Genomic DNA, 144,179 nt, shown 5'->3' with positions numbered 1-144,179 from the left:
CAGTATATTCCTGAATCATCTTTTCTACCGTACAAATTTTAGACTGATGGTGATTATACTAATCATCTTCAACCTCATCATAATCTCCACTTGAGTGCATACCATTTGCAAGTAGGTACTATGCCTACATCAAAATGATATTCCATTTCAACCAAAGAATCTATCCTATCAGGGACCTAACACTGTTAGATGCAATAGGGAATGCAAAGCAAGTTGAAGACATTGGACACTGCCCTAGCCCTAAAGAAACTGGCAATGTATCTAAGGCGATGAAATTAACACACATGAAATCATAGAGGGGGAGTAAATAATGATTGATATGATAGTGCTCATATAACTACATTATGAATTTAGAGAAAGCTAACAGAGTGGCTAAAGCAGGCAAAGAAGCCTTCATATGGTAGAAGTAGGAATCATGCTGAGTCTTTTTTTAAAAAGATCTTATTTATTTGAGAGGGAGAGATGGCAAGAGAGAGTATGAGTTGGGGGTGGGGGAGAAGGAGAAGCAGGCTCCCCGCTGAGCAGGGAGCCCAAAGCTGGGCTTGATCCCAGGATCTGAGCAAGAGGCAGACGCTTAACTGACTGAGCCACCCAGGTGCCCCAGAATCATTCTGAGTCTTTTTTTTTTTAAGATTTTATTTACTTATTCATGAGAGACACAGAAAGAGAGAGAGGCAGAGACACAGGCAGAAGGAGAAGCAGGCTACATGCAGGGAGCCTGGCGTGGGACTTGACTCCGGGTCCCCAGGATTGCCCCGGACTGAAGGCAGCACTAAACCGCTGAACCACCTGGGCTGCGCCATTCTGAGTCTTAAAGTGTGGACTTTTGGGATCCCTGGGTGGCGCAGCGGTTTAGTGTCTGCCTTTGGCCCAGGGCGCGATCCTGGAGACCCGGGATCGAATCCCATGTCGGGCTCCCGGTGCATGGAGCCTGCTTCTCCCTCTGCCTGTGTCTCTGCCTCTCGCTCTGTCTGTGTGTGACTATCATAAATAAATAAAAATTTAAAAAAATATTTAAAGTGTGGACATTTACTCTGGCAGAAAGGGTAAAAGGTGAAGACTCAACCTCTAACACTTTCTAGTTTCTACAAATCTTTTCCACGTATAGACTCATTTTGTCCTTGTGGCAAGCCCCTAGGGTAGACAGAGAAGGCATTCATATTCCAGCACATAGGTATATCCTGATGCACAGTGGTATGTAACTTGCCCAAGGTCTAGAGCCAGTAAGTGGAACACACTTAACTACTTGCTACTCCAGCTCCAGCAGAGCCTCTGCCTGCAAGGAGCTTATACCTGTTAATCGTGACTCTCCTATAGATATAAAATGAATATGTGTAAAGATTTTATTTAACTCAGGGCACCTGGGTGGCTCAGTGGTTGAGTGTCTGCCTTTGGCTCAGGTCATGATCCTGGGGTCGGTCCTGGGATCGAGTCCCACACCAGGCTCCCTGCGGGGAGCCTGCTTCTCCCTCTGCCTATATCTCTGGCTCTCTCTCCTTGTTTCTCATGAATTATTTTATTTAACTCATTATCAACAAAAGAACTGGTCAATGCTAACAACCAGTCCAAAGGAGGAGTAAAAAATGCACACATTTATATGGATTAAGGAAATGTTGCATTTAAAAATAGATGACAAGCTGGCTTTTTTTTTCCATGGAGGGAGGAAAAAGGAAGTCAATTGAACTGCCACTGGACAGAATTTATTTGCACGTCTATGAACAAGAACTATTTTTCATTGCTACCAGTTATCTACAGCTTGCAGAGTTTTTAAATAGCTCAAAGAAAATGAAAGATTGAACGCAAATAACTCAAAGAATCTGCTCCAAACAATGGCTAGTTTCCACTGGAGGCACCCAGGAGTCTCTTTTGCTTATTACAAGTTTCTCTATGTTCTATGAGTTATAGACATAAACAGAATACAAAGGAAGTAATAGCTAATGTTACAAGGCCACATCCATCCAGGGCTGGAGATGTGGGTTGGGGACACCTGACCCCATATCTTGAGGTGCCAAGCTGGTCTTAGGACCAGGAACCTAATTAAGGATGAAGGAAGCCATGTTGTGTTGAGGAGTCATTTAGAGAAGTCTGCTCTAAAACCAATCAGCTTCGAGTTCAACAGATGCTTGAAGGTGGGCTTTCCAAGTTGTTTAAGTGGTAGATGGTGGTGATTATGGTCCAGCCTGGTCAATTTTATAGCACCCAGATTCAGAGATTCAGTTAATCATTTAATTAAGTTTATATCCACCTTATTTTTTTTTAAAGAAAGTAGTAATTAATTTTATGAGATCAAATAGATACACTTTCCTTACTGCCAGAAACTAGAGGTACCAGGAGAGCAAGATGTTTTATTGATGTCCCAATGAAGGGTTTGCACAAACATGTACTTATGTTTGCATAATATTCATATATGCAAGTATATAGCTCATCTCTTAAAATGTAATATGTACTTATATTAATATATAGACCAGGCCATACATGTAGGCAGCCATCTACACGCTGTGATCAGAAGGATAATTAAAAGCCTCTCTGCTTCCCAGATGTACCCCTAGTGGTCTGCCTTCATTTACATTTCCACCGTTAATGTTATTTCTTTGGAAAAAGAGTTCCAAAGGCACATGACCTGGTAAAGAGGACTAACAAAAAAGTGGGATGGAAAGGCCAAGAATGTAGGCAGAGAGGGCAGGCCTGAGAAGGATGTCAGGAGGGCAGCTCTGGAAAGTGCCCCAGGATGTGCTCTAGGCACCTAGAGGGAGGATCAGTGACAAGGATAGCAGGAAAGGAAGACAAAACTGACTACATCAGAATTGTGATGGCCACCTGTAGGAGTATCCCAGGATAGAAATGCATTAAGAATCACTCTGTAAAAAAAAAAAATACAACACAAAACTGCTCCATAGAAGAATGTAATTTCAAAAAGTCAAGTCACATATTATATGAGAGGGATCTAATTTCCCTAATGTGAACATGTTATTGAAGAGTATTTGGACTGGATGACGGGCACTGAGGGGGGCACTTGACAGGATGAGCACTGGGTGTTATGCTATATGTTGGCAAATCGAACTCCAATAAAAAATATATAAAAAATAAATTTAAAGAGAGAGAGAGAGAGAGAGAGATAGAGAGAGAGAGAGAGAGAGAGAAGCATAGTATTTGACTGAGAACCCATATTCTGGGAGAGAAGTTTCAGATCAGGTATGACCAGAAAACCAGAGTAAAAGTGGGGAAACTGGTTTCTCATCCAAGATCAAGGACTTAAATGCAAACAGCCCAGAGAGACATCTTTACCACCGTCTGCATCCTCACCAACCTGAAGATCAAAGCTGTCATTAAATGCCTATTGTTCCACTGAGCTGTAGCAAGTGAGTAAATGCACATACATGATCCCCTGCCCTTGAAGGCTGTATAAAGATGTGCACCATTCCATGGTAAGATTACAGTCAACAACATCAGAACTTGAAAAAATTGATGACTTACAATAATTTATTTTTTTTAAAAGATTTCATTCATGAGAGACACACAGAGAAAGACAGAGACATATGCAGAGGGAGAAGCAGGCTCCCTGCAGGGACCCTGATGCCGGACTTGATCACAGGACCCCTGGATCACGACCTGAGCCAAAGGCAGATACTCAACCACTGAACCACCCAAGTGTCCCTAATTTACAATAATTTAATCAATTACACATTTTTCACCAAGGGCAAATAAGAAGGGAATGTCACTTACCAGGGATCTGAGCAAGGAAGCCTGCATGAGGAATTACTACCTCTCTCTCCAGATTTGTCTGGTGGAGATAGACTTTTGAGAGCTGATTCAGTGATGGGGAACAAGGAAGCTCATAGAATGGGATCTGGTATGTTTTAGTAGGATATTCATAGGTGGGAATGAAATGAATGGAGTAATCACATGCGTTAGGGGAACCTCCCTTCCCTTAATCTCACGTTTCCTTGAGGGAGCTGTACACTGTACAACATACTTGTAGGGACACCCATGATCTCTCTCCTTGACCCTCCCTTGGGCCCTACCAAGCGAAGAGAAACTTAATGTGAGTCATGAGTTTTTGAGAAGAAACTGAGAATGCTCTGCTCTGCCATTTCAATGGCTTCTTTATTGCGATCTACTAAGGACAGATGTGGGAGAAGGCCTGGGCTTGCCCTCTCAGCCAGTGGTAGGTGGGTGAGGCTCCCTAATTCCAGAGTAGGAGAGGGCTTAGAAAGACAGTTGAGGGTCTCACATCTCAGCTACATCCCCCAGTCAAGTTTTGCAATCGATGCTTTGATCTTCTCTCTGACTCTGGTGCTCAGGGCTCAGTTGTTTTCAAATGAGGAAGAGGAAAAGTGGTGTTATACATTGTTCTCCTAAAACCCAGCAGACCAATGGGTAAATTTATCAGGGAGAAGTGGGGAGAGCTGATAAGAAAGAGAGAAAAAACTCCCACAAACCTCATGAAGTTCAGATTTCACTATCTTCCAATTTCTTTTCTGCAGTGGTCATTATGAACATTATGCTATTTAGTCCAGTGAAAGACTAGTTTTTATTTCTGTTTTTTAGATGCCAAACCATCATGGGTTGATGGTTTTGTTTTTAAATGTATTATTATTATTATTATTATTATTATTGTTGTTATTTTAAATAGGGAGAGAGGTGGGGGCAGATGGAGAGAGAGAGAGAGAGAGAGAGAGAGAGAATGTTAAGCAGTTTCCATGCTAAGCATGGAACTGGACTTCAGCCTTGATCTCACAACCCTGAGATCATGACCTGAACTGAAATCAAAAGTCAGATGCTTAACTGATTGAGCCACTCAGGCGACCCCAGGCTGATGCTTTTTAAAAATATTATAATAAAAACAACTTACTATAAAATGATATTAAGTAAAAACCAGTGACACACAAAAAACAATTTTTAAATAATTAGGTGAGACAGACATAAAAGCATACTCTGCTACATTGCTATAAATGTTTTTTCTTTAAAGCTAAGCTCTGGCTGGCGTTTTACATCCACTTTCCTCCCTCTCGCGTTGCTTGTCAGACCCCAGCCGCCAAAATGGTGAAGTAGATCAAGAGCAAGTATGCTTTTCAGGAAGCCTTGAACAGTGCTGGGGATAAACTTGTAGTAGTTGACTTCTCAGCCACGTGGTGTGGACCTTGCAAAATGATCAAGCCTTTCTTTCATTCTCTCTCTGAGAAGTATTCCAATGTGGTGTTCCTTGAAGTAGACGTGGATGACTGTCAGGATGTTGCTTCAGAGTGTGAAGTCAAATGCATGCCAACCTTCCAGTTTTTTAAGAAGGGACAAAAGGTGGGTGAATTTTCCGGAGCTAATAAGGAAAAACTTGAAGCCACCATAAATGAATTAATTTAATTACATTTTCTGAAAACATAACCAGCCCATGGCTGTTGAAACCTTGCAATTTTTTTATCTACAAAAAGGAAAGATCAAGTATGAAGACTATATACTCAACCACCATCTGATTATAAGTGACAATAAAATATTAATTCTACCCTTTAAAAAAAAATAAAGCCAACTCTGAATTTCCAGCTTCTATCATTGCAGACCAGTAATAAACAGTTCGCAGGCTAACACTGGTCTGCAGCCCACGCTCTTAAGTAGTGTTGATCTATCTGGTCTACTTGGGATCACAGAATCCTCATCATCTCCTATAAAAATGGGACACAAAATAGTACAGTGGTGAAGACTGCAGGGTCTGGTAACAGGGCTCCAATTCCCAATGAATGAGTGGTAGAATCAACATGAACACCTCCTTCCTATGGTTGTTATGAGGATTAGATGGGAATAGGCTTAAAGCACTTGACTGTGCCAAGCCCTTACAAGTGTCCAATAAATGTTATTATTATTCTGGACCAATGTCCATTTTGGGTGGTAGTGTCTGCTTAATGTTTTGGAAGATGCCTCAATGGGTATAAATAAATATGCCCCACAACTCATTCTTCGAAGGAATGAGTCAGATTCTATTATCTTGTAATAATTGGGGTAGCTGGGTCTTCATGTTTTCTTTTGCCCAGAGGCTGACAGAATCCATGCCAGTGAGTCAAGGGGCATGAAGACTGGCTCTCAAGGCTGCATTGGTTCACTCTTGAGATATAAATGTGACTCTCATGGCTAAGTTCTAGATAAAGGGTCTAGTCAACATCATAAACAGCCATAAATAAGTCAGTCAAAGGTCTAGCCTCAGCTGGATCACTGCGTCAGTCTCTAGGGATATTCGCAATGCTTGTTACTGTTGCCTGATAGTGTATCCTAAAATACTGGTTCATTTCCTATAAGAAAAGCAGACCTGGAAGGCATTCAAAGAACTGGAACCATCTGGAGTTGGGAGGGGCGAGTTGGGGGTGCCCTGGAGCCTCTAATGTACCTAACTGAGCTGGGTCAGCAAAGTGTGCCAAATGGCCTTGTAACAGGGTCACACCGAGATCTCTCCTTGTGAGAGAAGCAACCGACTGTTCCACAGGCCCCTTCCCCTTGGCATTTCCTACACTGTAGTTTGCCAGTACTGGCCCAAGTCCACTCCATTATGAAAAAATGCAACAACAGAGTTACACCTGAATGGCATAAAACATGAACTGATTGTCTCCCACATATCGGGCAAACAAACATCCTTCTCAGCAAGACAGAGCTAATGGAGGGAAGTCTGATTTGCTCTCACCGGGCCGGTCCATGCAGTCAGTAGGGCCACAGCTGGGGTGGTTCAGATCATGGGGCCTGTTTGCAGCACACCTCCTGGCTCGACCCGGCCACAGAGCTTCCTGTCCTGTGGTGAACGGAATCACCTTTATTTTTTCCACTTTGGTCTGATAAAGCTACAAGTATCATGTGACACCTTTCCTTCAAGGTACTGCATAGTGGATTCCTATGTGGTTTTAAGGGGCATACTATCTACCAAGACAGGCGAACCAAAATGCTCAAAGACTAAATTTGTTTTAACAGAGGAAAAAGGTCCATGGCATGGTGGGATGGGCCGGTGGTGGTGGTGGTGGTGGTATAAATTCAGGCCTTGATAGGTTGTATTATGTTCATCTCTGAATTTATTTTATTTTTATTTTTATTATTTATTTATTCATGAGAGACAGAGAGGCAGAGACACAGGCAGAGGGAGAAGCAGGATTCCAGCAGTCCAAAATGGGACTCCATCCCAGGACTCTGGGATCACCACATGAACCAAAGGCAGATGCTTAACCACTGAGCCACTCAGGTGCCCCTCATCTCTGAATTTAACCAATTATGAGGCCCCATAATTTGTCACTGATAACAGGGACGAGGGCCTAAGGACTACCAGAACGGAAGGAGATTTGTTAGTGTTATATTAAAAAGAAAGCTCAGTGATGAGTAAGACATTCTCCGCTCAGAAAAAAAAAGGTCATCTGGCAGGTCCTTGGCAGAATCATAAATGAAAGAATGTTCATTATCAAATCCTTGTTCAAAATTAAAAGCCATTCTTGCTCTTCATCTAGTGAGTAAAAATGGTGCATTTTTACCTGGAATAGAAACTGCAAACACCTGTCTTACTGTCCTTGGTTTTTTTGTTTGTTTGTTTGTTTGTTTGTTTTGTTTTGTTTTAAGATGAATGGGGAGAATTGCTATTTTAAAAATTGAAATAAAATCACTCTCCTGTTGCTCTCACCCTATTGCTGGGTGGTTTGTAATGCTTAGCATTGTCTCTTTAACTGAATTTCAATACGTGGCTACAGTACAGTATTCAAATTCAATTAAAGAGACAATAAGAAATTCTAGAAGAGTCATTTAAGGGGAAGTCAGTCTTTTAATAAGACAGAAGGAAAGACTGTTCCCTAGGAGGCCTCACGATTCTGTTCCTCTGCCATTTTTCTAAAAAGGCACAGTATAGAGCAGCCACTAGTGAATGAGAACACCTTGGTTCTGATCCAATGTAATCCTTGGATACCTTGGGCCACAGTGAGACAATACATGGCTAGAATATCCTTGTAACCTAAAAATACCAAGCATGCTGTCAAAGCTGTGAATGTTCCCATGGCATTTAGCCCCCACCTTATACCCCAAATTCCATATGCCACAGATGATTCACCTGACTGTGTTCTTCCCACCATTCGAGCCTTTTTTTTTTGGGGGGGGGGTTCATTCATTTTTTTGCTTCATATTAAGTGGCATTTAGTTGTGTGGTAGTCCTCTCTGGTTATCATGTGACAATCCTCTGAAGACTTTCTAGTCTTTATTTTTGGCTGAGTGAAACTTCTCAGCAAGGAAGAGTCAATAGTTTTACTTTTTAAAAGATTTTTATTTATTTATTTACGAGAGATGCAGAGAGAGGGGCAGAGACATAGGCAGAGGGAGAAGCAAGCTCCCCACGGGGGCCTGATGCGGGACTCGATCCCAGGACCCTGATATCACGACCTGAGCCAAAGGCAGACACACAACCACTGAGCCATCCAGGTGTCCCAAGAGTCAATGGTTTTAATATTTCTCTCTCCTATGCCTCTTTTTGGTCTGGACCTACTGAAGTGCTCTGAAAGCTGATCCATACTTCTGTTAGGGAGGAAGAATTTAGTCCACTCTTCAAAGACTTTCTAGTTGGACTAAGAATCAAATTGATGTGAGACAGATTAACAGGTGGAAATCAAATTTAATAGCTTATGTACTGGGGATCCACCCAGACACGGACATTTCAAAGACTGAGGCAACACGATGCTTATGTGAGCTAAGGAGAGGGGTAGAGGTCTGAGGATACAAGAAGGAGAAAGATGTTTAGTGGGAGGGTGAATGGAGATGTGTGGGAAGCAAACCTTGCCCTAATATGTACATACATTTCTTAGGTAAAGAGGAATGTCTGTGAATAGCCCTCTTCCTGGTACAAGCAGGCAGATGAGAGGGAGGTAAAGGGCTTCTTCTGAATCTGCTGGGTTTGCATTGCTTTCATTTATTTTATTTTTTTCTCCAATATTTAACTTTGTATTTTCTCCAAGTTTTTATTTAAATTCCAGCTAGTTAACATACAGTGCAGGACTAGTTTCGGGGGTCGAATTTAGTGATTTATCACTTACATACAATACCCAGTGCTCATCATAAGTGTCCTCCTTAAATACCCACACCTGCTTAACCCATTACCCTCCACCTCCCTTCCAGGAACCCTTAGTTTGTTCTGTGTAGTTCAGAATCTGTTTCGTGGTTTGCCTCTCTTTTTATTCTCTGCTATGTTCATTTGTTTTGTTTCTTAAATTCCACATGAGTGAAAGCATATGGTATTTATCTTTTTCTGACTGGCTTATTTCCCTTAGCATTATTCTTTCCAGCTCCTTCCACATCATTGCAAATGGAAGGATTTCACTTTTTATGGCTAAGTAATATTCTGTTATATATAAAAATCCATTCATCAGTCATTGTACACTAGGAATATTTCCATAATTTGGCTATATAGATAATGCTGCTATAAACATCAGGGTGCATGTATCCCTTTGAATCAGTGTTTTTGTATCATTTTCTTTTCTTTTTTTTTGTATTTTTTTTATTGGAGCTCGATTTGCCAACATATAGTATAACACGCAGTGCTCATTCCGTCAAGTGTCCCATTCAGTGCCCGTCACCCAGTCACCCCAAACCCCTGCCCACCTCCCCTTCCACTACCCCTTGTTTGTTTCCCAGAGTTAAGAGTCTCTCATGTTCTGTCACCCTCTCTGATATTTCTGTATCTTTTGGGTAAATATCTAGTAGTGCAATTTCTGGATGGTAAGGTAGTTCTATTTTTAACATTTTAAAAAGGATTTTATTCATTTATTTGGGAGAAAGAGTGAGAATGAATGGGGTAAGGGGAGTGGCAGAGGCAGAGGGAGAAGCAGACTCGCTGCTAAGCAGGGAGCCTCACTCAGGGCTCAATCCGAGGACCCTGGGATCATGACCTGAGCCAAAGGCAGACATTTAACCGACTGAGCCACCCAGGCACCCCTATTTTTAACTTTTTGGGGAACTTCCATACTGCTTCCCAGAGTGGCTGTACCAGTTTGCATTCCCACGAACAGTGTAAAAGGGTTCTCCTTTCTCTGCATCCTCCCCAACACCTGTTGTTTCCTGTGTTGTTCATTTTAGCCATTCTGACATGTGTGAGGTGATATCTCATTGTAGCTTTGATCTGTATTTCCCTGACAATGAGTGACATTGAGCATCTTTTCATGCGTCTGTTGGTCGTCTGTATGTCTTCTTTGGAAAAAACATCTGTTCATGTCTCCTGCCCATTTCCTAACTGGATTATTTGTTTTTTTGGGTGTTGAGTTTTATAAGATTTTATACATTTTGGATACTAACAGTTTATCAGATACGTCATTTGCAAATATCTTCTTCCATTCTGTAGGTTGCCTTTTAGTTTCATTGATGGTCTCCTACACTATGCAGAAGCTTTTTTTTAAAGATTTAATTTATTTATTCATGAGAGACACACACACACAGCGAGAAAGGCACAGACATAGACAGAGGGAGAAGCAGGCTCCATTCCATGCAGGGAGTCTGATGTGGGACTCGATCCTGGGTCTCCAGGACCACACCCTGGGCTGAAGACAACGCTAGACCACTGAGCCACCCAGACTGCCCTGTGCAGAAGCTTTTTATTTTGATTGCTTTTAATTCAAAACCATGTTCATTCCTAAGTAGCCCATTGTGGAGCTGCCCTTGACCCCTACCCCTCCAACCAGATCCTTGAACAGTCACTGCTTTCCTGGTGTCATGATTCTTGAAGTGGCTGAAGTGCAGGGTAAACCCTCTTGGTAGAGTAACTTCCAGAGGAAATTCAAAGCCCTCACAAGCCATTCTTAGATGCAAGGACTTGATATGAGTATACTTAGTGGTCTAAAAATAGTCTGGGGGCAGCAAGACTAGTCACCTTGCTACTGAGGTGTAGAGAGAAAATATTTATTATACTGAACACTTGTATGATGCTTTTTTCAATGCGTTCTAAATACCTCATTAAATTCTTCAGTCTGGGAAGTGAAGGAATAGATATTCCCACAAGGACACTAAAGTCTGAAGGCTAGGTAACTTCCTCAAATGCACTATTCCAAATTCTTTCAACTAGAAGAGTTGCTTTAGCACAAAACGGGACTTATTTTTTCACATAACCTTGAAGATGAAGGGAGAAAAAGCTGCCAGGAACCAGGGTCTCAGAGTTTGCGGAAATGACACAACATTGACAGAATTTTATCTCGACTCATCTTTTTTTCGTTTCATCTCTGATTGGATTTGCTCTGTAGACAAACTCTTTTTATACGGTGGGAAACATGGTGGGCAGAAGCCTAGATCATATACCCTTACAATTCATGATCAAAGGGACGATTATGGAGCACCTGGCTGATTCAGTCAGTTAAGCATCTGATTTTGGCTCAGGTTATGATTTCAGCGTCCTGGGATTGAGTCCCACATTGGGCACCCTGCTCAGCAGAGAGTCTACTTGTCCCTCCGCCGCGCCCTTTGCTCATCTCTCCTTCTTTCCCACTCTCAAATAAATAAATAAAATCTTAAAAAAAACAAAGTGAGGATTACCTTCTTACTTCAGACCATTTTGGGTAAGGCTTCCAATTCACTTAAGTCATGTGCCCTCTCCCTCAGACCAATGACTATTTGCCCACTCTTGTAGTCTCCACTTTTGGGGTGATGGTGGAGCATTGTGATTGACAGCTTCATCAGGAAGACAAGGAAAGGGAGATAGTGCTCTAACGGGAAGGGGATGATGTTTATAGGCCAAGAAGAACAGGAAAGTTTGAGCAGGTAAACTAAAACCACAACTGCTGCTGCCCAGTACACCAAAATTCTGGAGAATTCAGGTCACATTCTCAAAAACACCACATTGGAAGAGAGTGAGAAGAAACTGCTTGAACATACAGGAGACTGTTTAAGGAATTCTAGAAGGTTATTTTACAGCCCTTAGTCATTATTTTTGAGAAATCATGAAGAAGAGATAGATCTGAAGATATCAAAAGTCTGTGTATGACCTATAATTAAAAAGAAGAAACTTGTCTTGATAAGAGTGATGTTTGGAAAGTTAAGGGAGCAGTAAGTTCTCAACTATTTTGGTCTAAAGACCCCTTACACTCTTAAAAATCATCAAGGGCCCCAAATATCTTTTGTTGATGTGAGGTACAACTACCTATATTTATTATATTAGCTATTAAAACCAAGGAATTTAAAATAATGTATTAGCTTAATTTATTTTTTATTAGTTCATTGAAAAAATTATGATACATTGCATGTTAACAAAAATAATATTTTAATGAAAAACAATTAGATCTTCTGCCTTATCAAGGACATTCTTAAGCAAATGGCATTTCTTTATTTGTCCATGCACAGGAGTAAAGAATCCAATGATGAGTAGTAGAGTTTCACACCTGTGCCCTGATCCATGCTAAGGCATCAGCAGTTTTACCCACCACTGCTTTTTGACAATTAGCACAAATGCCAACATCCTGGCCAAAGCAAATACTTTAGTATTATTATGAAAGTAGGGACGCCTGGGTGGCTCAGTGGTTGAGCATCTGCCTTCGGCTCAGGGTGTGATCCTGGGGTCCTGGGATGGAGTCCCGCATCTGGCTCCCTGCAAGGAGCCTGCTTCTCTCTTTGTCTATGTCTCTGCCGCCTCTCTCTGTGTCTCTCATGAATAAATAAATAAATAAATAAATAAATAAATAAATAAATAAATAAAATAAAAGTAATATTGACATCTCTGATACCCCCAAAAGGGTCATGGGAACCCTAAGCATCTGTGGTCTATGTACTTTGAGAACCAGTTTTTTTTTTTCTGCCCATCTGGACTACCACCAAGTCCTGGATAACAATCAGCCCAGCTTTATATAAAGCAAGTCATTGTGACATTTTAATTTATTTCTTTGATAGAAAACTAGGCCAAGGAGTTAAGAGAGAAACAGTATCATTGTCATGAAATCCCTTTGAAACTGTTTAAAAATCTTGTTAGGTTTTCATAGTCATCAACATTAAAAAACATTTGTTAAGCTTGTAGTTCCCTAGAACAGATCCCTGTTTCTTCCAAGGGTTTCAAAATATAGGTTAGATTACATTAACAGAGTAGACCATGGGAATAAATATGTAAGAGAAGCAGGCAACAAATTAAAAAAAAAGCTCAGATGGAAACAATTGAATTCATATGTCAAATACTCATATAGAATCTTTGTCACAGGCAGCCCGGGTCGCTCAGCGGTTTAGTGCTGCCTTCAGTCCAGGGTGTGATCCTGGAGACCCGGGATTGAGTCCCATGTCAGGCTCCCTACATGGAGGCTGCTTCTCCCTCTGCCTGTGTCTATGCCTCTCTCTCTCTCCTTTCTGTGTATTCTCATGAATAAATAAAAAAAATCTTAAAAAAAAAGAATCTTTGTCACAAGGACGCCTGGGTGGCTCAATGGTTGAGCGTCTGCCTTCAACTCAGGTCATGATCCTGGGGTCCTGGGATTGGGTCCTGCATCAGGCTCCCCATGGGAACCTGCCTCTGCCTATGTCTCTTCCTCTCTCTCCATCTTTCATGAAAAAATATCTAAATAAAATCTTTTTAAAAAATCTATTTTCACAGTCCTGCTCATGATACCATCCTCAATGGCAAGTCATAAAGACTTGTCCATATGAATATCACAAGGGGCACATCTGTCTGGAAGTTCACTACCCAGAAAAAGAGGTCATTAGTGGTTCCTTATTAACCTGAAAGTCCTGTGAAGCATGGTGTTTCACTGGCTGAACCTTCGGGGATGATATATCAAACTCCTCTACGATTCCAAAAAGAAATAGGTAGAGTAGTATATTTGCATGTAACTCTAAGCAGGGCACTTCGTTAAATTGGGACTGTATCCTGGGAACAGGCCAGGTAGTTTTTAAAAATATATCAGGCCACTAAACAGGATTTCAGAGCCTAGAGCTTCCAGAGGCAGAACTTCGTAATTAGAAATTTATCTGCATATTTATTTAACCTCTGCCTTTCTTATTTACCACAGTATCTACGGAGTCTGACAAAAAGTAGTATTAAGTAAATATTTGCTGAATAAATGAATAACTGATTGCTACGCATGATCCTGCATAGTCTGACCTCAACTTGCCTCTCAGCCCCATGTGTCCTACCATGGTTCATCTGGCTCTCTGGACTCAAATCATGGTGACCTTATTTTCATCCCTTGAATGCACCATACTTTCTACCATCATAGAGCCTCTGTTAGTCTCTTTGCTTGGAATGGTCTTCCACCCCATTCCCTGATGACTACTCATTTGTCAGATATCAGCCTGAGTTTTAGGTTTAGGTTCCTCAGGAAACCCTACCTTGAGCTCCACAACTAGAGCAACCCTTCTCTTCTAAGCTTTGTCATGATCTAGCCAAGATGTGGGTTTCCATTTTTGTGTGTGTTTATTTGATGTTGCTCCCTATTCTTACCTGACTAGATTTTAAGCTATATGAAAGCAGGGATCAGATGTCTTTTCATTCAGCATTATATATCACAACATAGTGCAGGGGGGGGCACGATAAGTGCTTCACCATTATGTGTTAAATGAAGGAAATAATAAATGGAGCATGCTGTTGTTTCCTGATCATGTAAGGTGTCTAATATCATTTAGGATGTGGAGGGACTTTTGAGAAGACATTGATCATCCTTCCATTTCTTCAATTCTTCTCACTCCTACCTCCAGTTTATGTGGTTACTCAGCTGAAGTGGCCATTAGAATCCTGATAAGCTAGGATAATTTTTTAGAGCAGGGGTGGGCAATCTATGATGCATGAGCCAAATCTGGCCCACAGGTTGTTTTTTTATTTATTTTATTTTTAATTAATTTTTTAAAAGATTTTTTAAATTTATTCAAGACCCACACACACAGAGAGAGAGGCAGAGACATAGGCAGAGGGAGAAGCAGGCTCCATGCAGGGAGCCAGATGTGGGACTCGATCCCAGGATTCGATCCCAGGACTCCAGGATCACACCCTGAGCCCAAGGCAGGCACTAAACCACTGAGCCACCCAGAGATTCCCCAGGTTGGTTTTTTTTTTTTAAAGATCTATTTATTTATTTTAGAGAGAGAGAGAGAAAAAGAGTACAGGGGGCGAGGCAGGGGGAGAGGCAGAAGAAGAGACGGAGAGAGTCCCAAGTACACTGCACTAAACTGGTGGGTGGGGAGGAGCAGAAGGAGAGAGAGAATATTAAGCAGGTTCCACATCCAGCACAGAACCCAATGTGGGATTTGATCCCCTGACCATAATATCACAACCTGAGCCAAAACCAGGAGTCAGATGACCAACCAACTCTTGGGCCACCTTGACACACCTCACAGGTTGTTTTTGTAAATAAATTTTTATTGGAACACAGCTATGCCCATTTATTTACATATTGCCTGAAATATATAAATGTCTCACAGCAGCAGAGTTGAATAGTTGCAACAAAAACTGTCTGTCCTGTGAAGCCTCAAATACCTTCCATCTGCCCCTTTATAGAGAAATTTTTGCCAACCCCCTTTTTTACAGCAATGCATGGGCTTTTTTTAAAGTTCAGTACTGAGTTTAACTTAACTTATTGCTGGATTTCCTACTTATACATTTTTTTAAAGATTTTGTCTGTCTATTCATGAGAGACACAGAGATAATGAACTTAAAATAACCAGTGTGTTGTCGGTGTTCAATTAGTTCTTTTCTCCTTTCCAAATGTACAAGCAATCTCATTTACAAATTCACTTTTTTAAAGATTTATTTATCCATGAGAGACACACACTCCCCTGCAGGGAGCCTGATGTGGAAGGAACTCGATCCTAAGACCCCAGGATCATGCCCCAAGACAAAGGCAAATGCTCAACCACTGAGCTACCCAGGTGCCCCCTAATTACACATTTATAATGACCACTGTGTATGAGGCTTGACACATGGATTTCAGGCAACTGATAGTTTTACTAATCTTCACAAAAGAAGATACTCATTGATTTGTAGCCAGAGTTGCCCCTTCTAGACTCTCTACATTTTGAGATTTTTGCATAATAACAGTTAACATTTATTGAGTGCTTTCAATGAACCAGACTCAGTTCTAAGCACCTTACACGGGGTTATCTCATTTATTCCTCTCAACAACTCTATTATGGACAGATTATTATTGTTCCTGCTTTACAGATGAGGACAGTAAAGCCCAGGGAATTCATACAACATGCCTACGTCACACAGCTTATGGAAGTATCTGAGCAAGATTTGGATTTGGAGGACTCTGACTCCAGACAGGACCTGTGCTTTTAACTACTCTGCCATCCTGCCTGTCTGGATCTTTCACTCCAAAGAGCCATAGTTTCTGATTTCTAAATATGAAGACAGTTTATGTGCTTTTGTTTCCACTTATAATTTTGAGGTTGGAAGGCAAGACATGGAAAGGCTTTTAAAATTCCAGTGCTTGCTTGGCGGGATGAGCACTGGGTCTTATGCTATATGTTGGCAAATTGAACTCCAATTTAAAAAAAACTTAAAAATAAAATTGAAAAAAAAATTCCAGTGCTTGGCAGAGTACTAGACACATAAAATTCAATCAATAAATGTCTCTATTTTTGTTGAGCATGAGACGATGTTGAAGAGGAAAAGGATGAAGACAAAGAATTTTCTACTAGGAGTTTCACTCCATCCTAGGTCATGGTCAGTGGGTGAAGATATAGTTTTAGGTACTGGAGTCACTGCTTAGGGATCTGGCTACCTCAGAGCATGTAAGAGGAAGTAGAAATATTAGCTTTTTATTGTCGACAAAATGGAAAACAGAAGCAAACAGTAATCATAGTACTGAGTCATTAAGTCATACTCTATAAAATTTAAAAATAAAGAGAACATAGATACAGAGAACAGATTGGTGGTTCCCAGAGGAACTGGGGAGGTAGAAGAAATGGGTGAAGGCATCAAAAGTTACATACTTTCAGTTATAAATAAGTCATGAGGGTATAATATATAGCATGATGACTATAGCAAATAATACTGTATTGCATATTTGAAAGTTGCTGAGAGTGAACCTTACAAGTTCTCATCAGAAGGAAAAGATTTTGTAGCTGTGTATGGTAACAGATATTAACTAAACATTATGGTGCTCATTTTGCAATATATACAAACATCGAATCATTCTGTTATAGATCTGAAACTAATACAATGTTATATGTTAATTACACCTCAATTAAAAAGAAAGAACACACTTGACTAAATTAAATGTGACAGCAAATTCTCACCGATTTTGTCCAGTTTTCTTTTTTAAAAGATTTTATTTATTTATTCATGAGAGACACAGAGAGAGAGGCAGAGACATAGGCAGAGGGAGAAGCAGGCTCCACACAGGGAGCCCAGTGCGGGACTCGATCTCAGGACCCTGGGATCACGACCTGAGCTGAAGGCAGCTGCTCAACCACTGAGTCACCCAGGTGCCCCTCATTCAGTTTTCTGACATGATTTAACAGACTTTCTCAAAATAGTTCTGTCATGACCACCTCCGCAATGCATAGCTCTAATTTTTTTCTTTCTAAATCTTGTTCATTGTTCTGATGATTGCTGGTTAGTTCTGTGATATACTCTGGCAAACTATCCCCTCCTCTTGTAAAGTGCTCATATGATCCCAGACATGGGATCATTTAAAGAACAGATGCCCAAGTTCCAACAAAATTGAGATTCATTCCATCAACTGATAGACCATCTCGTGCTTCAGTTCACGCACAATGTTTGCCTCTGCCTTCTGTGATAAATGCACAATTTGGAGTGAGCATTGGCAGCAGTACATATCTTCTCTGGTTTGTGTTAACGATGAACTAAGACTGTTTCAATGCCAGTAGTCTGATTGTATTCCAGGACTTGGTTATTGGTGGTTCTATCCTGACCATTAATGCTAATTATAGTTCATAGCTGACCCCAACACACTTCATTTGATAAGGTAACAAATTGAGGGGACAATTCTGTGGGCCCCCACACTGTTTCAGTGATGGGGAACTTCTGAACCCACAGGAATTTTCAAGGTAACCGGGTTATTCAAAAGCTGCCATTAGCTCAGTACTTTTGATGCCATCACGGGCTTCTGTTAGGTCCAAATAATATAACATGGGAGATATTGATGTTTCTTTCTATATTTTTCACAATCAGCCAAATGGTCATGCACACAGAAGTATCCTGCTGCTTCACATCCCATTCTAATTCCTTGAGTCCATGGTGGTGAGGTACTACATTACAAAGGATTTTGCCAGCCAGAGGAGCAGTAGATACATGGTTTTTTCATTCCTTCAATTCAACAGCTCTCTATCGTGTGCCTTCTATGTGTCAGGCTATGTTCCAAGCACTAAGGATACAGCAGTGGATCAAACCAGACAAGAATTCCCTACTCTCATGGAGCTTACATTTTTGTTGGGAGGAAAACAGAAAAGCAAATATAGGATGTCAGGTCATTGTAAGTGATGTGAAGCATAATAAAGCAAGTTGAGAAGAAGGAGAAAGAGAGACGTGGGTGATATGTGATAGGGCTATGTGCTACTTTAGGTAGCGTGCTTTAGCCAGTTAAATAGGGTTGTGGGGAAGGCCTCCCCATCCACTGAGACCTGAATGAAATGAGGGATGTCACAGGGAATTGCTTTCTGAGTCACAGCACTGCAAAGTCCTTGGGGCAAGATAGTGCTCGGATTATTCAAGGAATGGCAAGGAGGCCTTTGCTAAAGGGCTAAACCAGAGTGAGGGAAGGTGGAAGTGGTATAAGATGAAGTCACAGAGATAGGTAGGAGCTAGATAATGTAAGGTCTGGTAGGCTAAGTCAAGGACTTTCAACTCGTATTATGATAAAAAACTAACCTTCCTTTTGCATTTTTTTTTGTTTTAGAGTTTTAATTTGTAAACTAGAATTTTGATGAACACAACCATGTTTCATTTAGGTTATTTTGATATTTTGTTGTGGCAGTAGAAGCAGCTAGCATATATCTCAATAGCTCAGAAGCCCTTCTTTTCAAAGGAAACATGATTTGGACATAAGACAGTTAGAACAGAAATTGATATATGGATGGTGTAACAAAGTTGTATCTTACGCAAGGACTAGCTTTTGGGGTTGATGGCTTACTTTTTGGCATGATAATGTCTGACATTTTCAAAATGCTTTCAGATCTGTGATTTCATCAGACTCTAATAACAACCCCAAGAGATAGGAGGAGCAGGTGGTATTACTGATATGGAAACGGAGGGAATTGATATGGTTTACCCCACAATCATCCAGCATATGAGTCAGTATCAGAGCCACAGACTCCTGACCCTGAATAAACCCCCCTCACCGCCCACTGTAAGGATTATTATTTTTTGAGGAGGGTAAGAATTATTGAGTAACTTCTTGACTCAGAGGGCAGAATGTTAAATCAACCAAGTTATTAGCTTGTTCTTCCTTCCCAGTTCCCAGGGGCATAAAAATACATACTACAGAACTGAGCAAGTTCTGGGGGGGCAGTCTTTGTTTTTTTCTCTCTTTCAATCTCTCTCTGTGCCTCTGTTTCTCTCGGAGCAGGGTCATTGACAAGAAGCCCATGCACTTTGAAGGTCTAGCTCTACTCTCAGAAAATGGCTATGCATGTAGGACCTGACCACCTTGAAGATCATAATAGTACAGACAGGAATAGGGCTCAGTGCTCTACCAAGTTCAACTTCTGCCATCATATTCTCTTTTTTAAAAAAGATTTTATTCATTTATTCATGAGAGACACAGAGAGAAGAGAGGCAGAGACAGAGGCAGAGGGAGAAGCAGGCTCAATGCAGGGAGCCCAATGTGGGACTCAATCCGGGGACAATGTGATCAGGGGATCACGCCCTGAGCTGAAGGCAGACGTCCAACCGCTGAGCCATCCAGGCATCCCATCTGCCATCATATTCTCAGTTGAACAATAAATTTACCAACATCGTCCTAATGGTATTTGTTAAAAAGTAAAAATGTTCCCTCACAAAATTGGTCTAATCCCCTTCAGCGGATGGAATACTGATTCAAAGGGGAGAGGAGTTATTTTTTTGGAGTTATCAAGTAATGAAGTGGCAAAGCCAAAGGAAGAAACTGGGATTTCGGAATTCTGGAAATAGATAACTCATGTATTTCACAGCTACTTTTTCATTACAAATGTTGACTTTTGCTGAGGCTCAGCGCTCAGCTGCCTTCCATCTCACTCTTTCCTCTCTGTGTGCAAGCTCACCCACATCCACAGCTATCATGTGCTCCCCAATTTCAATGTCCAGCCCAGGCCTCTCATCTGACTTTCAGACCAGTATATCCAAATATTCACTGGATCTCTCCTCTAGGGTGTCCCATAGGCCCCCTCAAAACTCAGCTTGCTCCCCATACCTGGTCTGCTTCTAGCCTTCCCTATCTCTGTGGATTGCGGCCCCCAATTCTGTCCAGTTGTACTTAGAAATCTTTTGATACCTCCCTGTTCCTTCTTGACTTTGAAATCTGGTTTGTTTTGGGTTTTTTGTTTGTTTGTTTTGGTCAAATTTTGTTTATTTTACCCCCTAAAAATCTCCAGAATCCATCCACTTCTTTCTGGCTTCATTAGCACCATCTTTCTGTCTATCTCCTCTTTCCTAGACTATTGTGATAGCTCCTAATCTACCCACATATACTCTGGGTCCCTTCTAATTTTTTTTAAGAGATTTATTTATTTATTTTAGAGGGAGGGAGGAGCAGAGGGAGAAGGAGAGTCACAAGCAGACTCCATGCTGACTGCAGAGCTTGACGCTAGGCTCGATCTCATGACCCTGAAATCATGACCTGAGCACACCCAAGAGCTGGACTGCTGACTGCGCCACCCAGGTGCCCCCTAATTTGTTCTTTTGGTTGCAGAGAATGGTCTTGGCATAAGGAATGCCATATCACCCCCATGCTTAAAAGCTTTTATCGCTTCCTATCGTTCTTAGGATACACACAAAACTTCTTAATGTAGCCTACAAGGCCCTGTGTGGCCCATAGTTATCTCTCCAGGCTTATCTCAACCCCTCTCTCTCTCCACTCTATAACCACATTTGTCTACACTCTCCATGTCACCCTGCTCCCTCCTGTGGTGGGGCCTCTGCATATTTTGTTTTGTTTATTTGATTTCTTTATTGTTCCTTCCTTTCTCACCTCTTATTTATCCTTCAGATTTCATTTGGAATAAGTCCCTGGGAATAGCCTTCCTCGATTGCCCTGACTAGGTCAACTCCAGCTGCTATAAGGTGTCACAGCACTGGGCACTTGTCTTTACCATACTTCTCATGGTTCCTTTTGACATTTGTTAGCATGGTTACTTGTCTATCTCTCCACTAGATTATTAGTTCCTTGAGAGTGAGAGCTTACCATAGTACTCTTGGCACCTAGAATGCGCTGTGTGCCTGGCACATAGCAGACACTTAATAAATACGTGTTGAATGAATAAGTATGTTTAAGCACATTGGGTGATACTTCTTTTCCCTGGAGAAAACACACCGGACCTTCTCAGTTTTTTACATTCTTTGAACTACTGACGAGATTCTGTAGCCATGCCAGGTTCAGAGGTCACTTATGTTTTGTTAACAGTATATTCAAGGGTGGCAAAGAATAGAACTAGTTATGGCCCTTAAGAAGATACATGCCAGTGAGATAAAAGGGATCGAGTCTTGCACCTGGAATTTCTGATGTTAACCATTGAAAAGAATGCCACCTTATTAGTGCTACTAGAATAATTAATTCCCTTTTAACATTTTGTCCATTATGGTTTTCTCCCCTTTGAAATAGACGATTTTTTTAGAGCAATTTTAGGTTCGTAGCAAAATTTAGTTCCCATATACTCCCCGCCCCCATGCATGCACTGCCTCCCCCACTATCATCCTCCTGAACCAGAGTGGTACATTGGATACTATTGATGAACCTACATTGTCACACATAATCACCCAAAGCCCATAGGTTACATTAGGGTTCACTCTTGGCATTGTACATTTTTTGGGTTTTGACAAATGTATGGTGACAAATATCTGCCATTGCGGTACCATGCAGAGTATTTTCACTGCCCTGAAAAGCCTCTGTGTTCTGCTTATTCATCCCTCCCTCCTCTGCCACTCCTGGCAATCCCTGGCATTTCTACTGTCTACAGTTTTGCCCTTTCCCGACCATCATAGAGCTGAAATCATACAGTATGCAGGCTTTTCAGATGGGCTTCTTGCACTTAGCAATATGCATTTAAGTTTCATCCACATATTTTCATGGCTTGATAGCTCCTTTCTTTTTAGCATTGAATAATAATTCCATTGCCTGGATGTACCATAGTTTATGTACCCATTCATCTACTAAAGAACATTATTTAAAAAATATTTTATTTATTCATTCATGAGAGACACAAAGAGGCAGAGATGTTGGCAGAGGGAGAAGCACGCACCATTTGGGGAGCCCAATGTAGAACTCGATCCCAGGACCCCAGGATCACAACCTGAGCTGAAGGCAGATGCTCAACCATTGAGCCACCCAGGTGCCCCTACTGAAGGACATCTTGATTGTTTCCAGGTTTTGGCAATCATGAATATAGCTGCTATTAACATCCATGTGAAGTTCTTGTGTGGACGCAAGTTTTCAACTCATCTGGATATATATCAAGGAGGGCAAATGCTCCATCTTATGTTAAGAATAAGTTTAGTTTTGCAAGAAACTGCCAAGCTATCTTGCAAAGTGGCCATATCATTTTGCATTCCCACCAGCAATAAATAAGAACTCCTATTGCTCCATATCCTCACTAGCATTTGGTATAATCAGGGCTCTGAATTTTAGTCATTCTATTAGGTGTATGTGGTATCTCATTGTTGTTTTAACTTTTATTTCCTTAATACATGGTGTTGTGGCACCTGGGTGGCTCAGTTGGTTAAGCGTCTACCTTTTGCTCAGGTCATGATCCCAGGATCCTGGGATCCAGCTGGCATCTGGGCCCCCTGCTCATCTGGGAACCTGCTTTTCCCTCTCCCTCTGCCCCACTCCGTGCTTGTGTGCACACTCTCTCTCTTTCTCTCTCTCTCGCTCACTCTCTCTCACAAATAAATGAATAAATCTTTATTTATTTTTAAGGAGATTTTATTTATTCATGAGAAACACACAAGAGAGAGGTTAGAGATACAGACAGAGGAAGAAGTAGGCTCCTTGTGGGGAGCCCAATGTGGGACTTGATCCTGGGACTGCAGGATTACACCCTGAATTGAAGGCAGAGGCCCAAATGCTGAGCCACCCAGGCGTCCCAATAAATAAATCTTAAAAAACATAATAATATAATACATGATGTGGAGTATCTTTTCTTTTTTAAAAAGTCTTTCTTTCTTTCTTTCTTTCTTTCTTTCTTTCTTTCTTTCTTTCTTTCTTTCATAATCTCTACACCCAATGTGGGTCTCAAACTCATGACTCTGAGATCAAGAGCTGCATTCTCTTCCAACTGGGCCAGCTAGGTGCCTCTGGAGCATCTTTTCATATGCTTATTTGCCATCTGTGTATCTTGTTTGGTGAGGTGTCTGTTCAGATCTTTTGTCCTTTTTTTTTAATTGAGTAGTTCATTTTCATGTTATTGAATTGTAAGAATTCTTTGTATATTTTGAACAGTTCAAAATATACAAAATATACAAAGTTTAACCCTATTAATAATAGTTCAACCTAATAGTTTAACCCTATTAAATAGGGTTTTTTTTTGAACAAATACTTTCTCCCAATCTGTAGCATGTCTTCTTATTTTCTTGACATTGTCTTTCACAGACTGAAGCTTTTCATTTTTTAAAGACTATATTTATTCATGAAAGACACAAAGAGAGAGGCAGAGATATAGGCAGAGGGAAAAGCAGGCTCCCTGAAGGGAGCCTGATGCAGGGCTTGATCCCAGGACCCTGGGATCACGATCTGAGCCGAAGGCAGCTGCTCAACCACTGAGCCACCCAGGTGCCCCTGAAGCTTTTCATTTTAATGAAGGCAAGCCTATCAATTATTTCTTTTCTGGATGTTGACTTTGGTATTTTATCTTAAAAAAATCATCACTATACCCAACATCCTCTAGGTTTTCTTGTATGTTATCTTCTAGGATTTTTACAATTTTGCATTTTACATTTAGGTTTGTTATCCATTTTTAGTTAATTTTTGTGGAGATTGTAACTAGATTAATTTTTTTTTGTTTTTTGTATATAGATGTCCAATAGACCCAGTGCCATTTGTTAAAAGGATTATCTTTGCTCCATTTTATTGCCTTGCCTTCTATGTCAAAGATCAGTTGACAATATTTTTGTGGGTCTATTTCTGGATTCTTTATTCTGTTTTATTGATTGATTTGTCTCTTCTTTTGCCAATACTATACTGCCTAGATGCCCGTAGCTTTAAAGTCTGGTAGTATCAGTTCTCCAACTTTGTTCTTCCTTAATATTTTGTTGGCTATTCTGGGTCTTTTGCCTTTCTTTATAAACTTTAGAATCTATTTGTTGATAGGCACAAAATAGCTCACTCGATTTTGATTGGTAGTGTGTTGAATCTATAGATCAATTTGGAAAGAACTGACATTTTGACAATATCAAGTCTTTCTATCTATCGAGTCTTTCTGAATATGGAATATCTCCATTTATTTAGTTCTTCCTTGATTTCTTTTATCAGTTTTATAGTCTTCCTGAAAGAGATTTTATACATATTGGATTAGATTTAAACTTAAGTATTTCATTTTTTTAGGTTATAATGTAAATGGTATTATGTTGGGTTATTTTTTAAGATTTTATTTATTTATTTGAGAGAGAAAGAGCACGAGCAGTGACAGAGGGAGAAGCATACTCCCCACTGAGCAGGGAGCCTTATGTGGGGCTCTATCCCAGGATTCTGGGATCATGACCTGAACCAAAGGCAGATGCTTAACAGACTGAACCACCCAGACACCCCTCATGCATTAATTTTGTTTTTTTTTTAAGATATCATCTATTTATTCATGAGAGACACACAGAGAGAAGCACAGCCATAGGCAGAGGGAGAAGCAGGCTCCCCGCAGTGAGCCCGATGTGGGACTAGATCCTAGGACCCTGGGATCACGACCTGAGCCAAAGGCAGGCACTCAACCACTGAGCCACCCAAGTGTCCTGCCCTGGTATTATGTTTTAAATTTTACTTTCCAAAAAATAAATAAAAAATAAATTTTACTTTCCACTTGTTCATTGTTGACATATAGGAAAGTCATTGACTTCTGTATATTATCCTAGTATCCTGCAATCTTATTAGTTGTAGGATAATTGCTTGTAAGTTCCAGGAGGGTTCTCTTTTTGTCAACTCAGATTTTCTACATAGAAAATCATGTCATCTTCAAACAAAGACAGTTTTGTTTCTTTTTCCCAACGTGTATACATTTTATTTACTTTTATTGTCTTAGTGCATTAATTAGGATTCTAATATGATGCTGAAAAGGAGTGGTGAGAGTGGACATCCTTGCCTTACTTCTGATGTTAGTGGGAAAGCTTCTAGTTTCTTACCATTAAGTATGATAGTAGATGTAAGATTTTTGCAGATGTTCTTTATCAAGTTGAGGAAGTTCTTCTCTAGTCTTAGTTTGCTGAGAGTTTTTACCATGAATTTACTTTGGATTTTGTCTTATGCTTTTTTGGGGTATCTATTGATATGATCATGTTATTTTTCTTCTTTAGTCTATTAATGTGATAGATTCCATTAATTTATTTGCAAGTGTTGAACCAGCCTTGCATGACTGGGATAAATATCACCTGGTCATGGTGTAGAATTGTTTTTATACATTGTTAGATTCAATTTGCCAGTGTTTTGTTAAGGACTTTTGCTTAGATGTTCCTGAAAGATATTGACCTGTAGTTGTCTTTTCTAATAATATCTCTGCCTAGCCTTGGTATTACAGTAATGCTGGCCTCATGGAATGAATTAGGGAATATTCTCTTTGTTTCTATCTTCTGAGACTGTAGAGAATTAATGTATTTTTTTTCCTTAAATGCTTGGTAGAAGTCATCAGTGAACCTATCTGGCCCCAACACTTTCTGTTTCAGAAGTTATTATTCTGAAATAATAATTGATAATTGATTGCATCAATTATCAAATTATTGCATCAATTTTTAAAATAGATGTGGGCCTATTCAGATTGGCAATTTTCCTTGTGTCAGTTTTGGTAGTCTGCATCTTTCAAGGATTGGTCCATTTCTTCTATGTTATGAAATTTATGTGCATAGTGTTGTTCATATTATTCCCTTATTATCCTCTTAATATCCATAGGATCTGTATTGATGTCCTTTATTTCATTTTTTCCTTATTTCATTTTTAATATTAGTAGTGTATGGCATCTTTCTTTTTTTCTTAGCCTAGCAAGAGGCTTAGTGATTTTATTGGTCTTTTCAAAGAACTTTTTATTTTCTTTGTTGATATCGTGTTTTCAATTTCATTGCTTTCTGTTCTAATTTTTATTGTTTTCCTCCTTATGCTTGCTTTGGGTTTATTTTGCTTTTTAGTTTTGTAGGTTTCTATTGTCATGTCATCAAGCTCAGAGATTCTTTCCTCAGCCATGTCCAGTCTACTATTGAGCCCATCAATACCATGCTTCATTTCTGTTACAGTGTTTTTGATGTCTAGAGTTTATCTTTTATGCTTTTTTGGAATCTCCATCTCCTTGCTCAACATTATCTGTCTGTTCTTACATGTTGTTGACTTTTTCATTAGAGCCTTTAGCATATTAATTATAGTTGTTTTAAATCAATAGTCTGTGGGGGGCACCTGGGAGGCTCAGTGGTTGAGCGTCTGCCTTTGACTTAGGTTGTGAACCCGGGGTCCTGAGATGGAGTCCCACATTAGGCTCCCCATGGGGACTCTGCTTCTCCCTCTGCCTATGTCTCTGCCTCTCTGTGTGTCTCTCATTAATAAATAAATAAAATCTTAAAAAATAAATAGTATAATCCCAATATTCCTGCCATATCTGAGTCTGATTCTGACGTTTACTTTGTCTCTTCAAACTGTATTTCTGAAATTTAGCCTGTCTTATAATTTTTTGTTGAAAGCCAAACATGATGTACCAAATGAAAAGATTTCCAGTAAATAGAACTTTAGTGATATGCTGGTAAGGTGTGGGGCAGAGAAAGTCTGATGATTTATGATTTATAGTCTGATTATTAAATTTCAGTCTTTTAATGAGCCTGTGCCCATGAATCATAAACTTTACCAGTGTTTCTCAGTCCTTTTCCCCTCATCTTAGCTATAACAAGATGGCTAGGGTTGGGAGGGGGTGCTGGTGTTGGGTACTTCCCTTCCCCTACGTGGAAGGCAAGAACAAACTGAAATGGAATATTTTCTTTCTCCCAAGTCAGTCAGGATCTGATAAAACCCTAATGGGCTAGGCTCTAGTAAAACAGATTCTTAGAAGGCAGGCATTGTTAAGAGGAACAGAATGTTCTGGCCTATTTAGAAATGGTTACATTTCCCTTCCCCCTACTGGAAGCCTAAAGGGCTTTTCCTCTTGTCTTCACTTTAAGAACTGGGTAGAGCAGGACGCCTGGGTGGCTCAGTGGTTGGGTGTCTGCCTTCGTCTCAGGGTGTCATCCTGGAGTCCTGAGATCTCCAGCATCGAGTTCCCTGCAGGGAGCCTGCTTCTATCTCTGCCAATGTCTCTGTGTCTTTCATGAAAAAATAAATAAAATCTAAAAAAAGAGAGAGAGAGAGAGAGAGAGAGAGAGAGAAGAGAGAGAGGGAACTGAGTAGATCTCCAGGAGGTAAAACTCATAAAAGTGTAGGGTCCCCTCTGGGATTTTTAACTCTCAGACTTGTCCATACACTAAGCCTCCGGTTATTCATTAATTGCAATTCAGGTCTTTCTACCCCAACACTGGTTCCTGTGGAGGTTTCTGCTTTGCATATCTGTTAGGTAAATCATGATTCTCTGTATCTGCCTGTCTCTCCAATTTGGAGGGCAGCATTTTGCCTTGAGATCTCACTTCTTTTGTGGATCTAAGAATTGTGGATTTTTCAGTTTGTTCAGCTTTTTACTTTTTGTTAGAATGGAGTGGTGACTTCTGAGCTCTTAACATGCTGGACTGGAAACCAGAAGTGCCTGTTGTGGTTTTAATGCCACCTTTCAGTGTAGGTATTATCTCTGCAATGTGTAGATAAAATTTTAAAGACAAATGAAAGTAATCTGATTTGCATTAAAGAGTGAATTGCTTACTGAAATATGGGCAGGGTAAAGAGATAGGCATTTCACTGGTATTAACTGTACAATTGATCAAGTAGCTATCATTCTCCCCAGGCAAAGGTTAAGTTTTCTGTACAAAAATGACTTCAACTTTATTTGGTACAACAATAATGGTTCACTTTTAGAAGACAGAAACAACGCCCCAAGCCATTCCTTTTTATGTTTACTTTGCTCCATGTCTGCATCATCATCACCTCCTTGTATACTGTTAAGAGATGACACTGTTGGCAGAGTCTTCCATGTGTGGAAGGGTGACCAAAGAGTCTCATACGTGATGCAGTCCTCTCTACATTCATATGTGTCAGGAAATCTATCTGCCATTTCTGGGGCCATCCACAGCTCATAGCTCTAAAAGTCTATCCCACTTTGCATCCATCCTTCCAAAACTTCCTTACAAACTCTTCTCCAACATGAATCTTCTGCTCCCATCAGGCCAGTCTCCAGACTCTCCTTGACATACCATGTTCACTTTCAGTTTCTGCAGGCACTCATATTGACTCTACTTCCAAGGAGGCACTCTGTTATACTCTCTGCCCTCCTTTAGTGTCTTTCTTACTCAAATCCAGACTTCTTAAAAGTCTCCACTATGCTGGCCTTTCTGGAGTTGTTCTGACACCACTGCATTTAGCCCATCTGTTTTTTTTTTATTATAAATTAATTTTATTGGTGTTCAATTTATCAACATACAGAAAAACACCCAGTGCTCATCCCATCTAGTGTCCCCCTCAGTGCCCGTCACCCATTCCCCCCCACCCCACGCCCTCCTCCCCTTCTACCACCCCTAGTTCGTTTCCCAGAGTTAGGAGTCTTTATGTTCTGTCTCCCTTCCTGATATTTCCCACACATTTCTTTTCCCTTCCTTTATATTCCCTTTCACTATTATTTATATTCCCCAAATGAATGAGAACATACACTGTTTGTTCTTTTATAGTTTCCTCTGCTTTATGTATGCAAGTCTTGTCTCCACAATAAGGGATCAGATATCCTATCTCTTTCACACCCTCCATAGCACCTAGTACTGTGAAAGGCACATAGCAGCTTCTGCTCATTGATGACTTGCTTGGCATTTTCCACATTGGCATGCCTAGTGCTGTGGATATCTGAAATTCTATAGTAATGGGAAGGTCCTGAGAGCTCCGTTTTATTTTGACTTTATGGCATTTTCTTGGGGAGAGGGGCTGCCTGCAACTTGCACTTGCTATGTGGAAACTGTTGGAATGTGCATTGGGTTTAGTATAATTCCACTTACTTTCATTCTATGACCTCTTTTTTTCGTGACCTTGGTGTTTCATCTGACTTAAGGACAATGATGTTAAGGCGTCTGCGTGACTCAGTTGGTTAAGTGTCTGCCCTCTGCTCAGGTCATGATCCCAGGGACCTGGGATGGAGCCCGGCATCAAGCTCCATGCTCAGCAGGAAGTCTGCTTCTCCCTCTCACTCTGCCTGCTGCTCTCCCTGGTTGTGCTCTCTCTCTCTGTGTCAAATAAATAAATAAAATAAAATAAAGACAACTGTGCTATAGTTTATTAAAGAAAGCGTAGACCCTGGACTCATCTAAAGACTGATGTTTCTTTACCACCATTTCGGCTTACATAATCTCCCAAGATATCAATTTTAAAATCTTCATTTTCTGCTTTCTCTAGATAGCAGAATTTGTCATTAGTTTTTGCTTGTCTATCACCACAGATGTCTTAGGATGTTTTGTAACATGTCTGTGATAAAGTCTGGTATATGACCTCAGTACCGTTCCTATTTTCTTCATGCTTTGCATGTCGTCTTGTGAATATTTTCCAGTTTGCATCCACAGACGTGGATTTTGGATGAATTACACATTAATTGAGAAACAGATTAAAAAGTTATTCCAAAGACATGTTTTGAAATTCCTCATTGGGTTGTTAGTCCTGGTTGCAAAAAAATAAATGTGAACCCACTACACAGCCTTTCATATCCTTAGTGATAGAGGAAAATTGTCAGGATACCAAAATCTACAATATAACCGACCATAGTATTTTGAAACCTTAAATGGATCTTACATGAATCAGCAACAAGATATGTGGCTAGGGTCCAGGAAATTTGTGCTAAATCTTTGGTCAGTTAATAACATAGTCTAGAAATCTTGATGTTCACTTAAATTTTTTCTGTATCTGCCACAATGCAAAGAGCATGAATACTTCTATTCCATGTCAACTAAACAGTTTTCAAAAATGAAACAAAGAGGGAAACCTGCGTGGCTCAGTGGTTGAGCATCTGCATTTAGCTCAGGTTGTGATCCTAGGGTCCTGGGATCAAGTCCCGCAGAAGGCTCCTTGCAGGGAGCCTGCTTCTCCCTCTGCCTCTGCCTCTCTGTGTGTGTGTGTGTTTCATGAATGAATAAGTAAATAAAATATTTTTATTTTTTTTTATTTTTTTTTTTTTAAATTTTTTTTTTTTTAATTTTTATTTATTTATGATAGTCACAGAGAGAGAGAGAGAGGCAGAGACACAGGCAGAGGGAGAAGCAGGCTCCATGCACCGGGAGCCCGATATGGGATTCGATCCCGGGTCTCCAGGATCGCGCCCTGGGCCAAAGGCAGGCGCCAAACCGCTGCGCCACCCAGGGATCCCAATAAAATATTTTTAAAAAATTATATGAAGAGCAAATAATGTCATAGTTATCCAAGAGTTACAAAAGTTTTTTTATAAGTCTTTTTTTAAATTTTATTTATTTATGATAGTCACAGAGAGAGAGAGAGAGAGAGAGAGAGAGAGAGGCAGAGACATAGGCAGAGGGAGAAGCAGGCTCCATGCAGGGAGCCCAACGTGAGACTCAATCCTGGGTCCCCAGGATCGCGCCGTGGGCCAAAGGCAGGCGCCAAATCGGTTGCTGCACCACACAGGGATCCCAAGAGTTACAAAAGTTTAGATTTTCAGTAAAGTAGTGGTTTGATGAGACACAGTTTCATAGAAAGGATCACTGGTCATTGAAAGAAGCAAGTGGCTCCCTGTGGGAAGTGTTTATAAAGGGATATTTAGAGCTTACCAAGGTGGATAAAGCTAAATGACTATTCTGAAGGAGGAGTGTCCATACTGACTTAAGAGACAATCTCAGGAAGACTAACTCCAGGGAATTTACAGAGGGTGAGAGCTATAGCCAGTTACTATGATGTTAGATAAGACAGCTTTAAGGACTCAGTAGAAACCTCAGTAGAATTCCTTTAGATCTGGGAGAAGACTGATAGCTGAGGCATGGAGCAGTGTTCTTCTATAATGGAGGTAGGCTTAAGAAGTCCCAGTTCTTATTAGAAGAGAGCTCTAGAAAATAGGAATTATGTAACACTCATATGGCAGACTTTTCCAGCTGGTGAAATGAGATCACATGAACTCTACTATCCAAACTTCATCAGCTGCAAGGCTCCACCTGCTCGCAGAGGAATTTAACCCCATTCCAAAGACTGTCCAGTTATTTCTGACCATTCTCAGCAGGGTGGCAGGGAGTAGGAAGGGTTACCACATGTGCCTGTAAAAATCTCCCTCACATTGTTATAGTCAGGACTACTAGTCAAGGCACCTCATCATTGCCGTCATTGCTAATGCCCTTTGTGCAAATAGCACAGAACTTCTAGTTCTCAAGGTATTGAGATCTGGGCCCTTCACCCAACTTTATATAAATTTTGTCACTTTGGCTCGAAACAGCAGAATTTGAGCCCAGACTCACAGAGGGGGCCTTCATGAAAATGGTGCCTTCAGCTCTTGGCTCTCCCTTTCCGACTGGGCCTTGAACCCAAAGGGCTAGCCAAAGCATCCACAATCTACTTTCCTTCTATTCTTTCCATATCTTTCTCTTTTCTGTGTGCCCCAGAAAAAAAGAAAAAAAATCCAACTTACTACTCTTCCTTCAACCCAAATTCTAAAGTCTCCATGCATTGGAGCACCTGGGTGGCCCAGTGGTTGAGTGTCTGCCTTGGCTTAAGTCGTGATCCCGGGGTCCTGAGATCAAGTCCCACGTCAGGTTCCCTGCATGGAGCCTGCTCCTTCCTCTGCCTATGTCTCTGCCTCTCTCTGTGTCTTTCATAAATAAATAAATAAAATCATTAAAAAAATTAAGTCCCCATGCATACAGACTTATGCCAATAGGTAAAGGAAAGGGGGGAGGCAGCCCGGGTGGCTCAGTGGTTTAGCGCCCCTTCATCCCAGGATGTGATCTTGGGGACCCGGGATCGAGTCCCTCGTCAGGCTCCCTGCATGGAACCTGCTTCTCCCTCTGCCTCTCTCTCTCTTTCTCATTCTGCCCTCTGTGTCTCTCATGAATAACTAAATAAAATCTTAAAAAAAAAAAAAAGGAAAGGAGAGGGGAAACAATCACCTAGTCTCTTTCAGATGAAGTTCTAGCACCAGCTTGAGCCCAGCCAAGAAACTCTTTTATGCATATAATAAAAACATAGGCTATATTACCATCATGGCCTGAGTGGGAAGGGGAAGAGCATATTGGAGGAAGGAAACAGTGATATTAAAGGATCCACCAGGGCACCTGGATGGCTCAGTGGTTGAGTGTCTGCTTTCCGCTCAGGTTATGATCCCGGGGTCCTGGGACCAAGTCCTGCATCGGGCTCTCAGCAGGGAGTCTGCTTCTCCCTCTGCCTATGTCTCTGCCTCTCTCTGTGTGTCTCAGATGAATAAATATAAACATTTTTTTTAAAAAAGGATCCACCATTTTGGAAAGAGAATTAAACCTTGGAAGAGTCACTGACTTTCTTTGTCATCCTTTCTTACTGCTCTTTTTCATTTTCTCAGGCTTAATTTCAATATTGAGCCCAAGTCTTTTGCTCCTTCATCTTTAGATCCAAAAGAGGACAGCAATTAATTAGTCTTCATGGCAGAATAAACACTACGGTGAGTTCTCATCACCAAATACTATGAAAAGTGATTGATGATGTTAAGTTTGGCAGAATCCTTTATCTTAAATTAATACTATTTCTTGCCAAAGCTGAAGCCTTTTGTTCCATAAATCAGTGGGATATCTCACCAGGTGAAGCAACCTTAAAAAGAACACAATATCACTTCCAAACTACAGTTATGGCAATGGCGAAGACGTGCAAGTCACCCTTTTTAATTAGTCATTTCACAATGAAGATTTTCAAACAGTGAAAACCATTAAAAAATAATCAAATAGGCCAACTATTGAAGGAGAAGAATTTATAGACCTGATTTATTAGATACTGTCACCCATGAGGGAAATTAAAATGAACCCAACTTCAATTGGTGTGTCATGAATTGCCAGACAAAATTAGAGATGAGGAAATTTTTGGAGGCTGTGGGTGGCAACTCAGGAGATCTTGACATCATAAGAAAATTCCTTGACCCTCAAGAGTTGCTGACACCATGGCGAAGAACCTGGAGTTGGTAAAACATAAAGGCTGGAAAGTGCTGTACTGAGAAAGCAAACGGGTTTCATTGACTTAGAACAGTGGCTCTCAACTAGGGGGAGATTTTGCCACCTAGGGGACATATGGCAATATCCGCAAGCATTCTTAACAATAATCTTTTTAATTTTTATGGTTTTGGAACTATAAAAAGTTGCAAACTCAGTACAGAGACTTCCAAATACCTGACCTCTATTCTCTCTATTGTTAACATCTCACATCAGCACCATATATTGTTATAACCAAAGAAACAACATTGACACATTATTACTAACTGAAGTTTATGCTTTATTCAAATTTCCTTAGTCATTACCTAGGATCCTTTTCTGTTTCGAGATCTCATCAAAGAAATCATATTGTATTTAGCCATCCTGACTCCCGAGGCTTCTCTTGGCTGTGCCAGTTTCTCAGACTTTCCTTGCTTTTGATTATCTTGACAGTTTGCAGGAATATAGGTCCGAACTTTTGTAGAATGCTCCTGAATTGGGATTTGTCTGATGTTATTCTCTATTCTCATGATTAGAATGTGGCTATGGGTTATTAAGGGGAAGGATAATAGAGGTCAAGTGCTGTCCTCATCGCATCATATCTAGTGCTATCAACATGACTTATCACTGATGGTGTTAATCTTGACCACCTGTCCAAGAGAGTGTTTATGATGTTTCTTTGCTCTAAAGTTATTTTTCCCCCATTTCATACTCTCCTCTTTGGAAGCAAGCCACCACACGCAGCCTTTATTTGCAGGGTGAGTAGTTATGCTCCATCTCATCGAGGGGGGGATATCTACATAAATTATTTGGAATTCTATGCGGAAGATTTGTCTCTTCTCCCATACTGATTTATTCATCTTTTTTTTTTTAAAAAAAAAAACTGTATTTAGCATTCATTTACACTAATATGAATGCCTAAATATTTATTGCAGATCTTTTAATTTGTTTAAGGTTTTATTTTTTTAAATGATCTCTACACCCAGTGTGGAGCTTGAACTTATAACCCCGAGATCAAGAGTCATATGCTCCACTGACTGAGCCAGCCAGGCACCCTCCCACCCCCATTTTAATTTTTATAATCGGGTCTGGGGAGGGTGATTATGGCATCTAGTTGGCAGAGACCAGGGATACTGGTCCCATAATCTGCCGGATAGATCATCTGACCCCAAATGTCAATGGCACCAAGGTTGAGAAACCCTGCTCTAGAGCCTCTGATGTTCTACTCTGTTAGATGTTGCATATGGAAATACAATTCTAAGTTTATAATTGAAGTCAGTGAATAAAAGTTGTGTTTTCAGAAAACTTTATTGGAATGCATAAAAGGAGTAATTCTTTTGGTGTCATATAAACATAAAGCAAAAGATTTAGACCCTCTGAGGCTCCATATAAACAAAATGAGCTGAAAGTTGAGGCAGTGACCCAGATTATTCAAATGCAGTGGTATCCTCTCCTAACCACTGTGCCGTCGAAGAAAAAAATTTGTTCAATGTGTACGTATTGGTAGTCTGCATTGAAAGAATTCACTGAATATTTACTTAGTGCCAGTGCATGAGTTCAGGGAATCAAGAGAGGCTTTGGAATGAGTCTTGAGGTAGTGGGAAATGTGAAATAAAAAAGAAAGTGCCATTTTCTTCAAAATCTGCCTTCTCTGTACATGGTACCTTTTCACCTCCTTATCCTGTACTAGAACAATGGTACTCAACCAACACCAATGTCACTATTTCACACACACACCCTAGACACTTATCAACATCTGAAGATGTTTAGGAGCAGTCACCATCTTGGGGAAGAGAGGGGTGTTACTGGCATCTAATGGGTAAAGACCAGCTATGCTGTTAAAGATGCTATAATACACAGGACAGCTCCTCAAATAAAGAATTCTCCAGCCCCAAATGCCAATAGTGCCAAGGTTGAGAAAACCCTGGACTAGATGGGAAGAAAACAGTCTTCCAGGTTGATCGCATTAATTTCTTACAACCAGAGAGAGGCATAGTTGTCTTGGTATATCCCCTTTTAAGGTGTGTGTGTGTGTGTGTGTGTGTGTGTGTGTGTGTGTGTTTCAACAACCCCTTTTAGCTACTGTTTTGGCCAAGTTACTATTGGTGTTGAAAGACATTTCTTATCATAGGTGTACCTGAGTGAAATTAAACTTTTTACCCTACCCTATAAAACTCTGAAAAATCAGGCCTTCCCTACCTTTCCATCTTCTTCCCATGCCCCTCTGCCCTTGATTCTCTTGACCGATCCAGCTGCCCAAGGCCCAAGGCCAGATTGGTTTTGTGTCCTTTGCATGTGATGATCTCTGTCTGGCCTACTCATCCTCCAGCTGGGTGGGCAAGGCTGGCTCTTTTTCATCATTCTTATCTCAGCTCAAACATCATCTTCTCAGCAAAGCTTATCACCTAAATCTAAAGTACAGTCCCTTCCCCCACCACACACATACCTACTCTTGATGTCATAGTTTTATGTTGCCCATAGCACTTAACACTTCCTGAAATTATCTTGTTTGTCTTCTATATTACCATGTAAGCTTCCTAGGGGCAGGGACTTTGTCTCTTTAGCTCAGCTTGAATCTGCGCGCCCACACCCAGTCTGGCACAGAATCCGACTAAATAAATATTTGTTGAATGACTGAATGGATGAAGGCAAGAGTGGGGAATAAATATTTAAAATTTCTGGAAATTCTGAATTTATAGGGAATGTTTTGCATCCCATTAATCTCGTAATATAAAATAGAAATCGGGGAGTAAAACTTCAAAATGCAGAATTTTTAAAAAGATTTTATTTATTTATTCATGTGAGACTCACAGAGAGGCAGACAGAGGCAGAGGGAGAAAGGAGCCTGATGTGGGACTCGATTACAGGACCCCAGGATCATGACCTGATCCGAAGGAAGTCTGCTCAACCACTGAGCCACCCAGAACACAGAATGTTTTAAAAGAGCCATTTGTAGGGGATCCCTGGGTGGTTCAGTGGTTGAGCGCCTGCCTTCGGCCTGGGGCGTGATCCTGGAGTCCCGGGATCGAGTCCCGCATCGGGCTCCCTGTGTGGAGCCTTCTTCTCCCTCTGCCTGTGTCTCTGCCTCTCTGTGTGTGTGTCTCTCATGAATAAATAAATAAAATCTTTAAAAAAGAACCATTTGTAGTTTGAATGCTCCCTTAATTAGGAACGCACTACATAGTATATTAATGTCATCAAATCATAAAATGGTTATAACTTGCTATATTGCATGTCAATGAAGATTTTATTCAAGTAGTTCTGAATGTGGTATTGCAGTAAAACCTAATTTAAATTTTCTTCCTAGATTTCTTTCCTATTTAAGAGAACCAGAAAAACTCATGAGGACAGGTGAAAACACCACTGCTAAAGCTGTTAGGTTTTAGGACTTAGGCTTTCAGGCAGATATAGAAAACATTAAGTCTTAGGAAACAAGCCAAAATGGGATGAACAAGAAAAACACCCTGCAACTCACTGAACATAAATTTTACCCCCAGGGAGCTTTGTGTACTCAGTTTTATTTCCAGAGATATTACTATCAGCAGTGTCTTCTCCAATGCTTCATTTCATGAACTTTTAAAAACAGAAAGCTCATAGTCTTTGGCTTGGTTCTTTCAATGCACATTTTCCATGATTTATGGAGGTGAAATTTACATAGAATGAACCATTTTAAAGTATATGATTCAGGAGGCACTTAGTATGTTCACAATATTGTGCAGCCAGCACCTCTGTCTAGGTTCAAAACATTTCCATGACTTTGAAGTAAGATCCTGTACTCGTTAAGCAGTGTCCTCTCACTCAGCCTCTGGCATCCAGTATTCTGCATTCTGCCTTTATGGATTTATCTATTCTGGATGTTTTGTACAAATGGAATCATCTCATATGTGGCCTTTTGTGTCTGGCCTTTTTGACATGTACCAGTGTTTCATTATTTTTATGGCCAGATAACATTCCATTGTATGGGTGTGCCACATTTTGTTTGTCCATTCATAAATGGATGGGCATTTGGGTTATTTTCAGTTTTTTAAGCTATTATAAATAATGTTGTTATGAACATGGGTGTACATGTGTTTGTTTGAGTACCTGTCTTCAGTTATTCTAGATCTACACCTTTGGAGTGGAATTGCTGAATTATATGGTAACTCAATGGTTCATTTTTTGAGGAACAGCTGAACTGTTTTCCACAGCACCTGTACCATTTTGCATCCCAGCTGGCAGTGTGAAAGATTCCCATTTTTTCCCATATCCTTGTCAACACTTGGGATTTTTCTTTTTTTTAGAGAGCTTTTCTAGTGGATGGGAAATGGTACTTCATTGTGGTTTTGATTTACGTTACCCCAAAGACTAATGATGCTGAGCATCTTTTCATGTATTTATTAGTCATTTTCAATGTAGACTATTTCCGACTTCAGAATATTTCTGAACTTTTATGGTTTCTTTTAGACAGTGTGGAAGATAGAAAGATCAGAAGCAGACAGGAATGAGAGAGCTAGCGTCACAAGATTCTATTTGGCAGATGCCCCAAATGCCTTCCTGGCCCCCACCCCTGAGAATGTCACATTTTCCACAACAACGGAAAGTTCCTTTCTGATAGCAAGTCTCACGGACCTTGAATATTTGCTGATACAGTTAAATAAGAGTGGGAATGTCATAAAAGTAGTGGACAGGAAATAAGGAAAGCAATCATAGACAGGACAAGTTGACTATCAACTTCATATGTCCACTAGGTAAGGAGGACATTCCAACCCGGAAGGGACATTTCTAGAGCGGGCTGAACACACGCAGGTAATTAACAAATATATTAGAAAAGTTTGTGGGGTTTTTTTTCTTTAACAAAATAAGTAAAGGAGAAAAAAAACCCCACCTTTCTCATCAAAATTTCTGCTTGCTTTCTCAGATATGTTCCACAAAAATTAAACAGATCATATTTTCCTGTTTTCTTTAGTTATTCCTGACTTTTTTTTAATCCAAGCAACTCAGAGCCCTTTAATAGGTGTGGTTTGGGTAACTGTGCTACAGTTAGATTGTCAAACCGCTGGGAAACGGATATGAGGTAGACAATGTGGCAAAGTAGGATGAGCTCTGAGCTGATAGTCAGGAGATTGGTGACCCAACCCTCTTGCAATGAAATGACTAGTTTTGTAACCTTGAATAAATGACTTAACCTCTTGGAGACCACAGTGTCCTCATTTGTAAATACGTGAATGATTGGATTCTCAATGATCTTCCCAGTCCTTTACAGCTCTGAACTTCTATTTGAGAAGTTCATGTGTTATGTACTTTAAATTTCAAAGGCAGATGCGTACCCTTACTTTGTTTGTGCATATAGAAATGAAAACTGTTGCCTCAGTTCAAACCTGTATCAACAGAACAAGTTTAAAAAGGAACAAAGAAAAAAAGGCCCAGGGACACAGGCTTCTAAGTTCTGAAGCCAGGCTTCTCTTTGTGTATTGGCTGAGTGCCTCCGTACACTCGTATGTGTGATGATCTGCCCTCTGCCCTGAGGTTTCTTAATCTCCGTTTTGCAATGTGTGTCGTAGATGTTTGTTTATCAAACTGTGTAACTGACTCAGACAGGGCATTGCACTGTTTCCTAGTCAATGGCCCAAACATTTCTCATCAGAACTTTTCCAGTCTTTGGTTCTGTAACTTTTGTGACTTCACATGAGGGTACCTTGACTTTCACTTAGTCTGATGGTGCATTTTATTTTCTGCCAGAGGATACTGGGTTTTGAAACTTTCCCCACTCTTTACTTGTCGGGAATATTGTTGTAAATGGTTAAGGTGATTCTGTCCTGCCAGCACAGGGGCCTCCCTCCAGCCTGTCTAACACAGGTTCCGAAGGAGCTCTGGGTCATCTCATTGTCAGGAGAGTACAATTCACTACTTCAGTCCCTGATGAGGAGTCAAGAATTTAAGATCTATCTGAGAAGGGTTATGTTACATTTAGGTACCACACAGCATGAGCTGGTTCATAATCTTTGGATTAAAATCCAGAGGCAGAGGCAGAGGCAGTGCACTTGTTGTGATGAGCACCAGGCATTGCATGGAACTATTGAATCACCATATTGTATACCTGAAACTAATATTACACTGTTAACTGGAATTTAAATAAATGAATTTAAAAAAAAAAAAAAGTAAAATACGGACGCCTGGGTGGCTCAGCGGTTGAGCATCTGCCTTTGGCTCAGGGCGTGATCTTGGAGTCCCAGGATCGAGTCCCACATAGGGCTCCCTGCATTGAGCTTGCTTCTCCCTCTGCCTGTGTCTTTGCCTCTTTCTCTCTGTGTCTCTCATGAATAAATAAATAAAAATCTTAAAAAAATAAAAAGTAAAATACATACATACAAAGCCAGTGGAAACAATGAAGGCATGGTCTTTGCATTAATATTTATCTCCAATGCTAGAGGTTTTTCAGGTTAAAAACAGTAGTTGGTAAGATAAAGGTCCTATTAAAATTTATGATCACAGAACTCAATCAGGGAAATTATCTGATCTGCATTATCTGAAGACCTGCTTTTGATATTTTTATTACCTTTTGGCTATTTCTTTTCTGTTAATTTACAGGCATACTTTCTTTTTGTGCTTTGTGTTTTGTGTCTTTCTCTCAGCCCTGGGTCAGCTTGTTTATTTCCAAAAAAGCAGCCGCTTCTGCAAAAGGCTGGCAACAGGGGGTCTGAGCGAGGGAGATGTCATTGCAGCTGAAGAGACTCTTATCTTAGGTTGGTGTGTTCTCTTCAATTAAACGCTCCATCTCCGACGTTTTTTTCTCCAGTAGGAGGTCAGAATATTGTACTCCTGCCAAAAAACTCCCCAAACTTGAATCCTAAACAAAAGAAATAACCCCTCTACCCTGAATAAAACACTATTTTGTGTTGGTGACATATTTCAAAAATCATTATATTTAATTTGATTCAAAATTACTTTTACAATTTTACAGCATATCAGTACATGCATTTGTTTTCTTACTGGGGTCTATTTATCAATGGGACTATCACTACAAATTATTCTTCTCAATGTCTATCAAAAATCAGAGGAAAACTGTTTTGGCAATATGAGACAATTACCTTTAAATGGATCATTTGATTCAGCAAGTCAACATCTAAGAGCTATTTAAGAAACTAATTAGAGAGACATGCAAATTTATATTCATAACAGCATCATTTGTAGTACTAGAAAAATTTAGAAACCAACCTAAATGCCCCACAAACAATAGGGCACTGGTTACATAAATTATGTACTATCTATATGCTGGAATATTATGCAGCTCTAAACATTGTTTTAAAATAATTTTTAGGGACACCTGAATGGCTCAGCAGTTAAGTGCCTGCCTTCCGCCCAGGGTGTGGTCCTGGAGTCCTGGGATAGAGTCCCATATTGGGCTTCCTGCATGGAGCCTGCTTCTCCCTCTGCCTGTGTCTCTGCCTCTCTCTCCATGTGTCTCTCATGAATAAATAAATAAAAATCTTTAAAAAAATAAAATGATTTTTTAAAATTTTTATTTATTTATGATAGTCACAGAGAGAGAGAGAGAGAGAGGCAGAGACATAGGCAGAGGGAGAAGCAGGCTCCATGCACCGGGAGCCTGATGTGGGATTCGATCCCGGGTCTCCAGGATCGCGCCCTGGGCCAAAGGCAAGCGCCAAACCACTGCGCCACCCAGGGATCCCAATAAAATGATTTTTAATAACATAGGGGAGAGCCCACTTTAAATGTCAAGTGAAGAGAAGCACACAATACTATACTATTGAGCCCTGAACAACATGGGTTTGAACTGTGTGGGTCCACTTATAAATGGAATTTTTTCGATCAATATGGCAGAGCATTATAAATGTATTTTCTCTTCTGTGATTTTCTTAATAATGCTTAATTTTCTCTAGCTTTATTGTAAAAATATAGATGTAACACATGTAACATACAAAATATGTGCCAATTGACTGTGTTATCTGCAAAGCTTCTGGTCAGCAACAGGCTATTTGTTAGTAAAGTTTCTGGGGCATGAAAAGCTATTTGTGAATTTTTGACTGCATGGGGCATCAGCCCTCCTACCCCGCCCCCATACTACTCAAGGGTCAACTAGATGTATAGAATGGTTCCAATTTTGGAAAATATATGCATAAGAAAGAACTGGTAAGAAATACATCAAAATATTCATAGTACCTCACTCAAGGCAGTAGAATTGTGGATTGAAAGAGCACTCTTCAGGGGTGCCTGGCTGGCTAAATCGGTGGAGCACATGACTTTTTTTTTTTTTTTGAGCACATGGCTCAATCTCAGGGTCCTGAGTTCAAGCCCCATGTTGGGTGGGGAGTCTACTTAAACTTAAAAAAAAATAAAGAGCATTCTTTATATATTTTTGGTGCTTTCTATGTTTTCTATAGTGAATAGTTATTACTTTTAGAAAAAAATGTAAGATTATCAAACATTTTAACGAAAGGAAATGAAAAAATAATGAGAGTATTGTTTACCTATTGGATTGGCAAGATTTTTAAATATTGATAATATTCAATGTTTTCAAGGATATGAGGAAAATGGCACTCTTACATATTCTAAGTAGGAGTATACATTGGTTTAGTCCTTTTAAAAGACAACTTGACAGTGTCTTTTAAAATTTCAAATGCACATAGCCTTTGACCCAGCATCATTTCCACTTACAGGGCTTAGCTATATAGAGATGCTAGAGTAAATATGCAAAGATACATGCAGAGGGATATTAATTGGAGTATTGTGAAGAATTAGGGGAAAATCCTGAATGTTCATTAATAGGGATATGATGAATACATCATGATACATCCATGATATGGAATATAGGGTAGCAGTAAAAAAGAAAGGATGGAGCTTAATTACTTAGCTATCTACATACAAACATAATACCATGGAATGAAGTTTGTGATATATTATTATGTGGATAAAAGTGATTTTAGAGCAATATGTATAATATATTCTCATTTTGAAAAATAAGTACATATGGAGCACTTGGGTGGCTCAGTCAGTTAAGCGTCTGCCTTTGGCTCAGGTCATGATCCTGGGGTCCTCCTTGCTCAGCAGGGAACCTGCTTCTCTCTCTCCCTCTGCCTTCTACACCCTAGGCTTGTGCTCTCTGTCAAATAAATAAATAAAATCTTTAAAAAAAGAAAAATAAGTATAGTGACCATATATGTGCATGGCAAACATTTGGGAAGATGTGTATCATTGTCTACAGCTGTCATTATCTGTGTAGAGCAGAATCAGAGACTCTTTTACTTCATATACTTCTATTTGAACAAAATAAGTGAACATGTGCTTCTTTCGTAAGAAAAATAATAATAGAGACAAGCTTACCATATGAAAATTTGCTTAAAAATAGTCTTCCAGGAACGTATTAATCCATGGACAGTGATGCATAGTTACAAAGAGTTTGGACAATTTTATATAAGGCCTAATTTGCATCATGGCTCAATTAAGAGAGAAAACTGTTTCATAAACTGATCTGGATCACCATATGTAATGTTTTGCCCAGAGGCAACAAAATCCAAGTTGTTGAACTCTTTCATAAATACTTGCATGAGCTAGTAGAAAGTTGAGGTTAGGGGTACCTGGGTGGCTCAGTCAGTTAAGTGTTGGCTTTCAGCTCAGGTCATGATCTCAGGGTCCTGGGATCGTGTCCCACATAGGGCTCCCTGCTTACCCGGGAGTCTACTTCTCCCTCTCCCTCTGCCCCTCTCCCAGCTTGTGCTCTCTCTCTCTCTCTCTCTTAAATAAATAAATAAATAAATAAATAAATAAATAAATAAATAAAATATTTAAAAACAATTGAGGTTAGACTCTGATTCTGAAAGCTACCCATATAGATGGTCTGGATTAGATACATAATCTAGCTAAAAGTGACTCAAAATCTATGAGTTCACCTTCCAGGTATTCGCTTTAAATGTCTTTTTATAGGAAGGGTTCCCTCTGTGTCTAACATAGAAGTAGGATATTCCAAAATGAGAATCTGTTTCTATTTTAGATGGGCTTATGTGATAATGAGATTGATATGTGAAATATTACTTGTTCAGCCATACACACGTTTTCCTCTGAAATAATAATAGTATCTACCTTGTAAGCTTACTGTGTGGGTAAAATGAAATAATGCAGGTAAAGTGTTTGGGGCAGTGTCTGGCACAGAGTGAGTATTTAATACCTGGTGGTCATTGTTATTTAAGCACATTGCTAAAGACTTTCCATTTGAATGACAATAAATTGGCCTGGACCCGGTGCCACATACATCCAAGTGAAGTAGACAGTTTTATTACAGCATTTTAGTTGGGAGAAGGATTGCTTTGAATAAATGTTCCAGGCTTAAGCAGAGTGAATATGTAGGTATAATGAAGGGGTTTGTCCATTTCACAGAAGGCATTAGCAAAGGGCATATTTAGAGGATTGAAGGGAATGGAGGTTAGCGGGCAGGTCAGAGTGATTTAGTAAATGAAAGTGAATGTGGTGGTTGTAGACCACTTAAGGAATTTAGCCATTGGCTTTAAAGAAAGTCATTCCATAAACAGGAGAATCTGAAAAAAGGTTGATGTGGTGCAAATGGAAGGATGTGAATTTTGGTACCGGCTTCCTTTTTTTCTCATCTGTAAAATGAGGAGGTCGAAGTTGGTAATTAACGGCCACTGTTTTCTCCACACTTATCACAAACCAGGCTTTTTACAAGCATGGTTTCATATAATCCTCCCTCAGAAAAGCCCTGTAAAGGAGGGACCATTATTAGCTCCAATTTACAGATGAGGAGGCTGAGGCTTCGAAGAGATTATGTAACTTTGTGTAGGATGGTCTGTGTCCAAAGTCCACATGGTTTCCATGATGCTAGTCTGCGCTCTGAGGGGCCTCCCGGCTCTAGTAGTCAGAGATTCCTAATAAGGGACATTTGAAAATGTTGTCTCTATTTGCTTTGTCTTTTAAGAATGGGAGATGAGGAGTGCCTGGGTGGCTCAGTTGGTCATCTGCTTTGGCTCAGGTCAAGATCTCAGGGTCCTGGCATTGAGCCCCACATGAGGCTCCCTGCTCAGCAGGGAGGCTGCTTTTCAGTCCCCCTGCCCCCCCTTTCTCTCTCTCTCAAATAAGCAAATAAAGTCTTTAAAAAAAAGAATGGGAGATGAATTAAATATTCTTGTATGTGAAAGGGTAAGGAAAATGAAGAGAGGTCAAATATGAGTTATGATACTAATGACCTTTCTTTTCCCCTGACATTATTGGGCTAGAATCACTGCAGAAAGTGTGCAAAAATACACTAAAGGTAATGTCCACGCAGATCTGATGACACCCACAGCCCATTTCATTTGCCTTTGGCGTTACAGATAATCTGAATACTTTGTTCTTTCTGTCCCTTTTGGGAAGCTTGCTAAAGCAATTTGCAAGGACACTGTGAAGGATTTTATTTAGAGGGGACAAGAGTTCACTTTGAAAAGACCCAAGAAAGAATTAGTAAGAGATACTGAAGTCAAGTTCCATTAAAAAAAACCCTGCTGGGATTCTGATTTGGACTGTACCAGCTTTATCGATTCATCCAGGAAGAATTGAGTCTTTACAACACTATTCCCTTCCATTCAGACATGTTGGGGGACTTTCCCTTTATTTTGGTCTTTAGATTAATATAAAAACCTGGCAAATGTGCTGGACTGTAAAGAAATAGTTGTTTGAAATGATAAAAAGATCATTTCTCAAATGACATTTAGATCTAGATACTATGCCTCTGAACAGTTTTGAATGGGGTAGTTTGGGTTATTATTTATGTTCACAGTAAGATCATCTCCTGTCTAGGTTTCTGATTTCACTAGTTGTTTCAGACACGCCATCAAAGACAGTATTTGGCCTGGTGATCGGGCCTGAAAAAAAAATAAGGCCTTGCTAATGGCAAAACATAACATAGCTTGTCTGTGCAAATATTGTTGTAAAGTCCTGCTGCTTATAGTTGGACCACAGGAGGAAGTTATTATTTCACAAACCTGTGAAGTATGTTTAACACGCAAAAGCTCGTTACACGGTCAATGAAGAACAGTTGTTTTCTGCCCTTCCATAAATAACTAATGCCAGGAGAAGCTTGGCTATCTGTTTCAGCTTCTTGTTACAGGAGAATAAAATGAGCAAGGCCTAAGTATCAGTACCTGCAAACAGAGCTGTCACTCTGTTCAATGCTACTTGGTTTCAGACAGCTTCATTTTCATGCTTTTAGTGCTTTTTATGTCGTAATTTGAATCTGTCAACCGCACTGTATATGTTTCCATTTTCCATTTCCATATGTTTATCTATTCTGTTTCTAATTGGGTTGGCAGTCCTGGGTAGGACTTAGGACCAAGGACGCCTGATGTCGTGGCAAATGCTGTAGTCCAGGAGTCACGAGAACTGTGGTAGGCGATCCAAGCTCTAGTTAGTTGTGGGACACGGAAAAGTCATTTCACCTGAATCTACTTCTCCACCTGTAAAATAGGGATACTAATCCCTTGTCTTCCTAATTAGTAAACAATTGTGGAAGTGTTCTCCTTAAAATGTCAGGCAGCTGGCTGGGGGAATGTTTTGTTACTGGGTAGGAGTGCTGGATGGTTTCTGATGACAAGAAGTTTGACAAGGTTTGTTTTGGCCTTGAAAAGATGAGAAAGCAAAGTTAGAAATTGTATGGATCCATTTGGTTTCCTTTTTGGAAATGTAGCTCTTCTTCCATCTTCGTCCTGGGTGTGGTTAACTATAGAGCAAAGGGGAGATGGAGTATTTGATTAAGGTAGCCAGGACCATCTGTGTTAATGAATAACCTAAGTGATAAAGATTTTAAACAACTGAAGTAGTTTCTGGGTCTGATAACTCAATCTATGTCATTAGTACATATATATGTATGTGCATAGGTATGTATGTATACAGAGTCATACAGACCAATAAAAGCTGAAAGCTTTGGGCTCTTTATACCTTGTAAAGTTGGAACAACTTCACTAAGCTAAGGAGATTACGTAGTTGAAGAGATCTGGGCTAACTGACAGATTTGGTAGAGATGGACAAAAGTACCATTTATTTATTCATCCATTCATTTAGAGAGGGAGAGGGGACTGAGAGAGAATCCTCAAGTAGACTCCAAGCCCAATGAGGGGACATCAACAGGCTCTATGTCAGGACCTGATCTGAAATCGAGTGGGAGGCTTAACAGGCTGAGCCACCCCAGGGAGGGGGGGGGCCCCTGACAAAAGTACTCTCTAATGACAAGTGCTTCCTGGTCCAACAGATTGACTTACATGCTACACGGGGTCTGTCCCGAGTCTGTGTTTTAATTCTCTGACTAAACAGTAAATTTGTTGAGGGCCTGGATGATCATTTCTCCAATTTTATTTGTGTTAACACTGCGGTGGATGACAGTGTTCTGTACCCTGCAGGTACCCAGTGAATTATATAGCTGACAAATGATTACTTATTTCTAGTATTACAACAAGATCTCATAAAATAAACATGCCAAACTTGTTGTTTGAAGTCCTGAACTTTCTAGGTCAATCTTGAAAAAGGAAGTTCATGAGTGCTATAGTAACATTTGTAGATATATTATATGTAAGTGGGTGAGCCTGTTGTAAATTGGCTAAGTAATCCCACTTCAGAGTAAGTAACACCCAAGAGCTGTATGTAGGTAGCACTATGCTAATTGTGGGCCCCGACCACGCATAGTGTCACCTGGGATGTTTATTTAAAAATCAAATTTTTCAGCCCCACTCAGATCCTAATCATGGTATCTGGAGGTTGTTTGGAATCTTCCAGTCACCTATATTTTAACAAGCACCCCAGATGCTCTGGATGCATAATAAAGCTTAAGAATGACTCTCGTCTATAATCTGGAGGGGGTAACAGACACGTGTACTTTTATGGGAAGATGGAAAACAGCAAGAGAAATGAAATGTCCACCACCAGCAGGAAGAGGAAGTTAGTCCTCCATTATGCATCAGGGAACTTGGAAGAACGTCGGTGTATTACTTCTTCTGGTAATAAATTCTTGGCAGTTTGTCGCGGCTCATTTACAATTGTGGTCTATCCCTTTTGCAGTCCAGAGACAGCTCACCAGAATCTTAACTTTTAACAGCAATTTCTCTAATCTCTTGGGAACGGTCTTTGTAGGACTGGCCCCTAGGCTACGATCATGGCCAGGAAAATATCACCGTGCTGCAGTGACTTCTCCTTATCAATTGTGGGTCTTTGGCCATGTCACCGCGGTGGAAAGAAAAGGCAGCCAGTGAAACACAAGCGGGAGGGAGCGGGTGGGGCGGGGGGTCTTTTAACGCGGCGAGAGGCGAGGTTAAAGGAAAGGAGGCAGTAGCTCCGGCTTGGAGGAGCAGGATGCCTTTAATCAAAGAACAGGATCTTCGTCTGCAAAAAGAGCAGCAGTCCAGAGATGAATATCTCTAAAGGGCAGCTGGAAGATGACCCGAGGGGAACTTTCCTCCCGGGGCTGAGTCCTAGGAAGCGAGCACAGGTGCGGGCGTGGGCGCGCTGCAAGCCTCGCTGCAAGCCTCGCTGTAATCAGATAGTTGCTGGGCCCTTCCGAAAACGCAGCAGATAACGCGGCCGGCCCGCCCGCCCAGCGGCTCGGAAGCCTGAGCGAGAGGCTGCGGCGAGCCAGCAAGGAGCCGTTAGCCGACTCGGGGAGCCGGCAGCGCCCCTCCCCTCGCCTTGGGAAGCCCGCTGGGCCCCGCCTCCGCGGCTGACGTCCGGAGCGAGCGGAGGCGGGAGCGTGGGTGGGCCGAGACGTCGGCCGCCCGCGATTCGGCCGGCTCAGCCACACCACCGCGCGCCCCCGCTCCGCCCGCCCCTCCGGGCGCGTCTTTTCCGGGCTCGCGCCGCGGCGCCTCGTCCTGCCTCCGCCGGCTGTCCGGGTACGCGCGCGCCGCTGCGGCTTTTTCTCCGGCCTCCGCGGCGCGCCCCTCTCGTCCCAGCCAGCGCCAGCGGGCACGCGGCTCTTCCGTGGGCTTCCCGAGTGCCGGGCGCCGGCCGGCTGCGAAGACACCGCGGGCCGCGTCTCGGGTGAGTAGCCCCAGCTACTGACCCCCGGTCGTAATTGGCACCCGAGCTCTGGCCGCCCCACTGTCCCACACCTGAGCCCTGCCGCTGAGGTGGAGGGGATGTCCCAGTTCCCGGAATACGCTCGCTTTCTTCTGGAGCCGGGCCGAGCTATCCGCCCGCCTCCTCCCCGCCCCAACCCCAGTCACGGGGCCCGGAAAGATTTCATAGGGTCTCTGCATCTTCTCCGCAGAGGTCCAGGGGCCTTGAAAACCCGGCCTGCCTCTCTTCCTGCCGCCCACCGCTCCCCACCCCGCGAGGGCCAGAAGCATCCTCCCGACAGGGCTCCGGTGCTTTGCCCTGAGCCTTTCCGAAAGAGCACCTCAAGTACTTGCCAGACCTCCAAACGACCTTTAGGGCGCCCCTACACTTCAACACCATCTTGTCCCCTCTGCGTTGCTCTGGCTCCGAGGGCTAGGGGACCTATCTGGCCTTAGCAGCATCCGCCCTTCGGATTTGAGGGATGCCCTAGCTTCTGATCTCCTTTTAGCTTCCGTATCTTTAGGTATGTTGGAACACGGCTGAATTCTAGCAGAAGCACGCTCATATTTTTTCCTGTTTTTTTCTATCTACATCCCTGTCCTCATGAACGCTGTATATTTAGCATTAGCTTTAATCACTTCCTCTTCCTCTCCTTTGAGTACCCTACAGAAAGAATTGCGGCCGATGTCTATAGCACAGAGAAAAATCGAGGAGAATATGATTCATTGCCTAACCCCCATTAAGGGGTTACATATTTTAAATAGGACGTCATTTCTCCTCCGCACTCCAGCATCTCCTCCTTCAAAGGCATTTTTCCACCCTCTTGAAGTGGGTTTTGCTCTAGCGTCTCACCTTAAAAATAATCAGCCACCGCTCCCAGAAACGACGGTGAGATGCAGAATAAGGGCAAAATGGCATTTGAAAAATGAATCTCTTTGAAAGAGCAAGCAGTCTGCTTTATTGGTAAATGGCTTAACCGAAGCCTCAGTTCATCTACTAAAATGAGGATGTTAGACTGGAGCACAATAAGGTTTCTATAGTGTTTTGATTCTAGGACTTGACAAATTCATGCTCAGTCCCATATTACTGCATAATGGAGGTTTAACCTAATTAAAGCCCCATTTCCTGGTAGTTGCTGGTCACTTTAGTTTTCCTTGGATTTTGCCTCTTAATAGTTTTTACTATCCTTCATACATAGGCTGCGTGCAAGTGGAGATTCAATTACAGGACCATCATCAAACGTATGGGTCAAGCTTTCTATGGCATAATACCTTCTTCCTTGAATTGTAAAATAGCTTTTTCAATTGGAGCCATTAAAGTGCAAGACATATAAGTCTCCTGTTGGAATTAACACCGTCTCCACCATTTAGGTGGAGGATGAAACATCAGACCGTTAGTATACTTGCACCATAGAATAAAGTACCATTTTGTTCTGATGGGGGAAGAAATTTGACACCTAAAAGTTCATGGGAAGGTGTAATGCAACAATTAAAAGCTTTCCCCCTCCCTGAAAACCCTATTAAAATAATGATTCAGATGAACATTTTTGTTTGGGTGGGATGGGTGGAGGAGAAAGGAGAGTCTTGCCCAATTCAGTAAGAGGAGAAATGGGACCCTGGAGAGGCTCTGGATCCAGCTGTAGTGAATTGTATAACCCTGAACAAGTCACTTAACCTCTCTTCATTTTTGCATCTGTCAAAGCATTGTGATGATTGGCAGACTGAACCATAAGCCTCCTAATTTGAATTCTTTGTTCTTATACTGAAAAAAATGACATAATGAATCTGTATATGCGATTATATGATATAAATTGCATTAACACTCTGCCATAAGTCCTTAGTTTTACTGCTTGTTTAGAATGTTTTTCTCAAAGATCTGCATATACTTATTCTAACATATGTGTGCATAATTCTTAATTCATCCTTATCCAATGAGTGAAGATGATATGTGAAAGTCTGTAAATCGGGAAGCATTTAACAAAGTCAGGTATTGTTAGCTTCTGCTTGCAAGTGAAATGTGTGCATACCACACTTTTTTTTTTCTTAACGTTCATGGCTTTTAGAAGTTGGAAAGTGATTGTGTACATACCGCCTACTGCCTTGTAACTGTAATTGACTAGGAATTTTAAAGAATATGCTGACATCTCATTCATTCATTGTATCACTCATTGAATTTATCTCATTCCTTCAGCTGTCACTTATTTTGTGCCAGGCCACCAGGATATGATAGTTAAGAAAACCATCTTATGACTTTATAGTCTGGGATGGTTATGGGGGGAGTTGTGAAGATATATATATATATATATATATATATATATATATATATATATATATATATAAAATATATATATTTTGTATTAATTAATTATATGATTATATTAATTGTAGCCTATAGCTTCTTTTCCTGGCATTACTTTTTCTCCCCCTTCCTTGACTCTCAATCCCTGAGATGGTAGCAAAAATAAAAGCTTTATTTTCCCATTCTTATCACTGGCTGGTGTTCTATACTCTATTTGTCTTTTAACTCTTCATTTTGAGGTAGCTATATATATTTTTTAAAGATTTTATTATTCATGAGAGACAGAGAGAAAGAGGCAGAGACACAGGCAGAGGGAGCAGCAGGCTCCATGCAGGGAGCCGGATGTGGGATCAGGGTCTCCAGGATCACGCCCCAGGCTGCAGGCGGCGCCAAACTGCTGCGCCACTGGGGCTGCCCTTGAGGTAGCTATAGATTCTCATCCACTTCTAAGAAACAATACCCTTTATCTAATTTTCCCCAGTGGTGACATCTGCATAGCTGTAGTATAATATCACAATAAAGAAATGGAAATAGATACAATCCATCCACCTGATTCAGAGATCACCAATTTTACATGCACTCATTTGCGTTTGTGTATTTAGTTCTGTGCAGTGTTATCACATGCATAAATTCATGTAACCACCTCCAGGGTGAAGATACAGTTGCATCACCACGAAGATCCCTGGTGTTGCCCTTTTATAGCCACAGCTGTCTCCCTCCCTTGCTGACCCCAGGCAGCTGCTAATCTGTTTTCCAAGTCTATAATTTCATCATTTCAAGAAAGCTATATAAATGGAACCCTACATTATGTAACTTTTTTTATATGGGCTTTTTTTTTTCACTCAGGGGAGGTCCCTGGAAATTCTTGTGGGGAGAATATCTTGTATCCAGTTAGTTCCTTTTCATTGCTGAATCCTATTCCATAGTGTGGACCTACCCCAGTTTGTTTCAGCATTTACTGATTGAAGGACATCTGTCATTTCCTGTTTTTTGTTCTGAACCAATTATAAATAAAGCTCCTATGAACGATTGTGTACTGATATTTGTGTGAACATAAATTTCCATTTCTCTGGGATGATATACTGGTTGTAAGGTAGTTGCGTGTTTCATTTTAAAAGCAACTGCCAAACTGTTTTCCAGAGCGCTGGTACCATTTTACATTCCACCAGGGTTGTATGAATGCTCTTCACCCTTGCCAGCATTTGCTGTTGTTACTATTTTCTGTTTTAACCATTCTGATTGGTGTCTATTGATATCAATGACTTGTCATCTCTATGTCTCCTTAAGTGACATGTAAGTTCATGTATTTTGTCCATTTTCTAGTTAGATTTTTTTTTTACTGTTCTGAGACTTCTTTATATATTCTAAATACTAGTCCTTTGTTAGGTATGTGGTTTGCAAATATGTTCTCCTAGTCTGTAGCTTGTCTTCATCTTCTTCATGGGGAGTTTCAAAGAACAAAAAGTCTTTTTGCTCTCAAGAGGTCTTATGTGCCTTTGTTATTTAATTTTGTTCCTTGCTATTCTGTATAAAATTCAATATTTCTGTAAGCAGTTGAACAGTTTTTTCAACAATCCTGGAGCTCAAATGTATTCTGTGAACAAATGGCCTTGATGGCTGAGTGTGAATACATACTCACATGTGCTCTCACTATATTAAAGTGGCTGCCATCTTTTGTGCCTTAAAAATATAATTTCTGCCTTACCAGGCTGTGAAATGTTAATATTTTAAAATTAATTAGCTACGATGTGCCAAGGAGATTTTTGGTTTCACTTTCTAAATTTAAAGTATTTTCGCAAAACTGTATAGTTTTTTTAAATTAGGTTTTTAGTAAGTGATCCAGAGAAAAAATTTGTGTTCTCATTTTAAATGTACTTTAAAAGTTCCTTCTCTGTTTTGAGTAGTGAGCTCATGAATCATGACTGTATTTAATTTACTAGGCTTTTTACACTCAGTGTCGATTACCAGAATAATGAATAAAAGACTTGAATTTGTACATCTAAACTGTATGTTTTCCTTTTACAGTACTTAGTGTTCATTTTCTTTAAAAATAAGCATTAGCTTTGAGGGGACTTAAAATTTTATATTTTGAAAAATGGATGTGTTCCTTTTATGAGAAGAACTTATAGGAAAACGTTAGTGATTAATTTTGAGAATATTCATTTCTGTAAGATGGTACTGAAATGATTACCTGTCCCTTCAGTGTCACCACATTTGCTCAAATAAGTGTACAGCTAGGGTAGTGGATTCCTGTTTGATGAAGATCAATCATCGGTATAAGGCAAGGGCTGGCAAAATACTGCTGGTTTCTAAACTGCCCACCACCTGTTTTTGTGTGGCTACATTCAAAATACATTATTAGAGTTAAAACAGAGAATGTATGGCTCCAAAAGCCTCTTTACTCTTGATTCTTGACAGAGTTTACCCAGAGATAAAGCAACCTCATAAATTGAGTCTCTGTGTTATAAAGGAAATTTAACAAACTTTACCTTGACTTTTAGGACCTTTTAGTTATATTTCCATGGGAAATTGTGGTTCAGAAGAGAATATTCATTTTGTTTACTAAGTCTGCAAGGTGCTGTGGTCTAGGAACAGCATTAAGGAATGGACGGAGGGTTGGAAAGTTGATTTTGTTAAGTGTGGGCTATTTCAGCATGATGTAAATTTTTAGGTATGGCAACTGGTGAGATTCAGAAAGTGGTCTATGCATTTGTGATGTCCTTCGGAGATCCTAATTGTAAGCCAGAGTGCTAATGATAGAGCCAGATACGGCAGTGTTATTGCTCCGGCTCCCAACACTGCTCTCCAAACTCTAAATACATAGTAGTCTAAGCCTTACCAAGCCGCACTTAGACTGTTGGTTTACTGTTTTGTTTGCATAGCTTTGTTTTGTTAGTTCAAAGTTGACACTTCAGTTTTCTTAAATGTCCTATGGGTGATGTTGAAAATGGAAATTGAGGGGACGCCTAGGTGGCTCAGTGGTTGAGCGTTTGCCTTTGGCTCAGGGCATGATTCTGGAGTCCTGGAATTGAGTCCTACATTGGGCTTCCTGCATGGAGCCTGCTTCTCCCTCTGCCTGTGTCTCTGCCTCTCTCTCTCTCTCTCTCTCTCTATCTCCTGAATAAATAAATAAAATCTTAAAAAAATGGAAATTGAATTAAGACAGTTGGCACTACAATGGGGAAAAAATAGACCCTGCCTCCCATCATATACAAAAAGAAATTAAGGATGTATTTTAAATATTTAGGTATATGTTTAAAGAACTTCTAGGAGGCATAAGACTACCATAGCAGAGTTAAAATGGAAGTGACAGACTAGGGGAAAATACCATTTACCTATGCAGTAGAAACTTTAATTGACTTCCTCCTAACTGGCTCACTATATTATATGATGTTCTTTGTTTCCTTTGTGAAATAAACTGCACTAAACATTTGCTATTAGTAGGTTGGTCTCCAGTATGCCAGTATGATTGGGGACCCACCATTAGAACAGATACTTTTGGTACTTAACCTATAAAAATTTTCAGATGAAATGACACATTGTCTGGGATTTACTTCAAATTTTATGGGGACGGGGAGGAGTTGCGGAGTGCATAGAGATATAAAACTTTAAAATTAGCACATGTGAATAATTGTTGAACCTGGGTGATAGTTACATTCAAGTCATTAAAACAAATCGAGTGTCTTGGAGTTGATTAAAGCAAGTGACTACTGTCCAGGTAGGTGTGGGTAAGATGATAAAAAGATTTGTACAAGTAAGAATAAAAATCTAAAGTTTTCTTCACTTATAGTGCTTAGTGTCTTTTAAGTTCTTTGAAGTCCTACATCTTCTAAGAGTTCAGCTCAAATTTCTTCACAAACAGTGGGCCTGGAGTTAAAGGTCTTGGTCTCTTGGTCCTCTATCAGAAGTTTAAAGAACATGTGCACATTGTCTACTGATGAAATGAAGGTAAAATGAAATGTTTGTCATGTGAATGCTTTTTATGATTGTTTACCTTAATTGACCTTTTCAATTAATCAACTGTTCCAAATAACATTATCTACTATATACTCTGTTTTTTTCTTCAGATCGCATAAATCTTATGCTTTTTATGAAAAAGGCTTCTATATATAATATCCATGATATATAAAGAGCTGCTACAGATCAATAAGAAAAAGGCACACATTAGAGAAAGTAGCAGAGGGTTGTGAATTGGCATTTCCCAGAAAAGAAAAATGATGAATAAGAGAAGAGATGCTCAAGTTCCCTCTAGTAATCTGGGAAATGAAAACCATTTTTCACCAAATAATTGGCTACACTAAATATAATATCCACTTTTAGCAAAGAAATGGGTACTATCATACCCTGTTACTGTGAATGCAGATTGTATAGCTTCTTGATAAAAAATACTCAAATCCTCTCATTTTAAAATGTACATATATTTTGACCCAGCAATACTATTCAGAAACTAGGGAAATATCTGTGCGTGTATAAAGATACCTATAAGGCTTCACTGAAGTGAAACTGGTCATAACAGTGAAAACTTCACAGCAACCTGAATGTCCATCAATACGGGAATGATTTAAATAATATGCTGTTCTATGGCATACCATAGGGCTATTAAAGAAACCCTCAGATTGACCTAGACAAACTGACATAGGAGTTCTAAAGTACACTGTTAAAAGAGAGAGAGGAGGGAATCAATACTGACCACATCCCATGATTCCACTTACCTAAAAACAGCGGCAGAACCTTACTGTATGTATGGATAATACAAAAACGTCTAATTGATACACACCACGTGTAGTTATCTCTGGGGGGAAAGGGAGTGTTGTTTTACCCAGTACAGTTCCATGGTGAGTTTCTAAATATGTGATTGCTATTTTGACAGTAATTATACAGATTAATAGTATGAAACATTAACACACTGGAGGATATTTATAATACGATCCCGATATTATGAATTACATGATGACACACTGCTAGAAATGTAGTGCCTTCGTTTAGTGAGTGCTTGGGTATTTTTTTTTTTTTTGGTAATTTCTCTCTTTGTCAAAGTATTATTTGTAGTTCTTAGATTTTCTACACTAAAAATACAAGTATAAAGAAGTATAAGGGCATTGTAATTCCATACCCAGAGAGATCTGTTGCCAACTTTTGGGTATATATGTTTGTTTACACATGTATGAGCATTTGCATATACACATATGCACAAGTGCAAACATGTATCATTCTACAAAAATGGGTTCTTTTTGTTTATATCGATTTGTAACTTGCTTCCTTCAACTTGGCATTATATTGGGAGCATTACTTAACTGAATAAGTGAAAAAGACCTTCTGGTGGGAAAGGAAACACACTGCCATGTAAATACAGTGTTCTAGTTAAAATAACTGGTTTCTAGGGCAAACTGTAATCTTACAAAAAAGAAAAGTCATGGCCACCAAAAGTAAATAACGAAGGAATTTAAAAATTCTCAATGGTGAACCAGTTCAGGTCTGTTTTGAATTTAACAATGAGCACGTTCTTTAAATTGTAGTTACTAGTAATGATGTATAAGTGCAATATATCAAAATGTCATTAGCAGTCTGTTTCGAATTAGGTTTTTTGTGTTTGTTTCTTTTAGAGGAGGACTGAGGGATGAGGGGCAGGCGCAGAGATAGGGGGAGAGACTGACTCTTAAGCAGGCTCTATACCCAGCACGGAGCCCGAAGCCCAAAACAGGGTTCAATCTCCCAACCCTGAGTTCATGGCCTGAGCCAAAATCAAGAGTTGGATGCTTAACTGACTGGACCACCCAGGCGCCCCAAGGAGTTTGGTTTTAATAATGGTTTTAAAACTGAACTTGAACAGTTGCTTTGATTCAGAGAACAACCAACTGTTCTAATTTTTGGTAAAGGTGTGAGCATAATTGTATCTTACAAGTTCTAAAAGTGAAGAAAATCTAGGTTATAGCCACATGGATCTTTGTCTATGGTATCTTCATCTGTAGTATATAAAATTGAATATTAGAACTGTGTTGGAGGATCAAATTTTATTTGGGCAAGTATGTGTGCATTCTGCTCTCTCATGTCTTCTAGAAGCATTTTTAAAAATTTATTTAAGTAATCTCTACACCCAACATGGGGTTTGAACTCACAACCTGGAGATATCAAGAGTTGCATGCTCTTCCAACTGAGCCAGCCACGATCCTGTCTACAAAGCATTTATTAAGCACATCCACTGAAGGTTCATTATAACCTCTTCTGGGTTTATGCTGTGAACTTGGAGGTGAAAATTTTACCTTACTTTATGTTACACTGAATACATTTTGATACTGTAACCATTTTTAATAAATTCAGTAGAGTACCAAAAGAAGAGTCTACCTTGCAGACAATGGTGTGAATGTGAAGACCCATTGTAGCTGCTTGTGTTTTTTGCTACGGTAATTGAAACATCATTCGTGTTCTCCAAAGCTGTGCACCTTAGGTTATTGGGAACTGATTTTGCAGCATGAGGATTTTTCTCTCATGGGTGCTGTCAAGGCAGCAGATTTTACAGAGGAGTCAGGATAGAGGTTCTGTATTTCCCACTTGATTAGTGAGAAGGGCATGTGAGATTTACTGAGGAGGCATTGAAAAAATTACTGGTAGATTCTAGTGGTTGTGAAGTTAATGCATTGGAATGCTTGGTGAAACACCTGTTTTCTTTTAGGGATTCTGTTTATTGCCTTCCATATGTGGTTAAAGGATTTTAATACAGTAAAATGATAGGGTTTTCGAAGGACCTCTCCCCTGGAGGTACCTGAGTGATGAGTCGTCAAAGAAAATCTGGAGAAATGAGCAGAGCTGCTACCGTGAGATGGTGTTCATTCACTCTGTTCACGATATGTTAGTTTCTGCTTCGCAGATGAACTGAAAGCTGAGCATTTCCCTCAGACAGGAAACAGGAACTTGGTGAATGAACTTAAAATTCAGTTGTGGCTTTGAAAACCAAAGAAGACAGAAGCAGCAGTAATATCTCATGGGATAAAGCCAAGTAAAAGACACTATGTTCCACATGACCACTGAAGATACCGAGAAGTTGCTTAAAACAATAGTTGAAAAATCATAACTTGACTGAGGGGTCAAACTGGACAGAGCTAGCTATAAACAATGGTCAGATGAATGTGTTTCAGGCAAAATAGAGCAGGAAAGAGAAAAGCAGGCCCAGGAAAATGGCATTCTTATACCTAGAACCACAGAAGCCTTTAGGATTTGGCCAATTGAAAGATTGGTCTAGTTTGGCTTAAAATCTTTGGTAAAATATTTGGGATTCCCTTGGTGGCTAGGCAGTGCCTTATAGGAGTAGGTTAGAGTTTCCATGATGTAAGTCATTTCCATAATCAGGAAACTAGAAAAGGAGTAGGGTTTAGACTCATTGTTGGTGAATTATAGCAATCCACAGAAGGGAAGCTGTGGTGTTTATTTCCCCAAATAGAAATGTAGTCATTAACATATTCATTCAAATACAGTTAAATTACACATTTTTAAAATATTTTATTTATTTATTCATGAGAGAGGCAGAGACATAGGCAGAAGGAGAAGCAGGCTCCCCACGGCGAGCCCAATGGGGAACTCGATCCCAGGACCCTGGGATCATGCCCTAAGCTGAAGGCAGATGTCTGCTCAACTCAAATTCTCCCCCAGAAATTTTTGGATTCCTAGGTTTTGTCATTAGTGTCAAGTATAAAGGCCAGGAGTTTTATGTGGAAGCAGATTTTTAATTTATATACACATTTACATTAATTTTAATGTTCGCTTGACCACTGAGATTGTTGAGTATTAAAATGTTTGTAGGTTAGTTGTTTTCTTTGGGAACTACCAGAGAATTTATTCTTTACAGGTGGTATCCCTTAAAGTAGTTGGAGAAGACTTCTTCCCCCCCCCCCCCCCCCCCCCCCCGCCACCAAAAGTAGTTGGAGAAGAGACAGCTGCAAAATGGAAACCCTCTCAAACCCCCTGCTGTTGTTTTTATTCCTGTTTTGAAATGGAGTTCTCCCACCTCACTCTCACGGCATGTATTTTGGGACCACATGAGTAGAAGTGAATGGGGAATGATTCTTGACCCCAGGCGTACAGAATATTCAGTGGGTTTAGAATGACACTTGCACCAGTCCTGCTAGCTGTCTGGAATCCTAGCTGGGTGGGGCCTACCCTGGATCTGCCATAAGCCTAAGTGCGTGGCCAGGGCGCCACGGTGGAAAGAACATGGATCAGTGCCCAGATAGCTCCCCAGTCCCTGTTGCCTCTCACCGGTGGCCTGCATTTACATCCTGGTTCTTTGCTAACCTGAAACTCTTGTGTGGAGTGAGATTGACCTACAGTTGTTGCAGTGATAACATTTGGTGAAATGAGAGAGCTGTCTCTCACACAACTCTCAGTTGATCTTGTTCTCAGAAAGCCTCTAACCCTAAAGATGGCAGGTTTTCAAATCTCTTAGGGAGAAAGTGCTTGCATACCATCTTGTTCTCAAATGAGGAAGACTGATCACCTCCCTCTCTGCCTTTGATTGAAGGGATGTGTTGCTTAAGGCACAACAGGCAGTAAAGAGGAAGTGGATGCTATACTGGGGCATTACCAAAGAAGTAGGAGGTGGCAGTGAATATATGATCTGTACCATCTGTACCCAGAACATACCTTAAAGTTTGAAAACCTGGAATCTCACCTCCAGTTTGTGCTATAAAGACATATTTTAACAACAGGATGTAGCCTATGAGGTTCCTTAAGCTTAGAATATATATGTGTGTGTGTGTGTGTGTGTGATATATATATATATATAGGGAACTACCAGAGAATTTATTCTTTACAGGTGGTATCCCTTAAAGTAGTTGGAGAAGACTTCTTCCCCCCGCCCCCCCCCCAAAAGTAGTTGGGTGTGTGTATATATATATATATATATATATATATATATATATAGAGAGAGAGAGAGAGAGAGAGAGAGAGAAGCCCTGCCATGTTTAATTCGGTGATATCCACAGTCTCCAGTGGAAATCTGCAAAACTGAGTCAAAACTCTTATCTTTTTCAAAGGTAGGATTGTTACATAACATGTGTTACTTTACTGATCTTAAGGAGATGGAAGCAACTCATTTTTATTGAATGGGTAATTAATCAAAGACTTATCCTTTATTTTGTTGCTTTTGTTTTTCTATTGAAGTATAGCTGACAACATTATATTAGTTTCAAGTGTACAACATAGTGATTCAACATTTATATACATTGCAAAATGATCGCCACAATGTCTAGTCACCATCTGTCACCATGCATAGGCAACTCTTTCTGAAGCAGGTAATTTTGGTTGAAAGAACTGTTTTTCAACCTAGAGTTAATTTCTCTAACTTTGTACCCCTCCAAGCTAATGTAACACTGCAGTAACTTTCTGTGTCCCTTCTCTTCTATATGTTACAACATTTTGTCATGAGATCATGAGAAAAAGTTTTTGCATTGCACAGAGCAATTCAAAATTTGCTTAGGATGCAAAATTGCTTCTTAGATTTGTTGCCTCTGATGCTGACCTCCACCTCTGGTGTGAAAAAAAAAAAAAGCGGTGATGTTTCAAAGTAGCACAGTTACATATTTGGCTTGCATAAAATTGTTCTGTGGGATGGTCATCTAAACTGTGGGAATTTGTGTTGAGTTTGGTACTTGGCCAAGTCTGGGGCTGTGTCCTGCTATTGCTAGACCTTTAAAATCATTTTTTTTTTCTCTTGCCTTTGCCGGTGCTGCCCAATTGCTGCTGAAAGATTAGGATGTTGCCTGGGCTTGGTACCAGGCACTGACCCTCAGTGCCCCTCTCTTCTACTTGCTGGCACAGCAGTCCTAGGAACCCTAGGATGGAGATGTTGGAAATGTTTTGATAATACCTTTTCTAATTCTTTAAAAATCTGGCCCGTAAGCTACTGCCCCATAACCATCAGTCCTGAAGATGTATAGTAAGTAAACAGACAACTTTGGTTTTAAAACCTACCACTGGATTCGCCTTGGTTTTGCTTTTGCGGAAGAGTAAGCAGCGGATTATCCCATATACCTCTAAAATCAAAGCGCCTTCTTAACCTTTTACTGCTCCTCACCTTGGTTGCAGATGCTTCAAGGAGGATTGAATTGTAACCTACTTTAAAGGTGATGTATTTTAGATTGAACGTTGACAGAAATAATTGCAAAGGGGCATCTTCTAGGCAAATTACATTGCGGACGCTGCAGAAGTTTAGTGCTTCGGGGATACATGGGCAATATCTGCTAGTAGTAAATAGCACAGTGTTGACATTGTAGCAAGTTTCTTGGCTGACCTTTGTATGGTGCATACTCCTCCTCCCTTAAACAGCAGTGGTTCATGGCTATGGGAAGAAGACTCCAGCTCTGCTTGGAAGTTTCTAGTGCTCTGGTGCTTCTCTTTGAATCAATTTTTTGAAATTCTTTTTGTGGGTCTCATCCTGTGCAAAACTATCTTATGTTGAGGCATTTTAAATACTTAAGTAACAAAACCTCCAATTAATAAAAGCTCTGTTGGAGAGACACCTGGGTGGCTCAGGGGTTGAGCGTCTGCCTTTGGCTCAGGGTGTGATCCCAGGATCGGGGATCAAGTCCTGCATCCGGCTCCCTGCGCGAGGAGCCTGCTTCTCCTTCTGCCTATGTCTCTGCCCCTCTCTCTATGTGTGTCTCATGAATAGATACATCTTAAAAAACCCACCTCTGTTGGATATGTTCCGCAATGGAACTAGCATATTCCAAATTTTATGCTTGCCATGGTAGTGGTGTAACCCAAAGGCAATGCTATTTGTAATACCTGGCTAGTGGTCTGCAGGTGAAATTCATTGTGATATTTTCGCTCTGGGTTTGTCTTCCAGCTCTGCACTAGTACTTTATTGTTTTTTAGAGACTCACTTTCATTCTTTGGCTTTGGAGACTTTGCCTAAGTATTTGAAGGAAGTTTTTAAAAAGTACATTTTAGACAAGCCAACTAAGACCTAAGCAGTAACAGGTATATAAATGGGTAATCTCAGAGGGTAGCTGTTGTTTGTAGCTTTTAAAAAAGTATATACTTGTCTGGTTGGGCTGTTATTATAGGGTTGAGGGCTGCCTCATGGGTGACCCTCCTTTCCTATTCTACCTATATGTCTGTTCTTTGTGTTAGTCCACTTAAATATTATTTACTGAATAGTAAGCTCCACAAAGACAGGGCATAGTATGTGCTCACTGAATATTTTTTGAACAAATGCATGCACACACACCTGTAATGGCTCAGGATTTTGGAGGCTAGGTTTTAAAATATATGACAAAGGAAATGAGTTGTTACGGGCTGTACTTATTTTTAATTCAAATAGAAATGTTAGTATGGTGGTGAGTCTTCAGCAATGATGATATATATTTTTTTAAAGATTTTATTTATTCATGAGAATACACCGAGAGGAGAGAGAAGCAGAGACGCAGCCAGAGGGAGAGGCAGGCTCCATGCAGGGAGCCCGATGTGGGACTCGATCCCGGGTCTCCAGGATCACGCCCTGGGCTGAAGGCGGCGCTAAACCACTGAGCCACCGGGGCTACCCCAGCAATGGTGATATAAAACCAAAAAGAAGAGAGACTTAACCATTTGTTTCCTGCTTCTATGCCCAATAGGGTGACATCACTTTTACATTTAGGGGAGGCCATATTATATGACAGTCTTTACACCTTTCTGTTGTCATGCTAGAGGGCACAGGAACTTCCTGTCAAAGTTGTTTTATTTCAGCATGTTCTCATTTATATGTAGGGCTCTTTTTAACCAAATAGATTCCTTGTTCTAGAGTTTTCAGATGTGCTCTTAATATGGCTTATTTTGCAAAATAAATGCTTCATTTTGTAATAATTTTAGATTTGCAGCAAATTTGTAAAGATAGCTCTTACATCCTGTACATCTTTTCCCAGCTCCCCTTTATTGTTAACATTTTATGTAACAGTATAGTACTAAAACTATAGTTTAAACCATAAAATTTATTTTGATTTCTCAAGGTTTTCTACCAGTCTTTTTTTTCTGTTCCAGAATGCAAAATTGATATACATGTTTCTTTCTTTTTTTTTTTTACTTACTTACTTATTTATTTGACACAGAGACAGAGCGAGCAAGCAAGAGAGCAAGCACAAGCAGGGGGAGTGGCAGGCAGAGGGAGAGGGAGAAGCAGGCTCCCCGCCCAGCAAAGAGCCCGACTTGGGGCTTGATCCCAGGACTGTGAGATCATGACTTGAGCCAAAGGCAGATGCTTAATCAACTGAAACACCCAGGTGCCCCTATACGTGTTTATTTCAGAAAAGACAAAAAGATAAGAAAACACAAAGTATGGATAATCCCCTAAACAGAGCCAGCTACTGATATTTTTAATACATATCCTTCCACATTTTTTTTTCTGTAGAGACTAGAAGTCCATTCCCCCTCCAAAAAAACCTTTGGATTTCCCTAAAAGACAGGTCACAAAATGTATTTTATATACTATTTTATAATTTGCTTTTTTATACACTTAATAGAGCATTTTTTACATGTACATCTTCCGTTGTCTGATATTTTTAATATAGATTATCTGTTCCCTTAAGACATTTTGTTGTTTCCATTCCTGAACTTAGTTAATTCTTCATAACTTAAGCCAAACTATGCATGTGTTCTCAAACCGCCCCCCCATAAACCTGAGAAGAATTCTTCTCAGTAACAGTGGCTCATTAGGCCTGTGATTCCAAATACCTGTATATTAGGTTGGACCATTTGAAATTGCTGTTTTCTGGCATGTAACAGGATTTTGACTATTGGCAATTTTGTATAGGTCATCGTAATAGTTTGAAAAAGCCTTCTAGATTATTATGATCCCTTTCCTCACCATTCTCATTCCGTTGAGAATCCCTGGCCTCTCACTGTACTGCGTATCTTGGCATTTAGAATGGTTAGCTAACACAAACATTTTATCAGGCAAAAATGTTGACAAACTCCCCTTCCAGGTGTTGCTGATAAACAGGATCCTTAAGACCTATGCCCGTGTTGATAACATATGCCGAAAACTTGCACTCCAGTGAATCGCATCTGCCCATCTGTATAAGGAAAATAGACTTCTGAACTTTTAACTCAAGCTATATGTAAGATCACCGGATGGCTTGGTCTCCTAGTTCCATATCTGTATTGGATAGCCAGGGACACTGGTGCCACCCAGTGGTACCTTATAGAGGAGCAGCTAATGATGCTTTGCCACTCTCCAACATATCAAATTCTTTCATTTTTTCCCCTCTTTTATGAATTTCTATGTTCATGGTCTCTCCTTTTCTTCCCTCCACCTATGCCAGGGCACTTACGGGTTTCATTTACCCCAGCTGATAATACTCAGGGAGCTACACTAGCCATGTAATTTGCTGTGATAATCCTTATTTAAATAAAGGCTTTGGAATACAAGACATGAAATAATAAGTAACACACCAAACAGTTATTTGCTCTGTTTATGAAGTCGTGGTTCCTATCCAAAAAGGGCATCGAGTTTGTATTCTGTCAGAATATGGCACTTGTCATGTTTAATTTCAAGTTTCTCCACTGTGTGAGAGGGAAACATGTTTATATAGCTCAGATGGGAGGAGGCATACACGTCTACCTAAGAGTGAAAGATTTAACTTGGAAATCACTCTTTGGCTTCCTTTCTGCTTAGTATGACTGGTTAATTCACTCCAAACCTGTTGGGTAACCACCTACAGTGTCTCTGTACTGTGCTAGGTTCTGGGGAGTAGAGCAGGAACCCAGATAGACATGGCCTCTGCCTTTAAGGAGCCCACTGGCCCAGCAAGGGAGCAGGAACCTGAACAAGTTTAAGTGCTGTGCTACATGGGTGCTCACAGAGCAAAAAGTGGAGGCACCTGCTCTAATGTGGGGGAGGTCAAGGAAGGCTCTTTAGAAGTGTCATTTTAACTTTAAGACCTAAAGGAAGCCAGGGAAAGGGAGAAGAGAATGTTCTTGGCAGAAGGAATAGCATGTGCTAGACCCAGAAGTGAGAGATTAAGCTTGGTGCTTTTGAGAAACTAAAAGAAGTTTATAATGGCTAGAGCCAGGAGATCAGCTCCACTGAAGCTTCACAAAAGTCCTCACAACAGGAGTAATAGTATTCCCTCCATTTTAGAATTGTGGCAAATGAGGTAAAGAGGGTAAATAACTTGCCTTAGGTCACCCAATGCTAGTAAGGGGCATAGCCAAGAGCTGGACCCAGGCCATCTGGCTCCAGCATTTTGGCTCCTAACTACTACGGTCAACTGCCTCTCAGCAGGGCACTGTGTTATATTGGAGCTTCATTGTCTGTTTCTTTAGCCTTATCCGGTTAATCTGTGGTCTTTCCTTCAGATTGGCCAAGTTAAACAGTTTTTCTTAGTAAACTGAATGTTAGAATGTCCTAGGCACATATTCCAAGAGCTAAAGCTAATAAATATGTAAAAAAAAACTCCTTAAGCTTACAGCATCTGGGGTAGCCCAGAAACTCTGCAGTTTCCTTTGGTCTTTTGTCATTGATTGGAAATCAAATGCTTCATTTGATCTGCAACTCTAAGGTTGCTAACCCGTATTTTCCAGAAAAATCATAGATGGGAAGTTATAGTTGTATATTTTTTTTGTTAAAAAATGAGTAATATGTATTCCCTGCAAAACTGGAGTTTTTCCCTGATTGCTAAAGTTAATTTGGCAATTATCTGTTTCTCTGACTTTTAAATTAGTTAAAAGGTAAACACAACTTTTAAAAAAATATTTATTTATTTAGAGAGGGTGCGTGCATGCAAGTGGAGGGGGTAAGGGGAGGCAGAGAGAGAGGGGGAGAGAGAATCTCAAGCAGACTCTTCACTAAGCATGGAGCCTCACTTGGGGCTCAGTCTCATGACCTGAGCTGAAATCAAGAATTGGTTGCTTAACAACTGAGGCACTCCAGGCACCCTGGGTAAACACAACTTTTCATTTTTTAAAAATTTTTTAAAAAGATTTTTATTCATTTGTTCATGAGAGACAGAGAGAGAGACAGGCAGGCAGGCAGGCAGAGATATAGGCAGAGGGAGAAGCGGGCTCCATGCAGGGAGCCCGATGTGGGACTCGATCCCAGGACTCCAGGGTCACGCCCTGAGCCAAAGGTAGACGCTCAACTCCTGAGCCATTGAGGCATCCAGTAAATACAACTTTTTAAACAGAATAAAAGTCTTTAAAAGTTTTATAAATTGAGAGCCTGTAAATGGAGATCTTTTCTTACAGTGGATCTGATTTATCCTTTTATGTACTTAAAATGTATAAATGTGTTTTGTAAGATGAGGAATTGACCTCAACTTTAATTTATCAGTTAAGGCTTTTTAAAGTTTATTTATTTTAGAGAGTGTGTGTGAGTGGGGGTAGGGATAGAGGGAGAAAATCTTTAAGCAGACTCACTGTTAGGTGCGGAGCTCAACACTGGGCTGCATCTCACAACTGGTGAGATCATGACCTGAGCCAAAACCAAGAGTCTGATGTTTAATCTACTGAGCCACCCCTCAATTATGGTTTTAATCTAGATTTTAGAAGTTGGATTATGAAGACTCAGTTGTATGTAAACTAAAATTGTCATATTTTGCATTGTTGAAACACTTGGAATAAAGAATTCTGTGTGTGTGTAGTGTATGTATGTTTAATGACACAAAGCTGGTACTTTCATTTACTTGCCCATTTGTATATGACCGTGGATTCAGTCAAGAGTTAATGTTTCTCACCAGGGTGAAGGTTGGATTTGCCAGTGTAGCCATATGTTCGTGCCTTGTTCTCTTGTGGGACTAGAGTTAGGGTTATTACTGGAGTCCTCACTAGGGATGTTTTGCCAAAAAAGGGATGGAGACTTTGACAATAATTACACCAGGCCAAAAGGTAAACCAGGGGACAGACTTTGTCTAACTGCAAGTGTAATCACTGTCATTTTAACCAGTTCATACAGGAATCAAATTTGTGAGCTTAGCTTCTGAAGCACTGGCTCAACCCAGTTGAATTAACCAGCACCCACAGATGGATTTCCCTTCACTTTGGAGTTAAAAAATTGATTTTCAAGTGGATGTATTATTGTATGTTGCAGTGGAATCGCATGAAATCAGCTGTATTCTTTCAGTAATTTTTAGTACTGTGAACTCTGTGCTGCTGGGCCCTTTCAAGGTTATTACAGGACACGCTCATAGCTGTCTGGAATTTACAGGAAGTAGATTACTTAATGATACTTTACTGTTACCCGAAGCATTTTGAAATGAAAACTTGGAGGGAAAGAAATGAATCAGCCTTTCCTGCCCACTCCTTTCTGAAGTTAGTACACATTTGTAATGTGATATCACAGTTGATTGGAATGTCTGAAGCAAGACACTCTTAGTCTTAGGTAAGATGATATGCTCTGAAGTTCAGAGTCATTGGTCCCAAAGTTGAGGTTGTAAGCAAGTGGATATTGATGGAGAATTTACTTCTGAAATGCACTCCCTTTAAAATCCTTCTTACCACCTGGGTGGAAGGCAGAGAGATGATACCCATTAGGTGGCTTTTGCTTGTGATACTCTTTCTGAAGGAAGGCCTTGATTCCCACCCCCCGCCCTGGGTTGCTGATTCTGGTCAGATGAAAACCTTTTTCCTTGTGGAACAGAAGTGTTGGTGAGTATGACCGATGAGGTGCCTATTAAATCTTAGGCAGATATCATCTGGCATTTGAGTTCCTGTTTGTTGTAATCGGGTGAGTGGAACTCCAGGCTTTAAATAAATTATTTGTATTTTAATCTGTGTAGAACCCCTCATGATTGTCCAGCTTTTTGATATCGTCTATTCAATTTCCAATAGTAGTCAGTTTTTCTTAGTCACATTTTGGCAGAGGGGACAGCAAAGACAATTGTTAGTTTTAGGAAACCTTTAACATTGAAGTTATAGCAAGAAAAAAACTGTTTTATTTTGATTTGGAGATTATATTTGCATTAGCAAAAGAAGTTTCTTTTACTTTGAGTCTAATTTAGAAATAGAAGTGTCTGATCTTTACATAGTGCAAGTAAAGTCAAATTTTGGATTCTTTTACAGTGTCACTTTGTCACTTAAGTAGTGTTGAAAGCCTTAGGGGTGATGTTCATTGTCACTTATCAACACACACAAACACACACTAGGATGAACTGAAAGCCTAGTGCTGTATTTTCTACTTAATTATTAATTGATGGTCACTGCATCAGCTTTAGGAAGCATAAGAAAAATAGAAGGATAAAATTAAAAATTACCAGTAATTCTACAACCTAAGGGCTACCCATTTCAGCTTATAGCCTGCATATATTTGAAGAAGTTGATATTCTTTAAGTTACCTCTTCAGACAATTAAGCTGTGCATATCTTGAACATTTTCTTGCATCCTCGAATATTCTTTGACATTGCTGCATTTGATGACGGTGTAGCATTTGATCATACGGATGCATCATTATTTTACCAGTCTCCATTTGGGCATTTGAAATTAGTTTTATGTCTTCTGTTCTCTTTGTAACAGTGATGACTCTTATCTCTATTTGTGTGTGTGTGTCTGTGTGTGTGCACGCTGATTTGTTTCTTAGGATATTCTAGAAGTAGAAAATGGAATTACTGGGTTGGGAGGTATGACATAAGAACTCTTGATGCATATTGCCAAATTGCTTTCTAGGAGGCTTGGACCAATTTACACTTCTGTCAATAGTATATAAAGTGCCTTTTTGTATATATTTGGCAACACTAATTTCTTGATTCTTAATTGACACTACTTTTGATGGAACTTCCACGCATTGCCATTGTAGTAAATAAGACATTCCTGGTAAATGAAAGCGGGAATGTAATATTAACAGTAGCACTGCAGGGAACTGGTGGGCCTGGATACTTCAAGAACCATCAAAACAGTCTTAGCTCTAGGAGTCTGTGCTTCTCAAAATATATTTTTCCTTTCTCGAGCAGTTTATCAATCTCAGCTTTAGGGGTAAGCGCTAGTTTGTTTTTTCTCCTAAAATTATTGCTCCATGAGAGCTTAATGTTTATGACTCGGGCCTTTCTGTGCATTTATTAAGACTCATGCTTTTATTGTTTTTAAAAACAAAATTAACTTTTGGCAAAGAATACCTGAATTTTGGAAAGTTTTGGTAGTTACACAGGGTACTTTCTGGTCAGGATTACTCAAAGTAACAAGCACTTGTTCAATTTTTGTTCAGGTCTTTAGTATTATAATAAAAGCCCTGTAATTTCAGAATTATCCACATATTAATGTGTTTTTTGAGTAAATTTGGAAAGAAGACAATTCGGTAAGTCCAGTATTTGATATGATGCAAACTATTTGGCCAAAATGTTTAAAACTCAGTGTCCTATGGGCACCTGTGTGGCTCAGTGTTAGTGTCTGCCTTTGGCTCAGGTTGTGATATACCAGGGTCCTAGGATTGAGTCCCATGTCAGGCTCACTGCAGGAGCCTGCTTCTCCCTCTGCTTATGTCTATACCTCTCTCTGTGTCTCTCATGAATAAATAAATAAAATCTTAAAAAAATCAGTGCCCTAAGATTGTTGGTCCCAAATCAAGAATTACCAATGTGGCAGCAATATTCAGCTGTTAAAACTTTCTTCCACCCAGTGATTATTTCATAATAGCAAAGCTATACCTTAAGCAGACCTTACAAGTGGGATATATTGATGTTTGTGACTTGAGAACTTTAAAAGAAAATGTGGGGACGCCTGGGTGGCTCAACGGTTGAGCATCTGCCTTTGGCTCAGGGCATGATCCCGGAGTCCTAGGATCAAGTCCCACATCGGGCTCCCTGCATGGATCCTGCTTCTCCCTCTGCCTGTGCCTTTGCCTCTTTCTGTGTCTGTCATGAATAAATAAATAAAATCTTAAAAAAAAAAAAAAGAAAATGTGTTTTTTCCCTCTTGATGCTGTTTTTAATTTAATCCTGGGTAACAGAAAAAACAGCAGTAGTGTACTTTTTTGCTGTTTTCTAATATTCTTTTTTTTTTAAGTTTTTTTTTTTAAAGTAATCTCTATACCCAGCATGGAGTTGCTCTTTTGACTGAGCCAGCCAGGTGTCCCTGTTTTCTGATATGCTCATAATTACTCATCTTAAGAGTAAAATTAATCAATACAGATTAGGAAGAAATTTTTTTTTTTATTGGAGTTCAATTTGCCAACATTTAGCATAACACCCAGTGCCCATCCCACCAAGTGCCCATCACCCAGTCACCCCAACCCCCCACCCACATCCCTTTCCACTACTGCTTGTTTGTTTCCCAGAGTTAGGTGTCTCTCATGTTTTGTCACCCTCACTGATATTTTCACTCATTTTCTCTCCTTTCCCTTTATTCCCTTCCATTAATTTTTATATTCCCCAAATGAGACCATATAATGTTTGTCCTTCTCCGATTGACTTATTTCACTCAGCGTAATACCCTCCAGTTCCATCCACGTCGAAGCATATGGTGGGTATTTGTCATTTCTAATGGCTGAGTAATATTCCACTGTATACATAGACCACATCTTCTTTATCCATTCATCTTTCAGTGGACACCAAGGCTCCTTCCACAGTTTGGCTATTGTGGACATTGCTGCTATAAACATTGGGGTACAGGTGTTCCGGCACTTCACTGCATCTGAATCTTTGGGGTAAATCCCTAGCAGTGCAATTGCTGGGTCTTAGGGCAGATCTATTTTTAACTCTTTGAGGAACCTCCACACAGTTTTCCAGAGTGGCTGTACCAGTTCACATTCCCACCAACAGTGCAAGAGGGTTCCCCTTTCTCCACAACCTCTTTAGCATTTGTTGTTTCTTGTCTTGTTAATGTTAACCATTCTCACGGGTGTGAGGTGGTATTTCATTGTGGTTTTTATTTGTATTTCCTTGATGGCCAGTGATGTGGAGCATTTTCTCATGTGCTTGTTGGCCATGTCTATGTCTTAGGAAGAAATTTTTAATTCTACCGTATAGGGAAGCACATAAGATGCTTTCCTAATGTTCTAGAAAGTAGAACCTATTATAGCTCCTGTGGTCATTCGGAGAGGAGAGGGAGAAGAGTTTCCCTTTAGAAACGAGTTAACTACGCCCATTTTAAACTCTATTTTTTGGCTCTGAAAGTGTACGACTTTATAAGTAAAGAGTGGAATTTATATACATCTAGTTTATTTTCCCATCCCAAGTGAAACCTAGTATTCACATCGTAGGTTAGGTGCTTGTTATTTTTACATACACTGTTTGCATGTGTGTGTGTGTGTGTGTGTGTGTGTGTGTATAACTATACTAATGGTAATATTAAATGTGTATGTGTATAAAGATATTAATTACAGGGGGAGAGTTTATATAACAAAATGGGTGGTAAGATAATTCTAGAGTTAGGATTATTTTTGTTGGCACTGAAACTAGACTATGTCTTCGAGCTTTGGTAAAGACAATGGGTGTAGCATAATGGTGTATGTAATTTGGGCCAGAACACCTTATGTATTTAGCATAAGCAGGCTCTTACATTACATTTAGTTATCATGTCTCCTTAGTCTCTTTTTGTAACTTCAATTTTTTATTTAAATTCCAGTTAACATCAGAGTTGTATTAGTTTCAGGTGTACAATTTAGTGATTCAAAATTCCATACATCACCCAATGCTCATCATTACAAGTGCCCTCCTGAATCCCCATCACCTATTTCCCCCAACCCCCCACTCCCCTCTCTCTGGTAACCATTAGTGTGTTCTCTAGAGTTAAGAGTGTTGACTTGTTTGTCTCTCCCCTTACCCCCACCTTTGCTTGCTTGTTTTGTTTCTTCATTTCCACATGAGTGTTATCCTACCATGTAACAATAGCTAGCATTAATATTTGGTGCATATCTTGCTAATTTTTCTATGAATATGTACCCACTCAAATATATGTATATATAATAGAGTCATCCCTACTGTTTTGTACCTGTGTTTCTTGATTTCAACATTTTTTGACCTTTGGACTATATTATATAGTGTGGCAGTTTTCATCTACTAGTCAATATGTGACATACGTACATTTATCGGAAGCAAGACCTGTAAAAAGATCATTGCTTAGGAGATTGTTTTATGAGGGACTCACCAGAACTGACTTTGAGATTTGCACACTAAGTGCTCAGGACTTTAATATTTCCCACTCTTTTTGAAACATTCTCTTTTAAACATACGAAGCTTGGTCCTTGAGACATTAATTACAGGAGGAAGATTGATCATGCTTTAAACCTTTCTAGCAGATGCTATCACAAGTTCAGTATTGACTTTACTTCCGGAAGAATGTTTTCAAAATACTGGTGGCTAACCAGTTAGCAGACTAACTTATTTGCAAGAGGGCAAAACTTCATTGTTTTGAAGTAGGTCTCAGAACATGAGGGTTGTCTGAAGTTGAACAGCCCTGCCTCATATTTTTGGTTGCCTTGTCCTTAATCACCATCCTGCTAGCTGCCTGGACACTGGTTTGCTCCCTGGTGTTCAGTGAGTGAGGCTTTCTCAGGGCTGGCTAATTCCCTAATGGAAAGATTATAAACTCTAAATGCTGTATTCTTTTTTTTTCCATGCCACCAGTTGATCATTAAGTAGAAACAAACTATGTCATATGCTTCAGTCTATTAAAAATTTGCCTTGTGAAGGATTTCCAACTTCCTTGCTTTAACAGAAACTTGCATATACGCATGAAAGGGTGAAAAATGTGTCCCAAATTTGCGGTTCTCATTTCAGCATTTGTGTTTCCCTGATGGCCAGTGATGCGGAGCATTTTCTCATGTGCTTGTTGGCCATGTCTATGTCTTAGATCATCCCTAGTCGTAGCCATTTGTAAATCTGAAGCTTCATGGTGATAATCTGCTTAGTTCTTTAATATGAAATTATTTCTTTGATTTATTGTAATAGAATGACCTTAAGAGGGCCTATTTTATAGGGGGGGAGGCTAGGGGAGAAGTTAAATTAAGGTTCAGTTATTCTGTTGTATAGGAAAAAATTAGGCTAGGAAATGTGATTTAGTTCCTTTTATCTGGTGGGCTGTGCTTTTTGTTGTTTTTGGTTTTTCAAACAATTAAAGTGAGAGGTGCTGAAAAAGAATCATGTCTGTCTCTTGTATTTAAGAACCTGTGAGAGTTGTTTTGTCTTAACTGATTGATGGAGGGCTGTGAGAGTGGAAATGAGTAGAAGGTTGAAGCTGGGGCTCTCATCCAGCTGAGAGAATTCTCTTGACACTTTGGATTCTCCTCCCCAGTTTCTCCCTCTGTAGTACCAACAACCCAAGTGTAAACTATCCTTCACAAATATCTACTGATGAAATTATTTTCCAAATTAAGCAAACTAGTGGATAGTTTTATGTTTCTCCCTGCCACCCACAGGTCTTCAAATGACTTTGTTGAAAGTTGGTCTTTGTTGCTTATCAGTTACTTGAAATAAACTGTGGGGAAAACTGTGTGTGTGTGTGTGTGTGTGTGTGTGTGTGTATGTATGTGTAGGTAGGTAGGTAGGTAGATAGATAGATATAAATATATAAATATGAAGTCTTTTTTCCCCAGCATTCGCTTTTTGAGCTCTTTGGACTTTATTGGAACATGTATATGCAGAGATTTACTTTGCCTATGTTAATATCAAATGTTAGCTCTTTGGGAGAAAAAGAAGAAAATGTTAAGTAGCATGCCTTCTGTTTCTAAGAACTCTTAACCGCCTGTGTTCATGCATGTACTGACACTGCCCCCAGCACCCCAGTCTCCAAAAGTAGATTGTGGATATTCATTTGAAGTGGAAAAGTAGTTCAATTTAAAAAAACAACACAAAAGGCACGCTCTGTTAATTATCAGTCTGGGTAAAAATCATTATTTCCTTCATCATTCTGATAGTAGCAAAATAGAATGAACTTAGTTAATACCAGGTAGTTAGGGTAGTCATTAATCATATGGATGATTGTAACTTCCACTGGGGTGTCTAGATTTAAAAAAAAAAAAGCAGTTTGAAGGGTTTTTCTCCTAGTTATTTGCAAGTAGTACCTGACTATTGCTGCATGGAAATAAGACTTCATTTCTTCTTCAAAATCATAGTCGTGCCCAGGACATCCCTGCAGTATTGAAATGTAAGTAAGCAATGTCAAGTTATGGAAGGGCCTTATTTTACCATTCTGAGCATTCAAATGCTAAGTCGTTTTCTCCTGCAGTGTACAAAATAGGTTAATCCTCAGCTGTAAACTGACCCTAAGCCTTCATAGCATATGTTATCTTGAAGAACATCACAAAACTGATCTGTGTATTCATTGAGGGAAGATGAAAATATCTCTAGGTTTTTGCCTAGAGAAGTGCTGTATTTTAATTTGGAAAGAATCTTGCAGTGTTTAAAGGACACTATTCATTTTGGGTTTTGATGGGACAGTCACTAGGCGCCTGCAGGCACTTGGGGTGAGGATGTCTGGGTAGATTGACTGGTTTCCTCTGGTTAGACTTTGTCCCTGAACTTGGCTCCTGTCCTGGTGGGTTTGGGGGGTGAAGAGGTACAGATAAAACTAGTAAGAGCATGACTCCCTGCTTCTTGCCATTTTCTTTTTATTTTTACTTTAAAAATTTTTTATTGAGAAATAATTGACATATAACATTGTGCAAGGTGTACAACAGATTGATTTGATACATTTATATATTGTTATGATTACCACCATAGCTTTAGCTAATGCCTCTATTGCATCACGTAATTATCATTTCTTTTTTTGTGGTAAGAACAGTTAAGATCTAGTTTCTTAGCAGTTTTGAAGTATATGACACAGTATTTCGACTGTGATCACCGTGCTGTGTATTTGATCTCCAGAACTTCCTCATTTTCTAGTTGCAGTCTGTACCCTTTAACAACATCTCCCTGGTTCCTCCTCCTAGCTCCTGTTAACCACCATTCAACTCTGGTCCTATGAGTTTTAGCTTTTTTACATTCCCCATATGAGTGACATCCTGCAACATTTGTCTTTCTCTGCCTGGCTCATCTGACAAAGCATAGCGTCCTCAAGGTACATCCATGTTGTTGCAAATGGCAGGCTTTCCTCCTTTCTCATGCTGAATATATTCCACTATATGTATATACCACATGTTCTTTATCCATTCATCCATCAGTAGACACTTAGGTTGTTTCCATATCTTGGCTATTGTGAATACTGCAGCAAACATGGGAGTGTGGATATCTTTTTGATAACCTGTTTTCATTTCCTTTGACTATGTTTCCAGAAGTGGGATTGCTGGATCATATGATAGTTGTATTTTTAATTTTTTATGCAACCCCCATACTGTTTTCCATAGTGGCTACACTGATTTACATTCCCACCAACACTGTGCAAAGCTTTCCTTTTCTCCACATTCTCGCCAACGCTTGTTATCTCTGGTCTTTTTGATGACAGCCATCCTGACAGGTGTGAGGCGGTATCTCATTGTGGTTTTGATTTGCATTTCCCTGATGATGAGTGATGTTGCGCACCTTTCCATGTGCCTGTTGGCCATCTCGATAGCTTCTTCAGAGAAATTCAGCTCCTCTGCCCATTTTTCCAATCTTGCCATTTTCGCACAGTTTTGACTGCTGTTTCTTTTTTTTTAATTAATTTTTATTGGTGTTCAATTTACCAACATACAGAAAAACACCCAGTGCTCATCCCGTCAAGTGTCCACCTCAGTGCCCGTCACCCATTCCCCTCCAACACCCGCCCTCCTCCCCTTCCACCACCCTTAGTTCGTTTCCCCGAGTTAGGAGTCTTTATGTTCTGTCTCCCTTCCTGATATTTCCCAACATTTCTTTTCCCTTCCTTTATATTCCCTTTCACTATTATTTATATTCCCCAAATGAATGAGAACATACGCTGTTTGTCCTTCTCCGATTGACTTATTTCACTCAGCATAATACCCTCCAGTTCCATCCACGTAGAAGCAAATGGTGGGTATTTGTCGTTTCTAATTGCTGAGTAATATTCCATTGTATACATAAACCACATCTTCTTTATCCATTCATCTTTCGATGGACACCGAGGCTCCATTGACTGCTGTTTCTTAGGCTGAGTTACTTTTCTGTGATCCCAATAGCATTACTTCTAGCCATCCAGTTATCTCTAGTCACATCTTTGTTTTCCTGTGATACCTGGCTCATTATGAGCTAAGGTGCATAGGTGTAATGTGAAACAGCATTTGAGTTTTTTTTAAAGGGGTTATTTTTTCATGTCCATGTACCCATAAATGTTGTCTTTTATTGCAGATTGAAATCACAAAAGATATACGTGCTCTTCTTAAGAGGAAAAGGGAATCTGTAAGTATTCTTTGAAAGTTCTAAATTTGTAATTTTATCAGCTCTCGGAGGAAATGAAGTTTTAACCATACTAACAGTCACCCTGATTCTGTTTGTAGTAGGAAAACCCTGCCAATCTCCATGTTTGTATTAAAAAGGCAATATCCAGATAAGTAAAATGGGAAAACTTTTTACTCTGCACAACCTATAAAATTTAAACCATCACCACTAATTTAATAAAAGGGGGAGTGATCATTGAAATCTAAGTAAAATCTTTTTCCTTGAGCAGTGACCAAAATCAGAATCCCAGTGTTCACATCTTGGGCCTTCAAAATGACTTCGTAGAGTGTTTCCCAAACATTGATTTTTTAGACCAATGGTGGTCAGTCAGGAGGTTTTAGTGGTCCAGGGTGAAGTGAGGACAGCAGGCCATGAGTTTTTAAGGCTAAATTCTTCCCATTTAAATGATTAGTTGTTATTATAAGATTTGTCCATCTAATTTGGGGGCATTAAATACCTTCTGTATCTTATGAGATGATGGTGATAGCAAATGGTAGGGTTTTCGTTTTTTAAAAATGTCTATACCCCTTTACCCCACCCCCACCCCCAAAGGCCGCTGTGTCCATCCCTTCACTATCCTTCTTTGCTTTTAAAACTTTTACTGGCCTGTGTTCTCTTAAAATAAGAATCCACTTTTCTCATTTTGCAGATGAGGAAATAGACAAGAGGTTATTTGTTCTAGGACCAAAACCCTGCATACAATGCTGTCTCTCTAGTATTTCTGGTCTTCTGAGAGTCACCTTAATTATAATAGGTTATAAACTTGAAACAGAAGATCTAATTCTTTTGAGCTAATAACTATTTTTGAATTCCAAGCATAAAGAAATTCGAGACTTAATGTTCTTATGTAGCTCAGGGCTAAATTCTCCTGATTAGCCTGTGTTAGAAAAATCTTAAACCAGAAATTTTCATCAGCAGGCCCAAATTAGCCATCCTGAATTCAGCTGCTTAGCACACTATCCCGTGATTGATAACTGAGGTAAGGGTTCTATCAGTGAGGTTAGTATTTCCTTTGGGAAATAGGCAGGGTGCCATCCTGAGGGCAGTAGTATTCAGGCTTCTACAGTTGATTTATTGATCCACAAAGTCTGTTTCCTCCCTGCTTCCCACTCGGCATCCCTTCTCTCTCTCTCTCTCTCTCTCTCTCTCTCACACACACACACACACACACACACACACCCTACAAATATAAACATTTATAGCAGTTGGCCTACAACCCATCTAGATATGTAAGAGAAAAAAAAAAAAAAACCAAGGCAAAGAATCCGAGTTGCCAAATGCATTGGCAGAAACATATGGCCAGTTGTGTTCAAAAGTTTACAGATACTTTGGAGTGCCTTTGACACTTCAGAGGGTCCTCCTAGATTGGCATCTAGGTATTTCTGCTTTGAAGTAGAAAGCAGAAATACCTAATTCAAACTTCAAAGCAGAAATACCTAATTTCTTTATTCCCCTCCTTCCCTGCCTCCCTCACCTTAGTGAAGCCTACGTGGGCCAGGGAAACGAATGAACGTGAAGAGAACAGAATGGAAAGTAATCCTCATCCCTAGTATGGGGACATGAACTCTAGGAGTGCTTTTCCACGGCTTCTTGTATTTAGTGTCATGTGGCTTCCTCCTTTAGTGAAGAACTCTTTAATTTCTAAAAAGTCAGGCATGCCTATAATGAAATGCTAAGAATTGGAAAAAATAACTTTTTGAGTCTTCTGCAGTCTTCTGAATGTGTGTACCCTTCTCTTTACTAGTGCTAATATTTGAGAGTTGACTGTATGGCTACAGGATGTCAATCTTTGACAGATTTCAGTCTTTGAGTTCTTATATTAGTCTCACTTATAAAGTTATATTTAATACTGAAGAGCAGAGTGTTTTTTTTTTTTTAAACGAACAAAAAAAAACCCCATAACTCAGTTTCACATGGTGGCCATATGGGTGAATTGTAGTGACTTATTTGGCCATTTTGTAAGAAATGACATAAGACTACATTGTTGCATAATTTGTAACAATATAAAGTACTGGGAAACAACATTAGCAAAGAACTAACCTGTTGGACTGGCTCCTTCTCTAGCAAATGTGGAGGGTAGGTCATGTGGCAGAAAAAGGTATAGTTGCAAAATTCTCCCTGTTACACGAAGTTATACTTGGGGAAGTATTAATGCTGGTCACAGATTTTTTTTTTTAGACCTATACTCCTGATTGGCAGCCTGCAATTTGTGTCACTTTGTTATTTATAGGTAACATGACAGGAAAGAGATACAGTCTCTCGGACAAAATACATTTATTATAACTAATTTAATTTGAAAGTTAAGTTCTGTAACCCAATTAGTTTTGATTAGCTTATATTAAAACCATAACTGTGTTCCCATAGAGAAAACATACTTAGGAAACAGGAGGCTTTACAGACAAAATTAAAGTTTACACCATGGCACAATGTGCCCTCCCATTGAGCAGCGGCAGTTAATCCTCAGCAGTAGCCTAGGATGTTGAATTTGGCATTGTGCTATCTACTCTCCTTTTACGGCACCGAACCCTTTTTTATTTCTCTCCAAATACATGCCTCCCAGAACTTAGTTTTTTCTCCCTTCCTCCTGATGTCTATTAAAGTTGGATCATAATATGCTTTGTCAGTAGGTGCCATTTCTAGCATGGTCTGTCCCCAAAATCTATACACCCGTTTCCCAACATTTGAAAGCTTCAAATGTAAAAATCAAGTGTGTTGTGAGGACTTAAAATGAGGAACAGGTACCTAATTATACACAGTGTATGTGAAGTGTGTAGGCAGCAGCATTGGCTCCTAGATCTCCTCATTTCAACACATATAGATAGGATCCCAATTATAAGATCCTATGACCTAGAAAAAACATTATCTGATGCATGCTGGGGGATGTTCTTAAGGCATTATGGGAGGGGACTCTAGCTACAGTGTGAAAGAGCATCTTCAACATGGCAGCTGAGGTGCTTTCTTTGCTGGGAAAAGCTGGGAAGAGACTGGCAGGATGGCGACTTCAGGGGTTAATACCTCTCCAGGTGATGAAGTAGACAGGCTTGGTTAAGCTTGTTAGAGACGCACCCAAAGATCAGTTGCAGTTGTGAGACGCTTCTAGTCAAAATAGCTATGAGCTCGTTACAGGTGCAGTGTGCGGAGAGAGGGCATTGTATGTGTTCACCCAAGGTTTTTGCTTTTTTTGCTTTTTTAAGTTTTCAAATGTATTTAGTATAATTACTGTGGTTTGGGTTTAAAGTTTGTACAAACTGTACCATATTGATTAGATTGGTTTGTCAGTTTGAATCAGAGACTTACAAAGGGCAGGTGAAAATATATTTCACATTATTCAGTCTTGCAAACTAACCACAAAAATCCTGCTAGCTATTCCTAATGCCTTTTATTTTCTTAAAATAATGACATTTTTAAAGTCTTAATATGAAAATGTGAAGTATGTTATATTATAAATATATCTCCTACAAAGTTTGATTTCACTAAACAAATGCAACCATTCTGTTACGGTCATATTTGAGCTTCCTCCTGTATATTTTAAAATCATTTGGAATTTTTTAATAGTGTGTGAGAGAAAGTAAGATTTTAAAAAAAGCACTCCACCCCTTTCCAAAAATCTTAGTGATGCAACATCTATGTAGAAATATGATCTTTTAAAGTGCCACAGGTATGTTATCTCTTTCATTTCTTGGAACTTTTATAATTGTTTTCTGATTTGATGTTGAATAGATACAGCTAACCCCTTTCAGAAGGCAAATTGTCTCTTTATTTGGTATTTAAATCACCCTTAAACGATGTGTGACTTGAAAATGCAATTTTTTGAAGTATCACGCAGTTAATCATTGATTTTCAAATTGATTTCTTTTACATTTTCATAAGGTTGTTTGTTAGGGACAGATGACATCAATCTGTCCTTATGTGTTTCAACTTGGCAAGTGCATGGATCCTTGCTTGATATAGTCTGTTTTCTCAGACGTTGGGGAGAAAAAGTCTTGGACTTCAGTTTATCAGTTCTTTTTCATTGACAAATTGATGTTGCTGTGTGCTTCTGGGGGAGATGATTCCTTCTTTTAAATTCAGACTAGTCAATATGTAGTGTTTGTTTACTTTGTGTACTAGAGCTTAAATGTATCACTAATGCTTTTTGTGTTTAACCTAACTGTCTCAGAGCATTTGAAGTAACTGGAATGAAATACTTCACATTAAACTTGATCTCAAGACAGAAAGTAAAAGAAAATTTTATCTGATTTCCCATTAAGATTGCTAGGACTTACTAGATACCTAAAGGGTTTTTTTCCCACCTATAAAAATGCCTTAGGACACAGGAAGGATCAGTGCTCGAAATTCCTGCCAGGATTTCTTCATACATGGAGTTTGTCACTGTCACCTATTTACTTATTTATTCACCTATTTAGATGATACCAGTATGACCAGGGTCACAGACAATAGAGCGGAAAGAATAGCTTTAAAATCTATTTAAATCTATTACAGTCTGTTTAAAGTCTATTAGCCTTGGATCAAAATTCTGACTTCACTGTGTCACCTTGGGGGAATTGCCTCTCTGAGACTGGTTATATATCATCAGTGAAATGAGGGTACTACTTCAAAGGGGTTTCCTGAAGGATTCAATGAGATAATGTGTCTAGAGGACTGAGCATGGTGCCTAGCTCAGAGTAAATGCTCAATGGGTGGTTATTAATCTGATCTCCGTACAGAAGGGTAAACTGCAACAGGAACCGAGAACTGTTTTATGACCAAAGATGATGGCCTGCCCCGTCCTGGCAGCCCTACAAATAAATTCCTTCCTTGATTTCAAGGAAGCACAATGTAGAGTTCATGTCCTCCTAATGGGTAGGGCAGCAGGTATCACTCTTCATTCAAAGGACAGCATACTTTTACAAGAGGCATGGGTGAAAAAGCATGTAGTACCAACTACGTAGCCTTTGTGCTTTTAGAAGAGCAGTCTTGTACTTCTGGGCAACAGGTAGTTTTTCCAGTTTTATATTTTCTGTTAAGCAACTAAAAACAGGTTCAAACTTATTTTAGGGATTTTAAGACCGTACCCTGTTCCAGAATGTTGACACGGACAAGTGACTTTTTTTTTTTTTTTAAAGAAGCCACCTTAGTTGGTGGCTTCCAGGCTGTTGTACTTGCATACATTTTTACTTTATTGTTCAGAGCAATGCTTTATCCGTTCTTATTTCAGTCACCAGGTTTACTGCACTGCAAATGGGTGGAGGGACTGTTGTGATTGCTGAGTGTTCTGCAGCAAACTGTAAACTCTGCCTCATGGAGCTTATGTTCCAATGGGGCCATCGATAACAAATATGAAAAGGAAAGCAGGTGTTGTATTGGCGATAAGTGCTCAGGAGCAAAACAGAGCAAGAAAGGGCCTGGAGGTGTTGGGGGTGCCATTTTAGGATTGCTGGAGAAGGTGATATTTGATTAAAGACAAAAAAGGAGGTGGAGGAATAGGCTCTGCCTGTGTCTTGGAAGAACATTCCAGGCAGAGAGGAAAACATGTACAAAGGCCCTGAGGCAGGATCCTGCCTGGTGTCTTCCAGAAACAGTAAAGAACAGGTTGAACTAAAGCAGAATGAACCAGGGCAAAGCCTGGGAGATGAAATCAGAAATTTCAGAGAGAGTGGAAAGATCCCGTAGTCTCATAGGGCAGAGTGAGGACTAACTTCTGAGTGGGGCGTACAGGGATCCTTTGAAAGGTTTTGAGCAGACGACTAATATAATCTACCTTACCTTTTCACTGGAGCAGTCTGGCTGCCAAGTTTTGAATTGGTTATAAAAGTGAAAGCAGGGAAATCAGACTGGTAATTGCATCTATTTAGGTGAGAGATGGTAGCGGCTTATACCAGGATAGTAGCAGTGGAGGTGGTGAGAAGCAGTTGAATTTGGCCTGTGTTTTGTAAGTAGAGCTGGTAGGATTTGTTGCTATGAAGTTGGGTGTGGAATGTGTGAGAAAAAGGATGCAAAGGAGGGGATCTCTAAGGTTTTTGGTCAGAGCAGCTGGAATTACAGAGCCAGGCAAAACTGGGTGGGATAGGTGTGTGGCAGGACAATCAGTGGCTCAGCTTTGACCATTCTAAGTCTGAGGTACTTGACTGAGGGATCTGTTGAGGAAGAAGTTGGATCTACAAATCTGGTGTTTGAGGAAGACTTCCAGGGTAAGGGGGAGAAATCTGGGAGACCTCACCATGTACATGCCATCTAAAGCCATGGAACTAAATGAGATCACCATGTAAGTGAGTGAGAGAAAGCCAAGTGGGGGTTCAATGACTGAGGGCTGTTGCATTTAGAGGTCAGGGAGTTAAGGAATAAGCAGCAGAGAAGACTGAGAAGGAACAGCTCGAGAAGTCAGAAGAAAACAGGAAGAAGTGCAGGCTCCTGGAAGCCAAGTGAAGAAGTTTCAGTCAGGAACAGAGCGTCAGCTGGGTCAAAGGCTGATGATGAATCAAGGGAGATCAGGGAACTTTAACTGACCTTGGGACGTGAAGACATGGAGGTCACCTTGATCAGAGCAATTTGTGGAGGGGAGTGTAAAAGCCTGACTAGTAGGTTCAAGGGGAAATAGGGGGAGAGAACTGAGAGAGGAAGAACACAGGTGATTCTCAAGGAGTCCCCAAGAGAAGAAGAAATGGGGCTGTGGCCAGGGAACATACAAGAGAGGAAGCGGTTTTTAAGGTGAGAGAAATAATAGCCTATTATGCTAATGGGCATGATTCAGTGGAGCAGGGAAAGTTAATGGAGTGTGAGAGGGAAGAGTCCATGGAGGAGCATCACCAAGTGGGGAGGAGCGGACATGACAGGGCCGTGGAGCACCAGTGGAGGGGTTAGCCCTAGCCAGGAGAGGCACTGGTCCGTGTGCGTAGTCTTGGGAGAGAAAAGAGCACGTGTGTGTGTGTGTGTGTGTGTATCTGTATCTCTATATTAGGATTAAGTGGAAGATGTTTCCTGACCTCCAAGGCTTAAGGCAAATATGTGTAAAAGAGTAAGTGTATATACCATGAATGGCTAAAAAAAAATGTATAATACAGTTAATGCAATTAGGTTATAAGCCCTTTGAAAACTGTCTTCTTTATATATCTTCAGCCCCAAGTCTGACAATTTCTCAATTGGAGGCAAGACTTTTTTTGATCTTCTGGTGTTGTCTTTGAAAATTTATATATTGAAATAAACATTATTTTGTCTTGAATTATTTTCCTTTTGGTACTCCTTTCTATCACCAGTAGGGAATTATTTTTTAGAATTATACACATAAGTAGGTTATCATCTGTGACTACCCTTTACGATTGTAAGAGCATTACAGAATAAATGTTCTGAGAAAGGTGTGGAGTTTGATAGGGTTGAGAACTACTGGTCTCTGCCATATACTTAGGTGCTTAGATGTTTGGTAATATAATCAAGGATCAAAATGAGTGATAGACATTTCAAGTGATGTAGCAAGTTAGAAAAAAGGAAGGATTATTGTGAATTTGGGTTGTCATGAAATGGGTGACGGAGAGAGGTTAGAGGGGACCTGGCACACTGAGGACTTGGACACCATGATAGACAATTGACATACCTTATCTTGAAGAAATGAATGACCAAAGTTGTCAGACTGAGGAAACAATTTCTACCTAGGGTAAATCACAAAATTTAAAGTTGGAAGGACCCCGGGAAATCATCTAAGCCAGCAGTTCTTACTTCAGGGTTGGTATCACACTCTGCGGTTTGTGGAGGGATTTTCAGGAACCCCCCCCCCCAATTATATATACCATTTTGCATAGCTTGGGTGTATAGGTCTCATTGGATTCTTTTTTTTTTTAAGATTTATTTTTTTAAATTTTTTTAAAGAATATGAGGTTTATTTTTTAGAAGATTTTATTTATTTATTCATGAGAGAGAGAGAGAGAGAGAGAGAGAGAGAGAGAGAGAGATGCAGAGACACAGGCAAAGGGAGAAGCAGGCTCCATGCTATGCAAGGAGCCTGATGTGGGACTCGATCCCCGGTCTCCAGGATCACACCTTGGGCTGCAGGCGGCGCTAAACCACTGCGCCACCGGGGCTGCCCCAAGATTTATTTATTTATTAATGAGAGACACAGAGAGGCAGAGTTATAGGCAGAGGGAGAAACAGGCTCCTCACAGGGAGCCTGACGCGGGACTCGATCCTGAATTATGGGATCATTACCTGAGCTGAAGGCAGGCACCCAACCAATGAGCCACCCAGGCATCCCCTCATTGGATTCTAAAAGGGTCCATCACCTCTGTAGCAAAGGGCTACTGATCTAGTCTGATATTAAGCTCCATTAGATTGTTTGGCTCAAGCTTCCACAGCGAGTTAGTGACAGAGATGGAGATCGAAACCCAGGTCTTTCCACTAGTAGTTTCTTGCTCATTTTACCCTCACTGAGTTTAAGGACATGCACAAAACCTGAGGCAGGATTAAGCTACCACTTTATGGTAATTGGTGTAAAACCAAACAACTGCCCTGGGTTCAATAGTCTATTCCCACAAGAGTTGCAGAAGGATGGGCTTCAATTTGTCTCTTCAAAGTGAACTATTATTTTAATTTTTATAGTTGAAATACGCTGCCATTCACCAAAATACCTTTCTCAGTTGAAGGAAGGCCCAGCCCCCTGTGAATTATTATTACCCCTAAGGCCATTGCAGTCCAGTTGGCACTATTTTTCTGACCTGCAATAGCCCCTGGTTTTGTGCCCAATCAAATCAAAATTACTTTGATCTGTCTGATCCTGTACTACCATAGGCTCTTTAGCCAATGTGCATGCACTTTGTGCCCCATTCAGGCTAGTGAGTGCCTCCTTATTGGCACTCTCCAGCCCCTCAAGCCCTTTCACTCCTACCTCTGTGTCTCTCCATGTGGCTTCCGTGCCTGGAATGCTCTCCATTCTTTCCTTCCTTCTCTGGGGCCAGTTTAAGTCTCCTCTCCACAGAGCCTGCTTGCCCTCCCTCTGAATGCCTGTTGTATTTATTGCATGTACCACACACCATAGCACTTCACTCTTTCTGCAAGGCTCTTCCTGGAAATGCTTCAGCGGTGGTTGCTCTGAGAGTGGGGTTCCTGGCAGTCCAGGGTGGGGCCCTGGACACCCCCAGGCCCCAATTCAACCAAAGCTGAATTGCTTTTGTCACCTAGGTGGGAAGTCTGCATGAATTTTTATTTGAAGAAGTGGTTTAGCTGACCCCCCCTCAGCCCCTGCCCCACCAAAAACAGTTTGAAAAACACTGGATCTGACTTGTGTGCTGATTGCCTCATAAAGTGCTGACTGGTCATGAGCAAGGGCTGGGGATGACACTAGTTTGGACCCATGCTCCTGCTGTTCCCAGGCACTGGGTGCAATTCTGAGCACAAAACGAACACTTAGGAAATGACTTGGCCATTATACTGCTTAACAGTTGGGGGTGGATAGGAGCTAGTGAACAGCATGACCTCAGAAATTGACCTTAACGAGAGCTCAGAATAGCATTTCTGGGTTGATCATTGGGAAATAAGCCTAAATCGGGGGAAGGGGAGGTATTTCTCCCATTTCAGGTACAAAACCTAACCATACTTAAATCTACCCAGTTTACATATTTAAGAGAAACCTCATTATCGGCATTCCCAAGGTTCAACCAAACTTTACTGTCCCTGCCATATGTTTGTATAAGCATGAAAGTAGTGTCATTCAAGTGACTTGCAGAGTGATGTTCAGAGTAGAGTATCCCTAAAAACTCAGACAAAATTAAATTCAGAAGTTTATGGCAATGCTTAAAAATGGAAAGTGCCAGTCTTTCAGACCAGTTATTTCAACTTTCTGTATCAGATCAATGATATAAACTACTGAAGACCTGAGTATTTAAATCAATGTTGCTATCAACTTGTTAATGCTCTTGTTTTGTTTTGTCTTTTTTTTTCCTGCTCTCTGCCTGGTTCATTGTCTTCACCTACAGGTGTACTTTATTGTCGGCTTCCAAAGATTACTAACTTTTATCTGTATCATTAAAATTGAACTGCCTTGGCTATACTGCTACTCTTACTGCTGCTTCCGTTATTGCCTTCTTCAGCAAAATAAGGCTTTCTGCAGCCAAAGAATAACAAGAAATAAACACCACTGTAGAAGCCTTGCCACTATGAAACTTAGGCTAAACGTGCTCACCATTATTTTGCTGCCTGTCCACTTGTTAATAACAATATACAGTGCCCTTATATTTATTCCATGGTATTTTCTTACCAATGCCAAGAAGAAAAACGCTATGGCAAAGAGAATAAAAGCTAAGCCCACTTCAGACAAACCTGGAAGTCCATATCGCTCTGTCACGCACTTCGACTCACTAGCTGTCATAGACATCCCCGGAGCTGACACTCTGGATAAGTTATTTGATCATGCCGTGTCCAAGTTTGGGAAGAAGGACAGCCTCGGGACCAGAGAAATCCTAAGTGAAGAAAATGAAATGCAGCCGAATGGAAAGGTTTTTAAGAAGGTACGGCATCTTTGTGCTTTATAATTTTTCTTTGAAGGGGAAGGTATGCTTCCCTGTAGCATACATCAAACGCATTTTTAAATATGCTGCTATTCCATGTAAATATGCTGTGTAACCAATTCACAGAAGGTGCTCACAGCTTCTGTATATTTACTTAAAGGCAGTTTTAGAGTTCTATACTTTGAATAGCCTTTTAATTGCTTGTTTGAATAAATATACTCATATTAGAGCATGTCTCCATTTAACAGTTAATTCTTGGGAGTTATAAATGGATGAGCTATCTTGAAGTGAACTGCAGAGTGAATAATTTTGGTAGTGGACTCACTGCACTGGGACTGAAACCAAAGAACACTATTGCCATTTTCTGTGAGACCAGGGCCGAATGGATGATTGCAGCTCAGACCTGCTTTAAGTACAACTTCCCTCGTAAGTGCCTTACATTTTTGGAAGGGGAGGAAAGAGGTTTTTAGTAACATGTGAAATTGTCCTGCAATCCTATTGTTTTCATGGTAGGTGGTCTTTAGCAATTTTTCTACATACGTTCTATACATAAAACAGTACATGCTGTGGTGAAAAGCTCTCTGATGATTCCTGTTAAAGAAAGTTAATTTCTTAAAGCCAGTATGGGAATTGGCAGCTTAATGGACACAATTTAGAATTTTACTTTTCAATTGGAAGTGAATTATCCCTGAAAGATTTGGGATTTGGGGGTATGATTTAGGAAGTGACACACAAAATAATGATTAAAACAAAAATCATTGCTTAGGATTATTCTAGTTCACTGCTTCACTTCGAGGCCTCCTCTTTGACTTATTCCATTTTACATGTGAAATGAGCACATAACAGCTTGAACTGACATTAGATATGATTGCCAAATTTTTATCATCCCTATACTTACTTTTACAGTTTTCTGGGTTTGCAAAGTCATTTATCCAACTCCAAAGTGGAAATTACTATCTCCCACAGGACGAGGGTAGAGCTGAATTTCCAATCTGATCTAAGTTTAGCAGATGTCCCTTGATTCTAACTGATCTTGGTTTCAGCTTAGGTTTCCTTTGTCTGGTAGCTCCAAAATATAGGCCCACCCACTTACAGCTTGAAGGTCACCAATCAACTTGGACACTGGGCCCACTAAAAAAACTCCCTAAAAGGAATGATAACATGATTCTGACTTAAGATCCTCAGTCTGAAGATTCTCAAGGACTTACCCATTCTTTGGTGCTATGACCAAGGAAATCGCTTGTCACAGGGTAGTTCTAGGTGGGCTTGGTCTGACCTAAGTTAAGAGTTCAGCCAGAAACTTATGGGCCTTGAGAATCTTGATTGACTAATTTTTGAACAGTTGTAGCACTTCCAGTATTGCTGCATTTCTTCAGGTTTAGGATGTTAGAATCCTGAGAATTTATTTGTAAGGAGAAATTGGGGCTACCAGGAAGTTTCAGGCAATGTTTAAAGGTAATAGTGGAGACTATGAAATCTAATGACATTATAAAATGTCTTTGCATCCATGAGTGTACCCATCACAAAAGGCTGACTTAAATAATGTACCTCATAAATGATTATCAGTTAACGTGTGTTTTATTTTTTGTTATGTAGTTGTGACTTTATATGCCACACTTGGCAAAGAAGCTGTAGTTCATGGGTTAAATGAATCTGAGGCTACCTACCTGATTACTAGTGTTGAACTTCTAGAAAGTAAACTTAAGGTAAATAAAATTTTTTCTTTGAATTCATGGTAGTGTTCTCTGACAGGACATGAAAATGCCCAATAATTGAGTTTATTACAGGCCTGCATTTAATAGCTGAATCTTTTTTCTGCTCAACAGACAGCATTATTAGATATCAATTGTGTTAAACACATCATTTATGTGGACAATAAGACTATCAATAAAGCAGAATACCCTGAAGGATTTGAGATTCACAGCATGCAATCAGTAGAAGAGTTGGGATCCAAGCCAGAAAACTGTAAGTAAAGCAGTGAAACCAAAATGTATTAGTCTACTTGAGGTTTATCTCAGTAGATTAGGAAAAGAAGTAATCGAAGTGGAAACTAAACTTCTTTGATTTAAAAAAAATTTTTCTTAAATGTTTATCAAGGCCATATATGATTAAAGTTTTCTCTTTTCTCCTCAAAGGTAAACAGTCTTTTAAAATTTACTAAATAGGAGTACCTAGGTGGCTTAGTTGGTTAAGTAAGCATCTGCCTTTGGGTCAGGCCATGATCCCGGAGTCCTGGGATCGAGCCCTGCATTGGCTCCCCCCAGCCCATGCTTGCTCTTTTTCTGTCAAATAAATAAAATCTTAATAAAATAAAGTTTACTAGATAGTTAATGTATTCAGTGGTTCAGACTTTATGGCAGTTGCTGCCAAACTTCTTTTTTTCCAAGTAACCCACTAACTTTCCAACTCGGACCTCACGTAAAGAAAAGATCTCAGGCCTTCCACCCAATAGCCTTTCTTCTTTTGAAGTGCTTAATGCTAGTGATTTTTTAATGATGTATCAGAGGACACAAAGCTGTTTGCCAAGCTCATGCTCAGATTTATGCCACCACTGAGATGGTATTTGATACTTCATTTGAAACAAGTAGATGTGCCTTGTGGCAAAATGTCAATTGGTCATCAGGACAGAGGGTTGAGGAAATTAAAGACTCCGTTTATTTATTTTTTTAGAAGATTTTATTTGTTTGAGATAGAGTGAGAGAGAGAGCACAAGCAGAGGGAGAGAGAGAGGGAGAATCAGATTTCTCACTGAGCAGGGAGTCCAACATGGGGTTTGATCCCAGGACCACAGGATCATGACCTGAGCCAAAGGCTGACACTTAACCAACTGAGCCACCCAGGCACCCCTAAAGACTTCATTTAAATAGTTTCTTTCCTTATGTTTAATGTGAAGATCACGATAGTCTACTAGCTGAGAAAAAGATTCATTTTGATAGGAAAAAATGTTGGTTGACCCCTCTTTACCTTCTGAGTATATGACCACTAGGGACCGAACATGTTTGCAATAACAGAGAGAGACTCTAGCTTTTTACCCAGTGTGGAGAATAGCACAGAGGCTGAGGCTCTACCCTACTTTGCAAGCAAACGAGTGAGCCAGCCACAGCTTCTTGGAAGTCCAACACTCCTGAGTCAGAGATGAAGGACAGTTTTTTAATTCACAGCAAAAGCAGTAGCCAGACTGTCAGCATTTGTGTTGCTTCCCCACATTCCAGTTTTCATACAGCAGTGTGAAGAGGGTGGGATGATACCCATACCCGCAGTCAGTCGTGTTACAGGAGAACAACCATGAGATCAGGGAGCCCAAATATTTTATAGAGGGCAGTATGACTGCCCTTTGCCCTAGAGAGAGAGATTATTTTTATTGTACTGGGCAGGAAGCACATCTACTCTTTAGCTCTGCAGGGAGACACGGTCTCCATTTTCCAAAGCTGTTTATTGTGCACATATCCTTGAAAAGATAGTCTGGCACCCAGTCACTGTCTCTGTTCACAAGATATGCAGAAACTCAAGAGACCCATAGAGAATTGTCTCTCAACACCAGACTGACCCTGCAAGATTGAAGTCAACTGGGAGGTCCTTATTGATACAGATCTGTTGATTCACCAAAGGATTTTGGTATGAAATGTAAGGGGTATTGGTCCTTCTTTTTTTATGATAGTCACACAGAGAGAGAGAGAGAGAGAGAGAGAGAGAGGCAGAGACACAGGCAGAGGGAGAAGCAGGCTCCATGCACTGGGAGCCCGACGTGGGATTCAATCCCGGGTCTCCAGGATCGCGCCCTGGGCCAAAGGGAGGCGCTAAACCGCTGTGCCACCCAGGGATCCCGGGTATTGGTCCTTATAATTTTATGTAAGAAATAACCTGATAGACCACATATCCCACCTAGTTCTGTTTCTCTCTTTAGTAATGAGACACATGTATTTTTTGGTGATACTTCACCTTAGTAGGTTATTATGATAACAGGAAATGAAGTGTCACATGTCTTGAGAGTGAGAAGCTTATCTACTGCTATGGCTTCCATTAGTCATCAGAGAAAGTCGGCGGTTCTTATTTGCTTGATTTTTATAAACTGACAGAGATATTTTTTTAAAGTTTTATTTATTTAAATCACCTCTATACCCAACATGGGGCTCAAACTCATGAGCTCAAGAGTCATGTGCTCTTCCTACTGAGACAGCCAGGCGCTCCGACAGTAGATATCTTTAAGGATATTAGCATTACCCAATTTAAGTATAACTTTATCTTTGGTTATTGTGGTGGTAAATTACACTTTAAATTTTTAAATTTAACTGGTACATAAAAATGTAATTCATTTTTGTTAACGGATTTTTAAAAAATAGAGTTTATTTTGTAGAGTGGTTTTAGGTTCATGGCAAAAGTGGGGAGAAGATACAGAGGTTTCCCATACATTCCCTGCCTCTACAATGAATAGGTTCCTCCGTTTTACCAGCATCTCTCATCAGAGTGGTACATTTGTTAGGATTGATGGATCTACTCTGACACATCATTATCATCCAAAGCCCATAGGTTACATTGGAGTTTACTCTTGGTACTGTACTTGCTGTGGATTTGGACAAATGTATAATCTTTGGTATCACCATTTTAGCACCACCACTACAGGATCACCATTATAGTACCATAAAGAATATAAGCTGATTTTTATTTTATTTTTTTAAAGATTTAATTTATTTATTCATGAGAGACACACAGAGAAAGAAAGAGAAAGAGACAGACAGACAGAGACAGAGACACAGGCAGAGAGAGAAGCAGGCTCCATGCAGGTAGCCCGACATGGGACTCTATCCCAGGTCTCCAGGATCATGCCCTGGGCCAGCACTAAACCGCTGAGCCACCCAGGCTGCCCTATAAGCTGATTTTTAAAAATCTACCAATCTTATAAAATGTTTATTTAATTTTGATAATGTGCCTGTGGATTCTCGGCCATTTTGGTGTATCCTGGAATTGAAAGGAGGTTACAAGCTTACTACAATATACCACCTTGAAAGTGGAAGGCTCAGTGTGCTGTTTAAAATTAGCATGTTAGAGTTGTGGAGTTGAAGTCACCTGACAGATCAAGTCAACAACAACAATGGAACACAAGGAAATGGAGGGAAGTGATGGATGGAGAGGTCTGTTATCCTGATCATGGCGATGGTAGCACAGGTGTTTGCATATGTCCAGATACCAAATTGTATGTGTTAAATATGTGCAGTTCTTTATGTATCAAATATACTTCAATAAAGCTATTTTTAAAACATAGAAGCAGTTTAGATAAACATTACCTCATCCACATAACACTTGTCAACCCATAGTAGATAAATTAATAGCAAGAAACAAATTTATGTCACATTACAGTTTTAAAATACTGACATATCCAGCATTTGCTTAGAGTGTGCATCTAGGCACTTAATAAACAGGGAGTTTCAATTTTAGTCAACTGTTAGTATTGTAGAATGACAAAAATGTAATGTTGATAATAGCAGTTCTCTTTACTGGTAGGTTAGAAGATACTTTCAAGCAATATTTAGTTTTTCTAATTCACTTTCTCTGTGTATGACTATTCTAATTGTATTTATTGAAATGTAATGTGTTGTCTGTTTTTTTAATCTAACCTTTTTAAGTGTGTACGTTATCTTTTTTTAATTTCCTTTTCCCAATAACACATTTTTATTGTATTTTCCAAAAGCATCCATCCATAAATTATTGGGGGGGGGAAGTCCTCACAACACATAGTTTGAGAAGCACAACTTTAGCATAGAGGTCAGTAAATTACAGCCTGCTGTCTGTTTCTGTAAATAAAGTTGGACTGGAACACCATCATGACTATTTAACAAGTGTCTATGACTGGGTAGTTTTGGTAGAGTCTGTATGGCCCTCAAAGCCTAAAATATTTACTGTCTGGTCCTTTGCAAAAAGAGTCTGCTGACCCCTGTTTAAGATGGCTGTGTCTAATAAAGACCTCTCTATTTTCCACTTCCAGTCATTCAGTAAGCAAAGATAGCACTGGAGCTCAGGACTTCTAAGATGATTAAACACCCCTGCTTTCAGACAGAATGAAGCTTAGATACGATCTAGATATTACCTTTGGTAGGGAGTGAAGTGCTTATAAACCCCTCCACATGGTCTCTCCCCCTTTCTCTCTCAGTATCTGAAAATTCCCATCTAATTTTGATTAAACAGAATCAAAGTATAATCCAATCCCGATAGGGCAATAGGCACTAAATCTGGAAGACCCAAAAGAGTCCCAAAGCCAGACACATGACAAGTGTTCTAACTACAGGCGTGAGTGAGCGAGTGAGTCAGAGAGAAAGGACCTCTTACACCATTCTTTTCATCTAACTGCACATTCAGTACTTTGCAAAAATGATTTCCTATAGAGATTTCAAGAAGCAATGATAAAAACAGTAGAAAAGGTTAATTTTGGTTTGGTGTTCTTTGGATTTTACTTGTTGCTTGGAAGCTAATCTTAAAATAACCTGTTAAATGTATAATGATTATCTAACTCAGTGTCCATGGTTCAGTTTTTTATAAAATACAATTATTTTTATAACCAGGTAAAAAAAGATCAGGTCCGGTGGTTTCCAATCAGGCATGTGTATGTCACCTGTGGAGCCTTCACCCCATTCCAGACACAGAGTTTTCAGAGCTAGGGACCAGAGATAGAGAGTGTTTTTGTTTAAGTTCCATGGGTGATTCTCATGCCCACCAGTAGTTAAGAGTCACAATCAGGTCCAGCCATTGCATTTTAAAGATGAGAAGACTGAGGCCTGAGGGCCTGAGGAGTTTGCACACAATACTCTATCCTCCCGATTCTCCAAAGTCCTGGATAGCTTTCCTCAACACAGTGGAAAGGCAGGAGTAGACAGGAATTGGGTTGAGCATCCAGAAAATGGGCCAAATTGAGTTTTAAATTCTCATTGCAGGTAACCACAGTTTGATCGGTACTTTGTGTGATTATCAGGAGAGAGTATTCTACGTAGTTTATCATGATGCAAAAAATCTTAAAAATCTTCATCTTTGTTTAGCAATCTAACTTTTAAACTGAAGAAAATATGGTTCTCTTTCATTTGTTTAGTGAGCGTCCCTCCAAATAGACCAACTCCTTCAGACATGGCTATTGTCATGTATACCAGTGGTTCTACTGGCCGACCCAAGGGAGTGATGATGCACCATAGCAATTTGATAGCTGGAATGACAGGCCAGTGTGAGAGAATTCCTGGACTTGGGTAAGAGAGAATTCTTCCACTTTCTTCTTAAAGATCAGAGCTCATGTTTGGCATTCTCTAAACTCAATCTGTATTAAAATGGCAAGATTATTGATGTTTCTAATTACCACACCTTTTTAAGAATGGCTAAAGTGTTTTTCTCGTTTTGTTTTAGACCAAAGGACACATACATTGGCTATTTGCCTCTGGCTCATGTACTAGAATTGACAGCAGAGATATCTTGCTTTACCTATGGCTGTAGAATTGGATATTCTTCTCCACTTACACTCTCTGACCAGGTGACAAGCTTTTCACTATACTGGCATCATATTAAGTGGCATTGTTTGACTGACAACGTATTACTGAAACTGGAGATATTTTAATTCTGTGAAAGCCTTCTCCCTGACATCAGAAATAGCTCCCATGGGCAAATATGTAGCTGCAGAAAATAATCTTGTGGATTTGTTAGCATCACTATACATCTTTTTAAATGATTTGAAACTAATTCATCTTGTCTTTATTAGATGTTGATTCTGGATAGCTAGGATAGAGAACATGAATGCACTGAGCCTTTTTGATACATGATCCGCAAATAGTGGTAGGTTTTTTGGGAGGCGATGTGGTGGGAGGATTGGGGCCCAGTTTGACTCTGCGGTTTCTCTAGCACTGTGGTATTCACTAGCCACATACCGAAGAAGAGATCATCACAATTAGATGAGCAGAATTTCACCACTCAGTTGCCCTAGCCACATTTCAAGGTCTCAATAGTTACGTGTCACTAGCAGCTCCCACACTGAACAGCACATGGACCAAACATCTCCATCATCGTGGAAAGTACTGTTGCATATCCAAAGGCAACGCTTGGCTTTGTGCCCTGAGTCCAGGTTCTCCCTTCTCCCCGCTGTTGACAGTAGGAAGGCCAACAATGGTAGAGCTCACTCCTGTATTGGAAGCCCATTTGAAATCACACATCTAGTACCTACTGTCCACAGTTAAATGGAGTTTGTTCTTTGGATGAGTTGCTACAGAAAAGTGTCAGCCAGACATTGGGGCAAAAAAGAGTTTCTAGGGTTGCTGTGAGGTCCCAAATGCTGAGGGATAAACTGAGTGTAGGTGGAATGACTTGATTCTTGGGGCAGCTTCTGGCACTTCTGCCCCTAGGGGCCTACTATGATTTAGGCAGTGCTGTCTTTTATTTGGGAGTGTCTGTAAGGCATGCAGTTGGCAAGAAGACGTGGTCCTTGATGCTCACAATTAGAAATTATAATACTTTTTTTTTGTAGAATTACCATTTTAGGAGAGATTAGGTTAGTTATGTAATATTAAGGCAAAAAGGTTAATTGGATGTGTCTGAATTTGAGATTCCAACCATCTTTTTGAAAATTTGTTTTTGGATGTATAACTTAACGTGCACAAATCTTACATGCACCACTTGATTGGATTTAATATACACATAGAGGCTTCTGTGGCCATCAATATCTAGATTAAGAAAAAAACACTGGGGCACTTGGGTGTCTCAGTTGGTCAGGTCTGACTCTTGATTTCGGCTCAGGTCATGATCTCAGGGTCGTGAGATGGAACCCTGCATCAGGCTCCATGCTCAGTGGGGAATCTGCTTGAGATTCTGTCTCTCCCTCTCCCTCTGCCCCTCTCTTCACTCTAATATAAATAAATGAATCTTAAGAGAAAAAGGACGTTTCTAGGATTCCAGAATATCCCTCGTGTCCCTTCCTAGTTATGACCACCTCCCCCCAACCCCCAGGATAATCCAACCACCTCTTTAAAAAAAAGATTTTATTTATTTATTCATGGGAGACACACACAGAGAGAAACAGAGACATAAGCAGAGGGAATAGAAGCAGGGTCCATGCAGGGAGCCCGATGTGGGACTCCCCCTGAGCTGAAGGCAGATGCTCAACCACTGAGCCACCCAGGCATCCCCCAACCACCTCTTTTAAGTGTCTTTTTCATGAGAAAATGTTTTGTGTTCTAAACAGCTACATACTTGATACTTTAAAGAACACAACCTGTTTGTAAGTTGGAAAGCTACTAGATTAACCACTCAACAGAAAGTTCACATTTAAGATCTGTTAGAACAGGGTGGAGAGAATAAGTAATCAAGTAAACTAATAAACCAGACTTGCTCAAGTTGAGTTTAAAATAGACCTGTAAATGAAACTGTGGCTTGAGTTGTAAAACAAAATTTGTAGGGGACTTTATAATGGTAAAGAAAAAGAAAAATCTGTGGTGATTACATTTCAATGCACTGCAGTGGGTTTTTCTTATGCTTAATATATTTTGAAAATGTGAAAAGAATTTCAGTAATCTTTGAGTGTGATTCACCCCCCCAGGAAAGTTTGGAAGCCCAGGACTAGCAACCCTTGTTTTCACTGCCTTTCTGAAAACAGTTGCCTCGATGTAGGGAAGTGGGCAGATGGACTGAATGTCCCATCCACCCTTTTCATGAACTTTATAATAAAGAGTCTCAATCTCAAGAATCTAAAACCCAGGAATCTACATCACATCAGAAATCAGAAAAATGGGGGAGGCTTGAGGCACCCCATATGAAGCCAGCAGATAATTGTGATGTTGTCATAACTAGGGTTATTGCAGTTGTGATTAAGACAAGAGAACTAGGGATGCCTGGGTGGCTCAGTGGTTTAGCACCACCTTCAGTCCAGGGTGTGATCCTGGAGTCCCGGGATCGAGTCCCACATCAGGCTCCCTGCATGGAGCCTGCTTCTCCCTCTGCCTGTGTCTCTGCCTCTCTCTCTCTCTCTCTCTCTCTGTCTGTCTCTGTGTGTGTGTGTGTGTGTGTGTGTGTCATGAATAAATAAACTGTTTTTTTTTTAAAGAGATGAGAGAACTAACTGATACCATTACCCAGAGTAATAAAGACAGTGAGGAGGGGCTCCTTGTGGCTACTGCTCCCTGGAACAGCTCTCTAAAGCAACAAGTGGTCAGGACCACAGTCGGGGCGGGGGGAGACAGCTCTTACTCGAAGGACATAAGAGTCCATCTATGTCTCCACAGGGCAGCTCTCCCTTGTGTGGTATGTATGTGGGGATGTAGGTTTCCACCTGCAAATGTGCACACGCTTGCACATACATGAAACAAGTAGTTTTTTTGTTTCCCTTATCCGTCTTATAGTAGGATAAAAGCAATTGAGTTCTGCCAGCAGAACCTTCTAAATGACGAGGCTGGTGCTGCTGGCAGATCACACTGTTTCTTAAGAGTTGGTTTTCTTCCTGCCTGTGTCAACATGACTCACAGAGCCTACATCTGAACTATAGACTAATGAACTGCATTACAGCAGATTCTTATTTTAACTTGTAAATTTTATTTATTTAAATTGTTTTTAGAGAGGGGGGAGCAGAGGAGGAGGGAGGCAGAGAGAGAATCTTTTTTTTTTTTCAGAGAGAGAATCTTAAGCAGGCTCCACACCAGCTATGTGAGCCTGACATAGGGCTCGATTTCATGACTTGAGATCATGACCTAAGCCAAAATCAAGAGTCAGAAGCCCAACCAACTGAATCACCCAGGCACCCCACCCAGTTTCTTATTTTCATCTCCCTTTTTCAGTGGGCTCCTTTATCAGTGGTTCCACCTGCTGACCTGACATTTGAAATCCCAAAGTATTTGTGTGAGAAATAAAACACAAGAAAGACATAGTACATACACATTTACATATATATACATATATATATACATATATATACATATAAATATATATATGCACATCCCTACATGGTCACTGGCAGTGTCTTCAATATTCTGTCAACCAAAATGTTATCAAATGAGTATTTTTGTATGATGTTAGTTGATAGCAGTGACTTTGAGAGGTGGCTTTACCATTTGGGTAATCAAAGAACATTCAGTTTTGTTTTAGTGCTCAATATACCTTAGTTGAGGGTTTCTGTTTTTCTTTCCTTTTCTTTTTTTTTTTTTTAAATGGATGGTTTGTGCTGTGGTCGATATGTCATAAATAAGAATGCTCAGTTTACCAAAATATCTCATTCTCCTTTGTTCTGAATCAACATTTCAACTCACAGGAAGGCTGAAATCGGGCTAGAAGAACTAATCTCAGGCTAAAACACTTACGTTCTAGACTTTTGTAGGTTATGAAAATTTGAACCGGTAAATCCCAGGGCAGTAGAGGAGCAAATTCCATGTGTGAATTTGTCACTGTCAGTGTTAATCCTCAAATTACAGCATTTTTTTTTGTGAAGGTTGGCTTTCCTGATTGTATTTCCTTTTTCTTTAATGTAGTCCAGCAAAATTAAAAAAGGAAGCAAAGGAGACTGTACTGTACTGAAGCCTACACTCATGGCAGCTGTTCCAGTGAGTATAGATTGTAAACATCATTTACTGCTCCCACTCAGACTTTTTAAAGGGTAATACTCTAAGGGACTTGTGTATGGTTTTAAATTTTGATTTTACTTTGTTGGGAATTACGGCAAATGTGTTCATCTAAATCTCTCATAAGCATTGGGAAGGATTAGATGGCAAGCTTCTGAAATGTGTGCCTGCTTAAGTGGTGCTGATACTTGACAATCAAGGGCTAAAAGTGACCTGAGTTCAGATCACCTCTTGTGAGAATCAGTCATAATGTTTCAAAGGAAAAACAAATGTTTTATTTTTTTTTTCACCAAATAATTAAATATTTTATTAACCTAAATTTAAAAACTGATATAAAAAACCTTTAGGTATGTTTTATAAAACCTAAATACAGATTAATTTTTTATGATAAAAATATAGTATCTGAATTGATATATGTTGTGTATGAGTACACACTGGATTTTGAAGTTTTTTTTTTCATTTTTAAAATATTTATTACTTATTTATTTTATTTTATTTATTTTTTTAATTAATTTTTATTGGTGTTCAATTTACCAACATACAGAAAAACACCCAGTGCTCATCCTGTCAAGTGTCCACCTCAGTGCCCGTCACCCCTTCCCCTCCAACACCCGCCCTCCTCCCCTTCCACCACCCCTAGTTCCTTTCCCCGAGTTAGGAGTCTTTATGTTCTGTCTCCCTTCCTGATATTTCCCAACATTTCTTTTCCCTTCCTTTATATTCCCTTTCACTATTATTCATATTCCCCAAATGAATGAGAACATACACTGTTTGTCCTTCTCCGATTGACTTATTTCACTCAGCATAATACCCTCCAGTTCCATCCACGTTGAAGCAAATGGTGGGTATTTGTCGTTTCTAATGGCTGAGTAATATTCCATTGTATACATAAACCACATCTTCTTTATCCATTCATCTTTCGATGGACACCGAGGCTCCTTCCACAGTTTGGCTATTGTGGCCATTGCTGATAGAAACATCGGGGTGCAGGTGTCCTGACGTTTCATTGCATCTGAATCTTTGGGGTAAATCCCCAACAGTGCAATTGCTGGGTCATAGGGCAGGTCTGTTTTTAACTCTTTGAGGAACCTCCACACAGTTTTCCAGAGTGGCTGCACCAGTTCACATTCCCACCAACAGTGTAAGTTTTAAAGGTAGAAGAGATTCTAAAGATCATTTTTGTTTCATGATAATTAAAAAAAAAAAAACATGAAACGTAGGCCATCCCAGAGAACCAACACAGCATATCCAAGGTTATGGAACTGAGTCTCGGATCTGAGCCTCCCAGCCCTTAGAGTGACCAGGAAACTGGCACTGAAGAGAGCTTCCAGAGAAAAAATAACTTCTAGATATTTAAAATCCTTGTGTGAAATAGTGCCTTTTACAAAAAAATGATACAGGTTGTTGGCCTTTAAAAAAAAAGATTTTACTTATTTAAGAGAGAGGAGGGAGGGGGAGAAGCAGGCTCCTTGCTGAGCGGGGAACCCGATGCAGGGCTCAATCCTGGACCCCATGACTGAGCCGAAGGCAGATGCTTAACCAACTGAGCCACCCAGGTGTTTCATTTTTTGGCCTTTTACTAATAAATTCTGAAATACTTAACACCCTGTTTCATACTTGCATAATCAAATATATTCTAACACTTTTTTAGGCTTGGGAACTCTAGTGGGACTATGTATCATGACTTGCTTATATTATGATCAGATTTGAAGTCTTGTCCTAGTATCTTTCTCAGAACTATTTTTGCACACGGAAAGTCAGAGATTAGATTGTGAAGTGTTCAGCCCAAGTTTTCTAAGAATTAGAGATGGAAGTTACTTTTTTTTTTAAGCTTCTAACTACAGAATTACCAAATGACCAAAGAATTAAGATAGGTCAGAGTGACCTTTGCCTTTTTATTTAGAGGTGCTGTAGAATTCAGCAAGTTTACAAGCTTCAAGAAGCTTCTCATTAAAGCATAAGAAAGTGATGCTAATGATAGCACACCTGCTTACTGTGTTCTAGGCACTGTGCTAAGTGCTTTAGATGAATTCTCTCATTTAATCCTCCCTAAGACTCTTCTAGGTGGGTCCTGTTTTCCCAGTTTCATAAAGGAAAAAACTTGCCTGAGGTCACAGAGCCCATAGGTGCTAGAGTTCAAGTGTGAACTGAGTTGTCTTAATGCCTATGTCTGTCTGCTTAGGATTCTTTTGGTTGGGGAAGCAATATTTTGGGTTTATTACCCAAAGTGCAGGGGTCCCTAGTAAACCGTATCAGAGAACGTAGGGAAAGAAAGGGGCCACAGTCTCTAGGAAGTAGTATCTGAATTTAGGACTGAAGAATAAACAGGAGTTAGCTGATAGGCTGTGTATCTTCTAATTGGACATTGGCCATTCTTCTTTACTTTGTGCTTAGAAGGGTAACTTCTGTGGATGAGTTACCAGGGCATTGCTTGACTTCTGATTTCTGGTTGGGTTCAGCCAATTATTTGGCACTCAGGAGAGATCACAAGACAGGGGGAGAGAAAGGGGGTATTCTGCACACTTAGTGCCTTTTCTCCTTCCCTTCTGGGCTGTGATTTTGGAAAGTTGTCAGGTGCCCATTGGACAATCTCTTTCCCCTTGGCTGTAACCAGGCCTTGCCCATAGCTGTTGTCCTAACCAGGTTCCAGTAATACTTCTCTCCACTTACCTCTTCCGATCTAGTGATAATAAGCCATCTCCCATATTGGTGGTCCACTGATGCTTCACCCAACTTTGTTGGTTCCATTAGCTCCTCCTCCTCCTCTGTAGATAGGCCTTAAAAAAGGCCTATACATACATATAGGCCTATACATACAAAACTCTGTAAGTAAACTTTTTAAAGAAATACTGTAAATCAAAAAAAAAATACTGTAAATCTTTCTGCCATGCACTGAGTCACAAGGTAGTAGTGAAAAAAAGCCGTCAGGCTTAGATTCACCCTAGTTGGGTGTTCTGGTGCTATTTGAAAATAAGTGAATATATTTGAAAGAAAAGAATTAAAAAAGGTTTTTATGGGGGAGGTGAATGAGTTACAGTCCTGTTAACATTAAAAATTTTTTAGATAAAGTTAGTGTATAGAACTGAAAAACCCCTATACTTGTCCCTAGTCTTTTTGAAATCATGAACAAGTAAGTTTAGTAAAATTGATTATATAATAATTATATCCATTGTGCTGAAGACTTTTACCTAAGCTGACGTAAACAAGGTACCTTCACCTAAAGACTGTTTCAGTGTTGGTGTAATTCTTTTCAGATTATTGAATATTTTGCTTACCTTTTAGGAAATCATGGATAGAATTTATAAGAATGTTATGAGCAAAGTCCAAGAGATGAATTATATTCAGAAAACACTGTTCAAGTTAGGGTATGATTACAAATTGGAACAGATCAAAAAAGGATATGATGCGCCACTTTGCAATCTGTAAGTACATTTCATAGACTCTATAGTGTAAGCCTTTAAATCTTCTTGTGTATTTATATCTGGAAACTGAATAAGTAACTGGCAAGTTAATTTAGTTTGAGCATCACCACCATCATCATAAGGTTGCATTTCTCTTTTATTTGCTTCTAACCCTCATTGCTTATATAGCCAACACAGAGGATCCTGAGCTCTGATCTTGGAAATTTAACAAATTTTAATAATCGAGTAAATATTTAAAATTCAATGTTAAAATCTGGCCTTGTGAAGAAGAACTAGACTTTTGAATCAAGACATTTGAGCTTAAGGGTCATTTCTAACTAAAAGTGGATCAAGATTTTATTATGCATGAAGGATTCTAATTTATTGTATTCATAAAACAGTATAATAAGTAGATGAATATAACAGCTATTTAAAATGCAGTGCTGGGGGTGGAGACAGGGAAACATTTTCCATTAAGAGAGAAATAATATCGATAATGTTCTAAAGAGAACTGTAACTTATTTTCCTTTGACATCATCATTTTCTTTCATTTACTATATGTGAAAGCAATTTCGTGACACTGCACTCTTTTTTTTTTGCATTTTTAAGAGTTTTTCTGGCATTTTGAAAAATTAAAATATAGTTGACATGTAACATTCCTTTAGTTTCAGGCATAAAACAGAGTGATTCAACCCCTCTGTACATTATGCTGAGCTCACCACGGGTGTGACTACCATCTGGCATTTTCTGGCATTTTTTTTCAAAGCGTTTTGTGAACATCTCACTTTGTTAACTTCTTTTTTTTTTTTTTTTTTTTTTTTACTTTGTTAACTTCTTGTTAATCACCACGATGGTTCTCAAACTTAGGTGTCCAACCAAAGTTGAGAAATATTACTCAGAGCTTATAAATTAAGATGTCACCAAGAACAATGTATGCAGTATTAAAATTATTCCCCCCTCCTCTTTTTTTTCAAGGTTACTATTTAAAAAGGTGAAGGCTTTGCTGGGAGGGAATGTCCGCATGATGCTGTCTGGTGGAGCACCACTGTCTCCACAGACACACCGATTCATGAATGTCTGCTTCTGCTGCCCAGTGGGTCAAGGTTATGGACTGACAGAATCATGTGGCGCTGGAACAGTTACTGAAGGTGAGTGTTGGTAACATGGCAAATAATTCGATGTCAGTTGCCACCAATAAAACCCATTTGCACTAGCTTTGGGAGCCATGGCACTTTTATATCTCATAAGTAATATCAGATTCAGGGCAAACCTTGAATAGTTGGAGTTTTTTGAAATTTTTATTTGAACCATCATTTGTGCCCTTTATTTTGGAGCCTTGTAAATATTGATGCCACTCAGTCCTCAGAATTCTTCACCCTGGGCCTTTAATCTTTACTTTCTAAATGATTACTTCCTGGGAGAACTACACTCTTGGAATAAAGTATCATTCTTATGCTCCCTCTTGAATGCATATCCCAGTCCTGACTTCTTGTTTGTTTTCTCTTCTGGTATTTTCATCATCCTTTGGCAGGGTTTCTCAACCCTGGCACTATTGAAATTTTGAACCAGATAGTTCTTTATTGTTTGTGCTCTTCTGTGCATAAAGATGTTTAGCAGCCAGATGGATACCAAGAGTAACTCACTCCTCCCAGTAGTGACAGTAGAACAACTGGAAACATTACCAAATATCCCCTGAGGGGCAAAATCATCCTGGGTTGGGAAATACTGGGTAAAGTAATATTTTGGGGATTATCCCACTTTTACTTAAACTTACTGTGTCCAGAATCAGTGCCATCATCCCATACCATCTCTCCACCTCACAGATTGTTTGCACACAGTGGTATTACCATCCTTAAGGTCATTGAAGGCATTAGCTTTGAAGTCATCTAACTGTTTATTTTTCAGTGTCTTTAACTTCTGTTGGGTCCTCCCACTTCTCCATTGGATTGTTCCTCCCCTCTGCATGCTGACTTTGGCATTGAGCCTTTTATTACTTCACACTGCTCTGAGGTAACAGCCTTTGGACTGCTGTGCCTGCCTTTATGATATCACTTCTGATTGATCCCGTGTACTTGTGTTATACACCTCCACCTCAAAGCCTGCTTCATCCCTGGCAAACCTAGCTTTCCAGACATCTTTGATCTGGCATCATCATCCCCATCCATTATTTCCCACATCTCCACATACATGGCTCTGCTCTCCAGACAAGCCAGTCTCCTCATTCTTTCTCATGTGGGCATTCTTGCTCTCACCTATCTATATTTTCTCTTCCCTTCTCATAGAGTGCCCTTTTGGCTAACTGGTCACAGCTGCCTTTTCATGCCCAACTCTTCAATTAAGTCTTTCCCAATGGTTTCTTTAAACAAAGATTTTATTTATTTGACAGAGAGAGAGCGAGAGAGCGAGAGAGAGTGCCACACAAGCAGGGGAACAGCAGAGGGAGAGGGAAAGACAGGCTCTCTGCTGAGCAGGGAGCCTGATGTGGGGTTCAATCCCAGGACCCTGGGATCATGATCCCAGCCGAAAATAAATGCTCAACTGACTGAGCCAACCAGGCATGATTTCATCTTACATTGATCTTTCTAGTCTCTGGGGTGCTGTTGTGCTCACTGCCGGTACCGTGCAAGTGACGATTTAAATGTGTTCTAAGTTGTTTCATGTGCATTTTGGCCCAGGTTGTTTGTAAGCTCACTGAGGGCACAGTCTCCTTCTTTAGATGTTTTCTCTTTTCAGTGCTTAGTTTCATGCTAGGTACAATATTGATGATCTATAATACTTGATGATGCATAAGAGGGCATCTAAATTTCAAAAGGAGAGTATCATCATCATCATCATCATCATCATCATGTTTGGTAATAACAGCTAATGTTTATGGAAAAATTATTTTGTGCCAACAAGTGTTAAGTACCTTCCAAGCATCTTCATTTAATCCCTATGACATATCCCTACAAGAAGTAGGTTTCCTTACTTTCCTTACTTTCTCCATTTATTAGATGAGGAAATGGAGGCTTTGTGTGGGGTTAAGTAATTTGTCCAAGTTATATAGTCCATCAGTGAGTGGTAGAGAAGGAATTGCAATCCAAATCTGTCTTACTGGAATCCTAGGTGGATAATGGTGGAGCCAGCTCCCCTCCTTTAACAGAGGATTTTGTACTTAATTATCTGAGAGACAGCCTGTTGGGAAGCAAAAATGATGTAACACTGCAATTGACTGCACTGTTGAAATGAAGTTGAAATATTGAAATGTTGACTACACTTTGCACTCACAATGGCCTCTTTCTTGTCATCTGTGAGACTCCAGCTCTGACTCCAGTATTCCTGGTCTCCCTTGGGCACAAGTCTGAAATGTGGTATGCTAATATCTTTGTTACATTTTCCCTCATAGTTACTGACTATACTACTGGCAGAGTTGGAGCTCCTCTTATTTGCTGTGAAATTAAGCTGAAAGACTGGCAGGAAGGTAAGAATTTTATGACAAGCTCTACTGCTTTGACAAATGCTGAAAACCACTGTGAGCCTCAACATACCCAGGCTTTAAAGTGTTAGGTTGTCTGTGGTAGCAAGTGAGCCTCTCCTTCTGCTTATTCCTTGTCCTTTCTTTCTCCTCAGTAACATCTTCAGGTTCCGAAGATGAAAAGAAAATCTCTAGAATCTAGGCACAATGATTGTGAACTTGAGAATACTTGATGGTAAAGAAGAAAAACTTTCTTAGTGGGGCATTCCCTGGGTTTGGAGAAGGAGATATATCCTAACATTTGAAGTTCAACTTTGCTAGTTGGGCCAGGAAATGAAATCCCATGTGTTTTTTTTAAGATTTTATTTATTTATGAGAGACACATGGAGAGAGGCAGAGACATAGGTAGAGGGAGATGCAGGCACTCCCTGCGGATAGCCTGATGCGGGACTTGATCGCAGGACCACAGGATCATGCCCTGAGCTAAAGGCAGACGCTCAAACACTAAGCCACCCAAGTGCCTGAAAACCCCAGGTTTTTAGGGGATAGACTGATCACACACACACACACACACACACACCCCAACCCCTTAGCTCTTGATCCCAGCAAACATTTTCACAGTTGAGACTCAATTCTGCTGTTTGGATAATTTTATTTGTATATGTAATTGCAAAGGGAAGCATGCACTATATATACATGGGTAATACACCTTTTGACAAATCAGCTAAAGACATTTAAAGCTCTTGTTTCTTTGGAGATATAGTGCTTAGAAGATCTGTCATTATGCTATATGTTGGCAAATCGACTCCAATAAAAAATGTACAAAAAATTTTTAAAAATCAGCTGAAGACAAAAATCCATCAGTCTTCCTGATGAAAATTGTGAAAAACACGAAATGTGTGCATTGACCACAAAATAATTTAACAGCCTGGCCTTGCCAGATAAAGCAAAAGCAATTAAAAAGCTAATCATTTCAAAAGGGAATTACTTACCTTGGGATGGAGCCATAGACAGAAAATTTAATTGACCTTCTAGGGACAATTCCCTTAAGTTGTTCAAACCCAAGAAAATGAATGGGCTCTATCTGACATGAACTCGAAGTCCCTAAAATTGTTTCTCCTCTGTGACTTTCTTATGATGTGTGTTATTGTCAGCGCTCCATGAGCAGACAGCCACTTCTTTTTAAAAATGGCATTTGAAATCCAGTTGCATTCCCAAGAGTTTTACATCTTGGGCGTAAGCCCTCCTGATTCCTCCTATGGTCATTGCTGTTCCAGTTCTAGGATAGAAATCCGCAGAGAACATAGGCACTATGGGCGTGGCTGTATTGAGCCTCAGCATCACAGTTGTTTTATTAGATGGGTTATTTGTGAGGCCGTGAAATCAGAGAAAATACAGTATATCATTATAACTTGGTAAGACAAATTTTGCCTCTAATCTTCATTTTCTGATTTTCTGGAATTGTGCTTTAATGTCCGTTTTGGGGAGTGGGTCCATTTTTGGAAATGTATTTGGAAATTTCCTTGCTAAGAAGGAAACTTTGCTTCCTTTTTTGGTAATATTTTACTTAAATTCAATTGTTAACATATAGTATAATACTCGGTGCTCCTCTCATCATATCTCCTCCCCTTCTGCAACCCTTCATTTGTTTCCCAGAGTTGGGTGTCTTTCATGTTTTGTCTTCCTCTCTGATTTTTTTCCATTCAGTTTCTCCTCCTTCCCTTATGGTCCCTTGCACTCTTTCTTATATTCCACATATGAGTGAAACAATCTAGTCATGAAATGGGCAGAAGACATGAACAGACATTTCTCCAAAGAAGACCTACACATGGCCATCAAGCACATGAAAAAATGCTCCACATCACTGGCCATCAATCAGAACCTGTGCTTTCTATAATAGGAATGAGCTTAATAAAAAAAAAAAAAAAAAAAGGAATGAGCTTAATGTTTTACATACAGTGGGTTTTGTCCAATTGCAGTGTTGTCTAGTGTAAAAATTTAAAAGCAGCTAATAGCTGAAAGGAACTCTGCTTTAATCCTTTTAGGACATAAAATCCAACATTTCAGGTTGTGGATTCAGGTTTTTTGTATATTTCCCTTAAAGTAAGCTTTATTCAGTAATGAATAGGAAACAAATAGTGGTAAAATACTTTAGAGTTATTGTCAATTATTTCAGTGTTCTCTTATTTTTTTTAAAGATTTTATTATTCATGAGAGACACAGAGAGAGGCAGAGACATAGGTAGAGGGAGAAGCAGGCTTCCTGTGGGGAGCCTGATACGGGACTCGATCCCAGGACCCCAGGATCACGACCTGAGCCAAAGGCAGAGGCTCAACCCCTGAGCCACCTAGGTGCCCCAATAAAAATTTAAATAAAATTTAATAACAAAAATAATAAAATCTCCTTAGGAAAAAAATCTGAAATGCATTAATATCAGCATATTAGTAATTATAACAGCTTCAAGTGTTAACCTTCTTGGGGGTACTTTTGTCTTAACAGAGTTCTGTGAAGCCCAACTTCTAATGATATTCTAAGTGTGAAATTTTTTGGTTGTTGGGAATGTTTGCATAGGTGGTGGTTGGTGATCATCATTGAGCCTTCCTTGGTACTTCTGAAAGTACAGTTACCCATGATCCTCATGTCAATGTGAATAAATATAAACTAATATTCTCCCATAAAGTGACATAAAATTTGATACACAGAAATCTATTAGCATAGGAGTTTTGAGAATTAATGCAAGTACTTTTTGTGTCACAACAGTAACTAATTTCATTTCATGGCTTCCAGGCGGTTATACAATTCATGACAAACCAAACCCCAGAGGTGAAATCGTGATTGGTGGACAAAATATCTCCATGGGATATTTTAAAAATGAAGAGAAGACAGCAGAGGATTATTCTGTGGATGAAAATGGCCAAAGGTGGTTTTGCACTGGTGATATTGGAGAATTTCATCCTGATGGATGTTTACAGATTATAGGTCAGTATGTTCTTTTTGTGAGAAAACAAAGAGTGTTCAGAGGTGGTATTTTTTGGTCAGCTACACATGGTGTACTATATAACCATCTACTGTTAACATACCCTACCTAGTATATCATAGAATAGAATTCTTCACCATTTACCTCCCCACTCAAGAAGCAGTGTGGACATGTTACTTTCCCTACAGGCTATTTTTATGGCTCCAGCGATCCTTGAGCCTTGGAAAATTATAAATCCTTAACAGCAATTCATTCTTCTGAGAATGTCAGTTGGTTTGGCACTGCCCTTATTGAGCCTACGGAAATAGACTTTTAACTCCAAGATAGCCTTATGTTTATTCACTTCAAGCAGGCAGAACCTAAAATAAAAATGTGACTAGTTAGCTGGAAAGGACCATTCTGTAAGGTGCCAGTCAGGTCCTTCTTAAGCCATTAAATTTCCTCAGTCCTATCCTAGTGGTCCATTTAAATCTATCTCTGGACCCATATCTGACCTGAATATAGTTAGTTCCTGGGAAAAGTGGTTCTTCATCTAGAAATTAGATCTGCTGGGGAAATCCCCATAGGACCAGTCCCTTTCCTTCCCCCACCCCTGCCCCCTTTTTTATGGGTCCTTATTTGCACTGGAATCAAAGGCAGTTTCTGTTGGCACCTAGAATGGGTTCCCAGGCTACGGATAGGCAAGTTGGCACTCAACTCAAAGTTGTAAGGCAACCAATGATTATTCAGGCTGTGCCATCCTGTGCCAGGAGCACTGTCATTTTAACAAGATCATGTCATATATGGAAAATGGAGAATGAACATTTATTACCATGTTCTGTATACCAGACATGGTGCTACATGCTTGTATGAGGTAGGTATCAGTATCTCTGATAAAATTGAGGGTTGGGGAGGTCAGCTGACCTGCCCAGGCTCACATAGCTTGTAATGGGCAGAGCTGTTATCCAAATCTTATGCTCCAAGATTCTGTTCCTTCTATTAAGTTTATTATGGTATTTAAGATTATAAGAAGATATTGAAGCATTCTGTATGGGGTAGAACATTTGAGCCAGTACTTCTTCAGCTAGGTATTTTCTTTTTAATTGATGTGTATGGACAAGCATTATATATAACAAGATTTTAGGAGAAGTATCTTTGTGAATAAATATTAAGGCAGTGAGACTGAAAGAAAATCAGAATTGTGCACACCTTAAGAAAACAGACTGTGGATAACATTCTTCACAACTGACGTCTAGATCGTAAGAAAGATCTGGTGAAGTTACAAGCAGGAGAATATGTATCTCTCGGGAAGGTGGAAGCTGCACTGAAGAACTGTCCACTCATAGACAACATCTGTGCTTTTGCCAAAAGGTAATTTTAAAAGTTGCATTTGTGCTTCCTTATACTTAGAGTAAAAGGACAACTGGAAAACATTTTGATCACTCATAATCATAAGATAAATAACATTTAATCAGCGTTGGGGAATGTAACATGTTTCTGAAAGTTCAACAGCTTGAAGATCATTTGAGATGATTCAGACATTTTCACTAATTCTTTTCTTTTTAAGATTTTATTTATTTATTCATGAGAGACAGAGAGAGAGGCAGATATACAGGCAGAGGGAGAAGCAGGCTCCATGCAGGGAGCCTGATGTGGGACTCGATCCCGGGTCTCTAGGATCACACCCTGGGCAGGCGCTAAACTGCTGAGCCACGCATGCTGCCCTTCACTAATTCTTTGACACCAACTGTGTTTTGCCATAAATACTTAGCCATGCCAGAAAACTTACTTCACTTAACATCCTTAATGACTGAGATAAGTAATTTTCCTAAGAACATAGCTGGTACAAGTTTTCTAAATCAGATACCTAAGAGATTGGGCCATTTTCTTGATATGTTAATAGAATTCATATTTATGGGCTTTATCACACCCTTTAAAAAAACTATAATTGTAAAAAAATCCCACAGAACATAAAAGTCATCTTTTTTAAAAAAAGGTTTTATTTATGTATTCATGAGACACACACACACACACACACAGAGAGAGAGAGAGAGAGGCAGAGACATAGGCAGAGGGAGAAGCAGGCTCCATGCAGGAAGCCGGATGTGGGACTTGATCCCAGGGTTCTAGGATCACAACCTGAGCCAAAGACAGACGTTCAACCACTGAGCTACCCAGGCATCCCTAAAAGTCATCATCTCAGCCATTTCTAAGTATACAGTTGACTAGTGTTATGTATGTTCACATAATTGTGCAGTTAGTATCTGGAACTTGTTATCTTGCAAAACTGAAACTCTAGCCACTAAACAACTCCCCATTTTCCCTGGACCCAGTCCCTGGCTCCCACCAATTCCTTCCTGTTTCTGTGAATTTGACTAGTCTACATGCCTCATCTAAATAGAATCCTACAGTTTTTGTCTTTTTGTTACTGGCTTCTTTCACTCAGTATAATGTCCTTAGGGTTCATCTGTATTGTACCAGGTGTCAGAACCTCCCTTCCTTTTTTGAGCTGAATAATGTTCCATTGCATGTATAGACCATATTTTGTATATCCATTCATCCAATGATGGACAACTTTGGTGGCTTCCACCTCTTGACTATTGTGAATATTACAGCTCAGAACATGGATATACAAATAATTCTTTAAGGTTATACTTTCAGTTCTTTTGGGATTTTTTTTTAACTATTCAAGAACTTTATTGGGGCTGCTCTGAGCCCCTCACAGTGTTACAGGAGCCCATAGGTCTTGATGTTACCTTAGCTCCCTGGGGATTCAGGGGGCGGAGAAGGCAGGAGGACCAGCCTTTCTGGGAGAGAGAAGGCCCTTTTTGGGGGCTAAGACCAGATGGTGGAGCAGTGGGAGACTGAGGATGAACAGGGCCTGCTGGGAGCTGGAAGGGGATGAGGCCCAGTTTCTGGAGTGTGGAGGTCATGGACTGTTGGCTTTGTCGTGGGCAAGTGGCAACGGGAGGCACTTGAAGTCCGGAAGAGCGGATGGGTGGTGTCTCCTGGGCACTGAACATGGAGATTGCCAGATATGGGATTGCCAGAGGATACAGCAGTTCTACTTTTATTTTTTTAAGGAACCGCCATACTATTTTCCACAGCAGCAGCACTATTTTTTACATTCCTGCTAGTACTGCACAAGCATTCATTTTCTCCACATCCTCACCAACACTTGTTCCTATTTTTTTGATAGGAGTCACCATAATGGGCGTGAGGGGATATCTCCCCACTTAATGATTTTTTTCATATGCTTGTCATATTTTTTCATATGCTTGTTGGCCATTTCTGTATCCTCTCTGGAGAAATGTCAAGTCCTTTGCCCATTAAAGATTTTTTCTCCCTTCTTTCCAGTTATACAATATAGTGTTATCCACTGTAGTCACCATGTTTTACATTAGACCCTCAGACCCTATTTATCTTCTGAAAGTTTGTACCCTTTTATCAACCTGTCCCTATTTCCCCCAGCCCCTGGCAACCACTTTTCTACTCTGTCTCTGAGTTTCACTATTTTTTTTCGGTAAGATTCCACATATAAATGATACGATGCAGTATTTATCTTTCTCTGATTTATTTCACTTAGTATAACACCCTCAAGATTCATCTATGTTGTCACAAATGGCAGGATTTTCTTCTTTCTCATAGCTGAATGATCCTTCTTTGTGTGTGTATATATAGCACATGTCCTTTATTCATTCATCCATTGATGAACACAGGTTGTTTATATATCTTGGCTTTTGTGACACTTGCTGCAGTGAAGTGGGAATGCAGATATCTCTTCAATGTCTTTTCATATCCTCTGGATTTATATTTCTTTGTCCAAACAATTGGATTGCTACATCATACATTAATTCTGTTTTTAATATTTGAGGAACATCCACACTGTTTTTTATAATGGCTGAGCCAATTTCCATCTCCACCCAGCAGTGCACGAGGGTTCCCTTTTCTCCACATCCATGCCAGGACTTGTTAGCTCTTGTTGTTTTGATGATAGCCAGTCTAACACATGTGAGATGATATCTTATTGTGGTTTTGAGCTGCACTTATTTCCCTGATGATGAGTGATATTGAGGACCTTTTCATAGGCCTGCTGGCCATTTATATGTCTTCTTTGGAAAAATGTCTACTCAGTTTCTCTGCCCATTTTTTAATTGGATTTTTTTTCTCTTGAGTTGTGGGACTTTTTCATATATGTTGGATATCAACCCCTTATTAGATAAATGGTTTTCAAATATTTCTCTCCCATTCTGTAGGTTGCCTTTTCATTTTTTTAAAGATTTATTTATTTATTTGAGTGAGAGAGGGTGGGAAGGGGCAAGAGAGAGGGAAAGAGAGACCCTCAAGCTGACTCTGGACTGAGTGTGGGCCCAACACAGAGCTCAGTCTACGACCCTAGGATCATGACTTGGGCCAAAATCCAGAGTTGTATGCTTAGCTGACAGAGCCACCCAGGCACCTGGGCAGGTTGCCCTTTCATTTCATTGATGCTTTCCCTTGCTGTGCAGAGCATTTTAGTTTGAAATAGTCCCACTTGTCTATTTTTGCTTTCATTGCTTTTGTTTTTTGGTGCCAAATCCAACAGTACACATTGTCAAGATTGATGTCAAGTGCTTACCCCATACTCTTTTAGGAGTTTTACAGTTTCAAGTGTTTATTTTAGTTGGGTTACTTGGGGTTTCTTTTTTGTTATTGAGTTACAGAAATCCTTTATATATTCTAGATAATAACTTCTTATCAGAGAAGTGGTTCACCACTATTTTCTTCAGTTCCACAGATTGACTTTTCACACCTTTGACTGTATCCTTTGATATGTTGAAAATTTACATTTTTGTTGTACCCGCATTTATCAGTTTTTTTCGTTTGTTGCCTATGCTTTTGGTGTCCTATCCAAGGAAGCACTGTCAAACCCAGTGTCATGGATCTTTTCCCCTGTATTGTCTTGTAGACATTTTATAATTTTACCTCTTACATATTTAGGTTCTTGATCCATTTAGAGTTAATTTTTGTGTATGGTATGGCTGAGTCTACCTTCACTCCTTTGTATATGGATATCTGATTTTCTGAACACCATTTGTTGAAGAGACTGTCCTTTCCCCATTGAGTTGTGATGGCACTGTTATTGAAGATCATTCGACCATATATACAGGGGTTTATTTCTGGGCTTTCTGTTCTATCCATTGGTTAAATGTCTTTATGCTAGTACAGTGGGTTTTATTACATCTTAATGAAACTGTAACACACAAGAGAAATATGTATTTGGAATTATGTGTACTGTTCCAGTCAATAACTTATAAATAATTGTTCTCAACATTTTAATTTCCATTTTGTGGTTTTTCTCTTATTTTTTAGTGACCAGTCCTATGTGATTAGTTTTGTGGTTCCTAATCAGAAAAGACTGACACTTTTGGCACAGCAGAAAGGTGTGGAAGGATCTTGGGTTGATATCTGCAATAACCCTGCCATGGAAGCTGAAATACTGAAAGAAATTAGAGAAGCTGCCAGTGCCAGTAAGTAAGAAATTGCTTGTCTGTTGAAGTCCCTAGAAGTCATTTTTTAATGATGTTTTGTGCATTAGGCTCTTTGAGGTATCTATTTAATTATTTTGTTTTAATAATAAAATACAGGGTTTTTAAAACCTGCATCTTGAAAAAAAATTATATATGTAGAAAATGATCTTGTATAAAATTATATATATACACATTCTATGTATTCTATATATTATGTATATTATATATATTATGTATATATTATATACATATATATTATATACTATATATTATGTATATATAATGTATATATATTATGTATGTATTCTATGTATTATATTCTATATATAGGATATATTATATTCTATATTTGTATGTTGGAAAGATCTTTAAATGTTGTATAGTAGAATAGCCTATCCAGTTCTTCATTGCATTTTACAACATCCCTGCTAACTGGTCACCCAGCCTGTGTTTGGAATGGGCTATCTTTGTCCTGCTAGTTGATAATGAGGTGCCCTGGTGCAGAGCCCTAATGGCTTGTCATTATGTATACCAACTTGATATGGGCCCTTTCTATCCATAGATCTCTGTCCTTCAGTTCTGGGAAATATCCATTTATCTTTGTTTGCTTGCTCTTCTTTTTATAGTTTTTCTCCCCCAGGTTTTGTGTTTGTGTCTTTATCTGGGACTCCTTTCACCTGACTGTGGGAGCCTCCTGCCTTCATGCTCTAGTTTTATTACCTTTTATCTTCTTTTGTTTTCTCTTTCATCCTTTTTGTTTTACATTCTGGCAGAGGCCCTCCAGTTTCTCATCTCTTCTGTTTGTTGAAGTTCCAACTTCTAGAATTTTGAAAGCTCTTCCCTACATTCTCCATATTCTTTTTAAAAATTTTTTAAAAAAAGATTTTAGTTATTTATTTATGAGAGACACAGAGAGAGAGGCAGAGACATAGGCAGAGGGAGAAGCAGGCTCCCCCATGGGGAGCCCAATGTGGGACTGGATCTTAGGACCCCGGGATCACGCCCTGAGCCAAAGGCAGATACTCAAACATTGAGCCACCCAGGTGTTTCTTCTCTGTGCTCTTCTGATTACATCCTGTTGCTGTCATGAGTGCGGTCGGTGTGTTGTCTCTGACTCCCCTGAGGGGTGTTCAAGGGGCTCCTGTTCTGAAGCATCCTTCCCCTGTTGTCTGTTCCCCCAAGTCCTGTTTCCTGCGTGCTTGGCCACAGCCTCTCCTATACCTGTGCCCCCTTGTCTGGCCACTCATGCTTCAGAACGAACCATTAGAACCCTGTTTGGAAAGCTTACTGGGCTTCACTGAGAGGTGATTCAGTGTCTTAAATCAACCCATTTCTGCCAAGAAGACTTCTTGAGTCTCCTGCCTGGAGGCTCTTAGCCTGACCTGCCCCTTCCAGGAGCCAAAAAGAGGACTGGAAAGACACTGGGTGTGGGGTGGGTGGCTCTTACCCCATAGCCACCTTGTTTTTTGGTATTCTCAGAGTCTGGTATTCTCAGAGTCCAGAGTCTCTCTCGAGGTCAGCCTTCCCAAAAACTAAACCTGCCTGCCTGCCTATCTGTCTGTCTGTCTATCGGCAGCTAGCTTTTAGCTCCCTCGACCCTCCATCAGTTACTGCTATTCTCTTTGCTTTGGATATTCCAAAATTTTCTGTGAACTCTCATCCAGTGTCCCCTCTCTTTCATTTCAGCTATTTCCTTGCTGTTAATACCTTCTTTTAATTTTAAAAGTTATCTTAAACTGTGTAAATTATTTTCTAAGAGAACAGAGAGAAACGGTGAGCTCTTCATGTTTAAGAGGAAGCTAGCGACCTAGTTTTAACCTTCTTGCTTCCCCTCCTAAAAAAATGAAAACCTCGCTTTTCTGATGAAGTGTTATGTTACATTCATCATAAAATACTAGACAGTGCAGAAAATCAATAAAGGAGGAAGTAAAAAAAATCACTTTATAGTACTAGTCTTTGGGTGTTAATGTTACACACTCTTTCGAGTATCCAATTCCCAACCTATCAGCATCAGTGACATGTTTCTAAGTCTGTAGATACAGAATTGCATTGTCATTTTTAATAGTTTTCTGGTATAGGAGTAGCCACTTGAGTCTTTGTTGGACTTTTAAGGTGAGTTCCTTTCTCTGGGCCCCACTGTAAACAAATATAACACATATCTTGCATATTCACTTATTTACTTATTTATTTTTTTAGTATGAATCCCTAGTAAGGGAATTTTTGAGGCAAGGAAAATGTATATTTTAAAGGCTTTTTTTCCTGCTCTGTTGATACATAACTTTCTTGTCCCCCAGAAAAGCTAGTTTATACTTTTATCAGAGATACACAAGCCTACCCCTATTTCCCTAACTAGGCTACTAGAATTTATTCTTTTAAATTAACTATTTAGGTTCCACTTATTAGTTTTTAATATTAGTTACTGGGTTGAAGTTAAAAAAAACTGTTTTTCCCCAAGAAGAAATATTTTTTAAGATTCTATTTATTTGAGAGAGAGAGAGAGAACATGCAAGTCTGAGCAGGGACAGAGGCAGAGGGAGAAGGAGAAGCTGACTCCCCGCTGAGCAGGGAGACCAAAGTAGAGCTCAATCCCAGGATCCTGAGATCATGACCTGAGCCCAAGGTAGATGCTTCACTGACTGAGCCACCCAGGCACCCCCCAAAACAGAACATTCTTATAGTTAACTTTGGACACTATAAGGTTCAAATAACAGATGCCTATTAACATAACCAGATTCAAAATTAAGTTACTTTATGACCATAAAGACAAGGGCTTAATGTTTTTTTTTCTTAAATATGGCTTTATCAGTTATAGTACCGTTGATAAACTATACTTTTTATATTACTGTCACCAGGCTACCAGAATATTCTTTGATAGAGATCCTAATTTTTTAATGTGGTATTACAAAAAGTATTTTAGCCAATGGGCTGTTATTCTGAGTCACTCTCCAATGTACTAATGGGTAAAATGCAACTTGAGTAATTTGTCCTTGTATGTTTCACTGTAAAAGCAATAATGGGGAAAGTCAACCTGGATCACAATCAGGTGAAAAATGGAGTAAAATTCTAGGACCTGTGGGGTCCTCATAACTTTCTTAGACTGAGGCACGAAATCAAACAATGATTTGGATAATATACAATAATTATGGACTTCAACGTATAAATCCTAGTTGCCCTGTGCCACAAAACACTTACCTTGCCAATCTTTTGCTTCCAATGATTATTTCAGAGACCTAATGCAAAAAGAATAAAATAGTCTTGATTGTGTTCAGCTAAATCTGCCTGTAAGCATACATTTTTAATAGAGGGCCTCTTCATGTTTTAGGAAGTATGAGCTACCTAACCAGACCCAACTTTGTGTACCATCACACAGCAAAGCCAATCACTGAGACATTGAGAATGCAGGAAGGAAAGGGTTGATTTTAGAGGCAGCCAAACAAGGCTGCCAAGAGGCAGGAGGGCAAGCCTCAAATCCAACTCCCCGAAGGGGGAGAGGTCAGGGTTCTCTCTTTTTTTCTTTTTGTTTTGGGGTTTTTAAAAATATCATAGTGGTTGGGAATACACACATATTGATGAAAATGGCAGGAAAACATGAGACTTAGGAAGGATGGAGCACACACATTGAACAAACATATATGTAATATACATCCCATATTCACTTCAGGGTGGGAACTTAACACGAAAATGACCTCCAGGAGGTCACCTCAGGACAAAGTTAGGAGCTAGGTGCAAGCTCTGTGAACCAGTATAAACTGAATGGGGTATGGGGTTCCTTATCTCTGGGAAAAGAATGCAGAGCCTTGCTTGTTCATAGGCTGGAACCTTACCCATGACCTTCAGTGTATGTCTCTGCACAGGGGGCCAGTGGATTCATTAGTGGGGTCTGGAAAGAAACAGTAGCTCATTAGGGAGAAACAGGTCCCTGAAAAACAAGCTTTAAATTTCCTGCTAGTTTCAAACTCACTGACATCTTGGGCATGGTTTCACTTTCCCTTGAGTTCTTCTGCCCTCAATCTTGAAGGAATTGGGACAGTGACCACTCTGGCTACTTCCTGCTGGAAAAGAGCACAGTTTAGTGATTGGAGGAATGAAGCAACTTTGTACTTTGTTGGAAAAATTCCTTGTACTTGGCTTAATATGGACATTGGAGTGACCAGAATATTAGTTCCTTTTTTGATTGTTTTATAATAATATTGGAATGCAAATTTGATTTTTACATATCTAACTAATGTAAAGGACAATAATGTAAAGATAACCCAAATCTTAGTAGTCCCTGGAGAATTGACCTCATCTCTTCTAGGATCCAGGGAAAGAGTCCAGTAAAAATTGATTTCTCAACACACCTCTGGGCAAATTCACTGTAGCCAAGTGTCATGCTCTCTGATTTTTATCTAAATGAGTTCTTACTTTAGAGGGATTATATATACACTGCAAGTTGTGTAGAAATGGCACATATCCTAGCTTGTTTTGCAAGGATAATATAGTCCAGAACAATGCAGTTATCAAACACTACCTTGGCTAACAAATCTATTTTCTTTCTGTTGGGCAACAGTGACGAGAGCAGTTTTGTCAGTGAACGCACCTAAGGTTATAGTAAGATTCTCAATCATATGTTCGTGAGCCTGGATTCTCTACCAGGATAAAAATGTTCTCTCCAAACAAGCGTCAGATTCTGTCCTCCTGGTGACCAGGCACGTTAACTCTGATGATTCCCATTTTGTTTGATAATAAGGTTTTTTTTTTAATATTAGTATTAGAGTTCAATTTGTCAACATATAGCATAAAAAGGTTTAAGAGGGTTAGTGCAGTGACTGGTTTCTTAATGATTTCCTTGTGGTAGAGAAGGGCGGGGCGGGGAACCAGATCTTTAAATCAGTAGATTTCTCTTATTTTCCAGCTGCCAAGACCTGGCTCCCTCAGGGCTGGTTAGGAGTAATGGGGAGATCTCCCTTTTGGCCAAGACTTTTCTTAGAAAAACAGCACACAGATCAACGTTGTTCCATTGTAGCTGGAGTTGACCTGTTCTGTTCTGTACCTTGGGGAAGAAGTGTACCGCATATCTCATGCACAGTCTGAGTCTTGAGGTCAGTTCAGTTAAGCAGCTATTTCATTTCAGGAGGTGGTCTTGCAAGTGGGCTCTCAAATTTAGGCCTATGTTATGTAAGCAATCAAGTGATTAATAAGTGACATTTCTATGGAAACAGAAGAAAAACACATGTTAATGGTTGGAGCCAATTATGAAGCCAGTGTCTAAGTCCTGAGAGCTGCCAGTGAGAAGATTTCTAGATGTCAGGCTTGAAGCATCTTTAGCTAGAGTGATGGCAGGCAGTGGCCATCTGACAGATCTCCTGGTTTGTAGTTTAGTCCCTGGTGTTCTCTCCGAGTGGCCCACATGGCAACATGCAAGAAGATTGTATTGTCTAAACATCGGTCATTGTAGCAGTTTTAACTTTAAATGATTTCAAGTCAAGGGAAGCCAGGAGAATTCAGTACTCAGCCTCATTTTATAGGAAACGACAAACACCTAGAAATAGTTCATTAGAACTAGCATCTAACATGCACAAAGATTACCACTTTAAAACTAATTTATTTGTAAAATGAATTCAGTTTTAACTTAGCCTAATTTTTTACTTGAGTGCAGCAAGAGTAGTGATTGGCCATGTATGTTCTTTTAAATCTCTATTGCTGGAACTTTTCATAAGGAATTTTAGAACTGAACTTTTAATAGCCTCTTGAGACTCAGAAGCCAGGCCAAATATTTGCTATCAGACTCTCCTGCAATATCTATAGATCTGGGTGAATTCCTCCCTTCTTGAGGTCCCTGAGATATCCTGAGGTTCCTGCACCTGCCAGGAAGTGACCTCCTTTACTCACCTGGAATGGCTTCTGGGTACTCTGGAAGCAGGGTATCAGGCTGGTATCTCCAAGGGGCTCTACTGGATCCTTAAAGTTGACCTTCGTTCCTGAAAGCTATCTGGTCACATTTGGATTGATGATGTACATTGCCCTCAAATAGGACATTTTGATCTAAGCCTTAGTGATATAGTCAGTGTTTCCAGTGTTATCACAAGGAGAACAGGTTTTTGTCATCTTAACAGGGAGAAGAACCAAATTCCAATCTTATTCCATTGTACTTTTAATATTAAAACTAATATTAAAAAATAAAATAAAACTAATATGATCCTGTAGCTTAACTATCCTGGGACTAAAATAAAACTGAAAAATAAAAACAAGGAAATGAGAAAAACAGGTATGAAGAATGGTAATTTGTGGTAATTTGTTTTTGTTGCAAGATAATTATTTAGTCTTAAAATGAAACTGGTTATTTGAAAAAACTGAGGAACAAATCATAATGTAAAAAATTATAGAGAGTTTATGAAGGGAAATCTTTGAAAAAAAATTTGTGTGGTCAGTCAACAGTTGGACAGTTAACTGACTCAATCACCCAGGCACCAGAAACTTATGATTCTTAAGATGGAGCATGCACATTGAGCAAACCTATATGTAATATACATCCCATATTCAGTTTGGGGTAGAAACTTAACACAAAAATGAGACAGAATTTGGCCCCTGCTTTCAGGAGGTCACCTAAAGACAAGGTGAGGGGCTAGGTGTAAGCTCCATGAACCAGTATAAACTAGATGGGGCCTTCCTTTGGCTCTTTACCTCCGGGGAAGGAATGCAGAGCCTCATTTTTTTCATAGACTGGAGCCTTACCCATGACCTTCAGTGTGTGCCTCTGCAGAGGGGGCTAGTGGATTTATTAGTGGGGGGTCTGGAAAGAAACAGTAGCTGATTAGGGAGAAGCAGGTGGCTGAAAAATAAGCTTTAAATTTTCTGTTTTAACCTCATTAACCCTATGGACATGGTTTCAGGTATAGATAGTATCTGTCATAAGAATGCAAAGTAATAGGGGTGCATGGATAGCTCAGTCACTTAAGCATTGGACTCTTGATTTTGGCTTAAGGGTCTTAATCTCAGGGTTGTGGGATGAATGGAGCCCCTGGTTGGGCTCTGTGCTGGGCGTGGAGCCTGCTTAAGATTCTCTCTCCTTTTTTGCCCCTCCACTCCCCCTTACCCACTCATGAGTGTGCTCTCTCTTTTATAAAATAATAATAATAAAGTCTCATTTAAAAAAATACAAAGTAGTAGTTTTACAACCAATTGTAAATTGGTTGATAATTGATAATCAATTATTATAATCAATTGATAACTACCAGTGGCTTGAAAAACCAACATTTGCTGCCACCTGCAGGCTATATTTCATAATGTAGGTGATTCTGATAAAATGCCACATGTAAAATTCTGTTTATTTTTCCTTCCCCGTGTTCTTTCGTACTTGCTGGCAGCATATCCTGTTTATCAGAAACTGGGTAATTGCCCATTGTTCTCTAAATCTTGTGGCACTAGATATTTAGGAGTTCCCAAAATGAAACCTCTCATGTAGCCTTTTCCCCGGATTTGAACCAGAATTTAGTTAATAAAAATTAAATACAGTGACTTTTATGAATAGGGCCTATGTAAATAAGGAAAGTCATGAAATAAAAAGGTTCTGGAGCCAGATCTGTACTTGAGAATGTAAAGGTTTCCTTGAGATCCTAGTGTGATCTCAGCAGATGAGCTTTCAGACACCTCCCCATAACTGAGCCGTAATGTGTCAACAGAGTAGATGTGGAGAATTCAAACAAGTTTCATGTTCTTTTACTGCTGGTTCAGGTATTATTTTTAGGAATTTGGTTCTCCATAGTTTGAAAGATTATTTTTCCCCACTCAGCTTTATATTTTTCTCTCTTTTTAATGAGAAATTCAGTAAATCGAATCAAGCTTTCCTGAAACTCAGGACCAATATTAGGTCAAAACCTTCCATGAATTTGAGGTTTTGGCTTGTCACCCATGCCAAGTGGTCTCTCAAGTCACCAGGTCGCTAGGTTGTTTAGCAGATTTTATACACACAGATGCATATTCCTTCATAATTGCTGTTTTACATAACTGCATGTAAAATAAAGCTCCTCTGCAGATTTACACTGCTGTTAAAAGGCTTTCAGGATGCTAGGGGTGAGCTTGTATTAATAATAAGTAGTTGAGGGACTATAATTGAATTTTAAATTATCGAAGTGCTCTATTGATTGATTCTGTGGCCTTATTTTCTTGCATCTTTCTCCACATGCGCTGAATTGGTTAACGCAGACACAGTATGTGCGGCCTCAAATTCTTATCCTATCAAAGTATGAAACTCCCCATTCCCCCTTTTGATTCTTATTTGACTGTCTAATAAAGCTCATGCAGAACAGTTGTCCAGAGGCGTAGTTTTCTGCAGAACAAATGAATACGTAGGTATGTGTTTATTGAGGGTTCGTACGGTGGCCCTGTGCAAGGCAGTGAACAAAGCAAAACCTCTGTTTCATGGACCTTGCGTTTTAGTGGGTGAGGCAGATACATGTAATCTGTTGGGTGGTGAGAAGTATCTGGAAGGAGATGTAGTGCCCGAGGACAGGGAGGCAAAGAGGACACAAGGGCCAAAGGGCCAAGGAAGCCGCTTCTGGGGCGCGGCATTTGAGCAGACACCTGGGTGAAGTCAGGAAGTGAGCCACGCAGCTGCCAACAGGGAAGAGGTCCCAGGCAGAGAACACAACAAATAGGAAGACTCTGAAAGGAGGGGGTTTGCATATATAGCAGAATAAAATGAGAAACTGCAGGCTAAAAGTACATTCAACTGAAACAATTCATGTACACTTCGAGAACTCTACAATGACATTGTAAGGTACTGGGATCCTTACTAATTAACTGGCCTCTCGCCTCTCCCTTCTCCCCTGTCTCTCCCTCTCCTCCTGTCTTCCCCTCATTTCTCATTTCAGTGAAACTGGAGCGATTTGAAATTCCAATCAAGGTTCGCTTAAGTCCAGAGCCATGGACGCCGGAAACTGGTTTGGTCACTGATGCTTTCAAACTCAAGAGGAAGGAGCTGAAGAACCATTACCTCAAAGACATCGAGCGAATGTATGGGGGCAAATAGAATGCTGCTGCTCACTTACAGCCATACAGGAGGTGGCCTGGTGTTTTTTTTTTTCAGCTCTAGAATTTTCAGCCTTGTTGAGCTGTCAGAATATAAGGTGTATATCATTCTAAAGACATGGTAATTAAAAAAACAAAACCAAAAGTGATTAAAATAGTCGTTGAGTCTACTTTAACTTAGTTTTGCCTAGTTCTTGTGAAGAGTCATTTCCCTTGAGCTGTGTTATTAATTTTAGAACAAAAATCCTGTTTTTTTGAAAATTAGCCTAAAATAGATCTGTTTTCTTCAAGGAACATATTTAATGTGGAACAAAATAAATTGGAGTCAGAGTCGAACGTAGTTTGCGGCAATTTGCATTTTCTGATGTCTGTTGTCTTCCTAGTTCAGAAGAAGCTTAAAATAGTAAGCATGACAAAAAAAAATATGTTTTAACACTACTCAATGCAGAAGTGCTGCAGGACTTTAAAAGTCTCTTTCCAACCATGTATCTTGAAGGCAAAATTCAGTTGTAATATGATAGACAGAATCAACTAGTAGTACCTTGGAAACCATTTTAGGATTCATAATTGTTGGCGTAGGTTAGATGAAGAACCATTCTATTGTGAATAATTACAGTGCCCAAAGTCTGAATAAACACACCAAAAATACTTAGTAATATATTTAAAGGGAAATTGAACTGCTTTTCTGAAACTTGGAGGTTTTAAAATCAGCGGCTGTCATTATTTGAGTGACTTAAGGGCAAAGTACATTTTCAAGACTATTGGAAATTGGCCATGTTTGTTCAAAAGAAACAAAGGGCTGAGACCAAGAGTGAGGTGATCAAAAGTGAATCCCATGTTAACAGGAAGCCTTTTCTTCATGCAAAAAGGTGATGGCATCCTAAGTCTTTAGAATTCCAACCCTTGCACAGCACTGAACCTGGGAATGAATTTTAGTTCTGAATTTACCTTTGGTAACAGGGATTGATTTTAAAATATCCTCTTATTCAGTGACTCTTGTAGCTTAAGGTCTGTTTGCTGTTGCTGATTTCATCCTTGATCCATAGTTGATTTCAGAAAGCCTTTCATTTAGCTTTAATTTGAGCAAAGCGGGTTATGAGGAATGACTTCCCCCATCTCTTGTTCAAATCCCTGAATGATGACTTCACTTGGATGAAATTGAGGAAGTGAGGGGGGAAGAACACACCATTACCACTATTTTCCTGACTGTGGGAGGAGTTTAGAAACTGGAAATGCTCGATTTGGGCCAAGGGAGGGTCCTCAATAAGGGACTGATTCTTGGGCAGTAATTTGGCATGTGGGCTTTTTTTTAAATCTTTCATTCAAATCCGGGATTCTGTATTTGACAGATTATCACACTTGAACCGTAGTTACTGTAAAAAGCAAAAATTCTTAATACTGTTATTCTTTGCACTTTTTTCTTAATCATTTTATATATATATACATATATATATATATACATATATATGTTGCTTACATTGCTTTGTACAGATGTGGGCCACCAGTGCAACAAAATACATTCTTTTTGCTCTAAGATATTTATAATGAAAATATTTAAGTGTTATGTATATGGTGGTGAAAAGGAAAAAAAATGATCCGGTGTTATTATAAGCAAGAATGAAGGTTTTTGTAAAGATTTCTGTTCAGTGTTCTGCAATGTTAAATTCAAGGCAAGCTCTCTCTGAAGTGACAGGTGTGTGAGTATTCTTATTCTTTCCAACTTGCCTTTGAAGGGTGAAGAACCATTGTCATCAAGTAGACTACTATTCAGCTCCTCTTATTCAGGCCCTCCACTGCTGATCCTTTAAGGATGATTTCCTTAGATTTTTTTTTAATATGTGAATAGTTTTCCGTTTCGGAATGGTGATTTTAACTATATAAATTGCATGCATACTCCAATATTTGCACCCCTGCCCATTCCCATCTCCTGAAAGCTAGAACACTGCCAACTAATCTGTTGTACAGGTCCTTTAGAAACATGGAACTAACACTTAAAGTTGGGTGCTGCTAATTCTTTGTGAAACTCCAAATATTGTTACGGGACCAGGGAGATGCCACTACTCTACCCCCTGATTTTTCATTGAAAAAAAATACATGGTATTATGTAAACCAATCTCTCCATATTCATAGTGACTTTTCAAGTATTTGAGCCTAAAGATTTTAATCCTACATTTTTATACCTGTTGAAATTGTTCACTGTTGTTATGACATGTCAGCCATCAAATGAAATTGTACTTTAAAAATTTACTACAATTCTGTACATTTCTAAGTCGAACACTTGTGACTTTTGCTTTAATGACATGAAACTATCTTGCCTCCTTGATATTTGTATTACTGCTGCTGCTGGTTTTTTTTTTTTTTTAACCCTAGAACAGAGGTTAAAATTGTATGGCTTTTCAGAACTGAGATACAGGTGAATGATTCAAAGAGTCAAAAGTTGAGGAGAATAATGTTTCTTTCTGGCATAAAGACTGATTAATAAAAATCCTTGCCTGTGTTTTCCTGATAGCACATGACAAATGCCTTTTAGGTGACAAGATGAGAGAGCAGGTTAATGATTGTGTGGTATTTGGAACTCAGAGAAATATTTTAATTTTCAAATGTAGTTACAAATTAGAACGTATTCATATTTTGTACTTTCTGTTAAAATGCATGATTGCAAGATTGTTACTTCGATTTTTGTGTTTATTCCTAATGAAAAGCTTGGTTTGTTCTTGTTTTTAAGTTTGCACTCGAATCTTAAGAAATAAATCTACTCATGTTATCAGGGCGATTTGTGCCTAATGATGCGCCAAGACATAACCTGCAGGTTTGAATACTATTAGCCAGACTTTATTTATTTTAGATTAGGTGATTTTTTAAAAAAGATTATTTAAGTAAGCTCTCTACCCGATATGGGGCTCAAACTCATGACCCAGTGATCAAGAGGCACATGCTCCTCCGACAGAGCCAGCCAGGCACCCCTATTAGCCAGACTTATTTATTTTTACTTTTTTAAAGATTTTATTTATTTGAGAGAGAGGGCACACAAGAGCAGGGGGAGAGGGAGAAGCAGACTCCCTGCTGAGCAGGGAGCCCAATGATGCGGGCATGATGATGTGGGCTCGATGTGGGGCTCAGTCCCAGGACCCTAGGATTATGACCTGAACTGAAGGCAGACACTTAACTGACTGAGCCATCCAGGCACCCCTTAGCCAGACTTTGAAACACATATTTGCAAAGCATTCATCTGTAGGTTTATGGAGTTGCATTAAGCAGTTAACCTGGCCTGTATACATCCTATCCACTGGTTTGGAGAATTTGAACCCAAAACCTTTACGTTGCTACAGTTAATAAAGTAGAACTCCTTTGCACTACCGATATTGTGAAACAAAGCACAGTCCTGGTGTGCGGATCATTAGGAAGTGCTACTAAATGGTAACTGTTACCTGTAGGCTCCTTAATCTATTTGAGACCTATGAGGGTGCATATGAAACAGTGTTAGAGTCCAGGAACTGGATGGCCTCAGGCTATTTTCGGGCTTTGCCCCTCCTCTCTAGCAGTGTGACTGAGCAAGTGTCAGGAACACTGGTCCACTACTTTTTTCCATCTGAGCAAATGGGGTTTGTTGATCATAGGTTCTACCCCATCAGGTGGTCGAGAGGGTTAAAACACGTTAGTCCCCGTAAAGTGTTTGGATCACCTTATGTTAGCCGACATCATCGTTATTGTAGCCAGATGATCTTCACGGGTGAGGTGGTCTCACATATTTGCTTATTAGCACACTCAGGGCTTTAAGACTTCAAGGCTTGCCAGTCCCTGAAGACTGGAGAGTTCTGGATACAGAGGTGAGGAGGCCTGGCTCATTGTATCACTGGCCTTGTAACCCTGGACAAATCTCATGATGCCCTCTTAGCCTCAGTTTCTTCTTCCTATATTAAAGAAAAAAGACAGAACTTCAAAGGAAGATACCCTTTGCAAATAGGGAAAAGTGAATGACAGACAAAAGAGGGAGTGTAATGTTTCCTGGGGCTCATCACATCTAGCTTTCAGTTGTGATTGTGCTGTCTCAGGTTTGCTTTTTTTTTTTTTTTAAGATTTTATTTGTTTATTTGACAGCACAAGCGTAGGGGAGGGAATGACAGAGAGGGAGAAGCAGGCTCCCTGCGAAGCAAGGAGCCCAACGTGGGACTCCATCCCAGGATCCCGTGATCATGACCCGAGTCAAAGGCAGACGCGTAACCCAGGAGCCACCCAGGTGCCTCCTGAGGTGGGTTTTTAACGATGCCCTAGATCCCAAAGTTTCTAAGAAGGATATGAGGCTGTGGATGACACCATCACAAGAAGTGAGGATTCTTCTGGGTATAAGGAGTCTGCCACTCTCTTGTACTCTCTCTTAAAAAAAAAAAATAGAGTTCTGCCCCTATAATTTAAAAAAAGCATTTTACAACTTAAAAAAAAAGATTTATTTATTCATGAGAGACACTGAGAGAGAGGCAGAGACACAGGCAGCGGGAGAAGTAGGCTTCTTGTGGGGAGCCCAATGCGGGACTTGATCCCAAGATCCGGGGATCACGATCTGAGCAAAAGGCAGATGCTCAACCACTGAACCACCCAGGTGCCCACTTTTTTTTTTTTTTTAACTGCGATTCTCAATACTGTGTCCACATGCTGACATGGATGCAAAATAATATTCTGTGACCCTGTTTTTGTTAAAACAAAACCAGACCCAACAAGATGAGATGCTTACCAACTTTCTATTCTAGTTCATTCATTGAAATGCTGATCGTGACCCTCCCCCAAGTTGATTTCAGGACCCCTCCGAAGAGCTCCATCTGCTAGAGCTTTCTGTTAAGTTGGAAATGTCCTGAATCTCCTATCCCTTCTAGGAGCCACTGGCCCCACGTGGCTGTTGAGCATTTGAAAGGTAGTTAGTGCCATTGAGGAACCCAATCTGTAATTTCGTTCTCCTGCTAGACAGCACACCTCCACAGCCTCTGCAGGCCACAGTCTTGAAAGCACAGTTTTAAAGCCCACTGCCCTGCGAAGCCTGGGCAAGAGAGCGACCCCTGGCCCTCACCCCTCCCAGTTTTTCTACCTCATAGACAACCGCTTTCAACTTTTGGTGGTTTGTTTTGGTATTTACTCTCTTGTATCTAAATAGTGTGGGTATGTTGCTACCTTTCAGCCTTGTCATTATTGACCTCTCGCTTTGCAGAGGCACACTCCCCATCCTGTCAATGTAGGCATGTAATTAAATTGATAAGTTTAAATGATAATAGCTGTGCTATTCAAAGCTAGAAGGCGTATAGGAAAACCATGATTAATTCTCCTTTCCTGCACTTTTAACCCCCTGATGGCAATAATAAGCCTCTCTCACATTGGCTTGGGTTTTTTTCTGTGTACTTGTCAAAGGATTTAACCCCAGACCCTCCACCACTAGTCGTCCCTCCTGAGATTTGCAGATAGTAAGAATTCGAATTTGAGCAGTTCTTCATCTCTGGAATAAATGTCTTCTAGAACCTTCTGAACAATTTCAAGCCAGATCATCCACCTTCCTTAACTGTAGGATTATCCCTCCAGTATCTTAGACTCTAACTCCACTCTCATCCTTAGAGTTCCCTCCACCTGTTTCCTTAACCCATGTCTTTCTGCTGCTTGAATTATTCCCTCTTTGAAGAAACACATCCTACAGTAGCTTACTGAGAAGGGAGATATGGGAGGTACATGTGAGATCTTGAATTGGTCATTTGCTCAGTTGTAGCATTCAAGATGGAAAATTCCCCCTCCACAGTGAAAGCATTATTCCATTGACATTAGTAAGCATCCAGTGTTAGCTTGAGCAGTTCAAAGCCATTCTTTTCAAGATTTTATTTATTTATTTATTTATTTATTCATTCATTCATTCATTCATTCATTTATTCATTCATTCATTCATTCATTCATTCATTCATTCATTCATTCATGAGAGACACACGGAGAGAGTCAGAGACACAGGCAGAGGGAAAAGCAGGCTCCCTGCGGGAAGCCTGATGTGGGACACGATTCCAGGACCCCAGGATCATGACCAGAGCCAAAGGCAGATGCTCGACCACTGAGACACCCAGGCACCCCAGTTCAAAGCCATTCTGATTTCTCCCACCCCTTCTATAAGACTCGATTTTCCTCTCCAAAGCTCATAAAAATCTGTTCTCTGAAATCTCATGACGATGTGCTTTCATGTGGGTATGTTTTCATCTGTTGTACTAGGCCATTTCAACCCAGAAACCCATGTACATCTCTTCTGGGGAATTATTTTGAATTATCTAATTGATTTCTTTCTCTCTGTTTCCTTTGTGTTCTCTCTCTCTCTCTCTCTCTCTCTCTCTTCTGTTGTCCCAATGATGAATCACTTGGGCTTATCCTTTAATAGTCTTTTTCGTCCTATTTTTCATAGTTTAAAAAATTCTACCTTCTGGGAGACTTCCTCTACTGGCTAGTTCAACTCCTGAATGTTTTATTCCTGCTATCATGTTTTGAAGAGGTGGCAGTTTTGTTTGTTTCCTATATGTTCCTTTTTTGAAGCTTTCTGTGGTTGAGCAGTTGTTTCTAAGTTTTTCTTTTAAGCTTTCTTTACCCCGCAGAGCCAATTTACTCCATTTGGCTTTTTTTTCCCTGCTTGCCTTTGTCTCTATTCTTTAAAGGCTTGGTCATCTTTGCAGGCTCGTTTAAGAAGAAAGTACTAGAAAGCTGATTGGAAAGTACAAGAGTATGGTTGGAGCTTATTAAAAATGTTTGGCAGTGGGGCGCCTGGGTGGCTCAGTGGTTGAGTGTCTGCCTTTGGCTCAGGTGGTGATCCTGGGGTCCTGGGATCAAGTTTCACATCCGGCTCCCCATGGGAAGCCAGCGTCTCTCTCTGCCTATGTCTCTACCTTCTTTCTGTGTCTCTCATAAATAAATAAAATCTTTTAAAAAAAACCCACCCAAATGCAGATTAGTATATTTCAATGTGTACATGCACTTGTAGTTTCAGCAGAGCTTTGTTTGTGAGAGACGTGGCATCTGCGTGTACCTATAGTTCATGTCTTATTCACTCCCCACTCGTACCACACCGATTGAACCCTCAGGCCTTTTCACCTAGAACTACCACACCGACCTCCTAACCAGCTTCTTGCCAAGCCTATTCCTTCCATCACTGCTGGTAGAGAAACCCACCAAACTTAACCTTGCTAAAATGCCACCTTGTTGATATTACTCTTATTCAAATCAAAACGTCAGCTGGGTATTGAGTTCCTGGATCCCAGGGATCTCTCTTTGCCGGTCTTACCGGATTACTCCAGCAGGAGTCTCCCGTTCTCTTTTACTTCTGTGTTCTCCCATATGTCAAGCTCATCCCTTCAAGGGCTTCTTCACCCTGGCTGCACCTAAGGATCACATTGGAAGATTAACATGACAACAAAACCCCAAACACACAAAAAGCACCACTTTTTAGAAGCAAAGCACAGAACAATTCATAGAGGAGAGGATGGTCTTCCTGGGTCATCAAGGAAGGGGGTTCCCGGCTGGTTACCTGTTGGCTCCCATAACCCTCTCTCTTTTTTTAAAAAAAATATTTTATTTATTTATTCATGAGAGGCAGAGAGAGGCGGAGACACAGGCAGAGGGAGAAGCAGGCTCCCTGCAGGGAGCCCGATGTGGGACTTCATCCGAGGACCCTGGGATCACTACGCCCTGAGCCAAAGGCAGACACTCAACCACTGAGCCACCCAGGTGCCCCAACCCTCTCTTATTTGTATGAGATTGATTTTTCTTTCCCTGTGGCAGCTTACTTATCTTGATGCTTGAAAACCCAAGAGGTTCTGAGAGAATGAGATCTAAAACCAAGGTGTTTCTTGGGAGGCATTGCTAAGGGTATCAAGAACCAGAAACAGGCTCTTTATGGCAGGGCCACGTGGAAGTGCTAAACATTGACTTTACCCAGTTTATATTTTGGCCTTGGGGTCTTAAGAAATAGATCAAAGAAAAAAGTCAAGAGACTCCCAAATCTTGTATATCCCCAGAATGACTTTTGCAGTAGGAATCTGAAAACAGTTCTTTCGAAGTCCAGTATTTCTTCTCATGCCCTTGCTCTTTGCCAGCCCTCGGAGTTATAGGAAGCTCAGAATGGGGTATACATATACACACATGTCTATTACAGACATGTCCAAAGACAATTTCTTCTTCATGGCCAACATCCCCTACCTTAGCTGTAACTTCAACATTCCTTAAGATAGGGCACTCCAATGCCCACATTCAATTTGGGATGGCAAACAGCATACGTGAGCACAGGAGAATAGTAAGGTAGTTCCCCAGGAGGGGTGAAGGGCAGCGCCAGAGAGGGAAATCCGGGAAGTCTTCCTGCCCAGATAGCAACTGTTGGAGGCATGAAGGACTTGAGGGACTAAGAGATGAGTTAGAATCGGTCTGGTTTGATCCCCAGCCTTCCTGGGGGGTCCACATCATTTCTAATCCACATCTACATTTCATTAGCCTTTGGGATTCGAGATGGTGAGAGAATCAACCTCCCTCAGGGGCTCCGAGGAAATGAGAGGACATGGGGTCTTCTGTTTCATTTCAGTAGGAGACTGCTTTGTCAGCAAGAGGTCCCTTGGGCTCTCTTTGCTTATTAATTCTTCCCTTGTACTTATGATATAAACAAGAGCTCTCCCAACCCCATCTCCCAAGGTTGTGAGATATTTTGGTTGGCCTTTGGTTTTGCTCAGAGAAGAAAAACTCTGAACTAGCCCAGAGCTATAGGGATTCAGCAACCTGTCTCTGGGAGGAAGGCTTCCTTGGAGCCTCCAGTCCGAGCCTAATGCTGAAGAGACAGGAGTAACTCTTACCAGCTTTTAGCTAGTAACAAAGAATGTGTATTCACCTGTAGCAGTGTCCCTTCTGTGTCCATCAGCCTGAAAGGACAAAGTGGGGTAAGAGCAACAGCAATCTCAAAGCTTGAGATTACAGACCAGAGATCACCCAGAGCTTCCAAGTGTGCCTGAGATATTAATGCCCTTGGCCCTTGAGGTGGCCAGGGCTTCCTGGTATGTTGCTTTCTTATTCATTAATTCCAGAGCATCATGGATGGTATCTATGTGTGCTGTTTCAGTGAAAACTATTGAAAATGCTCTTCTAGATATATCCCCCTTCTTGGAAAGCATTGGCAACATGTGGCCATGATACTTTGTTTTCATGCTTATAGTCCCAGGCAGACTGTTGGTTCTGTGAAGGTAGACGGAGTCTGTCTCATTCACTGCTCTGTCTCCAGGGCCTGCCACGGTGCCTGGCACATAGTGTGTTCTCAGAAAAATATTTCAAGCGAGTCAGATCCACAATGAGCTATCACCTCACACCTGCCAGAATGCCTAGAATCAAGAAGACAAGAAATAAAATGTGTTGGTGAGGGTGTAGAGAAAAAGGAACTCGTACACTGCTGTAAATGGGTACAGCCACAGTGCCAAGCAGTATGGAGTTTCCTCAAAAAGTTAAAAAATACCATTCAGCAATTCCACTTCTGGATATTTATCTGAAGAAAACAAAACATTATCTCAAAAAGAGAGGTGCACCTCCCTGTTCACTGCAGCATTATTTATGATAGCCAAGATATAGAAACAACTTTAGTGTCCATCGATGGATGAATGAATAAAGAAAATACAGGAAGTACACACACACACACAGAGGAATATTATTCAGCTATAAGAAGAAGGAAATGTTGCCATCTGTGAAAATATGGATGAATCTTGAGGGCATTGCACTAAGGGAAATGTCCAGAGTGCAAAAGACAAATATTGTATGATCTCACCTATATGTAGTATCTTCAAAAAAAAAAAAAGCTCATAGATACAGAATGTACTGGTGGTTGCCAGAGAGGGTTGGGTGGTTGTTGAAATGGGTAAAGGGGGTCAAAGTGTACAAAATTCCAGTTATAAATAAGTCATGGGGATGTAATGTACAGCATGGTGACTATAGTCAATAGTACTGTGACACATATTCAAAAGTTGCTAAAGGTATAGATATTAAAATTTCTCATCATGAGAAAAAAATTCTATAACTGCATATGGTGACCTACATTCACTAGACTTAGTGTGATCCTTTCACGATACATACAGATATGAATCATTATGTTGTATACTTAAAACTAACATGTCAATTATGTGTCAATCAAAAAAATATTTCATGAATGGATGAATGAACAAGAGAGTCTAGACCTTGGATGATGAGTAACATCTGGATAAAAGGAAAGGGTTAAAAGTTTGCAGGGAAAAACAACACAGAGTCATATACCGTCTTGGTGTATGCCAGGCACAATTTGGAAAATCAGAGAAGGGGTTGTGAACTGTTCATGTTTGGAGGCAGTGGGAAATCAGTAAGCCCCATCATGCCTATTTAGCATAATGCTGGATGAATAAAGAGCCACTGAAGCATTATTGCCCCGAACAAAGCCAAAAATTAGAACAAACACATGGTAGTTGATACAACTAGTCTTGATTTTTCTCTTAACATCTAATTTTATGTCAAGCTGTGCCTATTCATTGTGGGAACCAATTTCTTATTTGGTCTGGGCCTCAGTTCCAGTGATTCCTAAATGTTCCCAGATCATGTCCCAGCTCAGAGGCCCTCCCCGAAATCCCTGGCACCCCCGGAAGCAAAGGCTGCCATGCCATAACTCACGACGCAGAGGTGAGGGGAGGTGAACCCTGCTGTTCTCATCATACGTTGAGGACATTGCGTAGGAGAGGCTCATTGATGGCTTCTGATAACACAGCCAGCCACTAGGTGGCCAAGCCAGAACCGAAATGCCTATTTGTCTGAGGTTGGAGCGGCTGCTCTTAACCACCACGCTCTATCATTTGTCTCTTATGGGGTCTTTACCACACCGCGTTGCAACGGTCTAGGTAGCCCTTGACTCCTTAGAAAGTTAGCTTTATCGTAGAAGGTAGGTCTCCTCTCGATCCCGCGGGGACTAACCGGCCTGGAGCAGGACCTGGCAGGGAAACCCGCCATTAAACTCTCCAGTTGAAAAACGTTCTGGGTCCCCATCACCCAGTCACTGAGAGGGGTACTTGATGGGATGAGCACTGGGTGTTATGCTATATTCTGGCAAATCGAACTCCAATTAAAAAAATATATACAAAAAATTTTTAAAAAGGAAAAACGTTCTGAACGAAGAGCTGCAGAAATCCCAGGCTTCCACCAGATGGCGCTGTGGGAGTCCAAGAGAAAAGTGCCCTCGGGACTGCCTTTCCCACAGAATACCCTGAGTATCCACTTTGTTTTCTTTACCTTTCCAGAGAGAACTGAGTAGGTGGAAGAAACATTTTTGAGATAATGTCGAGGCACGTATTGACAGAAATTTGATAATTGACTTTCTGACCTTGTGTCTTGGCCCAGAAGGAAGGTTGATCTTCTGCCACCCTTTGAGATTCACGCACTGCCTTGAAAGACCTCAAAGTGGTTTGCAGACTCTTGTCACCATTAAAAAGCTAGAAATAAAATCTGAATTGTGCAGCGAATTGAAGGAGGCTGTACAGCGGAGTGGAAATTCCTCTGGACTGGATTCAGATGGCTCTGCTATCAACTGATGGGGGACTTCAGGCAAGTCCCCTCTCCCTGGACCTCCTTTCCTCAGCTGCAAAATAAAGGCGGTGAGATGAGTCTTCCAACAAGGGAGTTTTTTTCCCCCTTTAGCCTCTATCCAAAGGACATTACACAGCAGTATTATATCATGACAGTAATAAAGATGACCAGTGTGACCACTTGCAAGCTATGTGGCCTTGGGCAAGTTATATAACCTCTCTGGGCCTCAGTTTCCTCATCTGTCTAACAGGAATCCTACTGTACCTACCTCATGGGGTCCTTGTGAGGACTAAGGGAGATAATGCATATAAAGTGCTTATCCCAGTCCTTGGCACACATAAGCTTTCAGCGAAGGCTGTCCTCACACAGAACTCTCACATTTTAGCAACTTTATCTACAGTTTGGGTGTATATCTAGCACTCAGCAAAATAGAGGGGAAGGCTTTAAGTAATAAACCACACACCGGCTTTAAGTAATAAACCACACACCAGCTGGGCCCTTTAATAAGTATAAGGGTAAGTGCATTTCATGGGTACAAGACAAAGGCTAAAAGTAACCACAAACCCTTGGAATCCTCATACATGGTTGGTGGGAGTATAAAATGATACAACCAATTTGGGAAACAGTCTGGCTGTGTCTTCTAAAATATCTTCCTGGTGACCCAGCATTTCCACCTTTATATATTTACCCAAGATATTTACCCTTTCGTACAAAGGGATTTGTATGAAAACATTCATAGCAGTTTTCCTTAAAAAAAAAAAAAGATTCATTCTTAAGCAATCTCTACACCCAGCATGAGTGCTCGAATTCACAACCCCAAGATCAAAAATTGCACACTCTGCCAACTGAGCTAGCCCAGCGCCCCATAGCTTTACTTTTAATGGCCAGAAACCAGAAACATCTCAAGTGTCCATCATTAGAAGGATGGATAATGGATAATCAAACTGTACTATGATCACTACCCAATGGAGTACTCCTCAGCAATCAGAAGGAGCAAACCGCTGATGTATGCAATGACATAGATGATTCTTGAAAACATCAGGCCGAGTAAAAGAAGTCTTATACAAAAGAATTTATGCTGTATGTTTCCATTTATGTGAAGTTCTGTAGCTGGCAAAACGAACCAGTGGGGGGGGGGGTGTGGATCAGAAGAGTGATTATCTCTGGGAAGGGACAAGAGGAAGCTTTCTTGAGTGGTGATAAGGTTCTATTATCTTAGCCAGTGGTTAAGTTACACAGTTACATTTGCCAAAGCCCAGCAAATGTACAGTTAATGCTTGCACATGTCATTGTATGCGTATTTTACCTCGAAAGGAAAACAATCTTAAGCAAATACTGAATTCAAGTTAAGGGTAGGCATGTGGAAAATGCTTAGCAGTTGGCAACTTCAAAGGGAAGAAAGACAATGGATAGACAGACAGGTGGAGAGATGGCTAGGGAACTGGTACATAAAGCCCAGATGGGAAACCATTAGTGATGGATAGTAAGTGACAAGGTATCCACTGGAAAATTCTTCCCACTTTGCTGTGTGTTTGAAATTTTGCACAATGAAGTTTCCTTTCTGGAAAAACTAGAACCACTAAGTTTGGCATCCTGCATGAAGTGAATTTTTCTTTCAAGCATTACAAAAGAGCCCTCATTGGAGGAAGGCAGACCTCAAACCTAGGTAAATATTTCCTGAGCGCCTATGATTTGGCAGCCACTGCACCATGCTAGGTGAGGGATTCAAGGAGGAGGAACACAGCACCTGTCCTCAAAAGGACTGCAGGGACCATCTGACAAACACATATGTCACGGTTATCCTACACTGGGGATGCTAAGGAGAGTGAAATTTCATCTGGTGGGAAAATATCGTAATTGTTCTCACCACCAAAAAGAAGAAGAAGAAAGAAGAAGAAGAGGAAGAAGAGAAAGAGGAAGAAGGAGAAGGAGGAGGAGGAGAAGGAGGAGGAGGAGGAGGAGAAGGAGAAGAAGAAGAAGAAGAAGAAGAAGAAGAAGAAGAAGAAGAAGAAGAAGAAGAAAGAAGAGGAGGAGGAGGAGGAGATACATGGGTCAAGTGGTTCAGGTGTTAGCTACCACTGTGGGGGTCATCACATTACAACGTATACATGTATCAAACCCACACACTGTAAATCTTACACTGACATGATGTTGTAAATCAGTTGTATCTCAGCAAGAAGATAATAATTTAAAAAGGACAAGTGCCTGGCATGAAAGACATGTGAATAGTTATTGCTGCAAATAGGACTGGAAGGCCTTTTCAAGCCAGAGCAACAGAGAGTCTTGGAGGCTGCCCTAGGGTGATAATTTGGCGATCCAGTGGGTCCCATTCAAGAATTTTAAGCCAACGAGTGATATCCTTGGAAAACTGCTGGGAGAGTGGGGCAGCTGCAACAGATTTCATTGCTTTAGAAGGATTAACAGCCAAGGGAGCTTCTCGTGTACCTGCAATGGGCAGAGAGAACAAATGGACGCACCCCTGGGGAGGAGAGAGGTGCAGAATGATCCAGGGTGAGAGGAGATGAGATCCTTCAATGGGAAAGAGGAAGCCATTTAGTCTGTGCTCCTTTCTTACTTCTTGGCTCCATAATGTTGTGGCTCTGCAAGGCTACACTGGTTGTTTATGGCCAGCATCTATTCCAATTGGTTGCCTATTCTGAGTGATCAGTGCCCAAGACCTACTACAGCCATTAAATATTTTTGACATCACCCCTACCCAACTCGTAGGGTTGCTGTACAGTTAGTGACTATAATGGAATCTGCCCAGTGCATGTTAAGCATTCAATACATGAGACCAGGTCACTGTATCTGATGCTCCAGTTTGTGGCTTGGATATAGGATGGCTGCAGCATGAGCCCACCAAGACGCCCCAAAGTCTCTAAAGTAGATACCTGAAGCCCCTCAGGTCCGTTCCAACCCACAAATATTGTGACCTTTATCAAACTCCAGTCTCCACCCAACCCCCTCCAAGTACTGCACATATTCCTATAGAACAACTGAGAAGCCCTGGTGGGACCCAGGAGATTTCTCATTTATTCTCCTCCCTCTTTTGAGCATGGACCTGCTGTGGCAGCTGGCGGTGAGCCACAGAATCGAGATGGTGCTGCCGGGAGTGCGTAGGGCACATTGCCACGACAGTGAGTTCAGACCACCTGCGGTCTTCCTTTTTCAAACAAGGCTTCGGACTCTAGTGTTTAAAGCATGTCCCAAGTCTGAATTCTTTCCAAGCCAGAACTCTGGCTAGACTTCATGCCCACTACTCAGTCCACTCCAGATCCTCACGCTCCCTGCTTTCTTGCAGTTTATGGGGTGGCTGCTACAGTTATGAAGCCCCAGACAGTTCGCCAATGTGACTCATTCACCTTCATGTCTGTGGGACTCAGCACGGTGCCCTCTGCCCAGTGGAACATGCAATAGATATTTGTCGAATGAATGAATGAATGAATGATTCTTTCTTGGTCTATACTTTGTGTATGAAGAAGCTTTCTCTCTTGCCCTTTCTTGGAGCCCATTGTGGGTCTGCCAGCCTTCTGGACTCCAACAGTGCTTACCATCTGTGCCTGTCCTTTGGCCACCAGCCAAATTCAACTCAGGTTCAATTCAACCAACTTCCATGGAGCTGCGCTATTGGCAGGAAGCACTCACAGTCTCAAGGAATGGCAAAAGTATTTCCTAGCACATGGCGCCTCAATTGTACTTTTAAAACAAAGTTGGCATGGAACAGAATCTTTTCCAAGACTTTGTGAAAGTCTAAATACAAGATTATAAATGACTTCAATGACTTCCCTTTGTTGACACACTTGATAACCATCCAGGTAATAAGTGAGCTCTGGATGATGGAGAAACAGATGATTATTTGACAGGTACAGGGCAGGTTTAGGAGGGGGTGGAAGGGTGGGAGGAATGAGATCCAATCCTTGTCTGAGGGATTTGCAGTTTCATTAAGTGTGGTGGGGAAATGGGGTTGGCATCTCGGCCATTTGGGGCTGGCCTCAGATTAGGATTTGAAGGGATACCCAGCAGCCCCTTAAGTAAAAACAAAGCCAGAATCCCCCACACACACACCTGTTGTTTTTTTGCCAAGGGTTGGGCCTTTTTAAATTTTATGACTAGTCTTCATTCCTAATTCCACCCCCTTTCACACATCTCCCGCTCCCCATGCCAGTCTTCTGTAAATGAGTAATGTGTGCTCTCTCTAGCAATTACTTCATTTAATGGAATTAGAATCAGCTTTGTGTGTATTCATAGAAACATTTTTTGAGGGGAGGCCTGGGTAGCTCAGCGGTTTAGCACTGCCTTCGGCCCAGGGCGTGATCCTGGAGACCTGGGATCGAGTCCCACGTTGGGCTCCCTGCATGGAGCCTGCTTCTCCCTCTGCTTGTGTCTCTACCTCTCTGTCTCTTTGTTTCTCATGAATAAATAAATAAAATCTTTAAAAAAAGAAACATTATTTTGAATAGCAAAAACCTGGGAAGAACCAGAAATCTTACAATAAGAGCTAGCTTAAATATATAATGGTAGATCTGTGGTCTAAAATACTGTGCAGACAAGAAAATGATGTTATTAAAATGTAATTGACATAGGAAAAATTCACAAGATGTGATTAAGTGAAAAGATAGGTTACAAAACAATGATGTGTGTAAGGGGGTGTATGCATGTGTGCGCCTGTTTGCAGCAGGTGTGCATGCTATTGGTAACTTTTTTCTTGGCCTTTTTTCCATTTTCCAAATTTTCTCTGCTGAGTGCTGGAGTCAGAGTTAAGGCACCACCAGGAAGGTTGCATTGTAAAGACTCTGAGAGCATCAACAGGGGTATCAAGCAAGGCTTCCTCCAGTCAGTGGATTTTGAGGAAGGTGGAAGGCACAGTGTATTGGAGAGGACTCCAGGAAAAATCTGTTTTTAAGAAATATTTTATTCATTTATTTGACAGAGAGAGAGAACAAGTGAGTAGAAGCAGGAGGAGCAACAAGTAGAGGAAGAGGGAGAAGCAGGCTCCCTGCTGAGCAGAGAGCCCAGTGTGGGGCTCAATCCCAGGACTCTGGGATCATGACCTGAGCTGAAGGCAGATTCTCAACTGACTGAGCCACCCAGGTACCCCAAAAGCTGTTTTTCAAATTCAAGGGGAGGAGATGGTGTCCATCAAAGGTGAGGACTTCAGGCCCACCAAAGAAGATGGGACTTCGTTAAAGAAGCAACAGGGAGTGATTCTGGGTTTTTCAACATAGAGGTGAATTGGTGGAAGTGGTGTTGGAAGAGAGTTACAGAGGGTCTCCAACTTAGGATGGCTTGACTAACAGTTATTTGACTTTACAAGAGTGTAAAAGTGGTACACATTCTTAGAAACTGTACTTCAATAATTTTTTTGAGTTTGGATCTTTTCCCATGCTGGCTATATATGCTACGATTTGTTCTCATAAATAACCGATAGGCTTACAGCCATTCTGTTTTCAGTACAGTATTCAGTAAGTTACGTGAGACCTCTGACACTTTGTTAAGGAATAGGCTTTGTGTTAGATGGTTTTACCCAACTGTAGGCTAATGGAAGAGTTTTGAGCATGTCTAAAATAGGCTAGGCTAAGCTGCGATGCAGGTCAGGTGTATTAAGTGCATTTTTGAATTAAAATATTTGCTTTTTATTTATTTGACAGAAAGAGTGAGAGCAAGAGTGAGCAAGAGAGTGAGACAGAGCACACAAGCAGAGGGAGCAGCAAGTAGGGGGAGAGGGAGAAGCAGGCTCCTCGCTGAGCAGGGAGCCTGGCATGCGGCTCAATCTCAGGACCATGACTCAAGCCAAAGGCAGAAGCCCAACCAACTGAGCCACCCAGGTGCCCATGATTTAAGAAATTTTTAACTTATGGTGGGTTTATCGGGGCATAACCCGATTTTATTTTATTTTGTATTTATTTATTTAGATTTTTATTTATTTATTCATGAGAGACACAGAGAGAGAGAGAGAGAGGCAGACACAGGCAGAGGGAGAAGCAGGCTCCATGCAGGGAGCCTGACGTGGGACTCAATCTCAGGTCTTCAGGATCAGGCCCTGGGCCGAAGGCGGCACTAAATCGCTGAGCCACCTGGGCTGCCCCATAACCCCATTTTAAGTTGAGGAAGATCTGTATTCTACCCAAATCAGGGTGGATTGGGTTATAGGCAGGGAGATCTGCCCGGAGACTCTGCCAAACGTTTGCATATTTGACCTGAGGTAAAGAGAGTTTGGATTAAGTTTGTGGCCAAACCAGAAAGGAAGGAGCAGGTGGATGTGACAAAGAATCAGAGCTAGAGATTCAAATTTGGCTAAATATATGCCAGTTGGTCCTCAAAGCCATGTAAGGAGACACTTTCCAAGGAAATGGATGTTAAGAGAGAATAGCTGAGGACTGAGTCTTCAGGGATTCCAACAGTTAACAGAGGAGGAAAGAAGAGGAGCCAGCAAAGGAGACAGAGAATGATGGGTCAGAGAGATAAGAAGAGAAACTTGAGAATGCAATGCCATGAGAGCCAAGGGTAGGACAGTTACAGGAAGGAGTGGGTGGTTGATGGTATCAAATTCATCCTTGAGGTCAGAGATGAAAACTGAGCAGAGACCCTTGAATTTGGTCAGGAGGTCATTGGTGAATTTACAGAGAGTGGTTTGGCAAAATGTGCTGGATTCTAGAAGGTTCCAGGGAAGGGAGGTGTGGAGAAATGGAGGCAGCTCGTGGATACCATCCATGTGACAAGAGTAATGTGTTAGGACTCTGATGAAACAAGGTCAAACTTCATCATTCTAGTTCCGCTACTTAACTACTTGAACTAGTTTCCTCTTCTGAAAATGGAAAGAATCCTCTGAGCTCATAAGGCTGTTCAAAGTACAATAGGAATTTAAATGATTACTTTTATGTGACAGTGAAAGGGATTCTCCTTCACCCCCTACCCCTAGACGCTAGAGATTTCTGGAGCATGGTAAGAGGAGCCTTTTAGCTTTTTAGTCCTATCCTTAGGTTAATCTTGTTTCAAGAATTTTCTAGCTGTGTTCTCTGGCATTCTTCATGCTAAGTCACTTTAGTGATTCTTCCCTGAGCCCCACTAAGGTGAGGACATTGAGGCAAGGTGGTTGGGAGGGAGTCAGTGGTCAGGGCCATATGGAATGTCTCTGAGACCTGTGTAGAAGTTGCAAGGCTTTGTTTGAGACTCTGGGTATAGTGCTCTGGGGTTCCAACCTCACCCCAACACACAGAAGGCTGCATTCCCTGAAGGGGCAGCAGGGGGATAGGCACCCCAAAACCCTCTTTTTTTTAACTCATGGCACCTGTACACTGAATGGCAGTTGGACGAAAGGGTCTCAAAAAGGCAGCTTGAGTCTCAAGGGTGCATAAAACCCTATCCTTTTTTTTTTTTTTCATTCCTTCTATTATCACTTGGCAACCACGGCCTCATGTTTTTTTCTATTCATTGTCTAAAAATCAGCCCTTTGAGCACGGTTCCTTTGTGAAGCCCAGGCTGATTGTGATTTAACATACTGTGGTCTGATCTTTGTCGCAGTGTCTTATTTTCCCCTCAAAGAAGATTCCCAATGGGGGAAAAATGGCTGCCCCAGAACCAGCCAGCAGGGCCTAGACCTATTATCAAGCCCGGGAGAGGCATGGGGCTGGGCGCTAGCCTAATGGGATGTGGAGGTGATCGTTGCGCATGTTCTCTAGAACTCACACTTTCAGATCCCAAGATATCTAGAGACTGTCACAAAGGGCCTTTTTAAAAAAGTTTGTTTGTTTGCTTGTTTATTTATGTATTTATTTGAGAGAGACAGATACAGAGACAGAGATAGTGAGAGAGACCATAAGCAGGGATGACAGGGAGAAGCAGGCTCCGAGCTGAGCAGGGAGCTTGATTTGGGGCTCCATCCCAGAACCCTGGGATCATGACCTGAGTTGAAGGCAGAGGCTTAACCAACAGAGCCACCCAGGTGCCCCCAAAGGGCCTTTTTAATGCCCGTTTCCCGTTTAATGTTCGAGCCTGGTTTCATTTCTGGGAAGATGGCTTCCCAGAGGGAAACAGGCTCATGCCATGGATGGTACAATCTGCCTGCTAAGGTGGGTAGGCCTATCTACAGATGGATAGGAGGGCAGGGCAGGGGTCCTCCAAGGAGGCTGGTCTATTGTCAGAAGCCCTTCTGGGAGACCAGGGAGTTGTACTGCGCTTCAGTCACCAGATTTGTCCTGAGCATCTGAAATGCTCTGCTTTGGTGCAGGGGTGGGGAAGGAGATAAGGCTGGAAAGATAGGCCAGGGCCATGACTACCGGAGCCACTGCCATCAGACGTCGGAGGAGCATGGCCTCGGCTGCCCATTCTGCGGCAGCGCTGGCGGCACCCCGGGGCAGGGCTGGCCTCGGGGGGCCAGAGGCTGTCTTTGCACCAAAGTCAAAGCCAGCCCGCGGGGCAGGTGGCCAGAACTCGGAAGGAATTCTCTTCTGCAGCCCAGGGTCCAGGCTTGGCCCCAGCACGCTGCTACACCAGCCTCTGTCGCCCAGGGCCTCGCACATTCCGAGCCCCCGCCCCTCCGCCCCTCCGCGGGCCTCACCCCCCCCCCCCCGTCCCCCTCTCCTCCCCCCTACCAGCTGTCCCCTTTCCCCAGAGCGCCGAGACAGCGGGAGCCTGGGAAGAGGCGGCCTCGGGCCGGAGGGGGCGTGGTGGGGAAGGGGAGGAGGGCGGGGGTGAGGGGATAAGGAGGCCCGCGCTGCCAGTGCCCCCAGCCACTGCCCGCCCCGCGGAGCCAGGTGCCGCCGCCGCCTCTCTCTCCCTTTGTCTGTCTCTCTCGCCTGCTTCCCTGCGCCCCCGGGGGAAAGGTCAGCAGCGTCCTGGAGCCACCGTGCCATTCCCCGACAGCCATGAACTGCAGCGAGAGCCAGCGGCTACGGACCCTCCTCAGCCGCCTGCTGCTTGAGCTGCACCATCGGGGCAACGCCAGCGGCCTGGGCGCTGGCCCCGGCCCGAGCATGGGAATGGGGGTCGTGCGTGACCCGTTCGTGGGCCGCGAGGCCACCAGTGCCAAGGGCGACGACGCCTATCTTTACATTCTGCTCATCATGATCTTCTACGCCTGCCTGGCCGGAGGCCTCATCCTGGCCTATACCCGCTCCCGCAATCTCGGCGACGTCAAGGACGAGCCCGCCCAGGCCTGTGCGGTGCACGAGTGGGCCGCCGCCGACGCCGAGACCGCAGCTGGCTCGCCCGCGGAGGGCCGCCACCCGCTAGCCCTCGGGACGCCGCCTGCTCCGGCTCCGGGCACCGCCGAGGGGGTCTAGGACCGCCGCTCCGCTTGCTTGCTTGCGCGCGCCCCCGTTGGCTCCCCGCGGTCCCCCAGCGGCCTGCTCTTTCTCTCCCCTTCCAGGCGCCGCCTCACCTGAGGCCCAGACGACGACGAGAGGGCCCGCAGACCCTGTCTGGCAGGCCCTGGAAGAAGCACCACCCTACCCACCCCAGACCGTGTTCTCCCTCCTCTCCCGCCTCTCCCTCCAACCGAGGCCTCTGCTCCCACCCCACACAGCCAACTGCACTAAACTGCCTCTGCTCTCTTGTCTTCAGACAGCCCTGACACCACGCTCCAGCCGCCTGGGAACTGAATCGCACAAGTCCAGCCCTTGGCATTGAGGTGAAGCAGTGAAGTCTATCAGAACTCTGCTCCGGGGGCTGCCGGGACTCTCACTCTGCCAAGCCAACCGGCGGGCCATCCTGCCAGGCAGGCCCCAGCAGCTCCAGCTTCTTGTTGCCTTAGGGACCGAGACAGAGACAACGAAGAGACCTCAGACATCTTTCCCCTCCCTCTTGCAGCAGGGAGCTAGCAGGACATTAGGACCCTTTGGTGGGCTACAATGGACTTAATGAGGACTGAAGGGGGAGGGAAACTCCAAGGGCAGGGGAAGGCCTATGACCCCAACTGTATGGCTTTCTTGCATCCAGTTGTCATCCCAAAGGTAACTTGCCTGATATTTAGCAGCTTTGCCATCTTCTGGAGTGGGTAACTATTGCTAGGTGTATCACCTCAGTACCTCAAAATGCCGCCCCCCCCCCCCCGCAGGTCAATTCAGTTATGGCAGCTGTCTGCTTCATGTATGGAACAGGTGGCTCAAATGTTCCC

General features: G+C 40.6%; 2 protein-coding genes and 1 pseudogene across 4 annotated transcripts; all 3 read left to right on the top strand.

Annotated features, from left to right (window-relative positions):
• Nucleotides 1-5,040: 5,040 nt before the first annotated feature.
• LOC121483386 lies at nucleotides 5,041-5,368 on the top strand (annotated as a pseudogene).
• Nucleotides 5,369-48,421: 43,053 nt separating this feature from the next.
• On the top strand, nucleotides 48,422-125,258 carry ACSL4 (acyl-CoA synthetase long chain family member 4). Of its 3 annotated transcripts, none has more exons than XM_041740707.1 (16): nucleotides 48,422-48,547; nucleotides 76,042-76,092; nucleotides 86,364-86,600; nucleotides 86,849-87,026; nucleotides 88,197-88,306; nucleotides 88,427-88,565; nucleotides 93,676-93,826; nucleotides 93,981-94,104; nucleotides 98,075-98,146; nucleotides 101,447-101,586; nucleotides 102,541-102,713; nucleotides 104,951-105,025; nucleotides 107,807-107,998; nucleotides 109,232-109,346; nucleotides 113,328-113,485; nucleotides 122,338-125,258. In XM_041740707.1, the coding sequence occupies exons 3-16, from the start codon at nucleotides 86,373-86,375 to the stop codon at nucleotides 122,493-122,495; spliced, it is 2,013 nt and encodes a 670-aa protein (XP_041596641.1). In that variant the 5' UTR covers nucleotides 48,422-48,547; nucleotides 76,042-76,092; nucleotides 86,364-86,372; the 3' UTR covers nucleotides 122,496-125,258. The 3 variants fall into 3 exon arrangements, with proteins under 3 accessions (XP_041596641.1, XP_041596640.1, XP_041596639.1); XM_041740706.1 differs by having other exon boundaries at nucleotides 86,361-86,600; XM_041740705.1 differs by having other exon boundaries at nucleotides 86,070-86,600.
• A 17,550-nt stretch (nucleotides 125,259-142,808) lies between these two features.
• KCNE5 (potassium voltage-gated channel subfamily E regulatory subunit 5) lies at nucleotides 142,809-143,504 on the top strand. Its single transcript, XM_041742153.1, has one exon. The coding sequence runs from the start codon at nucleotides 142,930-142,932 to the stop codon at nucleotides 143,344-143,346; it is 417 nt and encodes a 138-aa protein (XP_041598087.1). The 5' UTR covers nucleotides 142,809-142,929; the 3' UTR covers nucleotides 143,347-143,504.
• The last annotated feature ends 675 nt before the right edge of the window (nucleotides 143,505-144,179 follow it).

The sequence above is a fragment of the Vulpes lagopus genome, chromosome X, assembly GCF_018345385.1.
Source record: "Vulpes lagopus strain Blue_001 chromosome X, ASM1834538v1, whole genome shotgun sequence".
Lineage (NCBI taxonomy): Eukaryota > Metazoa > Chordata > Mammalia > Carnivora > Canidae > Vulpes > Vulpes lagopus.
Note: the sequence above shows the minus strand (reverse complement) of the source record. Positions and strands in the feature narration are given on the sequence as shown.

Bases quoted from the DNA above. Each gene is read 5' to 3' on its own strand.
- ACSL4 (XM_041740705.1), top strand. From the start codon at position 86,250: ATGAAACTTAGGCTAAACGTGCTCACCATTATTTTGCTGCCTGTCCAC. The intron at 87,027-88,196 runs GTAAGTGCCTTA...TTTGTTATGTAG, and splicing joins CTTTAAGTACAACTTCCCTC to TTGTGACTTTATATGCCACA. The intron at 107,999-109,231 runs GTCAGTATGTTC...ACTGACGTCTAG, and splicing joins TGGATGTTTACAGATTATAG to ATCGTAAGAAAGATCTGGTG.
- KCNE5 (XM_041742153.1), top strand. From the start codon at position 142,930: ATGAACTGCAGCGAGAGCCAGCGGCTACGGACCCTCCTCAGCCGCCTG.